General features: G+C 44.4%; 1 protein-coding gene across 1 annotated transcript; it reads left to right on the top strand.

The window, feature by feature from the left end:
• The first annotated feature begins 24,238 nt into the window (after positions 1-24,238).
• Positions 24,239-129,823, top strand: VIT (vitrin). Its single transcript, XM_053891007.1, has 15 exons — positions 24,239-24,526; positions 47,411-47,480; positions 54,902-54,967; positions 68,239-68,395; positions 74,596-74,729; positions 79,778-79,855; positions 86,515-86,706; positions 91,493-91,549; positions 98,526-98,570; positions 100,054-100,116; positions 104,586-104,733; positions 117,836-117,939; positions 121,339-121,565; positions 124,055-124,568; positions 128,498-129,823. Exons 2-15 carry the CDS (start codon positions 47,429-47,431, stop codon positions 128,674-128,676), a joined length of 2,016 nt encoding a protein of 671 aa, XP_053746982.1. The 5' UTR covers positions 24,239-24,526; positions 47,411-47,428; the 3' UTR covers positions 128,677-129,823.
• The last annotated feature ends 14,356 nt before the right edge of the window (positions 129,824-144,179 follow it).

The following is a 144,179-nucleotide window of genomic DNA, read 5'->3' as shown; positions in this document are numbered from 1 at the left end:
TCAAAGCCACAGGAACAAGACCTTTACAAATTCACCATTTGAAGAGATTGCCCTGGCAGGCAGAGTGCTGTCTTTCCCAGGATGTAGGTAAGTAAGCAAAAGCCAAATGTCTTTCTTTCTGGGATACTTAAGACCCCATTGGATGCAAGTGTGGATTGAGTATCTTCTGAAACTTCTCCCGTCTTTAAATACCATCCCCCTGACCACCCCTCTATAAGAGCAGCAAGGACTGGGAGGGTCAGAAGAGACATCTGAGAGGAAGTGAGACATACTGTCTCTCAGAACAGATTTCCATTCATTTTCTACTCCTACCTCAATGTGCCATGTATTTCTCCAAAGAGTTCAGCACTGAGCCAAGGATTTTAGCAACAGGCTTAGGTAAGGAGAGCAAGATGCCACCAGAGTACATGCCTCTCCTCTCTAAGTAACACATAGATATGAAACTTGGTTTATATACAGATTCATTTTCCCCCTTTCTTTTCATTTTTTTTTACGTTTATTTATTTTTGACAGAGAGAGAGAGACAGAGCATGAGCAGGGGAGGGGCAGAGTGAGAGGGAGACACAGAATCTGCAACAGGCTCCAGGCTCTGAGCTGTCAGCACAGAGCCCGACGTGGGGCTCGAACTCACAGACCACGAGATCATGACCTGAGCCGAAGTCAGACGCTCAACCGACTGAGCCACCCAGGCGCCCCCCTCCCTTTCTTTTTAAAATTGTTCTTTTATACAAGAGCCATTTTATCCAAAATGAAACAAAAACATTAGTAAGAAAAATACATACCTACTTACATTCATTCATGATGACAAAAGAAAAATTTTAAACGAAAATAGAACCAATACATTAATTATTTGGTCTATGTATACAATGCCAAATAACCAGACTGTTATTTCAGTGATTCACCTACTGAGGAATTAAACTCACAGGTTATTTATATATCACACCACCTCAACCTAATATTAAGGTTTATTTTTGAAAAGACCAAAAGTTAATGGGGATTTAGGGCCTTTGGAATACCTAAAAATAGTCTAATGACTGAAATAACTTTTTCCCTACTCACAAATGCAAAGTCTAGAAGAAAAAGTTCAATCTAGCACATCACTTGCAAATTTAAAAATCTCTCTACGCTTGTTCACATCTTCAAAGAATTCAGACCCAAACGATACCACTCAACAGGAGATGGTGGCACTTTTCAAGGAAAATTATACAAATATATACTCAGTTCTTTGGTGAGGACTTGTAATCCTCACTTAAGAAAAATACACATTACACAACTCATCATAGGAAACCAAAGCATTACCTTGTAAGTGATCATTTGTATCACGGTTCCCTTTCTGCCCATTAAAAGGGCAACTTGCAAAACTCAAGAGTGCCCCATTGTGGAACAATGGGACAATTGACTTCTCAGGGTTTTGCCATTTTTCTTTCTGCTTTATTTTGTTTTCTTACAAGTATTTCTCTTTAAAAGAGGAACTTTCTCTAGTTTAGAACCTATAACTAAATTTCCTTAGGAGTTGAAAAAAGCAAAGAGCCGATCATATCCATGAGTACATTAATATATGTAGTTTAGGTGACTTTGTATTTCTTTTTAATTTGTTTAAATGTTTATTTATTTTTGACAGAGAGAGAGAGACAGAGCATGAGTGGGCGAGGCGCAGAGAGAGAGGGAGACACAGAATCTGAAGCAGGCTCCGGGCTCTGAGGCATCAGCACAGAGCCTGATGCAGGGCTCAAACTCATGAACCGTGAGTACATGACCTGAGCTGAAGTCTGACGCTCAACCGACTGAGCCACCCAGGTGCCCCTATTTTATTTTTGAGAGAGAGAGAGAGAGAGAGCGAGAGCATGTGCGGGGAGGGTCAGAGAGAGAGGGAGACACAGAATCCGAAGCAGGCTCCAGGCTCTGAGCTGTCAGCACAGAGCCCGACGCGGGGCTCGAACTCATAGACTGCGAGATCATGACCTGAGCCGAAGTCGGATGCTCAACTGACGGAGCCACCCAGGCGCCCCTAGGTGACTTTATATTTCTTAGGCACAAAATACCCTTCATATTTCGTAACTTGTATACTTTAGTGACTATTCCAAAGAGTAAAGAGAAAATAAAAGCTACTTGTCCAAAGTGCTGTCTTATTTTTCTACACGATGCCCCAAGGGGAAGGACATTTAAATCATAAAAAGAATATTAGAGACATCACAAAATTCTCTTCCCCTGAAGGTAAGAGACAAAAAAGGGTATAAAATATAATGACACCCTATTTCCAAGCTTCATCTCATAATTAAATCAATTAAATTTTAAGAGAACTGTGTATATAATTCACACAATTATTTTTTTCTTCCTACTATGGAATGTGTATTGTGTAAGCCTAAAAGGGAGTGAAGCCCTGGGTCCGGGCTTGAAGCTTATGCCTGATCCTTCAAACCCCACTAACAAAAACCACTCATCTGCAATGTCATCTATCTAGTTGTTGCCCAGTTCTGGTTAACATTTTCCTCTGCATAGTGAAACTACAGCTCCCTCCTGAATTATTCCTCCCTCGACCCCATTATCCCAATATCTGGGGACCGTTTTATGACTTTCCTGGGTGTTCTGTGTTTAGGTGAATTATCTCTGTAAGCTTAAGCAGCTCCTCACAAGACATTTCCCTGCTTCTCCCAGTCCTCATTATAATCTACAGGGCCACTTGCATGGAGGACGCTTAAACTAAAACTTAAAATCATCTGAAAGAACAAAAACAAGAATATCCAGCCAGATGCGTTTCTAAAGCAATGAACACGTCTTCAAAAAAAAAAAAAAAAAAAAAGTTTCTGTTCAAATATGTTACATTGTCATTGAGGAAGTACGAGTCAGCAGAAACCTAGAGTGGAATATTCCAGAGTAGTGGTGGGATTGTTGTAACAATAATAATAATACCTTTTACAAGTCAGAAAGTAAATAGCACTAACTCCTTTAAAAGAATACTGATGGTAGGGTTGCCTGGGTGGCTCAGTCGGTTAAGCGTCCAGCTTCGACTCAGGTCATGATCTCACAGTTCGTAAGTTTGAGCCCCACATCAGGCTCTGTGCTGACAGCTCAGATTCTGTGTCTGCTTCAGCTCTGCTTCAGCTTGTGTCTCCCTCTCTCTCTGCACCCCCCTCCCACGCTCTGTCTCTTTCTGTCTCAAAAATAAACATTAAAAATAAATAAATACAAATAAAAGAATACTGATAGTTGAAGCAGGATGTTCACTGATACCTGAAGAACGTGCACCAGTTATAAATACCAAGGAGAAACTGAAAGCAGAGAGGGAGCTGGGATAAAGTTGAGTGAATGTTGCAAAGTATTGCAGATACACTGGTGAGCATTTACAATACAAAACCAAACTGCGGTGCAATGAATCAAGTAGATGACAACAGTTCAAAGAAGCTGATACAAAATATGCATACCTACAATTGCAAACAATGGCATAATCACAAAATGCCAACCACGAAGAAAGCATAAGCGAGGACATTTAAAAAGCAAAACAGAAAACTGTTTTCTGATCTGATGGACAATTTTGGCAGGCAATTATTCAGCAAATTAAAAGATCCCATTCAGTTCCACTCAGAAATCATCCTCACTGACATTAGCTTGTCACGATTTTACATTTTAACCAAGGCAGAATTTCCAGGCTGCCGGAAAGAAACGAGAAGGAACATTTAAAGATGAGAGTGATAAGAATTAGTGTGGATCTTCTTTTCAGACTTTTGAAAAATGAGGAATCTTGTAGGGGAAAAAAAAATCTGTGAAGTAGAAGAAACTGACCTTGAATTGTGGATTATGTGCTTTTTCTTCCTTGAACTTGATCTGCTGGTGACCTGTGCAATCTGCATTGCTGACATGTGTATTTCTCTTGTCTTCTGACAGGTACCCTAGGGCCCCTGCATAGAAGACATTTTTTTTTTTTTAATTTCCTACCTTGGGATCCTCTTGAACTTAGGCAGTAAAATTTGGGTCCCAATCCTACATGAGTTACGGGTTCGTGATTACAAAATTTCAAAATATATTTATTTTTTCTACCCAGAGACTAGCCAAGACAGACAAAATCCCATGTGACTTCTACGGCAGAGGAGAGTTTCCCCAAATCGCCCCCCTTCTCTGGTTGTAATCCTTCAAGGAGTCTGGCCTTATGCTGCACAGTCAGGTACCCTAGCTCTTGCCTCCTGTCCCCATGTGAATATCAAAACCCAAATCCCTAGGAACCTAAATCTAATAGCCCCTCCCCAGCCCCTTCTCCCCAAGTCTGCTGCAGGATCAGCTTTCCTGTTTACTGCTCTGGTTTTCCTTTCTGCCTTTTTTTTTTCTGGTCCCTGGAGACTTCCCATACATTCTGCATGGTATATAACAAACATATTTGTAAATCATTTTAAATAAATGCATAATTACTGGGTGGATATGTCATAATCTATTTACCTACCTATCAAACTACTGGATTTTGTACAATTAGAAATAACACTCAGGCAAACATCACTCTTCCCAAACATTCGTGGAACTATACAATCATTTCCCTGGGATAGATTTCTAGTAGTGGATGGTTGAGTCAAGGGTAAGTATATTGGAAGGTTTTCATTTCAGTCATAGATAGCACACTTTGGTAGTTTTCTTATGAATTTACTTAATTCTTCCTTATTTTATACTTATTGATGGACTTACAGTTCTAGTAACTTTCAAGAGTTATAGTCACTAAGTGCATAATATTCAGTAGTTCGAACATAAATACCACCAAAGCACTTAATAAAAGTCTACTGGCTTCAATTAAACCAAATTTAGTAATTTCAATTGTCCAGAATCAATAGTAATGAACTTGTCTTGGAGTTTCCTTGAAAGATAGCTTCAGCAGAGAAAATACAGGTCCTGCATATCCAGGTTTTTTGCCATATCTCCAGAGAAAGGACAGGACGGGAGATTGAGGGATAATAAATGAACATGTAGTAGCAAGGGAGACAGGAAGAATGGCTTATGACTGCACTAAAAAGTGCTCAGTTTCATTAGTCATAGAAATGCCAATCATAACCACAATAAGGTACCACTTCATACACACTGAGATGACTAACATCAAAAGACAGACAATAACAAGTGATGACAAAGATGTGGAGGAATTGAAACTTTCACGCGATGCTGGTGGAAATGCAAAATAGAGCACTCACTTTGGAAAATGGTGTGGCAGTTCGCCAAAATGTTAAACCTAGAGATACCAATGACCTGGCAGTTTCATTCCTGGGTATCTACCCTGAAGAACCGAAGAAATATGTATACACAAAAACTTGTACATGATTGTTCGTAGCAGCATTATTCCTACTAGGCAAAAAGTGGAAACCCAAATGTGCATCAACTAATAACATTATAAACAAGATGTGGTATGTCCGTCCATACAATGGAATGTTATTTCTCCATGAAAGAAATGAAGAATTTACATATGTTACAGCATGAATAAACTTTGTAAATGTGAAGCCTAGTGAAAGAAGCCAGTCACAAAAGACCATATATTGTATGATTCCATTCATATGAAATTCTAGAATAGGAAAATCCATGGAGACAGAGGCTGGGGGGAAGAGAGAACAGAAGTGACTGCTAATGGATACTGGGGTTTCTTTGGAGGATGATAAAAATGTTCTAAAATTAGATTATGGTGATGATTGCACATTAACCATCAAATTATACACGTTAAGCAAGTGAACTTTCTGGCATGTAAATTATATCTCAATAAAGCTGTTCAAAAAAAAAAAGGAGAGGGGCGCTTGGGTGGCTCAGTCGGTTAAGCGTCCGACCAGCTCAGGTCACGATCTCGCGGTCCATGGGTTCGAGCCCCACGTCGGGCTCTGGGCTGATGGCTCGGAGCCTGGAGCCTGCTTCGGATTCTGTGTCTCCCTCTCTCTCTCTGCCCCTCCCCCGTTCATGCTCTGTCTCTGTCTCCAAAATAAATAAAAAACGTTAAAAAAATTTTTTTTTAAAAAAAGAGAAAAGAATCTGAACTTCAACTTACATGCCTCATCCTTCTTATCAGTTCCACCTTCCAGTCATTACCATTCTTAGGCATAGCCAAATTTCTCTCTGGCTCAATAATAGTTTGACACTTTCCCCCAAATTCCCACAGTTTATAAAGAATTCGATGCCTGCTAACTTTCCGCCAACCTCTTTTTTCCTTCCTGCTCTTGATGTCAGCATTGGTTTGCCCAGTTTCAATCTTATTCATTACCCTATTTTCTGATCGTGCGCTATTTGCTCTGCGGAAAAATCTATGTGCCCCTTAGACTTTCATTGTTTAACAACGTCTTTCTTTGTGCTGCCTGCCTCTTTGCAGACGTCTTTGAAAGCAGGAAGAAGGAGGTTTGTATCTTTCCATAATGTGTTCTTATGCCTTTGCCTATAGCTCAAAGGTTGTAACATCACAGATTACGGCTGTAAAATACAAAACTTGAACAATAAACTTATAGGACCAGTTGTTTGAGAGACAATGAAATGCATATTGTATAATCTTACTTAAGAAAGACGCTTTCTTTCACTTCTTCACCCCCAAACTCCCCTCTGCAATTGAGAATAAGGCATAATGGAGACATTTTCTAGAAGACAGCATAAAAACAGCTCTTTGTCCCCATTAATAACTTCCACAGAAATATTCTTCCTTACTGCTCCTTCCTAAGCCTACTAGTAACCCCACACTGATTCGTAATTATAGCTTTTCTAAAGTTCATAGTTTCTATGTATGGACACTTCTGCAGGAATTTCCAGAGTATTGACTAGGCAATGGGATAGATGGGGTTGGGGGTGGGGACAGAAGATCTCCTTTGCTTCCGGGGCGGGGGGAGGGGTGGGCGCTGAGTGGGGATCATACAGTGGTGAGTAAAGGGAATTTTTGCCGAAGGAGTAAGTTCTCTAGATAGGAGGACCGGATTAGGGATTGAACCAATTGTCCAAAAAAGATGGAGAGTAAATAGCAACCTGAATTCAGCAGAGACCGGGAAGCTTGATGGAGAAAGCCCATCTTTTATTCTTACCAACCTATTCATAGAGATGCTAAAAATTCAGCTGGCATGAGCATTAAATAATCAGTTTACTGTTTTTTAAAGTAAGCTCTCACACAGCCGTCTCTTCTATTTTTATGATGTTATGCATGTGCTTTGATATTTTTTCTATTTCTTTCCCCCATTTTCTCTCAAGAGCCTACTCCTGACCACGAAATGTAATGATGGGAAACATACATTTCTTCAAGATAGCATAAGATGCGGTTTACATTTTTGTTTCACTTTGCCCAAAGGGGGGGTTATTTTCCCTTTTAAGGTGTTTCCAACTACAAAATTAGGGGAAGAGGGAAGGCAGGCCACACACGGAAAATTTGCACCCTGGTTGACTTGAGTTCACTTTTATATTTAGAGCCAGGAAGAAGCTTGAATAAAAACAAATTGCAATGTGTTTGGCTATTGTGGTAAGAAATAAGCTTTCCTCTGCTGAAATAATAAAATAATTTACCATTAAAGAAGTTTTCTTTAATGATAATAGTCTTTCCAAATCATACATTTTACTTTTTTTTTTTTTGTCTCAAGACGTATCTTAATTTGCTAACCAGGCAGGATAGCCATTGCTGTGGAAAAAAAAGAGACACACTCCATGCCTACCATGTGTCTGATGCGCTATCAGAAGTCTAGAGCTTGGGGTCAGAGACCCTCACGTGCAGAAAAGAGGTTATTGGCATATGGGAGAAGAGAAAACCATGGGAACCAATGGTTCACCTAGGAGGGGTGTAAAATAGAGAAAAGGGCCCAGGACTGAGCCCTGGGGACACCAACAAATACAGGGAAAGCAAAGAAGGAAATGCCAGCGAAGGAGATGGAGAAGGAGTAGTCAGGGGGGACTGTGGTGAGGTGTAATAGTGAAGTGGGACAAAACCAGAAAGGACGCCACCATGCTATCAGGGTAGCTGCAAGAATAGGAATATTTCCTGAAGGAAGTCATGTCGAATACGCTGAAAGGTCAAGGTAGAGGTGGACCAGAAAGTGGTCATTGCAGTTGACCTTGTGGAGGTAACAGGTGGCCTTGGGAGGAGCAGTTTCAGAAGACTAGCAGGGACCACAGGGTGGGGGAGAGAATAAGAAAGTGGGCACGATAGGGGCACCTGGGTGGCTCAGTCGGTTAAGCGTCTGACTCTTGGTTTCAGCTCAGGTCATGATCTCACAGTTTTGTGAATTCAAGCCCCGCGCTGAAGTCACGCCCTGCGCTGGCAACACGAAGCCTGCTTGGGATTCTCTCTCTCTTCCTCCCTCTCTACCCCTCCCTCACTCATGCTGTCTCTGTCTCTCTCAAAAGAATAACCTTTAAAAAAAAGAAAGTGGGCACTGTAAAGATGGACAACTTTCAAGAAGTTTGCATGTGAAGGGGAGCAAAGCTTTGAGGCAGTAGCTAGGTGGGAATATTGAGTCATGAAAGAAAGATATCTTTTTTGGCTATTTTTCCAGATAGAAGTTTTAGAGCACGTTAGTATGCTAATGAGAATGTCTCAGAAAAAAGAGAAATTGATATAGTAAGACAGAGAGTACCATACAGAATAGTTTCACTGCCCTAAAAGTCTTCTGTGCTTCTCCTGTTCATCTTTCCTCCCTAACTCCTGACAACACTGATCTTTTTACCGTCTCCATAACTTCACCTTCTCCAGAATGTCAGATTGTTGGAATTATACAGCATGTTGACTTTCTCATTTCTTTTTAGCGCTGAATAACATTCCATTGTCTGGATGTACCAAAGTTTATTTATCCATTTACCTACTATAGGCCATCTTGGTTGCTTTCAAGTTTTGGCACTTATAAATAAATCTTCCATAAGTCTCTGTGTGCAGACTTTTGTGTGGAGATTACTTTTCAACTCAGCTGAGTGAATGCCAAGGAATACCACTGCTGAGTCATTTGTGAGAGTATTTTTGATTTTGTAAGAAACTATCAACCTGTTTACTAAGTGACCGTACCAATTTTCATTCCCACCGCGATGTGTAAGAGTTCCTGTTGCTCTACATTTTTACCAGCATTCGTTGTTGTCAGTGTTTTGGATTTTAGCCATGCTAACAGGTATGCAATAGTATCTCATTGTTGCTATAATGTGCGACGCTCTTATGACATATGACGGGGAGCATCTTTTCATATGCTTGTACGATATTCATATATCTTGTTTGGTGAAATGTCTGAAATGTCTTCTGCCCATTTGTTTTTTTAATCAGGTTGTCCACTTTCTTGTTGTTAAGTTTTAAGTGTTCTTTCTATAGTTAGCATAGTAGTCCTTTATCAGGTATGTCTTCTGCAAACATACTCTCTCAGTCTGTGGCTAATCTCATTTTCCTGACACTGTCTCTCCAGAGTAGGTGTTTTTAGTTTTAATGAAGTTCGACTTATCAAGTCTTTCTTCCATGAGTCATGCCTTGGGTTGTATTTCAAGGTCACTGCCTTACCCAAGGACATCCAGATTTTTTTCCCTGTGTTACCTCCTAGTTTTACAGTTTTGCATTTTACCTTTAGATCTAGGATTCCTTTTGAGTTGATTTTTGTGAAAGGTGTAAAGTCTGTGTTCAGATTTTTTTTTTTTTTTGCATGTGGATGTCCAATTGTAGCACCATTTGTTGAAAAGCCTTTTCTCCATTGTATTGTCCTTACTCTTTTGCCTAAGATCAAAGTTGGATCTTTATGTGGGTCTATTTCTGTTCCATTGATCTATTTGTCTATTCTTTTGCCAACAGCACACTGATTTGATTATTGCAGTTTTAGCCTAAATCTTGAAGTCAGGTAGTTGGTCCTCCAACCTTGTTCTTTTTTTTTTTTTTTTTTTTTTTTTTTTTAATTTTTTTTAATGTTTATTTATTTTTGAGACAGAGAGAGACAGATCATGAACGGGGGAGGGTCAGAGAGAGAGGGAGACACAGAATCTGAAGCAGGCTCCAGGCTCTGAGCTGTCAGCACAGAGCCGGACGCGGGGCCTGAACTCACTGACCGTGAGATCATGACCTGAGCTAAAGTCGGACGCTTAACCGACTGAGCCACCCAGGCGCCCCCCTCCAACCTTGTTCTTGAGAACACTGCTTCACTTAGACTTCTTATGCTCTGGCACACAAAGGCCATAATCTGCCTTTGAATGTTACATACCTGTGACTCTGTTTGCCAAGTCAATTAACTTTTTACAATTTCATCATCAACTGAGAATTCCGCAAGTACATTCTCATACTGTTGCTATGAATTAAAGAGAACGAGAACTCTACAAAACTGAAGTCTTTTTTAAATCCTCAAAAATACCAGACACAAACCAAGGAATTAACTTCCGTAGCAGAACAACATGTAGTAGACTGCTGGTCGATTCAGTGAGTCCGTCGCTCACTTCACGAAATAGAAGAAATTCTAGTTTGGCTTCTTAGGTTTCGCATGTAGAAACAAATACCTACATTTAGTGATCATGCCTTCAATTACTACAAGAATTTCACAATCAAAATCCATGGCTTATGGGTGAAAGGCCCTTTGCAGATTCAAATTCAAAAACCGATTCTTTATACAAACTGGTTATTTACTGAGATCCTCGAGCTAATCGAGCTAATCATTTCAGAGTAAAAGGAAGAGGTCAGCAATTGTCTAGTGAATCTCTGATAAGTAAATTAAGCCATTCCCAGGCAATAAAATTTCTATTCTGTTTAATGGTAGCTTTGCTGTTGCTGCTGCTTCTTTTTCTTCTTCTTTTTGCACAACAGTCTGGTGTTTAGTAAACCCCACTTATTACACATGTGCTCAGACAAAAATATTAACGTTGTTTATTATTTGGTAAGCTACAAACAGGAACATTAAAATATGATATCTCTATCTCCAAGAATTTATTTATTTAACAAACATTTATCAATTTCTGCCTGTATTTCAGGTTCTGTACCAGGCCCCAAGATTAGAGAGAGGAGCAAAACCTAGCTCCTGGATTCAAGTTCATGATATTCACAAATAATTATAGCAAGCGACACATACCCTAATGTCTTCTAGAACCTATGGAAACACAAGCAGGAAATGATACAGAAATAAGAGTAGGATGAGCAGGCGTGCGCTGGGCAGAGTCTGGGAGGAAGGACATTCCTGGCAGAAAGGCTACACCTACAAACACAGGAAGGGGTCATCTCACACAAAACAAATGGATCAGATAGTCCTGTCCAGGCTGCACCCAGGGAACAGGAGGAGAGGGCGGGAAACAAGCTGAGTAGGTCAATGGAAGCATCCTAGAACTCACATGCCATGCCCAGGGGTTCAGGCCTCCTCAAGGAGTGGGGAGTCACCCAAAGATTTTAAACAGGACGTCATCAAATTTATGCTTGCAGATTCCTCTGGAAACAATGCAGAGAATGGATAGGGGAGATGAATAAGCCTGGAAGCAAAAGAACAAGTTAGGAATTTATGTAATTGTCCAGAGAAAAAATAATGGGCACAATGGAATATTCTCTAGCCCATAAAAAGAAACAGAGTACCAGGATTTGCTACAACATGGGTGAGCCTCAAAAACATTATGGTAAATGGCAGGAGCTGATCACAACAGGCCACATACTCCATAATTCCATTCATGAGAAATGTCCAGGGCTGGCAAATACATAGAAGTAGAGAGTAGGTTCGGTGTCGGGAGGCAGAGGGATGGGGAGAAGGGTGAAGGGGTGCTCTTTGTGAGGTGGGATGATGAAAATGTTCTAGAATTGATTGTGGTAATAGATGCACAAGTCTGTAAATCTACTAAAAGCCATTGGATTTGACACTTTGAAGGGTGAATTTATGACATGTGAATTGCACCTCAATAAAAAAAAAATGTGTATCTCTTTAGGAAAAAGAATGAGGCTGGAATGAGAGTGGTAATGATTCCCTGATTCTGTCCTATGGAGCTGGGTGGATGGGGCCACCACAAATAAGGACAGGAGATTCAGAAGGATGACAAGCCCCTGTCTGGACATTTTGGCTTGAGGTTCCGGTGAAGTATCAAGATGGTGATGAACCATAGCTAGGGGAAGTCATGAGAGAGAGTCCGGAGATAAGGATTTGAAAGAATTCAGCCTATATTTTGTACTTAGATCTGTGGAAGTGAACACCACAAACTAAGATGGGCACATGGGCCAAGAGAGCAGAGGCTGGGGGTAGGCCTCTGAAGGGAAGTCGTGTTGAAGGAACGGACAGAAGAGGTGCCCTCCAAGGAGGGTGAGAAGAAGGTGTCAGAAAGAAAAAGGTAAATAGGTACCCTAACACCCACGGAGTCCAGTCATATCACTAACTCAAGTGTTTCAAAATACTGGGAGCATCTCTAAACACCTGACTTTGTTAAATCAGGGAATGTGGTGGTCAGGTGTGTCCACCCCGGACTTGGGAAGACTGTGGTGGCCCTGGGGCTCAGAGCCTGAGCTGGACATGCCCCTCCCCCACTTCTGCCCGGTGCTCCCCCTCCACCTGGTTGGGAACATCATAACCTCTTCACCTCGCCATCTGCATTTTCCCTGTTCTGCTAATGAAGTGGTAATGTTCGACTTTCATCATAATGAGAATCCATTTAGTTCAAGTGCTTTGTAATTAATCTTTTATGCAAATTAATCTTTTCCTACACTGGTATCTCACAAAACATGGGAAAACAAAACATTTCTCTTACAAGTCCATCAAATTAAGCTTCTTCTATCTAAAAGGAGGGGGGGGAATACAGCCAGACAAATCAGGCCACAGAAAACCTCCCTTTGCTGAAAAACAGACTCTCCAGTCTGCATTAAATTTTGCATTCAGAAAACTGGAAAAGAAAGTTCCTCCGAACCCTACCTCCCCCCTCAGTTAGCAAGGGAACCCATGTCAACTAGCTTACGGTCTAAGAAAATAAAAAGGGTTTTCAATACTCATTTTTATATCTAGTCGGGATTTCTTTATTTGAATTTTTTTTTAATTTTTTTTAAACGTTTTTATTTATTTTTGAGACAGAGAGAGACAGAGCATGAACGGGGGAGGGTCACAGAGAGAGGGAGACACAGAATCTGAAACAGGCTCCAGGCTCTGAGCTGTCAGCACAGAGCCCGACGCGGGGCTTGAACTCACGGACTGTGAGATCATGACCTGAGCCGAAGTCGGACACTCAACCGACCGAGCCACCCAAGCACCCCTCTTTATTTGAATTTTAAATGTGGAATTATCAGCAAATGCTGCCAAGGAAAGTGCTCCACAGTATCTCCTTTATTATTATCTTTCAGGCAGTAAATAGGCCTTACATGTAAGCCCTGCTTTATGATTTTAAACAATCTCTTTTACATATTTTTCTGTTCTGATCCTCACAGCAATGTAGGTAGAAACAGCACAGTCAGGGGAGAGGCTGCTGACCCTGTTTCTTCATCTATTTGGCCCTGGGTATGTCACTCTCTCTACCTGGGTTTTCTCATTTCAAAAATGATTGCTACTCACTGGGGTGGCTTGAAGATTAACCAAATTCGTATCTGCAAAGTGCTTAGAACTCTACCTGGTATTGGGGCACCTGGGTGGCTCCATTGGTTAAGCGTCCAACTTTAGCTCAGGTCATGATCTCACAGTCCGTGAGTTCGAGCCCCGCGTCGGGCTCTGTGCTGACAGCTCAGAGCCTGGAGCCTGCTTCAGATTCTGTGTCTCCCTCTCTCTCTGACCCTCCCCCGTTCATGCTCTGTCTCTGTCTCAAAAATAAACAAACATTAAAAAAAAAAAAAAAAAAAGAACTCTACCTGGTATACAGTAAATGCTCACTAAATATTTTTTTTTCCAATATATGAAATCTATTGTCAAATTGGTTTCCATACAACACCCAGTGCTCATCCCAAAAGGTGCCCTCCTCAATACCCATCACCCACCCTCCCCTCCCTCCCACCCCCCATCAACCCTCAGTTTGTTCTCAGTTTTTAACAGTCTCTTATGCTTTGGCTCTCTCCCACTCTAACCTCTTTTTTTTTTTTTTTCCTTCCCCTCCCCCATGGGTTTCTGTTACGTTTCTCAGGATCCACATAAGAGTGAAACCATATGGTATCTGTCTTTCTCTGTATGGCTTATTTCACTTAGCATAACACTCTCCAGTTCCATCCATGTTGCTACAAAGGGCCATATTTCATTCTTTCTCATTGCCATGTAGTACTCCATTGTGTATATAAACCACAATTTCTTTATCCATTCATCAGTTGATGGACAAATATTATTAACATTGTAGTTACCATCATTATCAATGTTTCCCAAGACCAGAGGCACAGAAGGGCAAAGCTTCTCAAATAATACATAATAACTAGGATTAGAAGTTCTGATGCTTTGGGGCACCTGGGTGGCTCAGTCGGTTGAGCGTCTGACTTCAGCTCAGGTCATGATCTCGTTGTCCGTAAGTTCAAGCCCCTTGTTGGGCTCTGTGCTAACAGCTTGGAGCCTGGGGCCTGTTTAAGATTCTGTGTCTCCCTCTCTCTCTGCCCTCCCCCTTTCATTCTCTCTCTCTCTCTCTCTCTCTCTCTCTCTCTCTCTCTGTGTCAAAAATAAACATTTTAAAAAAATTAAAAAAAGAAGTTCTGAAACTTTCCACTGGGCCACTGAGCCAATGCCAAACAAGGTTTGGGGCACAACCCAGGACCTTAGTGAACACTGGGGAGGATGCTGGGTGGTACCAAATCAAGAATGTGCTCTTTGCCAGGAGTGCTGGCAAAGCCCTGCCCATCTCCCTACCCTAGTGAGAGCCAAGTTCTTTGCAGGGAAAGCAGCTTCAGCAGCTCAGGGAAGCAGCATAAATTATGCTGTTTATTTGCCTTGCTCCTAGATGTGACCAACACATCTCTAGTTTTCCCTTTAGGATACATTCATAGATGGGGAGTTCTTGAGTCAAAGATTACACACGTTTTTCCGCTTCATGGAACAGCTTGCCAAATCGCTTTCTGAAATTAGTACAACAAATTTGGTTGTACCTATTCTGCTGTTTGCTCTGAGTAGCAATACCCATATGAATGTCGAATATTTAACACATCTGTGCCAAGTCGACAGGCTGAAAATGGTGTTTCGGTATCACTTTAATTTGTATTTATTGAATGTCCAGATAAGGTTAAATGGGTGTTTATTGTCCATTTACAGTGTGTGTGTGTGTGTGTGTGTGTGTGTGTGTGTGTCTTTATGTCATTGGCCTCTCTTTCCATTTGGTGGTTCTTTTGAGGTTTACTTAGTGATTTCAGCTATTTTAAAATTTTTAACATTTATTTATTATTGAGAGACAGATAGAGACAGAGCATGAGCAGGGGAAGGGTAGAGAGAGGGGGAGACCCAGAATGAGAAGCAGGCTCCAGGCTCTGAGCTGTCAGCACAGAGCCTGACGTGGGGCTCGAACTCACGAACTGTGAGACCATGACCTGAGCCAAAGTCGTACGCGTAACCTACTGAGCCACCCAGGTGCCCCCGATTTTAAGTATTTTTATGTTTTATGAATATTAGCCATTTGTCGTATTTCTTACCAATATGTTCTCCCACCCATTTGGTCATTGGTCTTTTAATTCCTTTACGGTGTGCATGTGGATTTTTTAAAACCATATCATAGTTTTATTGGTAATGCTGTTAAACATATCAATCTTTTCTTTTGTGATATCTTCCATGGCTTTCATGCCATTTCAGTCCCGTCCTGTCACATCTCAGACTTGGCTCTTTCAAACAGAAGCTCTATTCATTATACTGCTGATGGAAATGTCCAGGGCCACCTTCCCATAGCATAACTACCACCACTTAGGCCACCTCCATCCAGATGCAGATCACCTGTATACGCTTTTCCAAGTGGTAATCTGCCATCTTTTTCTACATTAAGACCCAAACATTACGACAAATACATTTTTAAAATATATTTATTTATTTGAGAGAGAGAGAGAGAGCACAAGCAGGGAAGAAGCTGTCAGCACAGAGCCTGATGCAGGGATCAAACGCACAAACCATGAGATCATGACCTGAGCTGAAGTTAGAGGCTTAACCAACTGAGCCACCCAAGCGCCCCATGACAAGCATATTGATTTGTGTGACCTGGGCTTTGTGCAGGCATTCTTGGAGTCCCTTCCATAAAGAGACCCAGGTCCTTTTTCTCTACTGTTTTAAGGCACTCTGAGCCTGTCCTTTCTGCTTGTGGCAGGAGTTTGGTTCATCTCCAGGTGCTGCCCCTTGCATTGCGCCCCACCAAGGCCTGGCTTCCTCCTGCTTCACATCCACATCGATTCACAAGCTGGCACAATTGGGGGTCATTGGAAAACCTTAATGTTTGCTATGCACTTTTTCTCCAGAGCAGTTATAAATATTACTGAAAGGATCTGATTCCTGAATACTGTCTCTGATCTTGTCCAGAACAAGGCCATATCATTGTTATTATTAATAACAATTTGTGCAGCAATTCAGAGATTACGGGGTATTTTCTCAATCAACTTTACCCCCTTGATATAGTGATCATGCAAATTATCTTCCTCATTTTACAGAATGAAGAATCTGCCCAAGTAACTCATTTGAGGATAAGGAGCCAAAAGATACAAATACGGATCTCCTGGCACAAATCTGATGTTATTTCTACTAAAACTTGTTATCCAATTTTAATCCAATTTTCCATTCATACGGTACCTTTTTTCCTTTTAAAATATTTATCTCTTCATATTAAAATAATTCCAGATTTACAAAAATGTTGTAAAAATAGTACAAGGAATTTCTGTATACTCTCTACCCAGCTTCCCCAAATACTAATATTTCACATACTTACAATTATCCAAATCAAAAAATTAACATTAGTACAACATCATTAGCTAATCTTTGGACTTCGTTTAAATTCCACCAATTTTCCCATTAATATCCTTTTTCTGGTCCAAGAGCAAATCTGCACTCACATGTTGCTTTCACTGTCCCATCTTTTTCTCTTTTAATGACATTTCATGACTGTGACACTTTTGAGAAGTACTAGCCAGTTCGTTTGTAGACCGTTCCTCTATTTGGGTTTGTCTGATGCGTCCTCATGATTAATGTCAGTTACACATTTTTGGCAAGGATCCCACAGAAGTAATGTTGTGTTCTCAGGACATCCTGTTAGGAGCACGTAGTATCATTTGTCTAAACCCTGATGATGTCAATTGGGATCACTGGGTTAAGTGGCATCTTCCAGGTTTCTCCACTGTAAAGATATTATTTCCCCCTACTTAATTAATAAATATCTTCTGGGGAGATACTTTGAGGCTCTGCAAATATCCTGTTTCTCATCATCTTTTCACCGACTTCTGTGCTATTTGCTGAATGGTTTTCTATTTCCATCGTTCTTCCGTCATTAGTTAGAATTCTTTTGTACAAAGAAGCTGTTCCTCTCCTGCATTTATTTTTTTAATTAATTATTTATATTAGTACAAATCCCCAAATTGTGATTTTATTTAATGTGTTAGTTCATTAATACCATTATTTGGTCTGTTGTCCAAACTGTCCCGGATCTGGCTATTGAGGGTTCCTCCAGTCACCTCCTGCATCCTTTGACATGTCGCCATCATTTTTCTCACTTACCGGCTCCCAAATGTTCCAGGCACATCTTGTACTTTCCCATCCTGAGCCCGAGAATCAAGTATTTTCTAAGGATATTTGATTCTGTTTATTGAAGAATGATATTTAGAAACCAAGCTTTTGTTCTACATATGCTCATTGGTAATGAGGTTTTATTGCTTCTACGCATTCTCGGGAGGCAAAGATATATGTGCATACACACACACACACTCTCTCTCTCACGTAAATTTCTATATTGGTAAATAGAGACAGTGCTACTCTTTCGTTGCTAGTTTTTCTTTCTTTTAATAGACTTCTCTGGTTGAATTGCATTAGCTAACATCTCTAGTACAGTGGAATAGTAGTAGAGATAGTAGGCATCCTTGCTGATCTTAGTGGGAATGCCTCTACAGTTTCCCCGTTAAAGGAGAGAATGGATTCTAGGACTAAGGCAGATATATTTTATCACGTTAAAGTATCTACCAATTCTTTTCTTCAAAACTTTTATCAGCGAGAAGAAACCTGAATCCAGAAAGAAGGCATGGGAAGAAAGACACAGAGGCAAACATGGACACTGATAAAGAGTGCCAGTGTATCAACTATGAAAATCTCCACGCCTCTCTTCATTCACACCCTTGCCACAGCCTCTTTATGGGTAGAGTCTTGTATCCTGACCCCAGACTTTGGGCTGGCTCGTGAAACTTGTTCTGGCCAGTGGGATGGGCCAGACATGACAGTGTGCCAGTTCTGAGACCAGGCCTTAAGACTCCTCACACATTTCCTGTTGCCCTCTTATGACTCTGCCATTGCCGTGAGAAGCTCCTCCCCTGTATAGCTGCTGCCCTGCAGCATAGGCACCAAAATGCATACCCGTAGAACGGAGGCCCGCCAGCCCACCCCCAGACCTGCAGTGAGAAGAGAGCTACATAGCACACCGCGACCAGCTTAGATCAGCAGAGCCCCAGCTGGCCAGTGTTCAATGAACCAGTCCTTTATTTCAGACCCCATTTGCTTACGTGGCATAAAAGGGAGATATAGGGCCTATGATCTCCTGCCAAACATTTCGAGCCCTTGTTTTGAATAAGGTACTTTTGTATTTTGCGAATCTGCCAGACCAGCAGCCTTTTTTAATGCTAGGATCTACATTACAGCCTCCTGTTCCAAATATCATCATGTAGGTCTTTGAATCTCTTGTCTGCTATTGCACACACAGTGATTTATCTGCATTTATTTTTTTGTCAATTTGGCCTAGAATATTGTGGGGGTTGTCCAATATTTGATACGGTGACTTCAGCTCATTTCTTTCAGGGAAGCATTTGGGAGTAGTAATCTTTCTAACATCCTTAAACAAACAAACAAAAAAGGCTGAGGAAGATGAGTCCTATTGGTTTACTATCGCCTTTGCACCACTAAGTTTGTCTTTTGTATCATAATCAATAACTCCTGTCCAATCTCTAATCAATTTTTCCCTCTGATATACTCCAAACAAACCTTCCTTCCAGTTTCAGAGGCTCTTTTATGTTCTGTGGCAAAAATCTCTTTTGGCTACCCATAGTCTATAAGTTATTCACGCTCTCAGTTTGGTTCCTTCCATTTTTTAAAAGATATGTTTCTCTTGTAATAACCCCTTTGCTTCTGAAAGACGGCGGTAGCATAAATTTAACACAAGTTAATTATGGTAGCAAATTGCCCATGTTGCACTGACAGTACACAGAACAGGTGCACTTAAGCAGCAATGTTCAAAAGTGCCCAGGAAACAGAAATAACACCTGATCATGGCAGTAAGCTTCTACCAAAGGGGGAAAAAAGTCCCAAAACTATTGTAGAGGAGTTCAAGGCAAATCATATTCCTATGAAAAATTGATGGAGCATCAAACACGACGCGGCCTTAGACACTTCAGAGAGCTTGTGTTATGAAAGGTGTAACTCTTGCGTTTTATACCTGTTCACAGTAAAAGTATCAGGAGTGTCTGAAAAGGCTACCTCATTACTTACTCTTAAATTGCCACCCTGCATTTTTAAAAGTCACATAAAATAATGGACTTGTGATATGAAGAGGGCATTGATTTCCCTGAGTTCTATCTCTGGAGTGGAAAAAAAAAATGAGGTAGTATTTTAAAGAGCCATCAAATTCAATGTTTACGACAATAATAAAAAACTTTTAATAGAAAATGTTCTAAAAGAGGTTTGAGTTTTTGTGCTGGGTAAAGACTGGGACACTAAGTTTACGTAGTGACAAACAGTTATTTAGGAAACAGCCGATGCTTTCAAGCAACCACAGGTGATTTATAAGCCAAACAGAATTTCAAGAAGTAATGCAGGAAAAAACTGAACGCCACAAATTTTGTTCTCAACTAGAAACAATCGAAAAGTTCAGTTTATGCCAAGTAGCAAGCTCAAGGCCACTTACCAGGAAGCTGTGACCTTGTTTTTGTTGAAGTCAAAAGATTTCCCTGAGGCTCCCAGCTTGAGGGTTGAGCTGGTACTATTGCGGCCAGCCTTTAGGTGTGGAAGGTCCAGGCAATTCCCGGCACCCTCCTCACTGGTCCACACAAGACTCTGGGACCTTCTGCTATCATGTGTTTTATTCCACTTATCCCAATTCTCCAGTCGCATTCCCTTTCCCTACAGGCAAGCATTCTAATGTGTTTGTAATCATGTAGTTAGGACTTACTGTATATCTGGGTGCCTGGGTGGCTCCCACGGTCAAGCGTCCAACTTTAGCTCAGGTCATGATCTCACAGTTCGTGAGTTCGAGCCCCGCGTTGGCTTGCTGCTGTCAGCACAGAGCCTGCTTGGGATCCTCTGCCTCCCTCCCTCTCTCTCTCTCTGTCTCTGCCCCTCCCCCAGAGAGTGCTCTCACTCTCTCTCTCTTTCTGACCCCAAAATAAATAAACATTAAAAAAAAAACTTTAAAAGGAAAGACTTACTGTATATCTATCATGTGTCAGTTCAAAGAACTAAGAATATGTCAGAGACCAGAACAGAGAAAGACCTCTGCCTTCCCAAAGCCTACATGCTAGTGGAGGATGCACAATGAAAAGACAAATAGTAAATATTGTTAAAATGCAATAAGCACTATGAGGAAAACAGAGGGAGTGCTGGGGGGAGAGGCAAGTGCCATTTTAAATCAGGGTGTCCAAGCAGGGCCTCACTCACATCTTGATATTTGAGCAAAGATGAGCATGTGATCCACACAGGGATCCGAGAGAAGCCGTCAGCAACAGCAAGCACGAGGCTCAGAAGCACCAGGGGTCTGCTGAGTATATATTCATTGACTGATAAGTGTTCTTGCAAAATGAATATTGCAGTTTTATGTGCATCGTTTTAATCTTCATAATTGCATTTGTAGTCGTGGGTGCTCCCCAAAGCAGCAGAACCAAAGGGAGAGAGAGAGAGATTTGCTGAGAAATTGGATCACATGGTGACTGAGAAATCTGGGGTCTGCAGTCAGCAAGCTAGACACATAGATTGACACAAACAATGAACCATTCCAATGTTGTATTGTTTCTCATTCTGCTTCTTTCTTTCCCTCAAAGTAATGTTGTTGAGATGAATAGCAGCCGGTAGGCAGGCTTCTAAGATGATCTTTGCCCCTGGGGCATGATTATGTCACAGTTAAGCGGCAAAGCAACATTGCAGATGTAATTATAGTCACTAATCAGTCGACATTAAGATATTATCCCAGTGGGCCTAAACTAATCACAACAACCCTTTATAGGCAGTTTTCTCTGGTTTGTTGTAGAAGAGAAAGTCAGAATCCATGCATGAAAAGGATGCAACATGTCATGGCTGGCTTAAAGATGGGGGGGCATGTGGGGAGAAGTGGGGTGACCTCTAGAGTTCAGAGCAGCCCGTGGTTGACAGCCAACAAGAAAATGGGCACCTGAGTGGCTCAGTCAGTTAAGTGTCTGACTCTTGATTTCCGCTCAGGTCATGAACTCACAGTTCGTGAGCTCAAGCCCTGCATCAGGCTCCGCACAGATAGGGATTCTCTCTCTCCCTGTCTCTCTGCCCCTCCCCTGCTCACACACACTCTCTTTCTCTCTCTCAAAATAAATAAACTTAAAGAAAGAAAGAAAGAAAGAAAGAAAGAAAGAAAGAAAGAAAGAAAGAAAGAAAGAAAGAAAGAAAGAAAATAAATGAGGACTTCAATCCTACTACTACAAAGGACTGAATTCAGCCAACAACCTGAACAAACTTAAGGTAGATTCTTTCTCAGAGCGTCCAGATAAGAGCTCGGTCCAGCTGATACTTTGATTTCAGCCTTGTGAGACCCTGAGCAGAAAACCCAGTCATGCCCCACCTGGACTTCCAACCCACACAACTGGGAGACAGGAAACGGGCATTGTTTTAAGACACTGACTGTATGGTCATTTGTGACCCAGCAATAGAAAATGATCGCAGTAGTGCTGATGTACATTTTACTCATTTTAAAAACACTAATATCATATTTGCCTCACATAGGTAAGATTCCAAGAACTTTACGAATATTAATTTCCTTGTCATAATGTTATTATATAGGTTTTATTATTTTTCCCAAAAGGGAATTTGTTTTATTATGAAACGTATATAACAAGACACTTGCTAGTCTAACCATTTTAAGTTCATTAATGCATTAGCATTAATTACATTCATAATGTACAACCATCAGTATCTACAGTAGTCTCCCTTACCTGTGGTTTCTCTTACCCATGGTCAACCTGGTCTAGAAACAGATGGTTCTTCCGACAAATTGCCAGAGGGTCAATAGTAGCCTAACGCTGCGTCACAATGTGCCTGTCTGTCACCTCACTCTGTTACATTATCTTGTGCCATCACAAGAATACAATACAATGAGATATTTGGAGAGAGTGATCACATTATATAACTTTTATTATAGTATATTGTTATAATTGTTCTATTTTATTATTAGTTATTGTTGCTAATCTCTTACTGTGCCTAATTTCTAAGTTGCACTTTATCATAGGTAGGTATGCACGCAGAGGAAGAAACATACTATAGATAAGGTTCAGAGGAAGAAACATAGTATAGATAAGGTTCGGTACTATAGTCAGTGTTGGGCATCCACTACAGGTCTTGGAATATGTCCTCCAAGGATATGGGGTGACCACAGTATTTTTCATCACCACAAATATAGTTGCTTTGAATTTGCATTTCTCTTTGAGCATCTCTTCACATGTTTCTCAGTACCTTTACATCTGATTCTGCCTTATTCACCAAAAGAAAACAAATTAGGGAAAGAGAAGAAGCTCCAGACTAACATTAGAAGCTAACACAGCACACTTGCCTCTGAATGAGATGGCCTTGAATTTGAATCCCCGTTCTTGCCTCTCTGTCTGGGTTACTTAATCTCTTTGAGCCTTAGTTCTCTTATCTGAGGAATGGGAATAATGGTACCAGCCTCTCTAGATTCTTTTAAGTTTTAATGAGATGATCTATGATCTATGATCTATCTAATGGCTATCACCATTCCTAGCGAAAGTAAGTATTTGATAAACAGCAGTTATTCAGGTTGGAATGTCATTTATTTCTTTTTTTAAGTTTATTTATTTTGAGGGGGGTGGAGAGGGGTGGAGAGAAGGAGAGACAGAATCCCAAGCAGGCTCTGTGCTATCAGCATATAGCCTGATGCAGGGATTGAACTCACAAACCATGTGCTCATGACCTGAGCCGAGATCAAGACTCAGAAGCTTAACTGACTGAGCCACCCAGGTGCCCTGGGCAGCCATTTCATCTGAACCTCGCCTAACCCTGATGGTGGGACAAGCCATCCTTATGATGATGGCAGCCGCATTCTTACTACCAATGGTTTTGGCTCAGGGGTTGGTGGAAGAAGAAACAGGACTAAGAAATAATTTACACGCAGAACCAAAGGGAGGGGGGAGAAAGTTCAATAGCATTCCAACCGTAATCTTAAATAAGGGGCAACCTCAGAGCAACAGATAGGGTGGAAAGGCTGCTGGGGAAAGGCTGCGTGAGTGCACATTCCCCAGCAGGAGGAGAAATGGTTCTATGCTACCTCCTGCCCTGCTGGAGAGAAGATGCTCGTCATATTGACACACACTTGAATCTCAAGGAGTGCCAGATGGACTCACGGTGTGCTGTTTAAAATGCTGTGATATGCTAATGCCTGTGCATGTTTTGGGTCTGAATTCCTTTCATGTAACTGATGACACCAATAATAACTAAAATCGGCAGATTTCACTGATGATGTGAGCTCGCCACCATCAGTTTTTCGAAACATGAGTCAGGTTTGGCTTCCCACTATTATTATCTTGTGTCCTGTTACTAGCAGCATAGACTACAGTCATTTCATTAAGCTTGCCAAAATGCAGAAAGGACCACAGTGAGCTAAAAAATAAAAATTAAAAAAAAAATAAATACATAGCATTACCATGTAGGAAAAGTGCTTTTGACTCCAGGAGTGAGAGTCCGGTAGAATCAGGTTGGTCGTGTTGGCACAGTAGTCTTTCCTTATGCAGTTTAACCAGCTGTTTCGTAGCATTTGAAAAAGAAAGAGAAAATCTAATCGCCCCGTGTACAACCTTTTTAAAGGATACTTTTTGTTTCCCATTTTATCTAGCTTCCTCTCTTCTACTTTTTAGAATTTCTAATTATAGAATTTGCTTACTGAAAATGCGTGCTTTAGGCTAGAGAAGAATATTTAGAAATCCTTACCCCAAAGAAAAGCAAGTGGGAGTGGAAATTTGAAAGAGGACCGCCTAATTCAGCACTAAAACCAGTGTGAGAAGCAGTGTGTGAGGGTGTGTGTGTGTGTGTGTGTGCGTGAGCATGTACGTGTGTGGATGTGTGTGTGTGTGTGGCTAAAATGTGCTTTTCAAAGTGCTGAGAGGTTGATGGGAATGTTTGATTAGCTCCTCTGAGAAAAGAGGAAAGTTGCTTGGACCTCTCCTTGTTTCTTCTTTAGAATAATTTGGATGGGATTTGTGATGCAGAAAAGCTTAAAGAAAAAAGGATATCCATTCTGTGTGGTGGAAAATTTTTGAAAAAAAAAATTGCTTTCTTCAAACAAGGTATGTCTGATGAATTACTAAGCTATGTAGATAGTTTGCTTTCCATACCTTATTATAAAAATGTTAAAATGTATTTCTCATTAAGAAACTATAATACACACCCTGACCAAGTAATCAGTCTGGACAAATTTCAGTCTCAGGAGAATTGGGAGGGAGTGGGGGTAGTTGACATCCTTGTAAACGACTAATATTATGTATATCAACTATAAATAAATTGTGCTGAGATAAGATTAGAACAAGATTTTCACTGTATTTTTAAACCAATTTAATTATGGTAAAAAAAAAAAAAAAGTTGAAAAGTAGGACATTTGTGTAGAACTTTGAAGTAGCTTTAAGTCTCTTTATTACCCTGCCCTTTTTAAACCTTGCTTCCTATACGGAATGTAACAGAATTGTAACAAGTTGCTTCCAACCATGTATGAAAAGCAGTATGAGAAATGGACACATTGATGCTAAATGAAGAGAAGTTTTTTAGTGCAGATCTACACTTCTCTCTGCTCACACAAATCTCGGTGGAATGTGGCTAGATGTTCAATTGTGTATCCTGTTTCCACTGGAAGCGTTTTCTTAGGCTGAATGCTTCTTTAACTGATAAGCCCAAGAAAGGGCTGGCATTGTTAAGTCTACTATTGTAGCCCAACTTTGCAGAGGGAGACAGGGTATGAAATCTCTTTTAAACATGATTTGTGTCAAACTAGTATAAACATGAAATAAATGCCTCAAGCACAGGTTAAACAGAGAGGATAAGATCGAATAACTAGACTCAATGGTTTGCTCTGAAAAACCCAGGCATCTCTGCCATCCCCAAATCGAGAGTAGAATTCCAGATTTTCTTTGGGTGTATTGTAAAAATAAAACCAGGCATTCTTGGCCATGGTGGTTATTCAAAAAATCTGAGCGCTAAGAAAATAGCATTTTGCCATTACGTTGTGTTGCAATAAATTTGGAAGCTTTGGTGGTTAAAGTTCTGAGGTTGTTTTTCCCTCCTCTTTTGAAAGATGAAAACGCCCTGCAGCAAAGCAAGATCAAATGCTATTTGTTTGTGTGTTTCCTCTGTTATGTGTGTTAGTTGCAAGTGGTAGCTAAGCTTCCTCCTCCCCCTCCTCCTCCTCCTCCTCCTCCTCCTTCTCCAGTAGGAAAGCTGGAAGTGCCTTTTATTTATTGAATTAAAATACCCTCTTTTGTAAAAGGGCTTTAGACAAAGAATTGCAAGACTAAAGGGCTGCATTTTTAATTGCAATGTGCTGGTTTCCCAGACTAAGCTTCATTTAAATATATCTTATACCTCACCACTGAAAGGAAACACCTAAGGAACACTGGAAACGCTTACTGTCTATCTTCATAGCATTTACTGTATGAATATCGTTTAGAAGATCTAGTTATCTTTTTTGCCAGGTTACTGATTACATGAGGAATAGTTTCTTTCAGACAAAAAAAAAAAACTGGGTTTAAAATGGTTTATGAATAGCATCAGGAAAACAAAAATGCTTGTGCTCTCTCTGTAATTCCTGTAGGACGTATCGCACGCAGAAAAGCAGCGGCGTGCTGCACAACGGTCTAAGCCAGGAGTCCTAAATTACAGTAACAGTTCTGCCACTACCTGGCTGTGTTACCTTGGGAGAGGTGTGCAACATTTCTTGACTTCTGTTTACCCATCTGAAAAACAGAAGTAGCAATGCCTGTGCACACACCCTCCCAGGGTGGTCACAAGGTCCACTGCTGATTCTCAGCTCCAAATGGGTTTTGAAATGCGCAAAGTCCCATGGAAATGTAATCTTTTTTCCCACCATATTCAAAAACAGATTACACTGGAGGGAGTCACTGGCCTCCAAAGAAATGTTACACGGCTTCCAGAATGTTACTTGTGCCCATATGCGTAACCTCTCCTTGCTTATTTGGAAGCATGAACCAGGTAGCAACAGCTACAGCAGCAGCAGTCGGTGCAGGACAGAGCACATCGGTCTGTCAGTAGAAGGGCCTTCTAGCTGTGTAACCTTGGGGAGGTTACTCGACATCTCTGTGTCTCCATGTCCTCACGTATGAAATGAAAAGTTGGACAAGATAGTTAGTCTCTAAGTTTCCCTCCTAATGCTACGGTTCTGTGCACTGGGACCTCTCCCGTGTCAAGACATGGCCAGGCCTCTGTATATTACAAAGTGAAAGAAGTATGGAACCTATGATATATTTAAAATATTTATGTTTACCTAAGACTTTAACACACACAAAAATGAAATGTACCGTAATTGCATATTACAGAAATGTAACACAACTGTGTATACATGTGTATGTGTATATACTATTATATATTACATAATTATATGTATGTAAACGTGTGTGTGTATATATATAATATATAACAGTTTTATTATGAGGACAGTGTGGTCCAAATTGTATGCCAGACCGACTTCAGTTTTCTAGTGCATTTCTATGACTGTGTGACCTCATATGGAGATAATGTCAAATACCTAAATTTAAGGCCTTGCATGCAAGGCCAAGTTCAAGTGGCCCTCTTGTGCTGCATGGATCCTGTGGGAGTTTGTCTGGCAGGAGGATCTGCCTCTTTTTAAACGTGTTAACCTTGGCAAGTTACTTCAACTTTTTGGGCCTCGGTTTTCTCATCTGTAAAAGGCACCTATCATTAGTGTCTATTAGGATTGTGACAAAAAGCTTCCATTGGTGCTTGATATATCATCAGCACCCAAATGTCAGCAAAAATTTTTTTTTTTAATTTCTTCTAACGTTCATTTATCTTTGAGAGACAGAGAGAGACACAGTGCAAGCCGGGGAGGGGCAGAGAGAGAGAGGGAGACACAGAATGCAAAGCAGGCTCCAGGCTCTGAGCTGTCAGCACAGAGCCCGACGTGGGGCTCGAACCCACGAACTGTGAGATCATGACCTGAGCTGCAGCCAGACACTTACCTGAGCCACCCAGATGCCCCCAAATTCTGTTTATTGTATGTGACTAGAACGAAGAAATCAGATCAGCTGTGAGACACATTGATGGTGATACTCTTCAAACTTTTAGCCATTAACACTTGTGGATGTCCTAAGTAATTAGACTTAGGAAATTATGTGATATGAGTATAATTATGAGAAATGTGTTGCCATTTCTTCATCCAGAGGATATGAGCTAATTAATCAGTCAGCAAATGATAAGCAAGAGAGGCAACTTCTGTGATGTCTGTAATTTGAGAAACCCCAAAGGCCCTCTCTCGTTGCCTAAGAATGTGTCCCTCTGGTTTGCAGAAGGGCATGGAATTCCTGGCCCTCTGAACATACATGGTGTGAGCTAGAGAGCTGCAAAGGGGGCCTGCGACATGTGACACATACGAAAGGTCCTTGTACACATGGCAGTGAGCAGCTTACGTAGTTAGTGCAGAGAAGAGGGAAAGGAAGGAGCGCCAGACCGGGGCGAATTTAGGTGAGGCATCAGAAATGACCGTTTGATATAGTGCTGGCTGTTAATTTTAAAACGTTCATTTATTTTGAGGGGGGTGGGGGGGGGGGGAGAGAATGGAGACAGGGAGAGAGAATTCGAAGCAGGCTCCACACCGTAAGCACAGAGCCCATCAACAGAGGTTCGATCCCACACACCATGAGATCATGACCTGATCTGAAATCAAGGGTCGGATGCTTAACCAACTGAGCCACCCGGGTGCTCCCGGTTAATTTTAATTAAGTGGCAGGAGAGCATGCCAACAGCCAGGGCCCGCACAGCAGCTTGTCAGCTCAGATCCAGCCCTAACTCCTATTACTTGCCCGCACCCTTGGGCTCACCTGCAGCTAAGCCACTCCAGTTGTGCACCTGTACCCTGCTGGCCCAACTCCCATCACTGGCTCCACTGCTGTGCACAGCCCATGGTGAGGCCCCGAGGCCACAAGAGAGCATAATGACAATCAGGGGCCAGGCACCTACTAGTGCACCAGCAGTTGGGCCTGCCCCCACCCCCGCCCCGGCCACCAAAGGCGCGCCCGCAACTGGCCCCTGCCTCCACACAGGCACCTGCAGCTGACCACGGCAGCCCCTGCATGCACGACGCCAGCTCCAGCCATCACCACTGCCTGCCCTCCCTGGTCTCTAGCCTCTGGACCCTGAGGCATCACTAAGGACCCAAAGAGCCCTTGCAGATACACCAAAGTTCTCACCAAGGACTACACGGTTGTCAATGTTATGGACCCCAGCAGCCTGAGCTGTCGAGACATCATATATCCTTGGACCCAGAGCCACCACAAGCCGCTACACTTGGTTCCCTGTACCACTAGACCCAGGGTTGCAGTCTGCCCCATCATGCCTCGACCCACAGGTGAAGTCACCTTACCAAAGTCACCTTTCCTTACTGAAGTCAGGCCATGAAGTCCAAAAGAGGTAACTGGACACTGGACAAGGGTATAAGGATCATGAAGCAACAGGGAAACAACATCACCAAAGAAGCACAGTGAATCTCCAAAAACTGACCCTCAAGAAATGGAGATACATGAACTACCTGACAAAGAATTCAAAATAATTGTTCTAAAGCTACAATGCAGCTACATAATAACACCAGGAAAACACACAAAAACAAAATAGGTTCAACAAAGTCCTAGACGACATAAAACAGAACCAAAAAGAAATTCCACAATGAAGAAGAAAATTTTAATTCTCTCTCTCTCTCTCTCTCTCACACACACACACACACACACACACACACACTTAAGTCAGTCTGTGATCCTCTAGGTGAGTTCCTGTTTGCAGAACAGGAGAGGAAGGACCAAAATCCAGCAAGATTCCCAGAGCCCCACGTTCACAATGGAGCAAAGACTATTTCAGTTTTGTTTATTGCATTTTTCTACGGTTACCTCATCCGTTAAACAAACAGTCGTGGATACTAGATTTAGAATTTGTTTTTAATCAGCTAGAAAACTTTCCGCTTCACCAGACTGCAAAGCTTGAAGAGATCCTTAGAGACTGCCCATGTGAAATGCTCGGGGCTGCCTGGGAAGCGTACAAAGCAGGTACCAGGTGATGCTCTGAGTTGAGACCTATAAACGCGGCATATCATGTGGCAACCTGCAAAAGGCAAATCCCCCATGCAGATGTTGTGACTCAGCTGAAATCCGCTGCCACATTCCAGTGCTAATATCCTGAGGGAGAAAGGTGAACTGAGATAGTGGATGCCAAAATCCTTTCCTCAAATCTACAAGCCATGGTCTTGGAACAAAAGAAACACTAGTTTGGTTTAGATCCAGTTTGGAGAATATTTTGGTATTTGTGTTTTATTTTGGTGATACAGTTAAAAAAAATGTTTAGGCTCACTTCTACTTCCCATTTCTTGACTAGAGGCTTTCTTCAATTCTTTTTAAAAAGCTAGGTATCATTCCTCAGCCATCTGATTGGTTCGATTGCCCTACAGTCATGTAGAAAATTTTCATGAGAATGGGGTGATGATCCTTATAAATCTGAGAGAGTAGGAAAGAACACAAGTGTAGAATCACTCCCTTTCTGGAGCCCTAGAAGAACAGAACTCAATGGGGGTCACAAACCCGTGTGGTTCCTTCACCAACAAGTCGAAAAAAATGAAGCCATGATTAATCTGAGCAGCATCTTGTTGAGAGAGATTCAGCTGGCTGCTTTTCCTCTCGTAAGTCCTCAACTAGAGTCTAAATGGACCCCATTTGAATGCAAACTGGTGCAGCCACTTTGGAAAACAGTATGGAGATTCCTCAAAAAAACTAAAAATAGAACTACCCTATGACCCAGCAATTGAACTACTAGGCATTTATCCATGGGATACAGGTGTGCTGTTTCGAAGGGATACATGCACCCCCATGTTTATAGCAGCACTATCAACAATGGCCAAAGTACAGAAAGAGCCCAAATGTCCATCGACGGATGAATGGATAAAGAAGATGTGGTATATATATATACAATGGAGTATTACTCGGCAATCAAAAAGAATGAAATCTTGCCATTTGCAACTACATGGATGGAACTGGAGGGTATTATGCTAAGTGAAATTAGTCAGAGAAAGACAAAAATCACATGACTTCACTCATATGAGGACTTTAAGAGACAAAACAGACGAACATAAGGGAAGGGAAGCAAAAATAATATAAAAGCAGGGAGGGGGACAAAACCTAAGAGACTCCTAAATATGGAGAACAGACAGAGGGTTGCTGGAGCGGTTGTAGGAGGGGGGATGGGCTAAATGGGTAAGGGGAATTAAGGAATCTACTCCTGAATCATTGTTGCACTATACGCTAACTTAGATGTAAAATAAATAAATAAATAAATGGGCCCCATTTGCAGGAGGATGGAGATAAAACAATGGGGATAATGATGATAAGCACGATTGACCACCACTGAACAAAAATAATATTTGCCGACACCTACACAGCTATTCTTATGTGCCCAGACACTGTTTTAAGCCCTCCTCCTATATTCACTCATTTAATCCTAACAACAACCATATGTGGTAGGTTGTTACTATTCCTATTCTGCAGATGAGAAAACTGAGGCACTGAGAAGTTAAGTACATTGTCCGAGGTCACACGGCTAGTAAGTGATAGAGCTCAACCTCAAACCCACGCGGTCTATTTCCAAAGCTCACATTCTTAATCCGCCAGGCAGCAAGTACACAGGGTCCTGGTTTCCCTGTCACTGCACCAAATTAATCTTTGCCATCCCTGAAAACATCATTTTCAAGCCAACTAAATTTCAGAGAGATTGCAGAGAAAATTCCTTCCTGCAAGTGTAGACACAGGGGTAATAATGATGGAGGGGAGCAGACGTAAGGATCTCACCGGAGAAGCTCTGTCAGGAAGGGAGGTTTTTATTTCTGTCATTCTTAGATGAGCTCCTGATTTAAGAACACTTGTCAGGTGTGCTGGGAAGACCTGATTCTCAGGGGGAAGGCCAAGGAGCAGACCTCATTATCAAGCCCTGTGAGTAGCCAGTCCCCAAAAGGAGTCCTTTGTCTTCGCTCGAGGGCTAAGTTAGCTGTAAGTCAGAGAAAGAAACCTATTTCCTAATGACTCAGGCCACTTCAGAAAATCACTTTCCCTGATAAGGGTCTCTACACGGACAAGACTCTAGTAAAAATTTCTCACATTCTTTCCTTCAGTGAGAGAAAGGCTAAAGTTTTGTGTGGACATGTGGTAAAAATTCATAAAAAACACCCTTCGGGCTATAGTGAGAAGGGACTCATTCTGCATTCTTTCTTCTCAGATTTAAAAAGAAAAAGAGAGAGAGAGAGAGAGAGAGAGAGAGAGAGAGAGAGAGAGAGAGAGAGAGAGAGAAACTATTCCTTCAGGGGAACCCAATGTATCGTTTCCAAGAGATCAGGTCACTGGCATCTCAATGCTAAGTGAATTCCCTCCTCCGGGTTCCTTTGTGTCCCAGACAGAGAAAACAGGCTTTGGAAGTAAAGGTGTGAGTCAGCTTGCCCAGACTGGCTTTGCTTGTATAATAGAGTGAATGAATCTACAGTCCGAAAGGTAAAAGAAATTTGGGGAAGCAGAGATAACACTGAACAACAGAAACAACAAATATTTATTGGGCCACAATCATGTGCTATCCATAATTCTATGCATTTGGGAAGAAGAGTGAAGAAAATAGTCTCTGTTCTCCTAGAGCTTGCTCTGGGGAGCACACAATAAACAGATCCACATGAGAGGTCTGGTGGTATTATGGGCTGTGGAAAACCTAAGAATGTATAATAAGGGGACTGGACAGAGCAGTGAGATGTGGATGACGATTTGCACTGCATGGTTAGATAAAATGTCTGATAAAGGGACATTTAAACAGAGAGAGAGGTGAAGAAAACCAGGGAGCAATCTATGTGGACACTTGGAGGAAGAACATTCCAGGCAGAGAAAAGAGCAAATGCAAAGGCCCTGAGGTAGCACCATGCCTGCAAGGACCACACGGTCTGGAGCCGAAGAGTGAGGGGGAAAAGTAATGTCGTGGCATTTGGACAAGCAGAATGGAGGGCACTATCCTAATGCTTCTCAAGCTCCCCTAGGTGCACCACCCCCCACCCCACCCCTCCGCCGATTCACATACTCTGCCGCAGTTCTTGCCTCTGCCCTGGATGAAATCAGAGTAGGTCCCTTAATATCTCAGGCCACATGCAGAATTTTTAAAAAGATCTTACCCACGCTACACCTCCAGACAATCAGTTTAGTCATTAATATGAATGTAATACTAAGTAATGCTTAAGTTTAAAGTTTCACCCCCCACCCCAGGCCTAACTGCTGCAACGGAGAAGGAGGCATGACTAGATTCTCTCTTTCTCTGCCTTGTGTCTCTACCCACCTTCCACTTAGCTGCCAATGACAGTACCTTCAGATCCAGAGTTGAAGTGGGTACAGAGAGGAAAGGTAAGAGGACAGAAGGGCCTTACAGCGGATTCTGTTGTAAGTTGGCATCCGGGTTCCTTGGGTTTGGCAGGCATGTGCAGGTGTTTCTTGTCTGCAGGGGGCACTTCTGTGGGTTCTTGGGAGATGCTACCAGTTTGTTGGGAACGCCTCAGCCGCGGTGCCCCAGATGCCACTGCATACGGATCTGCTCTGGCCAGGGGCGGGCGGGGGAGGGGGTTGTGTTACAGCTCCTTGCTCAGCCTCTGAAAAAACGGCAGTCTATCTCCTATGATTTCCACTGTGGCCTCCTCAGCCCTCCGTGTACCTGGCTTGGGCAGGACCTGAAGTGACCCCAGGCTGACTCTTGTACAGGGTCTGCTTTGCCACAAGCTATTCTCTCTCCGGTAGATGTAGATGTCTCAATCATGAGCCAGACACCCGTCCACTGCACCCCCAAGACCAGTCGGTCATTTTAAATGGGGCTACAGGACATCCAAGATGGACTTCCAAAGGAGGTGACCAAGAGCCGGGATGTGTGGCCGACTGCCTCCCTCCAGACTACTACCAGAGTTATAGGAGCCGAGTGGGAAGCTGGAGACCAGAGAGCAGGAATGGCTGTAGGAGAAGTTATTGGCATTTCCTCCCCTCCTCCCCCTCTCCAGATGCAGGAGGGGAGCAGGGCGTGTCCCCACCCCCATCACTTCAGACAGCAGGAAGAGGACCGTCAGGGAGACCACTTTGGAACATGCAATGAGTTCTCATGTAGTCTCCAGTCTCCACTGAAGCTAAGACAAAGGGTCATCCGATTTTAACATCTCATTACACAGTCAATTACAATACACTCAAATGTTTATTTAGATGGGTGTGTTATGCCTGGTTAAACTTAAAAATATGCCTGGTGCATCACTTTACCCTAAATAGCGTTTGTGAGAGAGAGAAAGCTCTGTGTGAGTTCAGGCCCAGATAGGACTCAAAAAAAAAAAAAAATCCCTTGACCTCACAACCAAGACAATTTTATTACACAACGTATGCATTTTACAGTGTGCATCTTAACTACTGTCAACAGAATATTTCAAAAAACCTGGGACATATGTGTCAAGGTGAAGAGGAACGTGAAACCCTCCTGCAGGGGTAGAATGAGACAGTAAGCGGGGATAAAGTGAGGCCTGGGGCGGAATTCTGGTGCTGCCACCCATTCATTCCAACCTTGGACAGCTCCCTAAATTCTCTAAACCTCAATTTCCTACTCTAAAGAGTGGGCATAGTAGGACTTACCTCGTAGGACCGCCACGATAATTAAAGAAGACGGTATGTGTGCGGTGTGGAGCATTCGGTAGGGATTCAACAAATGAAGTTGTTATGATCCCAGTGGGCTCTCAGGTTCGAAAACGTCCCATGAAGAACAACAAAGAAATGAATCCCATCTCATGTAACAGGGCACTAGACAGCTGGGCCAAAATTGTCAGGATGGACACGAAGGACGGTTGGAAGGCTCCATCAGAGCTGAGAATGGTCTGGAGAGGGCCCCTGGAGGGGGACGCCACATGGCTTTGGAGACCTGGGTCTCCTGCTTCAGAATGCCTCCTTCTGCTGGTTCCGCCGATGTCTGGGACTTAAGCCTCCATCACCTCAAATGCCCAGCCGCAGCGACTGCCCTCCTCCACGACCTGCCCTCCCCCCACCTCGAGGAGCCTCTGGTTGCTGGGATTCAAGAATGCGCTTTAACCCACAGCCCCGTGCTTGCCTCTCTGCAGCATGGGAAGACCCAGGACCCTGTTCATCTGAGAGGAACCCACGCGTTACCAGGAGGCCAACGGGAAGATGCTATGGATCTTACAGAATCACCCTCATCTTCCTTCCTACCCCAGCTGGGAGGCGAGGCAAGACCTGAAAATGTTTTTCTGTGCCTCAGAATTGAAGGCAGACCAGAAAGCACAGAGCGTTCAGGCCAGTCGAGGCTCCGGGGATCACAGCTGGACGGATCCAAGCACACAGCTCCACATTCAGAGTGGACAGCCCTTGGCAACCACAAACCTCAGAGCCCAAAGGAGAAAACCCACTGGGAGGAGGCAGCGCTAATCCACAGTGTCAAACACATTAAGTAAAGAAGCTTCTGATGAGAGAAGCTCATCTTCCAAAGCTCCATGAGAATCTTTTAACCGCACACAGTTGCCAGAGTAACTGAAAGGAGCGGTCATGGTCCACCTCGCCTTTCACTGAGGTCCTCAGCCCTTCCCCCAGATTTACTGCCCTTCCATTACGGAAGATAAATAACTCTTGGAAGGAGTTCTTTAGAGCTCATTTGGGGGCATGCCTGCAAACTAGTATTTTTTTCCTACTGGCAATAGAAGATCTAAACTACCACTTTAGAAACGTAATTACTGTTTGCAACCTTACTAGAAATCACTATTGGTCGAAGCCTTTGTGGATGTGGTAAGCATTACCATATGTCAGGTTCTTAACGAGGTACAAAATGATGGTCCGAAACACGCACACCAAAAAAGGCTTTCCCTTTTTGCTTTCCTGACACGCAGAAACACGCCACATGGATCAATGAGCCTAATGGTGGAGGCCTATCTCCGTCATCGAACACAGGGATGACCTCTCTAGTCCCCCACTGCCCACCAGTAAATCTCTCTGCTTCGGGATTTGACCTGACTGTACGTGGTGATCAGAAGCGGTCCTGGGGAAAGTGAGCCTGAGTTGTACACACCTTGGTTATAAAAAATATTTACCTATAATATTTATGGAAAATTCCTAGACTGGAACATCAGTAAACATAACCCTCTTATAAACACACTGGGAAAAAAAAATCTCAGAAATCACAGTTGCTCAACCCTGGCACTACTGGTATGTCAGGCTAGATAATTCACGGTTGCGAGGCTGTCCCACGTGCTAGAGGGTGTTCAGCAGCATCCCTCGCCCCCACCCTTCTACCCACTAGAAGCAGAGGCCCCACCCCAAGCTGTGACAACCAAAAATGTCTTCAAACACTACCATACCTTTTTGGGGAGGGGGCAAAATCCTCTTGGTTGTGAACCATGGTCTTTTTTTTTTTTTTAATAGTTATTTATTTTTGAAGGAGAGAGACAGAACATGACCAGGGGAGGGATAGAGAGAGAGACAGAGAGGGAGACATAGATCCGAAGCAGGCTCCAGGCTCCAAGCTGTCAGCACAGAGCCCGACGTGGGGCTCGAGCTCATGAGCCTTGAGATCATGACCTGAGCCAACGCTTAACTGACTGAGCCACCCAGTTGCCCCGTGAACCATGGTCTTAAACATATCGGAAACTCCACAGTGACATTCTCACAGCATCAGCTCAAGGTCACCCACTCCCAGAGCACCCCAGGTGTGCAGGCTGTGTTCTTCCTCCTCAGGTGCTGCCACAGCTTGTGAGATTCTTTGTCACACTTGTTCCCAGAGCCTCCCTCCAGACTGGGATATAGCCTCTCAAACCCCTGCTTGAGGCTACCACAAGACTGGCACCAGAGCCCTTTTCATCTTAAGTGTTTTCATTTTTTACTACTAATCATGTCAGGGAAAGAGATAACTAAAACGAGATGAAAAGGGTTTGGGGGCGCCTAGGTGGCTCAGCTGGCTAAGCATCCAACTCCAGATTTCGGCTCAGGTCATGATTTCACAGTTTGGGAGATGGAGCCCGGCATCGGGCTCTGTGCTAACAGCATAGAGCCTGCCTAGGGTTTCTCTCTCTCTCTGTGCCCCTCCCCACCTCTCTCTCTCCCTCTCTCAAAGTAAATAAACAAACTAAAGAAGGGGAAGTTCGAATCAAAGCTTCAAGAAATAGAAACCAACTCCAACTGACTGGAGTAAAAGGGCCCAGAAACATCTATGTCATGAGCAGGAGACCCAGTCCAGCTGGACCTCCATCACACTGGAAATGGGACCTAGAAAGTGGCCAGAAACCAAGGTGTCTTCTCCCCCTGCTTCTCTCGGGGCCATAGGCTTTCTCTTCTCCTCTCTTTGGCCTTCATCTCTGCATCTTATTCAGGGTCCCAACTCCAAATCCCAAGGGGGATCTTGATTGGCATAGGTTATCTTTTCCTGCCAGACCAGCCACGTCACTTAATTTTAGCATGTATTATTTCTGTGTCTGACTGTAACATCTGAGACATTCATTTCAGGCGTCTTTTGAGATTAAAGCCCTAGATGTAACCAGGCATTTAAATGTGCAAAGAACTATAGAAATGAGTGGAGTTTTTATTTTATAATAATATATAATAAATCATGGGATTTATTTACAGTAACAGTTACGTGAGAGGTTTGATATAGTCAAAAGAGCATGGGACTAAAATAGAGACCTGGCCTTAGACAAGTCACTACACTGCTCTGAATTATAGGGATAATAATGGTCATTCTACATCAAGAGGTTCTTAGGTGATTCAGATGACAGAATTGTTGAGAAAGCTTCTTACAGACTCTGTCATTGTTATAGTCTTCTGTAGTTACAAAGACAGGTACTTTGAGTTAGGAAAGAATCGGGAATCATTTCTCAGCTACAAGCCCAACTGAAAAGGAAACACATTATCTCAATTGTCAGGTGGTCCAGAGGTGGGCCCTACCTCCAGGCACAAGACAGAGTTCCAGCTCCATTTCTCTGTGATTCACTTGGCTGTCCTCCTCCTTTTTTTTGTGTTGACTTTTTCCTCACACTGACTTGTCTCGTGGTCACAAGATGGCTGCCAGCAGACCAACAAGGGAGGCAACCTCTCTCCCTGAAAAACACAGACTTAAGTCTTTCCATTCTGTGTGTCTGACACAACTCAGGACACAGCCCGCCCTTGAACTAGGCGCTATCGCTTGGAGTGGGCCCCGTGTTGATAGGCTCAAGGCTGGGGTTCTGAAGCAATCGCCAGCAAGGGGGAGAAAGTATATATAACAATCCTTGGCTTAGACTTGGAATCAGGATCCACCCCAGGAGCAGGGATAGAGCAGCTTCCTCTAAGTCACCTGTATGCATTTATTCTTTTTATCAAATTGGGGTTGTGTTAGGAAAGAGGAAGTGGAGAAGAGGTCGCTCTGCTTAGGCAACCATCAGCGTCCTGTCCGCAAAGCCTGCCTCAGAGCACATCTTCAAGTAGCCTGGTATATTCTTAGCAGCCAACATGGAGAAAAGGGAAACTCTCCCCTGCCTCCCATGCCTATTTGGCTTGTACTTTTCTGTTGGTATTTCTTTAAGATAGAAGAAGGGATTGGAAAGAGAAGGAAAATAAGGAAAGGGAGGAAAACTACCATGCTTTCTGGCTCGCTCCTGTGTTCTCTCCCTCCCTCCCTCCCTCTCCCTCTCCTTCACAGAATCCTGGGGGATTGTAATAGTGACTGCTGGTGTCATGGCAACAGGAAATGCAGTGTTTCAGGCCCAGCCCAGAGGAATAGGATCTATGTAAAGGTTTATATGCAGATCGAGGCCACCTCCACATTGAAAAGACCCCTCCTAGGACCAGTCTTCCTTCTTCCAACCTCACTAGATCAACCCACATCCACTGACAAACAGCTGAGGCTTTACATCAGGCAGAGATGGGGAAAGCAAAAGCCTGCACATGTAGCCTCTCCCCATTCAGAGATGTCTGCCCTCGGGGGATTTTTGGCATTTTGGAAATACAGCACAAGCCTCTCATAACTATTAAGCGTTTCCAGATGGACACTGGCTCTTTCTGCCTTGTGGACAAAGAGTACTGTTAGGTGCTCCCCCTTGTAGCATCATAGATCAGACAAACACCAGCACTGCATAAATCTTACACGCCCACTAGGGCAGATTTTCTGCAAGTGAGGGGCTCCAGTAAGCCTCTAGGGGGCTTATTAAAAATGATGAATGCAAAAATAATTTTTAAGTCTTCCATGTCTCCCTGTTGCCTAAAGGATCAATTGCACATTCTTTAGGCATGACATTCAAGGCCAACATGGCCCCTTCTTTCCTCTCTAACAGTCTGATCTCTCGCCCAGCCTCTCAGAGCAGCTCCCAGTTCCTGAAGCTACTCAGTCCCCTGTGTCCTGTCCTCCCCTCGTCACTCATTGTGTTCCGACCTGCCAGTTAAACGAGTTCAAGCCCCTTCCAATCCCCATGCCCCAGGCCTATGTGACCATCCACACTTTTTGCCATCACCGTATCCTTGACAGCAGAGATTCTCACTTCTGGCTGCACAGGGGAGTCACCGGGGGAGCTTTAAAACAATATTGATACCAACTCAGAGCAATTACATCAGAACAGATGAAGGAAGCATACTTATTACAAAACAGTGATTTGCAAATGCAGGGCTCTGGGCTCAGAATGCCTGCTGTGAATTCCAGCTCTTCTTCCGCAGCCTTGTGACCTTGGGCAGAGGACCTCTACAATTAAGGCGGGAAGGAGCCCCCACCTCATGGGGTTGTTGCAAAGATTAAGTGAGCCATTATGGACACTTAGTATGTGCTCAGTCTGTGTTAGTTATGGTGAGGGCACATCAGTCTCCTTCTAGAACACCCTAGGCAACTTGATGATGGGACCTGCATCTCACTCCTCTCCGCCTAGCATGGAGCACACAATTTTTTTGGATGATTAAATGGATGCACGAATGAAGATGAATTTTGACTTGAGGAGGTCACAAAGATTTACAAGAAAAAGTGGCCCATGAGCTGAACCTTGAGAGATGGAGAGGCTTGTGTAAGGCAGATGAGGAGCTATTCCAGACAGAGGAATAGCAAGCTCACGGGACGAGACGCTGAGGTGTCGCGTGTAGAGAAAAACCCTCCTCTGACTCCCAGGTGTGCTGGGGTCCGAGGAGAGGGCTACAGACAAGAACTGCAGTGTGATGGCTTGAAATCCCTCACTGAGGAAGCCAGGCTTTTATTCCACAGAGGATGAGGGGACTGTGAAGGAGGATTCTGAGAGGGTGAATGTACACTCGGGCCCATGCTTCAGGAAGCTGATCCTCCCCAGCTGGGGGGAAGGATGACCCGGAGCAGAAAGCAGAGAGCAAGGAATGGGTTGGGAGATGACTGCAGCTTCTCGTTAAATATCAATGTTATCTATGTTCAATCTTCCAAACAGCCTGTTTCACTAATTTCTGCCTTATTTACATAGGGGCATAGGGTAAGGATTTCAACAGAACAAAACTGTCACACTCACTTCTGTCTCTCATCACCACTTACCGGGTTTTCTTTCAACGTTATTGAAATAAAAAAATATATAGGAAAGTTCTATGGACAATTGTATGCCAACAAATTGGATAACTTAGCTGACGTGGACAAATTCTAGACGCGCAAAGCCTACCAAGACTATGAAGAAATAGTAAATCTGAATAGACCTGTAACTAGTATAGAGATTTAATCAGTAATCAAAAATCACCTGACAACAAAAAGCCCTGGGTCTGATGGCTTCTCTGGTGAATTCCACCAAACATTTAAAGAAGAACCAATATCAAACCTTCTCAAACTTTTCCCAAAAACTAAAGATAAGGGAATGCTTCTTAAATCATCCTGTAAGGCCAGCGTTACCCAGAGCCCAAATTAGACAAAGGCACCACAGGAAAAGAAAACTACAGTGTCGCCTAACAATACAATATCCCGTATAAATGTGGATGCAAAACTCTTCCACAGAATATTAGGAAATTGAATTCAGAAGCAGATTAAAAGTAATTATACAACATGACCAAGTGGGATTTACTCCTGGAATGGAAAAATGGTTGAACATGCAAAAATCGACTAATGTAATATACCATGTTAATAGAATAAAGGGAGGAAAAAACAAACATCATCTCAAGTGATGCAGAAAAATCATTTGGCAAAATTTAGCACCCTTTCATGATAAAAAATACTCAGCAAACTAGGAATAGAAGGAAACTACCTGAACATAATAAAAACCATATATGAAATCTTATAGCAAACCTCCTGCTCAATGGTGAAAGACTGAAAGTTTCTCCTTAGGGTCAGAAACAAGACAAGGATGCCCATCTGTTTTTACCACTTCTATTCAGCATAGTACTGGAAGTTCTAGCCAGAGGAATTAGGCAAGGAAGGTAAATAAAATTCATCTAAAATGGAAGGAAGAAGTAAAATTATCTGTTTGCAGATTGTATGCTCTTATACGTAGAAAATCCTAAATATTACACAACCAAATTGTTAGAATGAAAAAATGAATTCAGCCAAATAGGATACAAAGTCAACAGGCAAAAATCACTTGCATCTTTATACATGAACAACGTACAGTCTAAAGAGGAAATTAAGAAAAAAAAAAAATAAAGAGGTAATTAAGAAAACAATTCCATTTATAATAGCATCAAAAAGAATAAAATACTTGGGAATTAATTTAATCAAGGAGGCTAAAGACTTATACAATGAAAACTACAGAATATTGCTGAAAGAAACTGAAGGAGGCATAAATAAGTAGAAACGTATTCCATATTGATAAACTGGAAGACTTAGTATTTTTTTCATTTTATTATATACATATATATAATACACACACATACACACACACACACATATATATATATGGGGGGGGGGTAGATAGAGAGAGAGAATCCCAAGGAGACTGCACACTTAGCACAGAGGCTGATACATAGCTGGATCCCATGACCCTGGGTCATTACCTGAGCCGAAATTAAGAGTCAGATGCTCAACCGACTGAGCCACCCAGGTGCCTCTGGAAGACTTAATACTTTTACAATGTCAATACCAGGGCACCTGGGTGGCTCAGTTAAAAGTCAGTTAAAAGTCAGACACTTGAGGGGCGCCTGGGTGGCGCAGTCAGTTAAGCCTCCGACTTCAGCCAGGTCACGATCTCGCGGTCCGTGAGTTCGAGCCCCGCGTCGGGCTCTGGGCTGATGGCTCGGAGCCTGGAGCCTGTTTCCGATTCTGTGTCTCCCTCTCTCTCTGCCCCTCCCCCGTTCATGCTCTGTCTCTCTCTGTCCCAAAAATAAATAAAAAACATTGAAAAAAAAAAAATTTAAAAAAAAGTCAGACACTTGATTTCGGCTCAGGTCACGGTCTCATGGTGGAGCCTGCTTAAGATTCTCTCTTTCCCTCTCTTTGCCCCTCCCCCACTTGCATGCATTCGCATGCTCACTCTCTCTCTCTCTCTCTTTCAAAAATAAATAAGTAAAATAAAGTCTATTTTTAAAAAGATCTCAATACTACCTAAAGCAATCTATAGATTCAATACAATACCTATCAAAATTCCAATGATGTTCTTTGCAGAAATTGAAAAACGCATCCAAAAATGTATGTGAAATCTCAAGGGACGCCAAATAGCGAAAACAGTCTTGAAAAAGAAGAGGAGAGCTGGAGGACACACAGTTCCTGATCTAAAAGTAAAAAAACAAATTACTACAAAGCTGTAGTAATCAAAATAGTGTGGAATTGGCAGAGAAACATACATCGACAGAAACATACATGGAGCAGAATAGAGTGCCCAGAAATGAACCCTTACATATATGGTCAAATCATTTTTGACCACGGTGCCAAGACCATTCAATAGGGAAAAGACAGACTCTTAAACAAATGGTGCTGGGAGAAGAGCATATCCACATGCAAAAGAACAAAGCTGTACCCTCACCTAACACCATAAACAAAATTTAACTCGAATGGACCAAAGATCTAAATGTGAGACCTAAAACTGTAAAACTCTAAGGGAAAAACATACGACAAAAGCTGCATGACATTGGATTTGGCAATGATTTCTTGGATATGACACCCAAAGGCACAGACAACAAAAGAAAAATAGACAAATTAGTCTTCATGAATATTTAAAAATCTTGTGCATCAAAGGCACTGTCAACAAAGTACAAAAAAATGGGATAAAATATTTGCAAATCATAGCTGATAAGAGATTAATATCCAGAAAGTATACGTGACTCCAAGAATGCAACAAGAAAACAACCTGCTAAAAAGCCAGGCACAGGACTTGAATAGACATTTCTTCACAGAAGATCTCCAAGTGGCCAACAAGCACACAAGCAGTTGGGTCAACATCCCTAACCATTAGGGAAACGCAAATCAAAGCTGCGACGAGATGCCACTTCACACCCATTAGAATGACCATCTAAAGAAACTGAAAATAACAAGGTTGGTGACAACATGCAGATGCTGGACCCCTTGAGTGCTGTTAATGGCCACGTAAAATGGTGCAGCCATTCCAAAAACAGTATGGTGGTTCCTCAAAACACAAGACCATAAAACTACCATACGATCCAGTGATTTCCCTTTGAGGTATAAACAAAAGAACTGAAAGCAGGGTCTCTAAGAGATACCTGTACATCCACGATCATGGCAGCATTTTTCACGATAACCAAAGTGTAGAAGCAACCCAAGAGTTCACGAACAGGTGAAAGGATAAGTAAAATGTGGTTTATACATACAATGCAGTATCACCCAGCACCAAAAAGAAAGAAATTCTGAGACAGGCTACAACGTGGATGAACCCTGAAAACATCATACTATTTGAAATGGGCCGGTCACAAAAAGACACATACCGTATGATTCACTTAAATGAAGTACTTAGTCAAAATCCTTGAGGCAGAATGCTGGTTGCCAGGGACTTGGGAGTAGGGGGAGATGGGGAGTTTTGTTTAATGGGCGTAGAATTTCAGTTTTACAAGACAAAGAGAGTTCTGGAAATCGATGGCGGTGATGATTGTACGTTATGAATGTGTCAACACTAACCTCTTACAAAACGGTTAAGATAGTAAATTTTACATTTGTGCATTTTAGCACAATTTTTAAATTGGAGGAAAAAAACCTGAAGAACCGTATAAATATAAGGTGATGTTATTATTTATTACCAACTCACTCTTTTCTAAATCCAGGCAACGAGAGGTCTAATTAAGTTGGCTGGCTACTCCACTTACGTTAGTGTGTATTTTTATTTCACAATCCGGCTTCATTTGCCTCACCAGAACTTCATGTTCAGGACTCCATATTCCATCTCATGGCGCAATCCATAAATTCATGAATCAGTAACACATTCTTTTGGAAACTCCAGTTGTCTGGGTTTTGTTCAAACCCTGGTGAGCACATGAGGATTCAGGGCTCCAACATTACTGTGCACCACACAGTTTCGTGGCACTGGACACTCTACAAGTATTGTTTAACAGCGGTGGCAGCCATCCTCATTTCCGGCCTCTGGAATGGCTAAGAGAGGGTTAGAGATTTTCAACACACATTTCAAAAAGGCACATTTATACTTTCAGTATATGAGTGAATGGGCCAAACAAGGAGAGAAATTGAAGTGGTAAGAAAGAGGCCTCAAAACATTGATTCCAAGAGACCAGAGTGATTCTAGTCCATGATGAATGAGTCAGCATTTGGGTGATAACTCCTACAGGATTAGAGTGTTTCCTGGAATCCTGTTTGTTTTCATCCACCCGTCCCAGCACGTAAAGGTCAGGTCCATCATGTCTCCTCAAGTTGTAAGACACAGATCTGAGAGCATTTCTCTCTGCAATCCATCTTCAGTTTGCTGACGATCAATAATGCTTATTGAGATATAAATCACATGCCATAAGATAACCCTTGAAAGTGTACAATTCACTAGTTTTTCGTGTATTCACAAGATTGTTGCTTTTCTTTTTTTATTTCCCAGGGAAAGGAGAAAGCCCCAGCTACTCACTCATTAATCCAACATGTATTTATCAGGCACATAAAAAAAAAATCGAGTAAAAAATCCTTGCCCTCATGGAGCTTGCATTCTAGTGGAGAACACAAACAGTAAACAAGTAAAATAAATAAAGTATGTCAGTGGCAATAGTAACATGAAAAAAAAAATAGTGGGAAAAGGATAGGGTGTACCAGTTGGTGGTGGGTGGCAGAGGTTATGTTGGGTGGTAAGGGGATGTCCCAAGAGAAGGTAACATTTAAGCAAAGACTTGAAAGAAATGAGGCAGTAAATCATGTTCTGATATTGGGGGAGGGGCATCCAGGTAGAGGAAACAGACCATGAGATGAGAAGTGTGTGCTAGAAACAGCCAGGAGGCCATTGTACTCAGAGCTTAACGACTAAGGGAGAAAATGGGGAGCAATGAGGTCAGGGGGGGCCAATGGTGCAAAATCACATAGGGTTGTAAGCCACTTGTCAAGACTTGGGCTTTGATTCGGAGTAACATGGGGAGCCACTTCAGAGTTCTGATTGCTGTGAGGATTGTGGAGTCAGAGGAAGAAGGAACTAGCCCAGTAAGGAGGCTGATTGCGATAACCAGGTGACAGGAGGCATGGCCTGGAGCAGATGGCAGTAGCAAAGGTGATAAGACATGGTCAGATTCTGGATACATTACGAATATAGAGCCAACAGCCTTGGCTGATAGGTAAGATGTGGAGAAAGAGAAGCAGAAATCAAGGGTGACCTGATAAAATCTGCAAAGCTGAACAGTAACAGCCAACTGGTGGGGCTGGGTTAGGTCGGTACAGTAGGGTAGCTTGATATACTGCATTTATTCCATAAAAAGTTAACGGTTTCGTCCTGAAAACATACATGTTAAGTGGCTCCGGAGCTTCTCAGAGTCAAAATAGTAAAAGACGAAAAACATTTTTTAATTGCTATCACCCTATTTCCAAAACATAACCCAGCTATTTAAGCATCAAATTGCCAAACTGACTGTATGTATGATTTTATTTCTATTTTGAAGCTAAGAGCCGTTATCTGCCTATTATGTAAACAGTAGTCAACAACTTTTACTGGGAAATTTAACACATTGCAATTGTTGCTGGAAATTAGCAAAATAATCCGTTCTGTTTGAGGTTACTCTTGCTGCCTAATTTAATTGTCTGTAATAAAATCTTTCATATACTAAAAAGTTTTATTTAAGTTAATTGCATCAGGTACTTGTATTACCACCTCAACCATAATTTGATAATTGCTTTTTGTTAATAAAATCTGCATAGTACTGAATCTAAATATTGGGTATAAGCTTGCACTGGACCTAGCTAGTACCAGATGGTGTTTCCAATTCCCTACTTTGGTGGCTTCGTCATCAGCCATGGAATTTTTACAGAGAAATCAACAAACGCTACAAGTCAGGGGCTTTCCCTGTCTCCCTGCCCCAGAGAATAACACCACTGGGGATAGCAGAGTGCAGGGTATGAATGCCAGATTTAGGCCACACAGCAATAGCACTGGGCAGAGAGCCATGCACCCCAGAAGACAGGGGTGCTTTATCATTGACATTGCTTAGAATTGCTAGCTTATAAAGGTAATAAAAAGCAGACCAACCTTAAGCCTTTAAACTCTTTCAGACAATGTTCTTCCTCACTGCCTGTGCCCAGGGCAGATCCATCCTACCTACTCTACCTCCATTCCGGTCCTACTGACCACCCTGGTCACCAGGGATGTGACATTTAACCTTTCTAAGCCTTACTTTCCTGAAGGCATCATAAAATCTGCCACACTGGCTTATCGTGAAGATTTGAGGCAACAGAGTATGTGCTCCATGTGATGAGTAATGGTAGTATGAACAAACCTTTTAGAGTTTCCTCATAGCCTCAAGAGCTGGAGGAAACCCCATACAGATCGATAGCATCACTATGCTAACCTCTGAGCTCCTGTCAGTGCTGTTCCTCCCCCAAGTGACCTTGGGGTCACTTCTCCCTATTTCTGCATGTCCAAACTGTTTGTCTTTCCAAGTTGATCAAATGCTACCACCTCTAGGAGGCTTTCGCTTATCCCCATGGCTGTCATTATCTCTCCTTTCTCTAAAATTCCCTGGCCTCCTGGGGAATCTCTGACAGTATCCCAGACCTACTGGATTAGAATCTGCGTCTTAACAAAATCTCAGGTAATTCCTATGCATGTAAGATTTAGCAAGTCTTGCTCTAAACCACGGGTCCTCAAATTTGTCAGCACATTGAAATTACCTGGGGAGTTCTTAAAAACACAATGCTAGATCCCACCTTAAGAGATTTTGATTCAATTAGTCTGAGGTGCAGCCCGGACATCAGGGCCTCTTAAAACTCGCAGACGATACTAATATGCAGCAAAGTTTGAGAACCACTGGTCTACACACGCCTCTTCTATTCCCTTATGGAGCCTGGCACACTTACTAATGTTATGGTTATTTATATCTACACATGTCTTCCCACTTCTTTTAAAATATAAGTCTTTTAAGAACAAGAAACCTTTATTAGCTCCATTTCCATCACTTCCTCCCTAATAATACCTAGCCATATAATGGGAATTTAATCAATATTTATTGAATGAGGAATGCATTGTTTACTTGTAATCCAAAAATGTTCTCTCAATATCATAAGTGTAGCTTTTGTCCTAATTTAAAGGCTGGTTGAGCACCTTCCCGAAATTATGGAGTTACTTTGTCTTCGGTTCTAAGTAAAGACCAAACCTGTGAAGAATAGGGACTAGTGGCCAGCGTGGGTTCTGGGGACCAGTGAGGCTGGCCACTGCCATCTCTGTGGGCTCCTTAGAGCAAGCTGCCACTTAGAATCCTGAGACTCCAGGGAGCGATGCAAAACGAGGCAGCCCTCCCCGCCCCGCTCCCCCACTCCATGCGTCCAATTTCAGAACTCTTGGCTGAAATGTGACGGTGTTATTGTTTCTTCCTCTCCAGGGTGCCATTTTGATTTTTATGGGGATTGTTGTCCTCACTATGAAGGCATCTGTTATTGAAATGTTCCTTGGTAAGTACTTTTATATGTGTATCTGGATACACTTTTAACATTTTCCTAAAGTCCAAAGAATCTTGCCAAGAAAAGGTTTAAACCAAGACAGTGCGTGTAAACAGTACAGTGTATCTTTTTATGATACATAGTTTGGAGGGAAGTTTCAGTGAGAATGTTAACTGTGGATGGAATTCAGGATGTAAGTGTGTATATATTTTTGTATAAGGCAAATGTATGTATTACATGTTTGTACATATTACGCACATCTATATGCACATATCTGTGCATTCTTCAGCAACTAGCCAACATTGCAGATAGAGCACATTTACGGATTCTGAATTTGGGAACATTCTTGTTTCTTATTCCTCAAAAAAAAAAAAATTATTATCACTGACATGACCTTACTTGTAACCACTGGTGACCCATACTTTTAGAGATGAAACCCTTACCCATTATCAGCAGGGAACACAATTTTGGGCAGGCTCTGGAGGAGCAGCAGCTCGCCCAGAAGAGAGAAGAGGGTTGACGGGTTTAGCTTTAAGCCCAAGGGTAATCTTCTCGTAATTTCAACCCCACTGCACCCCAACCATGTTGGATAGAGTGACCCCACGGATGGCTGTGATACTAATGCCAGGGAAGTGTGCAAAGCCCTTTCAGGCAATCTATCTGTTCACTAGGGCTGCCACGACACAATACCACAAACCGGGGGTGGGGGTGGGGGTGGGGGGTGCTTCAAATGGCAAGATTTTATTCGCTCACTGTCCTGAAAGCTAGAAGTCCAAACTCAGAGCGTCAGCAGGCTTGGTTCCTTCAGAGGGCTGTGGTGGAGAGTCTGTTCCGTGCCTCTCTCTCAGCTTCTGGTTGTTTGCGGGCCATCTTTGGCACTTCTTAACGTCACACCCCTCTGTGTGTGCATCTGTGTGTGCGCCCAAATTTCCCCCTTCTTATAACACTTATAATCCAACATATTGGATTAGAGGCCCAACCTAGTCCAGTAGGACCGCATCAGAACTTAAATCATTACATCTGCAAGCAGCCTATTTCAAAATGAGGTCATATTCGGTATTGGGGGCTGGGACTTCAACATATGAATCTAGGATGGACAAAATTAAACCCATAACATCGTCTCAATGTTCAAGGTCTGTGCAGAGGGCGTCTACACAGCAGAGCTGGTAAATGGAAGAGAAAGAGGTAACACGGCTGAGAAGGCAAGAGGGCTTTCACCTGGTGGAAGGAGACTAGACTGGGAGTCGGAGGGTTCACATGGGTTCTGGTCCAGACTCCCCCACCAACCTGCTGAAGGATAGTCACCTGGGAAACTCGGGCTCCTTCACTTGGACCTTGTCCTTTGAGAGGCTGCCCCCTCCCACAATCACTCGCCTGTTAGCAGGTTTCTTTTTTTTTTTTTTTTTTTTTTTTTTTTAATTTTTTTTTTTTTTAACGTTTATTTATTTTTGAGACAGAGAGAGACAGAGCATGAACAGGGGAGGAGCAGAGAGAGAGGGAGACACAGAATCTGAAACAGGCTCCAGGCTCTGAGCTGTCAGCACAGAGCCCGACGCGGGGCTCGAACCCACGGACCGTGAGATCATGACCTGAGCTGAAGTCGGACGCTTAACCGACCAAGCCACCCAGGCGCCCCTAGCAGGTTTCTTATTTAGGGCAGGTAGAGAGTCAGAAATAAGAAGGCTTTAGTGACTGTTAAACAAACAAAACAAGCAAACCCTGAGGCCATTTCATACTCAGCATGTCCCCTGCATCACAGAACCAAGAAGGAAGACTTGACTGTCCTTCCTGGTCCCAGCCTGACTCAGCCTGCCTTTCTGCAAAACTCTCTCCCCTCAGGGCTACTCATTCAGAAAGTGAGAAATCGAAGTAGACAAAGGAGACTCCTGTCACAAAATCCCCTCTCTGTGTCCTCACACGTCTGCCTCCCTGGCATCTCTCTTGTTCATCTGCTGGTCTCCATCCCAGGACCATTTCCCTGTCATGCTCCTTGGTACCCATGACAGCCTCCCTGCCCCAAATCCTGACCCCTCTAACTCCTTCTCGACCATACCCCAATCTCTCTAAAGCCCATGTCTGATCACCACTCTTGAGTTAAACTCCTCAGTATTTCCCCCTTTGTCTTTGAGATGGGGTCCATATCAATTAAAGTGCCTTGCTTGTTGGGCACTTTGTTGTCTTCTGTGCTCCTTGCTCCCCACGGAGTCCACTCTGGGTTCCAGGGACCTGAAAAGTACTGACTTTCTCATTCCCCTGAGACTCACATCATTTCTCCCCTCCAGGCCTTTGACCATGCTGTTCCCCTTCCTGGAATGTTCTTCCTCTTGCCTCCATACCTCCCCAAGCCCTACTGGTCCTCAGAAAGCTTCCCTCAGCCCCTCATCTGATCAGGCCATCTTTCTAAGTGTCCCACTGCACCCTGTATTGATTCTCATCATAGCTGCGTGGCATTTGCCTTGCCACTGGCCCAGGTCCCCCAAAGCTGTGAACTCATTGAGGGCAAGAGCTGGTGCATTGCCAGTGCTTGACACATCCCACAGGCACTCAAGAATAACCGTGAAATAAATTGTTCTCCTTAGGGAGGCTGGATTTCTAAGGTATCAGAGTCCAACTCTGTACCCAATTCTGATGTGTGGGTTTTTTCACCACACGAAGTGATTCCCCAACACCAGCTGAATGTCCTGTAATTTAACTCAATTCTGACTCTACCTACCTGAAGACGGCGTCAAACTCAACAACGGCACCTATGGGGAGCAAGTGGTATACATGGGCTAAGACAGTAGCCACCAAACTTGCGTTCTGGTTCCAACTTCTGCCCCCAAATAACTGCCGCTTTAGCCAAGGTGTTAACCCTGAACTTTGTTTCTTTTTTATAAAATAAAAGGATAACCTGCAAAGCTCCTCCCAGCTTTAATATTCGTGATCTGAAGCATAACTGTATGATTTATATGATTGTAGAGAGTAAGTTGTCCTGTCTTTGCTATGAAGCTCTGATTTATTTAATGCCAGATGTTTCATTGAGAACATAATCCCAAATTAAAGCATGGGGGAAATTTGAACTGCTTTCAAATGACCTGCCTCGTAAATCAGTTTTCAGGAAGGCATTGTGGACACTTAAAGAGAACCAGAGCTGGATAGTGTTTAAAGAGGTAAAAACAGATTGTAATCAGGAACTATTGCAGTAGAGGACACCGCACTATAGAACTGGGCTCAAATCCAAATACAACAAGGAACATGGAGATTTCTATCCAAGCAGCAAGTCGCATGGGTCAGTGGATGGAAATTACTGAGCGAAGACATCAAGGGTGGGGGGTTCTTGCTAAAGGCAGACCAGGGCGATCAGGTATCAAGGGTGGAGAATTCTCTCTAAACAGGATTCTTGCTAAAACCGAGTGATGCAGAATCAACAAGGAGAGACAATGAAGCCCACACTCAAAGGCCAGCTGGGAAGAGGGTCTGGAGGAGTTGAATTAAAGTTTGGTCAAGGAGAGAGTTTTTGTCAACACCACCGGAGTTAGTGTCTTCAGGGGTCCTGAAGGGATCTATCAAAAAGTTTATGGGCTAAAACGAGGCACTTCCATAAAAGTTCTGGGCACACAATAAGTTTTCAGTAAGTACTTCCTGATTTGGTCATTGATTAGATGTTCTGGCCCTTCATGTCTTTTCTTGAAAGTAAGTGAATTCTGATTATAATTCATTATTGATAGGGAGAACTGGGACACAAGTGCCTATTAATCATACCAATGATTTTGGAATGGACTTTGCATTATCATAAGCCTATATGATTTCACCATGACCCAATTATAAAATATTTTGTCTTTTTCTAATTGTAAAAGAAATATATCCTATATAAAATATGGAATACATATATGGAATACACTATAAAATGGGGAAAATATAGAAAATAGAAATGATAATTCCATCATTAACATTTTGCTATGTTATTTCTCTCTGCATATATTCTAACTTTGTCAGAATCATTCTGAAGTTTAGAACTGAGCACTTGCCGTTTAATATTCTTTAACACATCATTTGTAATAAATGCTCAGGATACCCCCAATGTTGGGATATTTCCAACATTTCATTATTTCCAGATTGCCATTATATATAATGCTGTAATGGACATTTGTTTACCTCACTTTTTATCTTCATCTCTAATTATAACTTGGGATATATTCCTAGGGGCATATTTTCTAGGACAAAGAATAGAAATATTTTTAAGGCTACTGACATATATTGCCAAATGGCTTTCCAGAATGACTGTACCTGCTTAGACTTCACCAGCAGTGTACCTAAATGCCATCATCTCAAATCCATGCCAAGATTAAGTATAATCTTGTATTCAATATTTACTGACATGATAAGAGAAACTATCATGTTTGGCTTTACCTTGCATTTCTTGTCATTAATGAGACCGAACATCGTTTTAAGCCAACTCATTTGTATTTATCTATAAGCTATCTGGATGATAATGTATTTAAATTGAATTTTAAAACAATCACACCTCAGCCCTCTCAACTGTACTCATGGCTACTCTAAAGAGGAAGAGAGTGAGAAGTGGGGGGAAATCTTTTCTTTGAAAAAGTAATATCAACAGTTCGTTGGTTTGGTAATTTCAAGCACTACTATCAAAAGGTGAGAACCGTATTCCCTTTATTCAACGTTACTCAAAACTAGAATATTGAATTTTCAACAATTGAAAATTGCAACAAATTTCATAAACCATGATTGCCTTGGAACTTTGGCCTCTAGATTTAACATCCTCAGGTCTTCTAGACACTAATGGCCTCCATAGCCTGGTGACTAGCTACTCCTACAGAAGGGATTGGCTTTCAGACCTGTGGTCCACTTTGTCCTCGGAAGTGAGCATTGGCCATCCATCCCTTATTGGTCATCCATCCCCGTGCTCTGCCTGACTTCCTAAGAAAGGCAACACAAGAGTGATTTTTCTCTTTCCCAAATTCAACAGTCAATTCACCATTTCCAGTGCAGGGAGGGAAGCCTTATATATGAGGAATGAAGACTTGCTCCAGGGCACAAGCACATTTGCAGCCTTATTGACCAGCCCTCCCCTTGAGGAGTGGTTTCTGGAGAGTTTTAATTAACAAGCGTCTAAGCCAAGGAGAGGGCCTCTGCGTTCCATTGAAAATAATGACTTTATTAACCACTGTGGTCAAACTGAGCCCAGTTATGCATGTTTTCAGCCTGGAGGGTCATGGGGGAGCAAGTGCAAGTGATGGGGTGGTCTTACCGAAGTATTTATAGTCCTAATGATACAGAGACTTGTAAACCACTCGCCACAGGCACACAGACCTGGGAGGACAGTATTTGGTTTTCCACAAATATTGATACCCAAATGTATTACTATTTCATTTACTCCTTCTACTTGCTTAATTTTCTTCTATATACTTATTTAGTACTTGCTTTTTTTTTTTTTTAAATATTCTAGGGCTCGTTGTTTTCGTGGATAAAATGAAGATGTGTCTTTGCACAGAGTTAAATGACACAGAGACTACTATAAAAATTAGACCTCCAGGACACTCACACCCACCCAAACCCCAGAAGTAAATAACACGTAAAAAATGTCTGCCTTCATTCCACCTGGCTCGACTTCTGGGTCTCATTCAGTTCTCTTTCATGTGTCTGTTCTTGCAGGATATGGTATGTCAACTGTGCAGGCCTCCGCTTAACATTAAAGGTCGAAACTGGGGATAATTCAAGGGCTGTACCATTGGTGCAGACTAGCTAATCACAAGATAAATACAAAGTTTTCTTAATGAGTGCTGGTGACATTTTCCTTCAAAGGTAGTTGCCAATTCAAGAATTCCTAAGTCCATGTATGCTTACATTGAGCATCTGAGTTGTGTTATACACACACACACACACACACACACACACACACACACACGGCAGGAAGTAGAATGACTATTTTGATTACTCTGTCTCTCCATGTTTACCTCTGGAGTCCCAAACCCATCCACAAAGTGAGCTTCTCAAAAACGTGGCTAAAATAGAGACACGTGAAACAGTACCAGCTTTGGGTGGGTAGAGTAGAAGGGAGGCCTAGAGAGGAAGGAAGGAGAATGGAGAATTGACCAGCCTTTTGAAGGGAAAACACTGCTTTTCTATCTGCAGGTAGAATTTGCATTGGTAGAGACATGAGCATTTTCAGACATTGCTAATAAAAAAAATGCTATGAGAAATATTCACAATACATATTGAAATTTTAAGTGGGCATGTCTCTCAGACAAGAAATCCTGTTTGGAAATTTATTTAAAGGAAATAACAAAGGATCCGTGTGGAGATGAAGCAATTTATATTAAATCAGATGTTAGCTAAATTCTGATACATCCATACAGTGCAATACCTTGCCCACACTTAAAATTATTGTGAGAGGCACATTTAATGTGACATGAAAAAGTGTTTGTATATATCCTCAAGTAGAAATAAGTTATAAAACATTGTAAACGGTGTGAGCATGATCAAAGGTTTGTTTGAGCACCTGCATGAATAAGTACACATACAGAAAAAAAAAACAAAAATATTATACTCTTGTGTTCATCTATATTTATATTTTCCTTACTGTTCTTTGTGTTTTTTACATCCTTCAGTGAGGAACGTGTACTATTTTGGAAATAAGAAAAACTGGCCAATGTTATTTTTTAAAAACACAAGGCTCAAACTGGTAACGTGACTTCAAATTAAAAAGGAGAGAGTTCCCCCTCCTTCCTCTGGTGTTACACCTCCTGAAGACAGCCGTCTCCAAAAGCTGTTCTATTCCTGTTTCTAAGGGGAAAGGTCACCTACCTGTAGTTGGCCTTGATGGGGCACAGAACCAGGTGCTGCACCAACAGGGGACACCTAGGTCACACCTAAGACCCTGCGACCAGTCCCCCTCTCTTCTCCCCAGCCCCCCTCCTCCTAGTTTACCTTTCCCTGCCAGCCCTCCCTTTGTCACTCGCATGCACATGCGCAGACATGCACAAAAGCACACAGGCATGCGCATGCGCATGGAGTTCTCCGACTAGCGGGGAATTAGCCATTTGGAAACTGAGTGTGGACCGGAGGAAAGAGCGCCAGAAGAGCTCGGTGCTCATCCTTCCTCCATCATTTATTTCTGCACCAAGCAAAGAGTAGGCTTCTCCAGGCCCACATTTCCTCCTTTGGAAATTGGAGAGAGGGGAGTTGATGCGGTGAAATGTGAAGAAAAGCAAAGGGCAGGTATCCAAGAGATGTTTTTGAAAGGCCTGTTTCCGCGGAAGACAAAAACACAAACTAATCGTCTTATTTCCCCGACCTTCATTTAAGGGAAAATTAGTTCCATCAACGAGAATATTTTAACATGGGATTGAAGCAAAGATAAGAGTCAAAGGAAAGTGTTTAGGTAAAATGATATTGATTAGGTTTTCTTCAATTTTTTTTTTTTCATGTAGTTTTGCTGGCGACTGGAATACACTCAAATAAAGACGTGACAAAGAAGATTAAAAGGCCCAAGTTCAGTAAGTAAAACTGCAGTTCCTTACTAGCATTAAGACTTGTATCTCCCGTGTATTGGGCTGTTATGCTTGTTTCAGATAATTTGGAAGGTTTGGGGTTTCTTGGTCTTCCTTCAGTTACTTTGCATTCAGACTAATTAGTAGTAATTATTATTTACCACCTACTTCATTCCACAAAAGCATCTGAAATAGGAGCGCTGATTTTAGGGTAAAAGATATGTGGTCCCATCACATTGGAAAACTTCAAAATGCACATACAAACATACAAAGGCCGGGCAACACTAAGTCTCTATGGCTAAGCTGGAGTAGGTAGTTTCTTGCCATTGAAATGGTGTCTCAATTCTCCATACCAGAAAATTCAGTCTGGCTAATGCAAACATGTTCACCTTCCAGCATGCTCTGGGATAAGAAGGTAAATCTCACAGAAAAGTGCATAAGGTTTCACACCTAATCAGTGGAAAGAGGAAAAATAAATTTCATTTTTGGATAATAGATCAGTTAAAATTAGATGACAGAAAACCCAGAATAACAATTGCTTAAATAGGAGCAAAGCTTCTTTCTCCTGTAAACATAGTCAGTTTGGGCTTTTATGGAAGGTTTACAGTCTCCAGGGACCTGGACCCCTTCTGTCTTGTCATTCTGCTCTCCTCAACATGGCTCTCAACTCATTGCCCAGAATGGGTGCCCCAGCTCCATCCATCACATCCACATTCCTGTCAGCAGGAAGAGATGAAGAAGGACACATACCCACCCCTTTAAAGATAAGTCCAGCAAGTTAAATACACCACTTCTACTTAAATGTCATTGGCCAGCTTTAAGGAAGAATGGGAAATGTCTTGATTTCAAGCATCCACATGCCTAGCTAAAAGTAAGGGGTTGTATTACAGGAAAGAAGGAAGAATGGATATTGGGAAATCACTAGCAGGACAGGACATAGATGGAAAATCTCACACTCCAATACTGTAAACACGCTCAGATATCTGGATCTAAATTTGTGCATTTGATGGAGGCTTAAGTGAAGGTATATTTATAAAGGACCATGAAAGAAATGCTGTAGATATAGTCAATGTTCTGCGCTTCCCACAACTGAAACTTCTTCATAGGCATTAAATTTAGATGCTGGCAATCAGCAACATTAATAATTTGAAATAAAAGAAAGATATTTGCTTCACACACCATTCTTTTTCCCTTCTGTTCCTTTAAACCCTCCATGTGGGATTTCCTGTTGAAATGAGACCAAAAGAGCAGCCATCCACAGCCTCCAAGCCTAAAATCCTAAAAAGGAATCAGTTGTTTATTTATTCCTGTCGGTACCAAGAGCCAAGAGAATCAGCCCAGGGGCAGATGTGTGTTCAAAACAATGATTGGGTTAATATGGAGACAAACGCATACCCAAGTATGAATTCCTTTGGGCTGTTTCCAGTATCTTCATTAACTCATCTACAAAAATCATGAAAGGCTCCATGATTACCATGACAACAGTTGTCAGTGACTATGAAAGCCTGTGCTAAATGACCCAAAGGCAAACCTCTTTGAGAGATCTCAAATGGATTAGATTTCTGATATGCTAAATTCTAACCTTATACTCGAAATCTCCCTGGTGATGCAGCACATTTGAATCAATACACGCAAGAGGCCTTTTCTCTAGTTAGAAACCCTGGCACAATGATGAAATAAGGGGGGTAGGGAGATGGGGATACAGTGAAGGTAATAAGATATTCCCAAACCATGGCAATGTCTGATTCTTTACCTCAGGAGTATTTCCAAATGACAGTCTATATAGCTTGAGGCCAAAGTCATTTTCATGTTTTCTTTTCGCTGTTGTCAGTCTGCCACTCGGGTAGGTGACTGATGGCAAAGAGGCACTCCATTCATTTTATCAGTATTTATTGAGTGCCCACCAAGTACCGGTTTCTATGTTAGACACCCAGATACAACAGCGATTGAGACTCAGTCTTTGCCCTCACAGAGCTCAAAATCTAGGGAGAAAGAAAGGCAAGTCACCAGGCAGCTAAAGGTACTCCAAGAATGTGGAGAAGAGCTGTATATCTGGGAGGGCTTCCTGGAGGAAGCACCACACCTACACTGATAGTGGAGACCGACTAGGTATAGACCAGGCAAAGGTGAGAAGAGAGGAATGCAAGCAGAGAGAAAACAGCACGCTTAAGGCCTGAAGAGTGGAAAGAGCTAAAAAGTAGTTTGATGTGACTGAAACATAGAGTAGGAAGTGAAGGTGTTGAGATAGGAGGTGAAGGACTAAACAGGCGTGGGATCGTGGAGAGCTTTGTTACCGTGCCCGGGAATCTGGACTTCCTTATGAGGGCTATGGGAATATCTCAGCGCACATTATTTTGGTTGCAATCAGCATAACTCCAAAAGGGATTTTGGCAGAACGTGGGTGGGGGGTTGGTAGCTGGAACTCGCTGGAACCGCACCCCAGACGAAAAGGCCCCAAGAATGAGTACCTCTGCTTCTCTATGCATGTCTGCCTCACTGTCTCCCTCTCCCTCTCTCTCCCGGGTCCTCCCCCTCCCCCTCCCTTTACCCACTCTGTGCACAAGGTGTCTGTCAATACTGACTCCACATTCCTGGGAGAGAGAACCTAATTGCATCATCCCAGGCGGCAGGGTGGTTCTCAGAGAAGAATAAAGTAGTTAGGGTTGTGCTGGGGAAATAAGACCATCCTGCCAAGAAAAAAAAAAAAATTTTGAAAAAACACAAAACTCTTTCTGCCGACAAATGGAGAGAGAGGAGAGAGCATGCAGTTTGTTGGTGAGGGCACGGATTTACACGCATGTACGGGTACAGTGAAAGCGTCTACTGAGTCTGCCCAGCACTTCACACGAAGGTCTACAGTGAAGTAGGAGGCACGACAATTACATCTTCTCTCATCTCCTTGAGAGATGAATGCATGGACTCCGTGGTTGTCTCCCCTATACCTGGACAGCCCCGAGCTCCTTCTAGAAGTATTTACGGATCCACAGGTCAGAAGGCTGAAGACCTTGCATCATAAGATCAAAAGGTGGGCCTTTTTGGAGCCCATATTCCCAGGAGACGCTCAAAAAGGAGGAGGTGGGGAGGAGGTGGTCTCCTTCCTCTTCCCCAAGGAAGATGTTGTTTCATTTCCAGCTCAGCTGACACCCCAAAATGTATCTTGTAGGGAGCTACTAAAGGATTTTAGGCAGAAAAGGGAAATCATAAAAGCAAGACTTTAAACCAGTCACTTTGGCCTCGGTGTGAGAACGAACTGGGTCAGTGATGCTCACAGTGTGCTCCTGGACCAGCCGCACCAGTCGCACCAGCAGCACCTGGGGCCTTCTGCCCCACCCCGCCCAGGCTGCTGACATCAGACATGCGAGCGCCGGGGCCCAGCCATCCATGTTTTAGCAAGCCCTCCTGTAATCCCAGTGCCTGGTGAAATTTGAGAACCCATGAAGTAGACAGACATCCCAGATCAGGGGTACTTTCAGACATGATTGTAAAACCATGGGTACTCATCAGTGCCCACTGGGCCCTCTTCGGGCCAGCCCTCCGCTGGCACCAGTGCCCATTCAAGGCTAACAAGAAGAAAGTAATCTGAGAGTTTTGGTGAGTGGACACTGACCCCTACGACCCATGCAGCACTGCTCTTGACTCAGTGCCCACGACTTGGTGCCACAGGCTGGCAGAGCCAGATTGGAAATGCAGGTCTGTGTGAGGTTCAACCCCAGATGCTTTCTTAGTGCCTTCTGCCAAGCCAGCCAGGGCTTAGGAACGAAGTATCTGTTGCCTGGAGACAGATGAGGGGTGTGGGATGACTACGGGCTGACCAAATAGGAAATAAAGTAGAAGCGATGTGGAGAGAACAGGAAAAGGAGGAACCAGCGTGGGTGTCTTCCTTTGGTCTGGCCAGAAGCCATGTGCCATACAAGTGCATCTATTCTGTCTACATGTAGACTTTGCTTTCTCTCCTTCGTCTTCTTTATCATTTCTTTTTCTTCTCATCTCCTTTTCCTTTTTCCATTTCTTTGGTCTTCCTATGGCTCCCCAGAGGCCCTCATGGATATCACTTATCTCCGTTGGGGGCCCTTCAGACCAAGAAGGTATTACATGTTGAAAATAATCTGGCATGGGAGTCTTACAAAAGGGAAAGCAAAGGTTAAAAAAAAAAGAAAGAAATGGGAGAAGTTCTTACAAACTTACTCCTCGCTCTTATGCATGACCATTCATTTCAAGCTAATATTTTGCTTTCATGTACACAATTGTATTGGGCACAATGTAATTCCAGCACGCTTGGCTTATCACATCACTTCATTTTCTAATCAAATCAAGTCTGACTCCAAACTGCCAATTTCCAGGGGCTGAGAAATTAAAATTTCATCATTACAGGGGCTTCCTCCCTCCCCGCTCCAGTCCCTGGAAGGCTTATGCAATCTACAGTATTCAGGGAGTTCCCCTGCCCTGCTCAGTGTCCAAGCCCATGTTATCTGTAGAAGTTGGGCACTCCATTGTTTTCTGAAATGTGGGATCTTGGGAAAGATGGCGGCAGTCCCAGGACTAAGGATTCACCGTGAGGGGCACCACACCAGGTATTGCTCCCAGATGATTTTCCTCCAAGGCAGCTATTAGGGAACAGAGACATTTCCCCCACCGAGACCTACCTGCCCACTCCCACCTTCCCAGTCTTGGAAGATCATTTCCTCTCCATCACTCTTTGGGCTGACCAAAGTCAGTGCTCTCAAACAAGGGGGATTTGGAGAAATGAATTCCCAATGCATGAGGGAGAGCTGTCTTTGGGCAACTCTGCCCTCTCTCTTGCAACCTTGAATTCCAGAGGTGGGAGAAGACAAAGGCCTGACTACCTTCTTAGAATAGTAAGGGGGGGGGGGGGTGCGGGGGGAATACAATCAGAATAAACCTAAGTTAATGTCTCAATAAATCAACCCACTATATAGTCCATGGTAAAGCTTACCACACTATATGCAATGAGAGTTTCACCAAGTTTATTTTTAAAGGTGATTTCTCAAGGTTCTCATTTTCCTGATATGTTTTGGAGCCATGGGTCTGACCTTACTTAGAGGCACCTCAGTGGTAGACATAGTCAGTACAAACCTATTCAAGCAGTTGCTAACAAATGACCAAAATGTGGGGGCATTTTTCTCGATTGTTGTAGGCTACAAATAATTATTAAAGGGTTTGGGTATATTCATAAGACTCTTCTCCTAAGGCAGTCACTGTACTTTATGAATTTTAATTGTTAACTTCATCTATGTGTAGATTCCACATTCAAAAAGAGCCTAGTCTTCAACTCATGAACATTTCAGGCCACACTGTAACAAACGCATCATATGTTTCCCCTTAAATTATGTCCACCAGCATCTCTGGAACAATCCCTGCCAGGCAGTGTCTGTAAAGGAGGGAAAAAATCTTTTAAGTTATAAAGTCTCCTCCATAGCTTTTCTACATGTAAGGAAGCCTCAGAAGAGCCTCAGAAGCAATGGCTTCCGTTAAAAGTGGGTTCAGGCGAGATGGCATCACACAGGTGAGAGCCATGATCAGCTCCATGCAACATGTTCCCAGCCATCCATCCTGCAGAGTCCCTGACTTCAGTGAGCACCCAATCTTGTAGAAGATAAAATTAAATTATGCAAAGGTGAGACCTCCTGGACCTAATTCCCACTGCCACACACACACTAAACGAGTTTATATGGCTCCTATGTGCACTACACTTCTCTGCTCTGTACTTATCCCACATTCTTAGAAGAGCTTTTTTATAGAGTCTGTCTTGCCATCTAGATCAAAAGCAACGTGAAGACTCATTGAGTGCTCATTGAGTATTTGTTGAATGGATGGACAAATCAACAACAAAAACAACATCCAAAACCCACTATAAAATAAAGCAAAATGTGGCAAATGATTACATAAGAATAACAAGGGATGTATGAATAAGATTCATACTGGGACGCCTGGGTGGCTCAGTCGGTTAAGCGTCTGACTTCGGCTCAGGTCATGATCTCACGGTCCGTGAGTTCAGGCCCTGAGTCGGGCTCCGTGCTGACAGCTTGGAGCCTGGAGTCTGTTTCAGATTCTGGGTCTCCCTCTCTCTCTCAGACCCTCCCCCGTTCATGCTCTGTCTCTGTCTCAAAAATAAATAAACGTTAAAAAAAATTTAAAAAAAGATTCATACTGCTTTGATGAAGAAGCATTCGAGGTAGGACACGAACTGAAAGTAGGGCAGAGGTATGTGGGAGGATTTTCTAGGTAGACTAAGCCCAGACATCCTGGGGAAAAAGTGGAAGATGATGTCAGGAAACAGTGAGTGATGCGGTCGGTTTAAGTGTGGGGGAGTCATGGGAGATGCAGCTGGGAAATGGGTTAGGACTAGACAAGACCAGGTGGAGAAGCTTTGTTCTTTGCCATTCATTAGATGATGGGGACCCTCAGAGTTTCCTGAGCTGTCTACACAATGAAGATAACAATCAGTAGGATAAGTAACAGTGAGATATTCTCCAGGGCAGTAAAGCTACATTCTGAAATATTTCCATTACGTTGAGTCTGTTAAAATAGTCTTAACTTGCAGTGAAATGTACAACCTTTAATCCACATGGTTCCTTCCAATAAGTTAACCTTAATACCTTGTAAGGCATGGAAAGATTTTTGCAATCAACCTTGAAAGGTTGATGATTCCCAGAGGTACTGCCTTGGGCATGAAGAGGTAATTGTTCTGGGACTCGGTTATTTAGTGCATTGGACACTGATGAAGAGACAGCTCTGGGTGGTTGTCGGATTTGGGCAGAACACACACACAGCTTCCCGAGTAGGCTCACGTGTTGTTAGCTGTAGCAACTTGTGAGTAACCTTCAGTGCTTGCTTGCTTCTTAGACACCTGGTACCAACACCAGTGTGTTCTCCACACAGAATGGTGTGTGTGCCCTTTCTCAGACCACGAAACAGGAAGAGGATTCACTTTCTAGCCCTCCTTCTGAGGTGGGAGTGAGAAGGGAGGTGCACTCTCTGTGTTGCAGATTTTTAGTTGAGCAAACTCTACCATGGCACTTGTCAGAAATAACAGGAAAGCAATGGGATAAATGCACAGATGAGTGCACGCGCGCGCACACACACACAAATTTTCAAGAAATATTCACCCACTGGTGGTTGTCAGTGACCTCTGAGTTCAGGAAAACCCTTAGGATTAGATTAGGGAAGAGTAATTTAATTCTTTCTCTCAGTTACGGAAGAAGTAAACAGGTGGAAGCGGCAAAACTTTGGCTTTAGAGCCAGAGACCTGAGTGCGGGTCCTACCTCTGCCACTTACTTAGTACTTGGGCTTGGGCAAGTCAACTCACTTCTCTGAAATGTAGAAATAATATACCTCTCAAGGTTTTGTAGGGTTCAAGTGAAAGAAAAAATGTGTATTAGAGTCCTTTGAAAACTAAAAATAGGTTATTTTTAGAGACACAAACTTTTGCAGCTGCCCAAAAGCTGTGTTGCCACAGATAGATTAACCTCTGTTCTCCAGTCACTCCTTCATCGCTGTCCTTCCATAGCATATGGAAGCCTGGTTAGAAGGACCAACCTTTACAGAGTTTTTAAGAAGTACTTAAAGCTTGAGCTTGGAGTTACCTGTTGAGGCACATGCTCTCTACTGGGTTTGCCTTTGTAAACAATTTCCATCACATGTCTTATGTTTCCCTCCAATGTCGCTTGATAAAGTCTTCTTAAGGAATCTTTTATGACCAAAGGAAAATATTTTTAACCCCAAGCCTTCACATCTTGGCAAAAGCTTGTCTCAGGGAAAATGTGGTATAGTGTTAGAATCAGACATGTTAGAGTTCAAATCCAGCCCCACCTCTAACTAATGCTGTCATTCCATCATCTAGAGTGATGTCGTCCCAGTGTTAGCTTGGCCACCATGGAACCTCAGATGCCAGATTAAACCTGTATAAATACCAGTTCTGTAATCTTTTAAAAAGTCTGGAGCATTCCCCATGATTTCTGGAGAATCTGCAATGAACTTCATGATTTCTCTACCTAGGCACTCCTGTGTTGCAATGGCCTTCCTGTTCCATCCTGTCCTGTGATTCAGCTACTTTACTAACTTGTACAAGAAACTTCCCTGTATCTGATGTTTTATCATATTTTGGAGCTTTTACTATGGACTTTCCAGGATCAACAGAAGAGGTCATCTTGTAGAGCATAAAATTTTCTGCTAGCACCTCATTTCACCCTCGCTCTCTCTCCCTTACCATCTCATGCCCCTACCTCCCTCTCAAGCCCCTTTTACACACAGATGCTTCTCCTTGCCTCTCTGAAGAGTTCAGCCCACACACAGGTCCTGGGAAGCTCAGCCTCTATCCCGAGTAGGCTTATCAATAAATTTCTTCTGAAAAAAAACCTATTGTACAGTCCTGGAAAGAGGGCTAGCAAAAACAATTTCTGACATCTTGGTTATGGCAGGATTATTAATTCATCTAGTCCCCATGTGATTTGACCCCTGCTGACCTCCCAGTCTGTATCAGAGATCTCTCTCTCCCTCCTCCACTGTTCTCTACGCACACTGGCCTCCTTTATATTCTTCAAACCACCAAGCCCATTCCCACATCAGAGTTTTTGCACTGGCTCTTCTTTCTGTCTGAAGGCTCCTTCTTCTAGGCTTTTGTTGCCTAGCACCTTCTCATCACCAAGTAACAGTGGTAGGAGAGTAAGTAGACAGGAGTACAGTGACCAAGTCCTTTGGGCCTTGTAGACCATCTCAAGGAGCTTGGACATTATCCTAAGGGCAATAAGAAGCCAGTGAGGGTTTTAATCAGGAAACTGATGAAATGTGATTACATTTTTTTTAAGAATCACCCTGACTCTCCAATGGGGAAAGCTTGGGGCAAAGGGTGGGCAACATGGAAGGAAGAAGACAAGATAGGTGGCTATTATGTTAATAGTCCAGACAGGAAATGTTGGTGACTTGGACCAAGATGGAGGTAGAGAGAAATAGCAGATTTGGAAATAAAACTAATAAGATTTGCTAATGGACCAGTTCATTCATTCATCCATTCATTCATTCAGCAGACATTTTTGATCAGCAGTAAACAAAGCAGACAACAATCCCTACTTTTGTGGAATATATATTCCAGGAGGTAGATGAAGATCTGACTGAAACTGGGGCCTTGACAAGTAGTAACATTTACACAGATATAAGAAAGGGTTCCAGGTGTGGGAAATGCTACAAGCCAAGTGTGCAAGATGACATGCATTTGAAAAGTGCCAGGAGCAATATTGGCGAGCCCAGAAGTCCTGTGGAGGGGATTGGGAAAGGCCTTAAGGATTCTGAAATTTTTCCACGGGCAGCAAAATAGTATTGATGGTTTTTGCCCAAAGATTCAAGGTGGTCAAGGACCGTTTAAGAAAAATGGGCAAGAATGCTTTGCAAAAGAAGTCACTACCAAGGAAGAATTCACATGATCTGGTCACTGGGCATGAGGATCAAGGAGACAGTTCATCTTCAAATTTTATTTAAAGGTCATTTTTATTTCATTAATGTTTTTGCATAATTATCTTAAAAATTGGACTTTGCTTGAGTTCAATAGCACAGTCTAACAAATTTCATATTCAGTTTCAAATTTCTAACAAATCAAATTTCACATCAAAACTGTTTATACATAAGTGCTTTTATGTTATAATAATTCCTCCTCATAAGCTGCCAGGAGGCAACCTTACAAAGGGCTTCTCTTAACTGATTAGGAAACCTATCTGTTTTCCAGAAGCAATGTAGCTCACCTGGGATCAGTGAAAAGATGAATAGAAAACAAGTATATTCTGTTTGATTTGGTCTGCTATGTGATTGGTGTATTGTATGCGACATTACCCAGTCTGATAACCCATCACCTGATCCGTTGTTAGATCAGGCAGAAGACCTACCTCTAGTATTCCTGTGTTGTATGAAATAGTGACTCAGACAGTACTAGTTTTGCCCAGGGACGTGCTGAGATCCATACAGCAAACACAGGACCTCAGTGAGCAGCAACTAAAGTTCATCTCTCAGTTCTAATCATCTGGGTTGTAAGCGGTTCCCTATTGCCTATGGCTGGTGCCAAGGACCTCCAGGAAGAAATCTTGGCGGATTCTGCAATGCTCTCATGTGAGCTCTGTCATGAAAGTGATAGTGACCATGAGAAAGCAAGGTAACCTAAAGGCATCCTACTAGGGAGAAGAAGAGTACATGGCCAAGGAACAGGTCTGTTCCTCCTCCCCTCAGACCTGAGGATGATACTTCCTGAGCTGCCTTAATTTTGTCTTGTCCTCTTAAGGAAGTCTTAGTTCTGCACGGTTGAGATAAAACCCAGAGAAGGGTGAAGGGAGATACGAAAATGAACCTGAACAACAAAAGAGAAAGAAAAAGGAAAGGAAAACCTAAGCTGTAAGATCAGAGTGGTTCAAAAGTATTCAGAGGAAATGCAAAGAGAAATCACTTCCTTTGGGCTATAAGTGGATGGATGAAAGATTCTTCGAGGTTACAAGAAAACAGACTACTTCACAAATAACTGGGGGAATACTTTAAAGAACCAAACTGTGGTTTCTATACTCAAAGAAAAGTGGCCCCCAAAATGCAAATGGCTGCTTCTTCCTGAGGCTGGATTCAGACATTACACTTTCCAGTGATTTGGGCAATTACTTTTAAGTAGCTCACTCTCTCCAGCTTAATTTTCTGTACAGATTTAACAAATATTTGACCTTTAGCCACACTTTGCTATTGCATTCTGTTTTTCCAAAGTACATGAGCATATGTGCTTGATTTCATCTTTCCCTGCTATGGGTTGAGTTAATTCACTGATTTTGCTAATCCAATTGGGTGCAGTTAAAACAGAGCTTATTTAGGGCACTTCCAGGCCTTTGTAAAAAATGAAACAAACACCCCTTGAGGGAAAGGGGAACTTGATTAGCAGGAAGCAAAATATTCCCGTGTGACAGTCCTCCCCCCACCCTTGTCTTTTTGAAGCAACTATTTCATGGAAAATCCTTTGCGTGTGTTGTGTATACCTTAAAGTCTTTCAATAGCGTTGATCACTGTGTAATACTCAGGCAATAAGCTTCCAGATATACCCCCATTTATTCCACTCCAGAAGATTTGGGTTGGCCTCCAGGAGAGCCAAAGTCACATCCACATTAAATCCCAGTTCGCAGAGCTGGTCACCTCCTAGTTCAAATCCCTAAGAACCAAGAAGGCATGCTTCCGTTTTGTGTCCATGTAAAGGAGCAGATGCATTTGGGGGTGGGGAAGTGGTGTGCGGAAGGGAGGAGAGCCGAACACGTCCACTTACGCCCAGGGATCAATTAACTAATTTAAGGAGACACTACACTGGCGTCTTCAGCCCCCAAATTGCTTACAAAAGAAAAAAAAAAAGATATTCTGAGACTCAAAATAGTAAATGCAGACTTGAGTATCGGGATTTAAGAGAATGAAAGATAAAAGGAAAATAGCTTTGGAGAGGAGGCAACCTGTGGTAGGGAGAAGAAAACCACAGGCTGTTCTGAGCACAGCACTCCGCTTCTTAACCTAGACCACAAATTGTTTTAGCCTGTGATCAGACTCAGCCCCCCCCCCCCCCACCCCCCGGGGGAGGAGGGCTTCCGATATCGTCTGGGAGGAGTTTAGGAAAAGAGCAGAAGTTCTAACATCAGTTTTCTCTGCAGTCTGAGGGAAATGCAACTCTGCTCCATTCAAGCACATAAGGGTTAAAAGAGAGAGAGAGTGGGGGGTGGGTGGGGAGAGTTTTGGGTACAGCTGGAAGCCATTAACAACTCTGAGACCATCTCAGTAACCCAGGGAGAGGGTGGGTGGCCTGGCAGAGATCCTGGCTCCATGCATGTCCTCACCGACTCTTAGCCCTGGGCGGGGCTTGATTCTACCTCCCACCCAATGGAGAAATCTCGTCTTCAACTCTTCAGTCCCTGCTTGCGTACTTCAGCTCACTCACCGCTTCACAAGGCAGCCCATTCCTTCAAGGACAACCTCGATCACTGGAAAGTTCTTCTTTGCAAAATTTGCCTCTATGGAAAGTCGCTCCTTCAGTTCTAGCTTGTTCCTCTGGTGTCCTAGCACACACCAGCCCTACGTGTGAAGACGGCAATCACTTGTCGCCTCCGAATTCTCGCCTCCTTGTGGCCAGACAACTCGTTCTGCCAGCCAGCCCTCCCACCTGATGGTTTACAGACACCTCCTGAGCCTCTGCCTATTTTTTGAACTGTGCTCATGTTTCAGAATCACTTCTGGAGAACAGGGCCCTGAACAGAATACATTTCCCAGCTGCAAGGGCACCAGTATAGTATCGTCCAGGAGACCTGGTCCTTCAGAGTTTCTGAGGGAAATTTCTCCAAGGAAGATACAGCTACATCCCCTTTTAGTTGCTGCCCCTGGAGAACCTACCTCACCTCGTTCCCAGACAAGCTTTCGGCTCTAGAACACTTGCCTGATGGATGGTGCTAGTCTGGCAATGGCCGTCACAAAGCCAAAGAACGACAAAGGAGACAGGAAAGACTGAGCTTCCCCTGGCTGCTCTGCAGAGGGGATGGGGGGGGGGGGGGAGGGTCCTAGTTTTCCATCATGTGTTGAGGCAGATGAGTAAATATTACTATCATCTTGAGTCCAGACCTAGGACCCCTGTCTAGGACCACGACCTAAGATCTCTTCCATTATCTGTCTCCCCTGCCCAGAAACCTTCCACTGTGTCCCACCTCCTGTGCAGAACACAAGCCCTCAAGCCTCCTGACCCGGCCCAGCCCGCCCCACAATCACCACCTTCCCACCCGGCTCCAGTACAGAGCCTCTGATGCATCAGGCCGCCTGGCCCCAGCCCGTGCTCCCTCATCTACCCTCCCTGAAATACCTTCCCTGTGGCCCGAAAGGTCGTCTGAGAGTTCCCTCTTTTCCCGAACTAGCTCCAGAGCATCTGAAAAGCCAGTGTTCCCCAGTCATAGACCCACAGTGACATTGCTGACCCCACCCCCCCCCCGGAGGTGGGTCTTTTCCCAGAGTTCTCCTCTTCAATTGTCTGAATAAGCACAAGAATCCACCTCTGTTTTTGCTCTCAGCAGGTTAAATGCGGTGGATGGTCACTGTTGTTCTTTTGGCCTGAGGAATGTCCTAATTATATCTTTGCTTTCATTATATGGAGAGGACCCAGGGTCGGCCCAGGCCCTGGCTTTTAGAGATTAAGTAAATGATCATGTATGACCTGACAGAGCCACCCAGTGTATAAGCTGATACCCCTAGGTGTAATTTTGGCCTCATTTTGCTTTCCCAGCTGTGCCTCAGATCAACTGTGATGTCAAAGCCGGAAAGATCATCAATCCTGAGTTCGTTGTGAAATGTCCAGCAGGGTGCCAAGACCCCAAATACCACGTTTATGGCACGGACATCTACGCGTCTTACTCAAGCGTGTGCGGTGCTGCGATTCACAGGTGGGTAGCTCCACGGGGCTTAACAACCAGCACCCAGGCTGCGGGCAGGGCTCCCCCCCACCCCCCACCCCTCCCACCCCCTGCCATGCAGGGCTGCCTGCTTCAGCAAACGAGACTCTACAAATGTAACCGAGCATCCTGTATTTCGTGTGGCAACCCTATCCCCTGGGATTAGGCAGAGGCCAAGCATGGCCCCGAGTCTCCTTTCACAGCCCTCCAGGGAAAGGACTGACTTCATGGGAAGGGGAGAATTCTACTCTCTCATGTTCGTGACAAGGGAGCCTCAGTTCTCGGTGACGTGAAGCATGTTTTTTCTACCTGTACATGCTGAACAAGGCAATAATCAGGATGTGACTAAGCAAGGCACAGAAGTGTAGAGAAGAAGTGTCACAGCCGTGGCGATGGCCTGGAGACAAGTAGAACAGGACACGTGAGAAGGAGGGTGGCAGGTGGCACTGCTTGGTCAGCTGTCCTCCAGGAAGGAGGACAGGAAGCATGACATGTTTTGAACTAAGTCACTGCCTAAATGAGGAGAGGCAAGAGTGACCTTCACAGAATCCTCATCCTTCTTTCTTTTTTTAAGTTTGTTTATTTATTTTGAGTGAGAGCACGCGCGCAAGCAGGGGAAGAGCAGAGAGAGTGGGAAAGAGACTCCCCAGCAGGCTCCGTGCTGTCAGCGCAGAGCCCCGCGTGGGGCTGGAACTCACCAACTGTGAGATCATGACCTGAGCCGAAACCGAGAGTCAGCCACGTGACCGAGTGAGCCACCCAGGCGCCCCGAAACGCTCGTAACCTCTTTTGCTCAGGCTGCGAGTCCTAACACAGGGGAATGCGTGTCCACGCAGCGCCTTTGACAAAAAGGCCAATGGGTCTGGGTCAAGCGCCTCACCTGTGTCACCTTATTTAATCCTCACAGTTCCCAACGCTGTGGCTGCTACTACCGTCCACATCTTGAGAGAGAGAGAGAGAGAGAGGCAGGCTAGATTTTCTAAAGCCGCACTGTTAGAAAGTACCCGAGTGGGGACTGGCACCTAAGTCCAGCTCTTAACTACCACTCTGAGACTGCTTTGAGATGCGGCCCCTGAGTCAGTGCTCGGCCCCTGGATGCCGGATGAAGTTTCTGAATCAGTCAGGCTTCTGTATCTTTTTCCTTCCTGCACACCGGTCAGGTGATAGTGCCGTCGTATCTCTGCCAGACAGAGGGGCAAAGATGTAAAATTCACTCCCTTTGAAGGTGTGTCGTCAGCAGCTTTTCAGAAATTTGGGGAAGCAGCAAAAGCAAAGTCTATGTGTAAAATAAGATTTAAGAATTACTGGAAGAGTCTGTTGGCTGGCCTCTTTTCCCCGCCACTGCGGGGGGATGATGAGCTGATTTTCCGATGGGAAAAGGACTACAAACGCTCTATTACGGAGAACTAGTGAAACATTCAAGAGAAACAATAACCAAGGGCGCGTGGGGGGCTCAGTTGGTTGAGTGTCTGACTCTTGATTTCAGCTCAGGTCATGATCTCGCAGTTCGTGAGATCAAGCCCCGCGTGGGGCTCCTTCTGCTGACAGCACGGAGCCTGCTTGGGATTCTCTCTCTCCCTCTCTCTCTGTCCCTCCCCCACTCATGCTGCTCTCTCTCTCTCTCTCAAAATGGGTAAATAAACTTTAAAAAAAAGGGACAGAAACTACACCAAACACTATTTCTTAACGCCAGACTATGAAAAAAAATATTTCGCTTTCACTCGGAAATAAGTCTCATGCAAAAAGGAAAGAGGCACACAAATCTACACACACACGCATATGCACGAATGCACACGTTCGTGCTCCCACACGTGTGCTTGCACGTATGTGCATGCACACCCACATCCCCACACACGTGCATGCCCAGTCAGCTCCAGCGCCATTGGCCCTCTCCAGGCTGTGTCTGTGTGGACACAGGGTCCGCTGCAGAGGCTGAGCCTGTCTTCGGGTTGCCTGTATTTTCCCATCTGTGATCCAGATGGTTGGCACTCTGCTCCCTCTGGCATTTGCTGGATCTCTCTTGCCTTTCCATGCTTCCCATGCAGGACAGAGTCACACGAGTTCATTCAACCTCACAAAGATGTCATCATAATCACAGTAATCCCTTGCGCTATGATTCCCTCCTTCCAGCATCATCTCGACCCTGAGGCTGCGGTTAACATCCCCATTTGCTACAAGAGGAGCTGAGAAATAGGGAAGCTAATTAAGTTGCTAGTTAGTTGCAAATTCAGGATTAGACCTCATGTCCCCTGACTTCCAGTCCAGAGCCCAGGTGACATATGTACATAAGAACAGGGGCAGGGGTCCCAGCACTGCTTAATATACAAGTGAGGATGTGAGGTAGATGTAGACTTTGGACCAGTAAGAGTTGAGAATGGCTTTATGATGGATGGAGACCCCACTGGGGAGAAAATAAGAAGGGTTTTGACAAGGACCAGGACTCAGCAATCCCAATGTTGGGGGTTGGAGAGTAGGAAAGAACGTGGGGAGAGAATACAGAGGAGGGTAGAGGGGCGGAGGAGAAGAGCTTGAATGTTTCAGAACACAAGATTTGCTACTTGAACAACCGAGTGCCATTGTAGTTTTCTGGACCAGTGTCTGATCTAGTGCGAAACTACTCAGAAACTATTCAGAAACTGTCCCTGGGGAGGATGAATGGAGACCTTAAGGGAGAACAGATAGGAGTTTTTTGATACTCTCAGTTTTGTTTTTCACAAACATAATGAGTCTGTCTTCATAAGGCAGGATTTAAGACCTAGAACATGAGTAGAAAGTACACACGGGTCCTCCCATATTGTCCCTTCAGAGTCCCCACGGTCAGAACTGGGAAGCTGGAGAGAGCATACTTTGGTTTAGAAATTCAGATTTAGCTTTAGAATTTAATATTAATACAATATATTATAATCAGATGTCTTATTACGAATGGTTCCCTTGATTCTGTCAACCCAAAGGGATAATAAACACATTGGAGGCATCATATTTCAGCTCAATCTTGTCCCGAACTAACCTCTATACATAGAGTAGGACCAAGTGCCAGGGAGGGGGAAGATTTCTGCCCAATGGGGTGATGAGGAGGCCATCCATCCCCATGCAGAGTACTCTTCATGCTGATTTTTTTTAATGTTTATTTTTGAGAGAGACAAGAGCATGAGTGGGGAGGGGCCAGAGAGAGAAGGAGACACAGAATGTGAGGCAGGCTCCAGGCTCTGAGCACAGAGCCGGACACGAAGATTGAACTTGTGAACCATGAGATCATGACCCGAGCTGACGTCAGACGCTTGGCTGACTGAGCCACCCAGGCACCCGTCTTCATGCTGATTTCTGACCAGAGGCCCACCCTGAGAATGGCAGCTGTTCAAAACGGCCCTTTTCTCTGAACCACGCAGCTGACCCTCAGCGTAGCCCAATCCCTGGATACCAGGGATAGGGAGGAGGAGAAGGCCATGCCCAGTACCATGCAGGGCATCTAAGGAATGCAAAGAAGTAAAACTGTTTGGCTCTTTTGGGGAATATTTATGAGGTGCCTATCTCTGAGTGAGGATAGAAATGAGGGCACATGTACTTAAATTCTCCAAAGTACCATGACTCCCATCTGCTTCATAAGCAAAACCACAGCCTCTTTCGGGCTGTCTCTCTTCTCTAGTGTCTCCTACAGTGGGCAAGTCTCTAGTGCATTCCATCTCCATGGCCTACTAGCACCTGTAGTTCACAGACCATTGACCTCTCCAGTATCCATTCTTCTCTAGAATATCTGGGAAGATCCACATCCTCCAGTTAAGTCCACCGCCAGGTCAGGCATCAGTCTGGTCTGCAACAGGGAAATCTCAGGAGCACACCCTAGCTGGGTATCACATCTTCCCCAAAGTCTAGGTTTTCAGCCTTACCTCACCCTCACAAGGGATATCAGCAGACCTGTCCAGCTTGAGACCACCCCCGCCCCCACCCTTCCCATCTCCTTGAACAGCCTGAGGGAAGCTCAACACAAACCCTCCCTCGCTTGCTTCCCTTCCTTCTAGGTGGCAGCTACTGTTCTTCTCCTTTTTTTAAATTTTTTGTTTTTTACATTTATTTATTTTTGAGAAACCGAGACAAAGTGTGAGCGAGGGAGGGGCAGAGAGAGGAGGAGACACAGAATCTAAAGCAGGCTCCAGGCTCTGAGCTGTCAGCACAGAGCCTGACGCGGGGCTCGAACCCGCAAACTGTGAGATCATGACCTGAGCCGAAGTCCAATGCTCAGTCGACGGAGGCGCCCAGGTGCCCCTGTTCTTCTGACTCTTAAACAGGAGCAAATGCACGCACACACACATTTCCTGAATACACTGGAGTATGAAACCAAGGGCAGAATAATTTCTTGGGAAGAAAATAAAAACATAAGTGTTATTGTGATTTCTAATTCCCTCATTAATTATAAGTAAAAGGAGCATGGGATAATTTTTTTTAATAACTAGAATTTTCAGCCGCACCAGAGCTGTGCTTGTAAATGTTTAACAACCAGCTCCTCAAACGCAGGGGTAATTCTGATTTTACCAGCTTCTGTGGCATAAATACTCCCACTGTGGCTGAGTCAAGCTACGGTGGGAAGCGAACCAACTCCCACGATCCTGAAAAGTTAACAACTGGCTTTCCTAAGCCAGCGTGAGTGGCACAACACACACCACTGACAGGCCTTCCAGCACAGAAGCCTAAAACACTGCCTTTTCCATACGAACATTTCTAATCTGGTTGGGAGACAAAAGCAACTCGAGAAATTTTTAGAAGATGGCACAAGACCAAATACGATCAGAGTCTCGGTTGGGAGACAACATTCTAAGGCATCGTTAGGAAGGGATGCCGCAAAGTCTTCCCAGAATCTCTGTAGAGAAGAAAGGGTTGGGCACTGAGCAACACAGGCCTTGTCAGGCGGAAGTGGGAGCTGGTTTTCCAGAGCAAAAGAACAGCAGGAGCAGACACGGGAGTGGGAACCATGTGCTCTGTCCGGGGAGCCGAGATCAGCCTAGCCGCAGCTGGAATTGGTGAGGTGACAGATCCTGAGCCCCCGAGAGAAAGGAGGGCAGGGTTGCAAAGATTTGGAAAGATGAGGAGTTTGGTGCCTGTGCTTTTGGACTCTCAGAGGCAACAGTGACCAAGGGGGACCGACCCGGGATTCCAGGTCAGCGAGACCTGGGTTCAAATCCCTGCCTTGCCAATTTACTAGTTACAAAATCTGGCCTGAGTCACTCCGCTGGTCCAAGCCCAATTCTGTGAAATGGGAACAACAGCACTGCCTCTACGCCACAAGTCGGGGGTTTGCTGGGTGGACCCGGTGAGATACCACACATGGGAATGATTTTAAATCAATTAAGTGCTCCACATGTCAAGTACTATTATCACTATCTTTCCTTCTGGGTCATTGAGCAGGTGAGTCTTGAAACTTGTTGGCTCATGAAGGTGGGAGGGCAGGAAATGGCAACTCTCACTCCTGGAGGGAAGGGAGGGTGTTGATGAGAACAAATCTAAGTGCTTTTTTAGTTCCCTCTGTGCCATAAATCACAGATACCCACAGGAGCCATTTTTGGCTCCGGGGCAAGGCAATGACAATGTGAAGTGATTCTGAGGAAGCAGAATGGGACCCCTGCTTCACATACAAGCAAAGAGGTGTATATGTCAGTCACCGTTACATCAGGATCTAAAACCTTCAAAATCCTAGAAATTAAAGAAACAATTTCTAGTCCTTCAGGACTCTTTTTAATGAGTTCAGTATAGCCACGCACCTTCCTTCCCTTGCTCAAAATAAAAGGAATAACTTGCTGTGTAAAAGTTCATGGCCACCCTCCGAAATAACTGGAGTCATTCTGTGATGTCACAAAACCAAACTGGAAATTGTCAGAAGTTTTACTCAAAAGATCTAGTTAGAATGAGCAAACCAAGGAAGAGAGATTTGAGGCATGGTGGCAAACAGAAATTGCTGCCCAATGGAACAAGCAGGTTCTGTAATAAGAAAGAGAAGCATATCTGACCTGGGAGGTCAGATGCTGGGCCATGGGATGAAGGCACCCTTCTTGGGGGATGGACTGAAGGTCAGGATAAACCTTTTCTTAATCTCGCTCTTTCTTTCATATCTTCAAATAAAGATGGAGGCTACTTTGATATCAGTCTGTTGACTGTGTCAAAGAATATTTTTCTGTTCTTCAATTTTTTTTTTCTCTTCATAGTGGTGTGCTTGATAATTCAGGAGGGAAAATACTTGTTCGGAAAGTTGCTGGGCAATCTGGCTATAAGGGGAGTTATTCCAATGGTGTCCAGTCATTGTCCCTGCCACGCTGGAGAGAGTCCTTCATCGTCTCAGGTACGCCCACACACTGGAGAAACACAGCCCTACCCAGGCGCTTGGCTTAAGTGACCTCATGGGATGAAATGTATTCTTTTCAGTGTTCTATTGGTTTTAGTTTATGGCCCAACTCATTTCATAAAAGTCTGAAGCATTAGCTCTTCTGATAATTAGGATCATGAAACAATAAATTATAATTACAGTGATAAATCACTACAAAGTCTGGAAATATTAAAAGGCTCCAATTGCTCATTTTAAACACACTGCAGCTATCCATAAATCCAATCAAACTTTTAATGAAATGAATTACATTTAATAACTTCGGTTTTTGAACCACTCCTTTAGTTAGGCCAAATATGTCTCATATCTAGAACCTCATTCCTTGATATTTCTGGTAAATGGAAAGGGATATAGGCTCTTATAGAACTGAGCTGCAATTTTGAGATTTCTTTTTATTTAAATGATTGTTTCACTCGTTGGTCCTTGCTATCTAGCTCCTTAGGATTTTTGTAGATAACATTTTCACTCTTTTCCTCCCTCTTCCAATGAGGTAATGTCAGTGAGCTAATGACAAGTGTGATTTCACGGGAAAAAAGGTGACCTAGTATCTGTATTATCATGACCCTCCCTTTCCTATTGTGAATTCCGCAACCTTTTGTTTTGAAACTTTTTTAATTGAAAGAATACTACAATGAATATCCACATTCCCTTCACCTACCAACATTTGCTTTATTAACCTACTTATCATTTATCTACATTTTGCTCTAAACCATGTGAAAATAAGCTGCAGGCATCATGACACTTTATCCCTCAATACTTCTGCACACATCTGGTAAAAACAAGATTTTCCTAATAACCACAAGACCAATACCACACCTAAAACATTAACATTGGTACAATTATGTTATCTAACAAATAGTTCTTCCTCAATAGTATCCAGTTATCTTAGTCTTCATAGTAATTTCTTCCTCCTCCTACTTTTCTCTCCTTCCCTCCTCTCTCCCTCCCTGTCTCCCTCCCTCCCTTCCTTCCTTCCAGATCCACAGTCTAATAAATAATAAAAATCATCCATTGCCTTTAGTTGTCATGTCTATTAACTCTCCAATAATCTAAAACTATCTACCACCACACTACCTTTTTTTTTGTCATGAATGACAATGACATTTTTGAAGTCCCAGCCAGTTGTCCAGTACTGTGTCTCCCAGTCTGGACCACAAACATGTCCAGCCATGTCCTCATGATTGGATTCAGGTTACATATTTCGCCAAGGTTACTACATAGGTAGTATCATAGCATATGCATGGTGCTTTATCACAGTGGTCATATCAGAAGACACAATAATGTCAGTTTATCCAGTTGTCGGTGATGCTAAACTGGACTGCTTGGGTACTTTATAGTATCTCTCCATGGTAGAGATACTTTGTAATGAATAAGCAGTCTGTAGGGAGATACTTCAAATCAGCATGACTAGCTCATTCCCCAACAAATTCATCCAATGGTTTAACATCCATTGATGATCCTTGCACTAGCAAGAATTACACTAGAATTTGCAAAATTATAATTGTTCTAATTCTGTCATTCCTTCCACATTTGTTAGCAAGTTTTTTTTACATAAAGAAGAGGGGTTTTTCCCCTCTCTGCACACCTGTTTTTTCAAGTACCACTAGGGAGTCATGGATTGTTTTTGAAAATATGTTGTAATCCATTATCACCATTATTCTTTTCTTAATTTAACATACAGTGTTGTCGTGGCTTCAGGAGTAGAACCCAGTGTTTCATCTCTTACATATGACACCCAGTGCTCATCTCAAAAAGTGCCCTCCTTCATGCCTGTCACCCATTTAATCTATTCCCCTACCCACCACCCTTCAAGCAACCCTCAGTTTGTTCTCTGTATTTAAGTCTCTTATGGTTTGCCTCCTGTGTTTTTATCTAATTTTTCCTTCCTTTTCACTATGTTTATCTGTCGTGTTTCTCAAATTCCACATATGAGTGAAATCATCTGATATCTGTCTTTCTCTGGATTATTTCACTTAGCATAATACCCTCTAGTTCCATCACATTGCTGCAAATGGCAAGATTTCATCCTTTTTCGTCGCTGAGTAGTATTCCATTGTATGTATATGTGTATGTATGTGTGTGTCCATTCATCAATTGATGGAAATGTGCACTCTTTCCATAATTTGGCTATCATTATTCTTTTTGATGCTCAAGTTTTCCAAATTCAGCCAGTGGGAGCCCTTTGGGCTTTTTTGGCACGTCCTCATTGGTGTTTGAGCACAACATAGTGTTCTATCCTTGTGTTATACTTGGCCTTATTCTGGGCCTTGCATATCCCATTTTCTTCAAAGAGGTTTCACATGATTTTAAACTATATTCTAGCAAAGCTTCTGGCATGCCAGCAAGATTAGGAATCTTGAAACTCTCCTGAGGAGCCACCTGTGGAAGACCACCCAAAGCAAGGAAAAGAAAAATGTTTCATAATATAGTAGGTCTTCTCATCTGGATGGTGTTCTGGTACCTTTATGCATCCCATGCCCCAACTCCTACTATCCTCCATTGATCAGAGTTGGTTTTTTTCAGTTTTAATAGAACTACAAACAGACCTTTTAGGATTCTTCACAACTTGAGCAATTCCTATTTCCTCTTGCCTGCAGAATTCTGCAGCCTAGGGTTCAAATTAAACTGGTTTCTGTGTCAGGTAGTGGAAAGTCATCAACCACAGTGCCGTGAGAATTCAGAACAGGGGCCATATGAAAATGCTAATAGCTAGACTACAAATTTGTCAAGTATATAGAGAAATGTAATCCCCACATAGGTGTTTACCAAGTAGCTCCTGGCTAAATAAGAGTGTTTCCATCTTAAATGCATAGCCTGCAATTCAAGAATCCCCAACAGAGGTTTAAAGGAAAAATTAACTCCAAGAGAGTAGAGATGTTTTGGGTTTTTTAAATGAAAATCAGTCTACTGAGATTATTCCCTATAAACTCAACTTCCATGTCCCCTCATTTCACCTAGTGACATTTAACCAAAACACTTTTTGCCAATTATAATAAACATTGGTGCTTCTGCAATGAGTAGGGATCTCTTTTGAATGGGTGACTTGGGGGGGCAACACTGGCCAGCAGCCAAGCCACGCTCCCCACTATCTGGGAGCTCAAGGCCACCAACTTCAGCGGGATGGTGTCAGAATCCTCCTCTGAAGGCTCCGGTGCCTCCATGACCTTTTTATTTTTAATTTTCACGCATCACTGTGCTCCTTTAGTTAATTCACTTTGGTGGGCTGGGATGGAAGCAGAGGATATGCCTTTTTGGTCAGCACAATCTTTTGGCAGTCCGTGGATAGGAATGGTCAGAGAGGGACTTCCTAATACTGCCCATTTGTTCTTTGATCCACACTTCAGAAAACTGAGCTCATGCTCCTTTTCCTTCTGAATAGAAGCAGGAAAAGCCATAGGATTTTAAATGTGAGAACAGTAAACAGATGAAGACCATGTCTCTGCAGTCCCCTCTGTTGATCAAGTGAGGCCAATGGCCATAGGGCCCTCCCTGGGCCCGAAATAACCTCAATCACAATTTGGAAGAGGCCCAGTCAAGGGCAGGGGACCTGGAAAACTGTTCCCAGGTGACTTTAATGGGATAAAATAACTCAGTCAGCCCAAACATTTTGCCTCATCCCCACTTTGAGTGATATTTATAGACCATACCAGCAGAGAATCTTTGCATCTTTCTGGTAATACATAGTTCCAAAACATTTTAACTTCTTTTTTTCATTAGACCCCTACCACTTAATATATAGTAAGTTGGTCCATATCATTGTCCATATTTTCTGAATGAGAAAAACGAGAGTCTCAGAGGTTGAGGCAGAGAATACATGGCAAATACAAACAGAAACGTAGATGTTCTCATTCCCAGTTCCAGGTCCTTTCTGAGACCCCATCATTCTGGCTGCTTCATGGCTCTACAACCTTTCGTGTCAGTAGGGCTTTTGGCAAGAATCGTGCACTAGATTCTGTTCTACCGCTCGGGGTCTCCATTCAATACTCCTCCCCATCTCGTCCCCAAGCCCATCCTATAAAACTATTTCCTTAGATTGAGATTTAAAAATCTTTCACTGTCAGATGCAAATATTAGATACCAGGTAGGACCCCTCCTAAGGGTATTTGAAATTGTAACAGAGATCTAAGCATGAAGATATTCCTCCTTCAAATAAATACTAACTGATCATCTCCTACCTACCAGCCACCGCTTGAGGCAGTGTCTCAACGGTTACCAAGGGAGACAAATCCCCAGTCTCCAGGGAGATTCCACATTCCAAGTGACACTGTCCACCTCATTGCGGAGCAAAACTCCTGTGTGGAATTGTAGGCATCATTTCCTGGCGGAGGAAGGCTTTAGACGCAACAGCCTTTCCCGGGCAATTTCCAGTCCTATCAGGCTTGGTACTTGCTTACCCAGCTCCGATCACCTCATCGTTTTTCTTTTTTATGCCTCCTTTGTTTTCCCTGATACATATTAACATTCCTTCTCCTCACCTGGCCTCTAAACTTTCTTTCCCTAGGTGGGCAACAAATGCTTATTTTGAAACCTACTTCTACGTTTCTTTAGTGCCATGGAATTCAAATGGATCCCACAGGGTCCGTGAAAGGGGGAAAGAGCCATTCATGCACAGCCAGCTTGTGACCAGAGCTCTGGAGCATCCAGAAGGAGAGCACGGGGAGTGCTTTTACAGTCATCTACTGACCTAATTAAACATTCAGCACCACACATATGAAAACCTTAGCTCACATGTCACATCTTCATGGGCAGAACGAGGGTTGCTAATGTTAACTCTGAGTCACAGAGATATTATTGCTTCCTTTCTAATATTAATAAAACACAGGCTATACAGGAAAACAAAACCTCACTTGCCTTTCTTATTGTAATCAGCAATTCAGCTTGGTGGGGGAGACCACGGATTTATTGAACTCAAGAGAGATCAATAGGAAAGAGGGAATCAGCATACCAGAATAGAACCATCTAAAACTTCTAGCTCTACAAATAAATTATTTGTTTCTTTTTTGCAGAAGGTAAACCCCAAAAGGGTGTAACCTACCCATCGGCGCTCACATATTCATCATCTAAAAGCCCTGCTGCGAAGACAGGCAAGTGTTCGTATGTGATTTCATCTAAATATTCTGAGTTTGTAAACACGTGTTTTAGGAGGTAGTGTAGAAATTAACATCTGGTCAAGCTCCACTGATGCCAGCAATATTTTCACCAATGCCAGAAACGTGGCCCCAGAAATCAAGGGGATCAGATGGCTGGGGCTGAGGAGTAAGGCTTCAGGTTTTGGTTGCGGTTTTCGAGTTCCAAGATGATCTCTATGTTTTGTAATTTTCATTCACAATGGTTGTTGCCTTGAATTGTATTGTTACTTTAGAAGATGACAGGACATTCTGTCTAGAAATGTTCCCTGGCAGATGAAAGGGGAAAAGCTGTCTCTTACTAGGTATGAAATGAAGGGAAGCAAAAAGGATGGTGTTAACAGAAAACAACTAACAGAAATAACCCAAGCCAAAGATACAGTGTTTATGAGGTTGTGCGTCATGTGAACCACAAAGGGAGCACAGATAGACTTCAGGTCAGGAAAATACCTTTTTCTAGGTTTTTGTGTCAAGGGAGAACTGGGCTATGAGTTATTGTGTCTTTGGGGGCACTTTGATTTCCCACACAAAGAGAAGGGATAAACATCCCTTTCCAACATAAACACAAAAGGGACACTTGGGGTCTTGCCCAGCTTCTAGAGGAGCCACTCTTTAAAGTTATAGTCTCTGGGCACCTGGGTGGCTCAGTCAGTTGAGTGTCTGACTCGTGGTTCCAGCTCAGGTCGTGATCTCACGGTTTGTGGGTTCGAGCCCGACATCAGGCTCTGCACTGACAGCATGGAGCCTGCTTGAGATTCTCTGTCTCCCTCTCTGTGCCCCTCCCCCACTGGCTCCCTCTCTTTCTCTCTCAAAATAAATTTTAAAAATAATAAAAAGCATCGGGGCGCCTGGGTGGCTCAGTCGATTAAACATCCGACTTTGGATCAGATCATGATCTCATGGTTTGTGAGTTCCAGCCCCATGTTGGGCTCTCTGCTGTCAGTGCAGAGCCTGCTTTGAGATCCTCTGTCCCCCCTCCCCACCCCCCGTCCTTCCCCTACTCGTGGATGCTCTTAGGCTTTCTCTCAAAAATAAGTAAGTATTAAAAAAAATTCCAGTGAGAACCATAAAAGGGGGGTCCCCTTTTTTCCTATCCCGATGACAAAATTCCTATAGAAATGGGGGGAAGCAGATGAGATGAAGATATGGGGGCCAGCAGTTACTTGCTCTGGTCTTGGCATGTGCGGATAACAAGCTTCCTAATCCCTCCACGACGGTGAGTTAACAGGTAAATCAGGTCAGGATGACCCCCTCACAGCAAAGCAGCCTTCTTCCATGGGAAAAGAGCTCACTCAACAAATAGGAAACATCTTAAAAAAAAAAAAACAACTACAAAGCACCTTGATTTGCCAGGGGCAGCTCCTTCTGATTTAAATGCTGTTTCCCCAGGCAGGCAGCAACCATCAGGCAGGCAGCTGGTATTGGGCTCGAGTCTCAAGCTACTCTGAACTAAGTAAAAACAGGTAAGTGTTGGTTCGGAGAAGCTCACCAAACCCGAGAAGGCGCATCGCTGGCACTACAGCGAGAGAAAGGGAAGGAAATGCTTCTCAGAGGGTTCTGAGCGAAAGTGGCAGGAGAGCCCCCTCCTGCTTCCCCTTGGCCACCTGCCCCGGCCCCTCCCACCCCCCAGAGGAAAATCAAGCTGACGTTTCCGTTACACTTGACTTCGCAGAGCCTCCTGCCCTCACAGCCTGTACCCACCAAGGCCACCCCGGCCCCCCCGTCTTGGGAATAAGACAGGCTCCGCCACCACTCTAGAGAGACCTTGGGCCACCCTCTGGTGGGAACCGCATTCAGGAATCTCGAGGCTCTTGATGACTTGCCTTCCACCGTGTTCCCCTTTGGAGGAAAGACATACGGAATTTGGAATCAAACCAATAGGGGTCCGAATCCTGGCTCCGCCACCTGTTGTCTGTGAGACCTCTTCTTGGCTTGGCTTCCAGGACTGTGACTGGTATCAAATGTGAATGCTGCTGTCAAAGAGGCCTTCACAGCGTCTGGCACGTAGTAGATGCTTAGTGAATAGATTTCCTGCCCTTGTGTATAATCCTGACTCAGTGGCGGGAAGAGCAAACCCTCCCTCGTCACCCTGACCTCCAGACACTGCTGTTAACTGGGCTTCAGTGTCCGCACTGTCCTCCACTGGGGGAAGGGGAGGGGTGACACAACACGATGATAAGTGCCAGCTACTGCCACTTGCCGAGTGCCCACCATGTGCCAGGCACTGTGCGGGCCCCTGACAGACGTGGTGCCTAGTTAGGACCCGGCCTCGTCAGGTCGGTCTGACCATCCCCATTTTACAGCAAAGGAACGGTAGTGGCCGAGCTGCTGAGGCCTGAAGTCAGGAGTCCAGCCTGATCTGGCTGACGGTTCTCAAATCAGATTTCCAGGGTCCGTCCCAGATGCGGCGCATCAGAATCTATGTGATTAGGGCCCTGGAGTCTGCATTTTAACACCGTCGCTATGATTCAATGATGAGTGAGGTGTAGGGAGCTCTGAGGACCTCCTGCTGCTGCTGAGCAGGTTGTTCAGAACTGTTCATGACCTGGGGCTCCTGGGTGGGCTCCATTCGTTGAGCGTCCAACTCTGGATTTTGGCTCAGGTCACGATCTCACAGTTTGTGGGTTTGGGCCCCACATCGGGCTCTGTGTCAACGGTGTGGAGCCTGCTTGGGGTTCTCTCTCTCTCTCTCTCTCTGTCTTGCTGCCCTTCCCCCTCTCATGCTCACTTGCTCTCTCTCTCAAAATAAATAACTAAACTTAAAAAATTTAGAAAAAAGAAAGAACACTACATGACCTTGTCCATAGAGTAATATGTTAAGAGCCTAAAGGAAATTTTCACGTTTTCCCATGAAAATCTTTGAAAAGATTTCCGTGAGGCTTCTGTGTATCTGACATTGTATGAAGAAACCATTTTGATGGTTTCGTTTCTAACTGCTCAAAAGGAACCTGGTGCAATGAAGAATTCACTTTGGGTCACATCAGGCGTTATGTTCCGTAAGGAATTGGGAGCAACTGGGGAAGGGTTCTTTCTCTGTCTTCATCTTAAAGACAGTTCTGTTCCAGGCAGGAGAGCAGGTGGAAATAACAGCCCATGGAAGACCATGGAAAACCAGACACATGGATCTCTTGGTTGAATTTATGACTCGCTTGAAAGTATCTGCGTCCTAAGCAGCTAACACGACTGGCTGTCATCAGGATATTTAATCTGCTCTCCAGCAATCAATGTTAGCAAAGGAAGACTGGGGGTACTTGGAAACCTCACATTAGCCAACGGTGTGAGAAAAAGACATTTCATGTTTTCAGTATCTCATGAGTGTAAGGTGACAAAAGTCATTACTGCTAGAAGTTTTATTTTTAATTGTGGCTTAATTAACAATTTCCAAGTAAAATGTACTGTAGGTTTTATATCTTTCTTTCCAAATTAATACTTTTATCCTATTTCATAATATACATATGTTATTCTATTAAATGGCTCTTCCCTGTATGAAGCGGGTCCTACCTGGGCCCACATGCCCCTAACAAGACGCTAATGCTTTGGAGCATTTACCAGAGAGTAAGACAGAAGACTACTCCGGAGAAATCAGAAACTTCCCTAGGACTTGTCATGAAGGCTCAGTTCCTTTGAAGTCACGGAAATGTCATAAACCACACAGGTTTGGTTTTGCCCAAGGACGGCGTGAAGACTGGCTGACCCCCCAAAGCTGCCGCCAGCTCTTTAGCGATCGTCTGCCACTGTCTCCAGGCAGATTTGAGGGTGACCAACTGTTAGCGACAACAGGGAAAAGGAGAGCCCGGATGGCCTACGAGAGCAGACTGAACGGCCAAACTCCAACCTGTGTCTGGGGCACTGTGTGCTGATATGCTCTCCCGAGTCAGTGCTCACAGGTGACAGCGGCAGGGTGGGAAACGAGCAGATGCCAGTGCTGGGTGATGGGTCTAAATGCCCTGGCACACATGTGCCTGCGTGACCGGTCCAAGGTCATGGTGCTGACACTGTTTTCCCAGCATGCTGTACAATGTCAAAGAGGAAGTTGGATGGTTCACAGGAACAGCACGGCACCTAATCTCAGATGCTGTCCCTTCGGCCTGCTGTTCTATGTATCGAAGATGCATATCCCTAAGCAGAGTTAAAAGCTAGAGCTGGGGGCGGGGAGCACCTGGGTGCCTCAGTTGGTTAAGCATCTAACTCTTAATTTCAGCCCAGGTCATCATCTCACAGTTCATGAGATTGAGCCCCATGTCGGGCTCCATGCTGAGAGCATGGAGTCTGCTTGGGATTCTCTCTCTCCCTCTCTCTCTGCCCCTCCCCGGCTCCTGCTCTGTCACTTGTCTCTCTCTCAAAATAAATAAACTTAATAAAAAAAAAAAAAAAAAGCTACAGCTACGATGCTGCGGTAAGCTGAAAAATGCCCCTGCACCACCAAAGATACCCACGTCCTCGTCCCTGGTATCTGTGAATTCTTCCATATACGGCAAAACGAGAAAGGGGAGGGGTGCTTGGCCAATGGGACTAGGTTAAGATCTTTGGATGGGGAGACTATCCTGAATTATCTGGGGCAGGGGGAGACAGAGGGAGATTTGATACACATGGAGGAGAGGGTCATGTGAAGACAGAGCAGAGAGAAACTCAGGATGTTGGCCTTGAGGACTGGAGGGGTGTGGCCACAAGCCAAGTAATGCCAGCAGCCACCAGACAACGGAAGAGGCAGAAAGCAGGTTCCGCTCACACCTTGACTGCTGACACCTTGAGGTCAGCCCCAGTGACACTGAGTTCCAACTTTTGGCCTTCAGAGCTGTGAGAGAATAGATTTTTGTTGTTTTAAGCCAGTTTGTGCGTTTGTGACAATTTATGACAGCAGCACTAGGACACTAATACAGAGGAGCAGGCATAGGAGTTAATGTCCCTGCTGGGGGGCTCAGGTGACACATGTCACTGGTCCCTCCCAGGACTGGGGTGCTGTTCAGTTTGGGGACCATTTTGTGTCCCCTTCTGACACAGACCATGGCTGTCAATACAATATCCAATGCCCAGAGGATAGCCACTGGTCCCCATGCCCTAAACCTTCAGAGAAACTGTCAGGGCCCCCAGAGAACTAACACATTAAGACTTGTTTAAAATTGTGGAGGGGTGCCTGGGTGGCTCAGTCGGTTAAGTGGCCAACTTCAGCTCAGGTCATGATCTCACGGTCCGTGAGTTCAAGCCCCGCGTCGGGCTCTGTGCTGACAGCTCAGAGCCTGGAGCCTTTTTCAAATTCTGTGTCTCCCTCTCTCTGACCCTCCCCTGTTGATGCTCTGTCTCTCTCTGTCTCAAAAATAAATAAACGTTAAAAAAATTTAAAAAAAAACAAATGGAATTATAAAATTGTGGAGGGGTGCCTGGGTGGCTCAGTCGGTTAAGTGTCTGATTTCAGCTTAGGTCATGATCTCACGGTTCAAGCCCCACATCGGGCGCAGAGCCTGCTTGGGATTCTCTCTCTCCCTCCTTCTCTGCCTCTTCCCCACTCACACTGTCTCTGTCTTCCTCAAACTAAATAAATAAAACTTAAAAAAATTTTTTTTAATTTTTTTTAATGTTTATTTATTTGAGAGAGAGAGAGAGAGAGAGAGAGAGAATGAGCGGGGGAGGGGAAGAGAGAGAGGGAGACACAGAATCCAAAGCAGGCTGCAGGCTCTGTGCTGTCAGCACAGAACCCAACCCAGGGCTTGAACCCACGAACTGTGAGATCATGACCTGAGCTGAAGTTGGGTGCTCAACTGACTGAGCCACCCAAGTGCCCCAACTAAAAAAATTTCTTTAAATCATGGAAACAATGTAAATCACTACGCATGAATGAAGAGCGCAATTTAGTAGAATCTAGGTGATCCTTACCATGTAATTATTTCCATTACCCCATTTTACAGATGAGCAAACTGGGGCCCAGAGGAGTGAGTTGACTAGTCATGAACCAGTCTAGGCTAGAACATCTAGAATGCATTCTCTGAGAGTAAATCACAGTGAAAGCCCCAAAGTTCCTTCCATCCCTAGGTCAATGCTGACACAGCAAAAAAAAAAAAAAAAAAAAAAACAAAAAAAAAGAAAAGAAAAAGGTTCATAAACCGTTGCTTCTGGTGTCTGGCAAATTAATTTGGCAGTAAATCATGTTCTGCCTTCTCAGTGTTGCTGTAGGATTTAACTGTTTAAATATTTTATTGTTATGGCGCGCCTGGGTGGCTCAGTTAAGCGTCCAACTTCGGCTCAGGTCATGATCTCACATTGTGAGTTCGAGCCCCGCATCGGGCTCCGTGCTGTCATTTCAGAACCTGGAGTCTGCTTTGGATTCTGTGTCTCCTTCTCTCTCTGCCACTCCCCCGCTCGCGCTCTGTCTCTCTCTCTCTCTCAAAAAATGAATCAATGTAAAAAAAATTAAATATTTTATTGTTATTTAATCTTTGGTTTGTTTATTGGCTCATTGTTCCCTCCAGATTGTACATTCCTTTCGGGCAGGTGGATTTTCTCCTCCGCAGCAGCTAGCAGAGATCTTTGCCCAAAGCTAGTGTTCAATAAACATTCGTTTCTGTCCTGATGGGCCCACCAGCCAATTGGTAGGCCTCAGTATAATTTCGTCTTTTTTACAGATGAGGCCACGAAAGCCTACCAGAAGCCACCAGTTCCAGAAACAACCGCACAGCCAGTCACCCTGACGCAGGTAACGGGAGCCACTGCGACCGGAGCCGCCCACGCCAGCCTGCCAAAGCCGTCCCCATCTGCCGGCTCCACCAGCAGCAGCCTCAGACCCCAGCCCGTGGGCCTCAGGAGCGGGGAGCTGGGTCAGTAGGTAGACTGTGTGTTGTCATGCTCTAGGAAAGTAAGAGACGGGGCTTCCGAGGTAACAGCTCTGTCCGAATGCTTGTGCGGAGTGCCGCCTTTTGGGCTAGCTGAGGAGTAGCGCCGAGACCTGGGCCGGAAGTACGTGGTTGTGTCCTTCCGGACTCCAGGGGTAAATCTGAGCCTGATACTACATTAGGACCAAGCTAAGAGCTAAGCCAACCAAGTGGAAGGGGCTTAAGACAGATTCGGAAGTGTGACTGCTGTTACCATACTTAGGAAGGTAGGACGTTACGTGAAACTTTCCCATTGCAAAAGCCGAGTCGAAGGGATAGTAGGTTTCAAGGTAAATGCTGTTGTGTTTTGTTTTAAGGGACAAACGTATGCTCCTGGAAGTCTTCAAATATTAGAAGCAAACAAAACCAAAAAAAAAAACAAAAACCATAGGAAAAGCCAGACAGCTAAACTTTTTATTCCCTTTCTGATTGCTGTTTATGTATCCGTTTCTTAAATAGTGTTTTAGATTTAACCAATCTTGGTATTACATAACCAATCTTGGTATTACCTCAAGAGCTCATCTGATAACTCAGTCTCTAGTTTCTATGCAGGTTTTTATGCAAGCCATCCTAGGCTAATAAGACCGTCTCATTTCTAAAGGTCTTCTGGAAAGAGTCCAGAACATTCCACAGCAGGAGTGACAGCAGGTTTTTCTAAATATTTCCCACCCAGGGCCATTTTCTCCTTCTAGGAGGACGTGCCCAGGACTTGTTCCTTCAGCCTCACCTCCAGCCACACAGCAGGGCCCTTGCCTGTTCCATGTCAGAGTCCGGCCATCCATTCATCCTTTTATCTAACAAATAACGTCAGCACTTGCAACATGCTGGACACTTCGAAGCACCTTACAATTAGCCTATGAGATCCTCATAACCGAGCTACATAATTAGATCTACGACTTCTGATTTCACTAATTCCTTGCATTGATGAGGAAACCAGAGAGAAGGGCAGTGAGGAAACCGGCCCAGGTCACACGGCTGGGAAACAGCAGAGCCACGATGGCACCCCAGCAGCCGGGGTCCCCCCTGTCCTGCAGGAGGCATCCCTGCCATAAACGAACACCCCAGGCACGAATGAAGCCATCCCAGAAGGAGGGGCCTGACCTGCCCTTGCCACGGATTGGGCAGCGAGGCCAGAGGATGTTAGGCACCCCCAACGCCCACTGTGTGAAGAATAACAACAATGGAGCACGCAGTCCCTGCTTCCCTGTGCTGGGCACCCTGTGTGCACTATTTTACTCAATGTTCCTAACTACTCTATGAAACAAGGGGTATTATCATTCCATGGGATGAACGACCCCTGGAAGGATCAATGATGGAAAGTACCCAAATAAAAATACCATAAAAATAATTGCTGGGATACACAGGACATGACCCCATCCCCGCCCCCGCCATCCTGTTCCTGTGGAACCCCGGCTAACACGAGCACAGGCACATGATGCCTGACAGCAAGAGAAATATCAGGAAGCAAGGATCCTGGGTGAGAGAGGCCCTCAAGCCACAAGCTTTCCTTCTTCATAACTTCAGGCTCTTGACTTTAGGGGCCCTTGATTCTTTCAGAGACTTTTGAGTGGTTGAGTAAGTTGTTTGCTCCTGGTGTCTCCTCGGAGGAGGTCAGTTTTTACATAACACATATAATTAAACATGTGGCATATTTATCTGGCTACACTGGGAGCTTGGAAATCCTGTGACAGGCTGGGCCTGTGCTGGTAGAAACCTCAAGGAACTTGATGTAGTGGCTCCTGACCTGGCAAAGCCTCATTATTCCTGGCTGGGGGACAGGGGCCGTTGGACAGCAGCCTCCCAGCCCGGCAGCCTCCCTCTTCAACCTCGGCCAGCGCCCACGCCGCCCCACAGCCTGCCAGGCAAACACTCAGAACGAGCGCTCCATGCCGCCTCCACGGTAACTGCCAAGAAATGGGCCAGACTGGAAAGGGAGGAAGGGAGAGGGGGCTTGAAGAAACCATGTTGCCCGCTCAAAGGATTTGCTGTAGGAATGAAGAGAAGTGAAAATGGATGTTTGAAGGCCTCTGTCTTTTTCTTTTTTTAAGAAGAGTTTTTTGAAATACTTTCCACATATCCTACAATTCACCCATTGAAGTCGTACAATTCAGTTGTTCTTAGTATATTTGCAGAGTTAGGCAACCATCCCCACGATCGATTCTAGAACATTTGCATCATCCCCAAAAGAAACCTGTACCCATTAACTGATCCCTCCGTCCCCCAGCCCAGGTAACAGTAAGTCTACTTTCACGAATGCCTATATTCATATATGGCTATAGGTAGCTTGTGATCTTTTAGCCCAACTATATTAAATCATAATCAGTACACAGATAATTCCTTTTTTTCTTCAAATCAACTGAGAATGTTCTGCCAGCTATAACAGAGCAACTCTCTTATTGCTGATAGACAAGTGAGTTGTTGTTACTGCCTTTATTAAGGGTTTTCTCCTCTTTTGTATTGACGAGAGTCAAAAGATTGTAGAAGTGTGTTGTAGATGGGGTGTCCAGGTAAAACATAATTTATTTGTTTATTCAACAAATATTTATTGAGAGCCTACTATGTGTCAGGCACTGCCCTGAGATCTTGGGCTACACCTGTGAACACACCCTACCAAGATCCCTGCAACGGGTCCCTTCAGCTTAGGACACCTAGAAGTGTGTAGCCAGAACAGGAGCAATCTGCCTCTGGGATCAAGGAGTATCTTTGCTCTACAATAAGATAAAAGGCTGCCTCTCAGACAGAACATAGGAACTTGGAGGGAGTCTTGCGGAAGGTGGAAACTTTGTAGCAGGAAAAGTCAGAGGCTCTCCCAGCCCAAGAAGAGGAGCCGATACAGATGGAAGAAAAAGGATGGGTCTGGACACCCCTTAACTGACCCGTGAATAGGCAAACCTAACAAGACAGTGAGGAACAAATCAAGGCTGGGGGTAAGGGAGCCAAGAGCCAGAGCAATAGAGACTTCTCAGAGAGACAGGAGTGAGGCCGTCTGTCATGAGAGAAGCCAGACTACACGGGCACCCGCAGAGCCACATCCCACGACCAGAGAGGGCAGCCAGTAGAACCAGATCCATAGATATGCTGGGGAAGGAGTTCTAGAAAAGATGGAAAATCCCTCCAGGCCTGCTCTGCAGGGTCAGCTGAATCTACCGCAGGCTTACAAGGGTGGGGTGGCTCTGCTGGGCATGATTTTCCTAGTCGGGTTCCTTTCAAGAAGTGCCACAGGTGACTCAGGAGACCTAACAGATTACATGTGCCCACGAAGAAGGGTAAACCAAGGAAGGGAGCAGAGCGCCGCCTGGTGGCAAGACATGCGGGCGGCTGTGGTCATTCACCTTCTCGCCGTTTATCTCCTCTCTGAAAGCTTATCTGTCTTTAAGTTTATCTGGAAAACTTAGGTCTTCAAGTCCAGTCTTACAAATAGTAAGAAAAAGATGAACATTCCCATGGAAAAATAGGTGAAGGTCATGACCAGGCAAGCCACAGTGGAAGAACTGTAAATGACCAATAAATAGAGCAGAAGATGTTCAACCTCCCCAGGAATCAAAGCAATGCAAATTAAGCTATATCACATCCTTCTTCACCAATTCACATGAGAAACTGAGGATACGTGGTTTGGGCAAAAGTGTAGAGAAACGACCCAGAATTTGCACTTACTGGAATGTATCCTGAGGTAACGTCATCTGAGGGGGACCAGGAGCCTGGACACAGATGTTGTTCCTAACAGAAAAAGAAGTACAAGCGATTTAATTGTCCACCATCAGAATGGTTAAAGCAATTAGCACACAGCTATTATCATTTTGATGAATATGTGCACCTCCTGGCAGGAGACTGGCCTGTGGTGGGTTGTTAACTCAAGGAAGGAGTCGACAAAACAGCACGGGTGCTGATCTCACTTGTGTACCAGCAACTGGAGGATAGAGGGATTGCATGTGGGTTCTTGCTATACACGGCGTATATTTTCACAGTGAGCACATGTTATCGTTACAATGAGAGAGAAAACAAAGCTATTTAGAGTTTGTATTCAGACAGATGGAACAGAGTCAAAGGGAGGGAAACGTTGACTTGTGGACAGTTTGGGTTTTAAGAGAAATTGATATTGTTCCATGGCCTTTTTTTTCTCTCCCCCTCCCTGAAACTTGGTTCCTTCTCTCAGCTCATTTTCCATGGTTCCCTCTTTATAAAATCCCCCTCCTTCCTTTTAAAGCCTTGCTTCAGAGCAATTGCCCAATAATGAACACCGAAGTTGCATTTGATTTTCGCATAAAGTAATTAAGGATAACCCTTCGTGTGCCTTTAAAATGACTGAAAGCTAATGCTATTTGTGTCAATACCCTGTTAGCGCCATTTAAGCAAATTGTTAAATGTTAAGTGACATTGCTATTGAAGGATTACTTTAGCCTCCTCAGGAGTGGCACCGTTGAGAATTATTGTAAGAATAACGAAGTATAAAAAAAAATATGGCACTTTAGTAAAAGATACTTACTTTGACAATTGTGAAATACAAGGGTGATTATTATGTGGAATTTTCAGTCAGTATTTTGAGTTAAATCCCTGCTCCCCCCCCCCCCTTTCTTTTTCCATTTCAATGCCTCCTCGGGGTAGGTTCAGACCGCCCAAGGACAAAGCTTTACCTTAGCTCTGACCTTGGAAATGTCTTGTTAGGTTGGATCATGGAAAGAATGAGAACAGTTCAATGAAAATTCATGCTCTGACCGGTCAAATGTTATTACAGATCTCTGGGCCACCAGCACCTACACAAGCGGCCAAAACAGCCCCCGCGCGGATCCAGGTAAGAACCTGAACTCACCTTTCCAGCTACTGATGGAAGTTAAGCGTGTTTACATGAGCTTTGTCATTCCAGATCCTTGCCATTTGATTTAGATTTGGACAGAGGGCATTAAACCAGTGATGCCAACAGGAGATACTGCTCAGGGGCCCAGCTTGTGAGGAAACTTGAAAGGAATGCAAAGCTTTCACCCATGGCTGTTCCCTCGAGGCACTTTTGTGCAGGTTATGATGGAAATTCCTAAGGATTCAGTAACTAGGCTCTTGTAAACCTGAAAAGGGATACTCTCTGGGGTTTATGCTTGAGGAACTAGGGTAAAAGAAAGAGAAAATTTTGTGGCTTTGTCTAGGGAAGGGCAGAGCCGATCTTGCTGGGGTAATTCTATGATATGGAGAATAGAAGCCCATTCTCTCTCCTCCAGGAATTGTGTGACTTATGACACTCCCAGCAACCCTTTGTTCACGTCTGTGTGGATCCCTTAAAGTTTGGCCCAAGCCCTGGGATGGCAGAGGGACGAGGCAAGTAATTCTCTTCTCTGTGATGCCCTGGAGGCCTGCAGAGATTAGAAAGGAAAATCCAGCAGGGCCGGGTGCTTTCTACAAACTGTGCTCAGGGCCTGGGCCACAAGCTGATCCACTTGATACAGGGACACAAAGCCTTTTGCAGCCACAGGGCACTGCCATGTGGGGCCTGGGTCTCCCAAGGAAAAGAGTCCAGGTTTTACTCTTGCTGGGGGATACCAGTCTGTCCTCCGCATGTTAAAAGATTCCTAGAGACTGTAGGTTCTGTTTTGCTTTGATACTGGATCAGAGCAGGGGCTCCATGTGGTCCCCCATCTAGTTGCTGCCCAACTGTACCTTTGCCAAAGCACACGCTGTTGTCCTGGACAAAGGGTTTTAAGAATCAGATCTCCGGGCAAGGCAAGGATTCCAAGGCCGTCCTAGCCTTCAGTAGGCCCCCGGGACAATTCAGGCAGCCAGGCACGGGGCACTCCCGCACCCTGTCCCCTTGGCTAGGATCTCTGCCTCCTCCACCACCCCCAGAAGGAGAACCAAGCTCAGCTGGCTTGGCTGACCTCCAAGGAAGATCTGAACCGGGGGCACTTATACCAGGGGGCAAATTAAGGGAGGAGAGCAGACTGCTGGTTGCACCTGAATCAGCTGATGCTGTGTGATCCCATCAGGTATCCAAAGTTGGGATTCTCCCAGAGCTGCTTTCCAGAAGCCTGCTGGAGCACAGGTCAGCCCGGGTAAGCTGCCCGCTGCTCACCAGCTGTGCTCCAGCACCCTTGCAAATACCTTACTCCCCATGCACTGGCTGTTGGCCCCCGCAGCTCACCCTGCCACATGGTCAGAGTTTGTGGGCATGCCAAGGTGTTTTACCTTCTAGAAAACGTCTCTTTGCTTTGTCTGTTCTTGGCGTGTCAAAGAGAAAAATCTCCAGCCGTGCAGACATCCAGTAGCACTCGTGGGTTGGGTCTGCTTGAGAGGCCCCCACCTGGGTGGCCTATGCCCCCACCTTGCACACCCCAGGACCCGCCTCTGGGATTGATTGAGCTCACATACACCACAAATCAGACACGGCTCAGGGGGTGGTTGGTAATGAGGCACATTACCTGATCTCCAAGCTCCTACTTTTGACTCCCAAGAACCCAAGGTTACTTTCAGTGATTGACCCCATTCTCTTTTTCTAATGCTACCTCTCTAGTTCTCTAGCTCTGAGCCCTCATTCCTTTCCCTTTCTCTTTCATGCTCCCAGCCATTATGCTTGATCTTCCTAAACTTTCCAGATGCTCCCAGCTGCCTTTGTATCCTCAAATCCTACCCATTTCTGCATCTCCTTCCCTCCTCGTCATCCCTAGAACTTTGCTCTGAGCCTCCCACCCACCCCCAGAGAGCCCTGGCCTCGGAGTGTCTCCTAGCCCACGGGCACCCAGGCCTCACCGGTCCCGCAGCCTCGTTAGGGCTCCTGCCTGTGGGCAGAAGCCACTCGCACACCGTGAGCAAAGGCAGGTCAGAACGTTTGGGGCTCTTAGATACCCTCTGTCAGGCTCTCACCTCAGAGGTAATCAGGCCTATCAGGCAAGTTGCCCAGTTCTTCAGCTAGAAAATCACTGAGACATGGAATTGGGATGAATTGCATAAACTGCCTCCGGTCTGATTCCCCACCGAATATGCCAGAGAAAGGCTTTTGCCCCACGTCAGATACCTTTGAGTGAGCGGTCAGGAGGGGTCCCAGCCCCCTCACTGTTAGACGTAACTATCTAGAACTTAGGCCCATTGATCCTAATTTGGCTAAACTAGAGTGAAGCCTGAGGACCCTGCTCATGGGGATCCTGGGATGTCCTCCCTGCGCCCACCGCACAACTGAGTGAGGCCAGACTTTCTTCTCGTCCTTCAACCGAAACAACATGTCCCAACAGACTGAGCAACAGATATCAGATTCCCACAGTCTTCTGTTATGCCAGGCATTGAAGAAATTTGTCACCCTTGTCACTGAATTATTTTGGAAAATAGCTATTTCTCGTGTTAAAAAAAAAAAAAGCGTATTAAATGGTGAAATAGTTAACATTCTGTTTCAAATGACCGAGCATTTTGATTTTTAGTAGGATAACACACAAACAAGAACCCCTTGGGGTCTTCGATCATTTTTTTTTAACATTTATTTATTTATTTATTGAGAAACAGAGAGAGAGAGAGACACAGAGCACGAGAGGTGGAGGGGCAGAGAGAAAGGGAGACACAGGCTCCAGGCTCCGAGCTGTCAGCAGAGAGCCCAACGCAGGGCTTGAACTCATGAACCGTGAGATCATGAGCTGAGCCAAAGCTGGATGCTTAACTGACTGAGCCACCCAGGCGCCCCTTCAGTCATTTTTAAGAGTATGAATTTGAGAGCCTTTCAAATATACAAAAGGAGCCTTCACATCCACCTTACGTCTCATCTTTTCTAGGATAAATTTCTCCGGTTCCTCCCACAGGTCTTTCTGTGACCTGGCAGATTGTGACCACAGTCCTCGAAGGACTCACACAGAGCACTCAGACCAGAACACGATGCCACCCACGAGGGGTGTGTGCCAGGGCACTGCCTCTCGCTGCCTAAATATTCTGCTTCCATCATGGCAATAACTCAGTAACTCAAGTCACCAGGGTGTTTTTCTCTTGCACTTCTACAGAAGCAGGTCACATCAGTCCTGTCTTTGTGCCATTGAGTCTTTGAACCCAACTTAGAATATCATGCTTATCGCTGTGAAATTCCTCAGTTTTGTCTCTTGCCATCTTCCTGAATCTTAATTCTGTCATTTAGTGTATTAACTATCCTTCCGACTTTTCTGTCATCCGCATAATTGATTAACGTGCCACCTGCCTCTTTTCTCATCACTGATACAAATCTATACCACATGGGACCAAATCTCAGAGCCCCACTAAATACCTGTGTTTAAGGCCACCCACTAACAGACGCGGACAGCTATACATGGACCTCATGAGATTGTCGGTGGCCTCAGTAGTTCATCCTCTCCTCCACAGGACGCCAGACTTGAAACCCACCTCCCACCATGCCTTCTGCCCAACGTCCCCAATTTAAGCCACCACCCCCACTGCAGAGGAACTGTTCTTTAATTAAAAGAAAGTCTAGGGGCGCCTGGGTGGCGCAGTCGGTTAAGCGTCCGACTTCAGCCAGGTCACGATCTCGCGGTCCGTGAGTTCGAGCCCCGCATCGGGCTCTGTGCTGATGGCTCAGAGCCTGGAGCCTGCTTCCGATTCTGTGTCTCCCTCTCTCTCTGCCCCTCCCCCGTTCATGCTCTGTCTCTCTCTGTCTCAAAAATAAATAAACGTTAAAAGAAAGTCTATTTCCTGAGCATGCTAGATGTCAGACACTGTGCCTTGCATTAGGACTACAAAGACAACTAAGATATTTTCAGGTTCTGGAATTCTGCCTCCACAGGTAGAAGGCCCCACACCCCGGTCCTTCAGAGTCATCCGTAAGGCCACTGCCGCCTCTGGCCTCCACTGCCAGTCCCTGCCCCTCCTTCCAGCACCCTCTGAGTGGGGGCAGGAGCCACCTTGCTAGCATGGCCAGCTGTATTTCCAGGGGAAGGAGGGTGCTTCTGATGATTTCAGTTAGAACTCGGTGACTTTGCCTCAGAACCATTCTGCTTCTGCTGTCCAGCTTCAGGCTACATGTTCAACCCAATAGGCTTCACCTGCCTGGAAACCCAACCATGGAATTAATGTTGTCTGCGCGCGAAAAGGCTGCCAGGTCCCAAACCAATACCCCACACCAAGCTGGGAGGGCAACCCGTCTGTAAACCCAGCATTGTGGATGTGTCGGTGACAGATCAAGTGCCTAGAACCTTGGACTGTCCTCAGCCTGCTCTGATAGCCCTTGTGCTCTCGCTGGCCCAGCCAGCGGCTCTGCGAGTGCCTGCCGTTTCACTACAGCAAGAGGGAGCTGTCCACGGGGACCGTGCGGCTCCAGGCAGGGAGCCGGGCCAAGGGAAGGAGGGTACGGGGGTGCCCCAGCTCCGGAGGCCTGCTGCCTCTCAGACCGCCACCTCCTAACACTCACACTCCAGGGGATTCTCTGGGGAGAACCCGGTGGGGGGGCGAAGGGCCAACTGTGCTTCTGCCCCATAAAACTTTACAGCCCTAAGGGCCGTGTCTTACAGCTCCCGCTTGGGTCCTGTGCTTGTCACCTCCAGATGTGCAGGGAACGGAAGCTGTCACCAGTGCAGAGGTCATCACCAGGGTCTCAGAGCAGGGATAATGGGGGTCCCCCACATTTAGCGTGAGTCACGGGGAGTGTGCCAGGTAGTGTGTCCTTCAGTGGCGTAAGATGACCCTGAGATGCCAGCGTGACAGTGACTTCTCACGTGTGATGAACAGGGGGTGATTAAGTGCAGGCTCTGGAGCCTGAGCTTGAAGTTCAGCTCGACCTCTCCCTGTGCCTCAGCTTCCTCACCTGTAACGTGAGGTCGCAGCCGTAACCCAGCTCACGGGGCCGTTGTGACTTAAACTTGCAAAGGGCTTGGCCAGTGCCTGCCGCCAAGCGCGCTCTCAGTAAACGTTAACGGATCTACATGTTTTCCACGGAAATCCTTCAGAGCCAGTTCTTCTCTTAGACGCTGACTATATCTATGAGATGACCAAGCGAGTATCGTCCCAAAAAATAAGTCCTTGTTTTTTAAGACTGGCTTACTCTTTGCGATGTGATTTTGTACACAGTAACCTCTGTGGGAAGCAGGTCAAGGCAGGTGTTCATGACCTCAGCTTTACACAGGAGAAAACTTGAGGTCAGAGAAGGTAGGCAAGTCCCCCAAACCCCCGGCCAAGGTTGGGTAGACAGAGGATGGGTCTTCCAGTGCCTTTTATCCTCACATCACCTGGTTACTCTTCAACACCAGAATGTCAGTGTTCTCACAGACTTCCTTCCCATCACCACCAAGTCCAAAAAACACCAAGTCTCAGCTGTCCAAATATTTTTCAGCCTCCGGCTTTTGGATAAGTGATTTGGTTCATGCTTGTCCCAAACAAATATAAGTGGCACCAACAGAAAGACAGGCTCCCAGGGCAGGAGGAAGGGCTTGGTTCCCTGCTGTCAGGGAACTGTTTCTCTCTTGCTAAAGTATGCCCAGAATTCTAATTCGTTGTAGCAGTCAAGGGTGCTGAAAGCCTTGGGCAAAAACTGAGATGCTACCAGACTCGTTCTTCAAGGAAAGGGTGAAGTGCGTGTGTTTACCAGTAGGTGGCGATAGAGAAATGAGGCGAGCCGACCGTTTAAACTTCTAAGTCATAAATATTTGAACAGGGAGATCATCTCACCCAACCTGCTAATGTGATTCGCAGAGAAATTAAGGTTCACAGAGGGTAGGAGACTCGTTTAAGGTGTACGCCTGGTTAATGGCTGAGCCAGATTAAATTCAGTTCTCACCACTAAATCAGAATGTACACGAACGCAGATGGCCTTTCAAAATAGCCGGGCACCTTCATCCTATGAAGGAAAACATCACTTCTTTTGGGTGTGTTACTCATTTCGGCCTGCCGCAAAGCTGATGGGCTGATTACGCTTTCTGAGCTGGGGAGGTGGGGGCAGAAGGAAGGGACAGAGGAAGAGAAACAGCTATTTTGGTGTCCTTATGAGGCTTCATAACACGTTTGTGCTGCCTCTGAGCCCCTCCTGGCCATGATTCTCCAAGAGACGTCAGGGACTATTGGGTAAGAATCCCCCTCCCTTCCCGACCACCCTTTCCACCTTATCAACCCCAGTTTGTAGTGGGGCATTAAACATTTTACTGCACATAGAAATGCCCGGTGAGTCTGCTTTATTCTGCATGAGGCACACAATGAGCAGCCGAGCCCCAGGAAATGAGTGGACTGCCCACTCCCTGATGGGGCCAGATTTGTTCTGTGTGGTTCTAAGGAAGAGAACATAAAATAGATGGGTGAGTCAAATGTACCTGAAATGATATTGGGTATATGCTGGGCGCTTAGTAAGTGTGGATGGAGGGATGGATTAAGATTTCCAATCAATACGATGAAAAATTTTCTAACAGTCTCAATGGTCCGAGAAGAAATGTACTGTCTTGGTTGGGTATGTAATGAGTTCCCTGTCTCTGGCGGTATCCAAGCACCAGCCATCCACTCACTTGGTAGTGATGTTGTGGAAGCATGCTGGGGAGGTTGGTCTGGATTGGACGAGCTTTTAGGTCCCCTTGAATCCCGGGATTTTTACAGTCCATGATTCTTGGTGCACAGTAAAAGAAAGGAAAGGGCAAAGATGTGTTTGTCTTTGGTTTTCAGAGCTTCCCAGGAGAAAAAACGCTGTAGGTTTTAGGTGGTCTCCTCCTAACGTCTGGTCCCGTGTTCTTTTATTGAACTCTCTGCCACAAGTGGAAAATGTTATCATCCGGGCAGTTCACTTGAAAGTTTCTGCTGGTTTCACCTAAATAACAAGTTTGCTTCTTTTTAATTTTGAAAATCAGGGGAAATGGACTTGTGGAAACCTGGATCGGTCCTTTTAGATGCAGGTAATTATACAGCCCAACCTCCTGGCCACGACTAGATGGAGACATAGGATTACAGAATCACGAGAGTCTGATAATCCAGCTGGTGGCACAGAGGCCACTGTTGTCCACCGGATAACGAAAGGGAAGTGAGAGTCATGAAGACCCGAATGTACAAGGGAGTGAGTTCCTCACCCCAAAATTAGGTTTAGAGGCTCACTCCATCTCGAAGCACACTCTGACTTCCTTCTATTGCCCTGTCCTTCTTTGCAAAGTGGTATTCAGCTTGGCCCGTGACATGAATGAGTGTTGCTCGCTGTTTACTGTTTACTGAATTAAGGGTCTGAAACTCCAACAGCAAACACAGCCTTCTGGCTCTCGGTCTGAGGGTAGATTTTACTGGTAGGGAACGACGGGGTGGAGGAGAGGCCTCTGGCCTCACGTTTCTTCCCCCCTCCCTCCAACCTGGAGCCTTGGACAGTTTCCCTGAGAGGCTCCTGGCTGAGAAATGCCGTTAGACACCCAAAGCGAATTTTCAAAATGATGTGAGGAAGTGGGATGAGCAGACTGACCTTTCATGGAAAGATGAAATCATGTGCTTGGCAAATTGGAAAAACTAACAAGCCTGGAGAAAGCTCACCACAGCCAAGAGCAGAGCCCCCCGCACTTCCCTCCTCTGACAGAGCCTCTGGGAGGGCACCCCACACTCCAGGCATGCTGAAAATAGGAAGACCAACTTCCCAGGCCATCTTATTGATGGTCTTTATTCCCTTAAATGATACATGTGTGAACTTGGCTTCCATGTAAATGGCTCTAAAGCAAATTCCCAAGGCTGAAATTCAACACACACACACACACACACACACACACACACACACACACACACACTAAAAGGACAAAACCCTTTTGTAGCTTCCCCTCTAATCTCAGCCTGTGGAGGGGAGGGGTTGCGTTCTAGACCCTCTCACTTGTTGGAGTTGCTGGTATCTTATCTCTTGCCCTGCAGCTTACATCTGCCCCCCACCCCCCCGTTAGACTGGCCATGTGTCTCACCCATCTTTGTGCATTGACTCAGTCACCAAATGTTGACCGAGGACCTATGGTGATAGGCACCATGAAGGTTTATACGATGGGTAAGACACATGCCCTGACCTTGAGATTTTCAGAGTTTTACAGAGGGATAATTCACACTGGCAAAGTGCTTACTGCTTGCAGGTAAGGAAACTAAGGCTCAGACAGACTCAGTTAACAGGCAGTAGGGAACAGAACTCAAGTCTTCTGACTTCAGACCCCTGAGCACCCATAAGCTGCCATGTCTTTTGTAGCCTGTCAGTAATTCAGTCTTCTCTCTCAAGGTGGGGGTGGTGTGGAGAAGAACACAGTCAGCCTGTAGCCAAGCCCCTCGCCCTGCAGCTGGGTGTGAATATCCATTATGTCCCCATCCCTGGGGTAAGGCCAGATGCTTCCTGTTCTTGTAAGTCACCAAAAGTTTTACTGCTCTTTCCAGGATTTGTTCCAAAAGAAGAATTAAGCACACAAGCTTTGGAGCCGCTATCCCAGGGAGATCCAAGTAAGTTAACTGACAACTAGAAACCCATAGTGGCCGTGACATCCAATCTGCTTCCCTCTCTCCCCGCTTACTCCCACCCAAACCCACCTCTTTCCCACCCTGGATCTATTGATCTCCTCTCTTCTGTCACTTTGTTCTAAGGGGAAAGGGAAGCTTATGGAGGATTTAAACTGTGTACACGAAGGGGAGAGGATCGGATTTTTTAAACATCACTATGGCAACAGGGTGGGATGGAAAAGGGAGACAAAGGAGGGGGGTAGAGGAGGAGACTGGCTTGCCAGCAGGGCCAGGGGCTTACTGGGCATGAGGGCAGACAGAGCTCCGAGCTGGAACTGGAAATGGAGAGAAACAGGAAACAGAGAGGAAGAATCTAGAGGCTTGGAGGGGGAGGTATGAGAGAGGAAGCAGCTGGGATAATGGTACTGCCATGAGGTCCACAGGGGTAGGGCAGGGAGATGGTTTTTGTCTTCCATCTTCTGAAAGACATTCGGTCCAGTAGGTGCCTGACTCCCCAGATCTGACTTGAGAAGGAGGAGCCCCCTGGGAATTCAGAGTTGGAAGATGATGAGCTAGGGTTTAAAAACAAGGTCATGAGAACAGGAAAGGTGACCTAGGGAAACCAGAGGGCTTAATCGTGAAGAACTTCCGGGGTGCCTGGGAGCCTTAGTCAGTTAAGCATACGACTCTCAAGTTCGGCTCCAGTCATGATCTCATGGTTTGCAAGATTGAGCCCTGTGTTGGGCTCTGTGCTGACACAGTGGAGCCTGCTTGGAATTCTCTCTCTTTCTCTCTCTCTCTCTGCCCCTCCCCCACTCTCTCTCAAAATAAATAAATACATTTTTAAAAAGTGAAAAAACTTGAAGAACTTCAGCACTAAATAGGTGGAGAAGCCACCTGAGGATACCAGACAGGAGGGATCCAGGCGGGGTTGGGGGGAAAAGAGGAAAACCGAGATGCAGGTGAGTGCTACAGGCCCAAGGGAGCACCCGCAGATTCCCCTAGAAAGTCGCTGCAAGTCAGCTACCAGGGGGCTGTGAGTCCCAACCCAGCTGTGTGTGAGAATCACCTGAAGACTCAAGATGTCCAGTTCCTGCTCATACCTACTGAATCCCACTCACCCTAGATCTTGCTACTCAGTGTATGGTCTGGCCACATCAGCATCACCTGGAGGCCTGGTAGGAGGGCAGAATCCCACGCTCTACCCCAGACCTACTGAGTCAAGTGATTTCTTTGCACATCAAACCTTAAGAAGCACAGCCCGGAGAGATTCCCAGGCATTCTTATTTGTTGAAGCTGCATAAGCGACTCTGATATATATCCAGGGTTAAGAAGCACTGGCCTAATGTATGAGACAACACAAAGCATTAATCTATAAAAATTGTATCATGTTGGAGAAAACCAAAGCAATTAAGAAAATTGGTAGATTGATTCCCGTAGACACTGTATCTTACCTTTTCTTCCTCGTCTTCCAACCTCTGCCCTCTGTGACCGTAATAAATTGTTCATGCTGGACATTTAGTAACTCAGTTCTGTCCTATAGTAGAGATGCCATTTTCATATCGGCATGTTTTCCTCTCAGTACGAGAAAGCCGCTGTGTCTCAGTGAGCACATGCGCAGAGCTGAAAGCCAGATCATTAAAGCATTCTGGGCAATGGGGAGCACAGGTGATTCCAGTGTCAGCCATCAGGTAGTAGTAAAGAGACCTAAGCAAATAGCATCTCAACTTCTTTAAAGCCTAGCTATGAAGTGAACACTTGAATCCTGAACGAGGTTCAAGTTGTAAGAAATGAGAAAAAATTGTCCATGAAGAAGAGGCTCATTGCTTTATTTAAGCTCCACACCCAACATGGGACTTGAACTCATGACCCTGAGATCAAGAGTCAAAGTTCTACAAACGGAGCCAGCCACGCCCCCCGTGGGCTTTATTTATTTAAAAAGAAAACCGCCTTCGGAGTGCCTGGGTGGCTCAGTCGGTTAAGCGTCCAATTTCGGCTCAGGTCATGACCTCCCGGTTCCTGAGTTCAAGCCCTGCATCAGGCTCCTTGCTGTCTTCGAGGAGCCTACTTAGGATCCTCTGTGTCCCTCCCAGGCTCAAAAATAAACATTCTTTTAAAAGAAAGAAAGTCACTTCGGGGACTTATTCTAATTAAGTTATTAAAAAAAAAGAGTTTTCATTTTAAAAGGCATATTGAACTAATCTACTGACATCTAGAAGAAAAAGCCCTGTTCAGGAGTGCTTCTCAAACTTTAATGTGCACACAGGTCACCTGGAGTTCTTGCTGAAACGGGGATCTGATTCTGTAGATCTGGGTGGAGCCTGGGAGTCCTCATTTCTAGCAAACCACAGGTGCCTGCCTGGTGAGCGGCAAGCCCTGAAGAACACCACTGCCACCTGCTGGCAACAATTCTCATTGCAAGCTCGGATATAGGAAAGAATGGGCTGGCCCTGTGTGGGGTACATCAGTAGCCCTAGAACTGTTCTGCTTCTCTTCTGCTTTTTCCCAGGCTTCTGTGACATCTTTAAGCTTCACTTCTTGATTTTCTTTGATTCCTGTAATCTTCATCTCAAGGATCATGCTTGGGTATAGGCAGTTTAGGGGCAGCAAAGGACAGGGGAAGCCAGCAGAAAAAGAAGAGTTGGCCAGCACTGAATGTCCAGGCAGACAGGAAGTAAAAGTTTGCAAGATCCACTAATGAGCCAAGGCACTGATTCCAGATGGAGCAGAGTCAGCCAGGTCCAGAGAGGTCGCTGTCATCGCCTACTTCTCCCCTCGCTTTCATTGCCATGCACCAGTGCAAGATAATGAAGCACGTTCTCAGATATAACTTTTTTCCCTTAATCTGCCAATTCCGTAGTATCACTCTTTAATAAATATTTCTCATCACATCTGCTTAAAACTGTGTCAATTAATGTCCATTTCTTGTTCTCATTATATATATATACACACATATATATGTGTGTGTGTGTATATATATATATATTTTTTTTTTTTGATTGATTGATAGGTAGATAGATATCCCTCCCTGCCCACCGACCTCCTTCTGGGGAAGGGAAGACCCCAGTCGCATGGAAGCAATACAACATGCATTGGAGAGAAGAGAAGGCTGAGAGTGGCCTCATGGGCGATCCTATGGCAGCTTAAAGAAATCCAGGCTGTTCAGGCAGCTGTGACCACCAAGCACAAAGGGCATCACTGGTCCTTGTGTCCTCATGGATGCTCCAGCCCAGAAATTCCCAATTTTACTGTCCTCCTCTCTTTTTCTCCACGTGGAACTGTGCTTTGAAATATTTTTGTCTCCCAAATTGCAGTTGTTAAACAATTCATACCCCACTTTTTTAAATGTTTCTTTATTTTTGAGAGAGAAAGAGAGCGCTAGCAGGGGAGGGGCAGAGAGAGAGACACACACACAGAATCCGAAGCAGGCTCCAGGCTCTGAGATGTCAGTGCAAAGCCTGACGTGGGGCTTGAACCCACAAACCATGAGATCGTGACCTGAGCTGAAGTCAGACGTTTAACCAGCTAAGCCAGCCAGGCACCCCTCCCCGTCTTTGTTTTTGTTTTTTTTTTTGTTTTTTTTTTTATTGATCAAAGGGATACATACCTCCCAATAAGAACTTCTGATCAGATTTGAATAATCAGTTTTATCATACTAAGGTGATGCAAGTTCAGTCGAAAGCAAAGAAGACACTGTTAGCCTATGTGGCTTTCCACCTATTTCTACAGCATTTGAGAGGCCGAGAATAGCTCTTCGCCCCCACCTCCAACATAACCTCCATATATTCATGGAAGTCCAGGGATCCTAGCCAGAAAAATGTCCCAGTCTTTATCACAACTAAAAGAAAGGGAAAAATTCAAAGACTGCTACAAACAAGTACTGATAGATGTAGATAATTCTATGGTTAATTCTATGGTTGCCTTACCCAGGGACATGACGAGAAGATTGGTATTAATTTCTCATTCTACCATTCCTGCCCTCCCCTCCGGACTGGCCTTGCTGATTTTTTCTTGCCTTTATAAAGACCCAACACATAATTCTACAAAATTAAGATGAGAGTTAGAGAGCACAAGCTCCTGAGACTCAGGCTTCGTGAATTCTACATCTAGGGGTCTGAACCTATGTGGTCTGAGCCGAGGAAACCATCCTCAGGATTTCCCCAAACTTGAATGGGAGGTCATTGCTCCTGAAGTCTATCAGTGTGGCTGGGGCAGAGAATTCTAAAACATTTACAGAAATAAGTACTAGTCCAAGTGTCCCGGACCTTGGGGCCCAGTGAAAATCTGTCAGGAATATAAATAAGTGAATATACTCTGCATCTTGCCACTTCTTTTTATTTTCTTTTCATTGGATTCTCGGGTGGGGGTGGGGGGTGGGGGGAGGGGTCTGGTGGGAAAGAGGGAGGGGGAGAATGCCCAGGTTAATGCAATGAGAGATCATCAGAATAACAGACCCCTTTTCCATTCCTCAGATTGCAAAATTGACTTGGCATTTGTAATTGACGGGAGCTCAAGCATTGGCAAACGTCGGTTCCGAATCCAAAAGCAGTTCCTGGCTGATGTTGCCCAAGCTCTTGACATTGGCCCTGCCGGTCCACTGATGGGCATCGTTCAGTATGGGTAAGTGCTGTGAAACCAAGTGGCGTCGCATACTTAATCTTGTGCCACAAATAATACCAACGCATCCTAGAGCATAAATTCATGTCTTCCCTAAATACAAATGTAAGTGAAAGAAACTGAAGCAATTCAGGTGCCATTTAAGAAATCTGATTCTTCCAGAAGGGAAGCACGGGTTAATGAACATTTGGAAGTAAATGGCATTTGCACTTCCGATTGGTAGAGAGGATATTTATCTGGGAATGAGGAGAGCTGGAATCCAGTGTTCGCTCTGCCCACAAGCACGTGGCCTCAGGCTAGGCCTTCGCCTCTCTCTCGTCCTCAGTTTTGTCATCTGTAGATGAGGAAGGTGGACCGTACCATGTGCTCACTCCTGCACACCGACAGGTAAGATGCCCAGAAGATATGGTGCTCTAGGTTGACCTTCCTCTTTTCTCCATATGACCTTAGGCCTCTGCACTGGTACCAGAAGAGCTCACCAGGCAATGGGGAAGAATGGGCGGGGAGGGGAGTGGTCTCTGTCAGTCAGCTGAGCACCAGGTGCCTGTCCCCATTCCGTTCTATTATTTTAGCTGGGGTAGAAATCGAGCATTCATACTGACATCCAATCTCAACCCCTTTCGCTTCTTTGGGATAATAAGCCCATCTTATTTCATTATAATACGAGAAACCTACTTCTCCCTGAAGCAGATATACAGATATTGACAGGTAATAAGCAAACGATCAGAAGAGCAAACAAGCACAAATCTCAAATAATAGATGGACTTTTGACCAGAAACCATTAAGGGCAGGATAGTTATCTCCCTTTCCACAAAGGACTCTCAGACACAAGATGACCCCTTCTTCCCCGCAGACCCACAGCTTAACCTTAGCAGCGGAAACTAACACAGACCTCTGTGCCTGTAGCTCAGAAGCTTCAGTCACGACTTAATTTCTCTGCACCTAAAAAGTAAAAACATGTGTACCTGACAACCAGAGGGTCTCCAGATCCTTTGGAATTCCCCAAGGATCTCCAGGAGCTGTATTTTAATCAAGGCTGTTATCTCAAAGACCCTAGAATATTTATTTTTCAATTGTCAAAAGAAATAATCACAAATCCTTTGTTTTCATAAATTTATAGCATTTGTACCTTTAACATTGAATTCCAATGACACGTTTAGTACTATCTTGTATTCCTCTGAAGAAAAATTAGTAGATGAGCTACCTGGCCCTTGTATATAGTCAGAGTCAAATAAATGAAAATAACCAATTGCGTCAAATGTCAACTCTCAAAGGATCTATCTTGAAGACTTTAACTTGAAATAGAAAAATGAGATTTTTTTGGTCATTGTTTTGTTTTCGAAATGTCAACCTATTTTCATTCCTACGTTACTTTTTAAAGATAGCAAACGGAGAGCAGGCTTCTCTAGGGAGGAAGTGTAAGCATTTTAGTGCCAGATGTCCCCGGTCAATTTTATTGGGGGGTTCAAAGCTTGGCGCGTCATCTTGCATTAAAAATAGCTGCTTTAAAAGCTGTGTATACCAAGGGTTATAGTATAATATGAAAATAAGGTAATAAATATGTCAGGGGGAAGAAAAATGGGCGGAAGAATAGTGTTGTGTGCCAGTGGGAAGGCGGATAAACGAGCAAATGTAGCAGGGAGGGAAAACCAATAAAGGCTCCTTCCTCCCAGAAAACTATTTCCCCCCACGTTTTCCTAATGTGATCACCATTTGCAGAAGAAGAGTTACCTCCATGCTTTCCAATTTCGCTTTCTAAAAATGCCTTTGCTATTCATCTTTTTCTGTATCCTGGGTCCTTATTAATTTGGAGCACTTAAGAGAAATTGCATGTTTTCCTTCACTTTATGTACTCATAGAAGCGAATCAATCATCTGCACCTTCCTTCAGCCATAGGGTGGGCTAGAAAGCACAACGAACTGGTGACAGGATGTCTTGAATTCTGGCCTGAGCTCTGCTGTGTGACCTTAAGCAGGTGCTTTAACCTCTCCGTGTGAGTGCTGCCATCTGTGAAGTCCTGGGGGCGGACGGGATGATTTATTAGGGCGCCACCAGCCCTGACGTCCTGTGATTCAGTGACTGGCTCTGTACTCGGAAGACACCCAATAAATGAAGGTTGGGCTAACAGACTAAATGAGCCGCCTCTCCCTTCCTTCCAGCCTTGGTTCCAGTTAGGTGGCGTAGTCAGTAATGACATGATGTGTTGCACGGAGGTGATGCGTCCTTCAGTGGAATGTGGGGAACACAATAAATTGGAGGGCGGTATAAGAAGTGTGTGTGAGGTGGAAGGGAAATCCGTGTGCCCAGCTGAAATTGCTTCTGATTTCAGCCCCCTGGCTTCCTTCCTGAGGGGGCTCCCTTCAATCCTTTCTTTACCAAAAGGTCTTAGTGCATCTAGAGGGAGGGAGTGGGGCAGGAAAGGGGAGGAAGCAGAAGTAGAGGCAGATGTGGGGCCTGTGTTTCTGGAAGATGAAAAGCAGGAAGGGCCAGTGCTTGGCTGATTTGGTATCTGATCCCTCTCCTGGAGTCTTGGGTCCCCAGTGGATTCCAGTGCCCACCTTAGGATCACTGGGATCGCCTTGCTTTCTCAGGATCACAGAGCCTTGGGGCCATAGAAAGTCCCGCATATTATAGAGAGGAAATGAGGCTCTACAGGAAGTGCCCAGCCTACCAACAATGAGCACTCTGAGGAGAGGTGTGGGCTGGGAAGAAGTTGGCCAGGCAGGAGTCCCTGAAATCTGGAAACTCTGCTCATACGTGCCAGGCTCAGAAGATTCCTTCCCCGCGTTTCCTTAGGAGGGCTGCGTCAGAATTTAGACTTTCACGTCTAGATTTAGACTTTTAAATTTAGAATTTAAGAGACTCATACTATTAACAGGAAACAAAAGGCAAATATGAGATAAAAATACCGGAAGTATTAAAAATGATCTGATTTACAGGATGCAGTGCTCATTCCGAATCCTGATTCCCAAGCATCCTACACAAAGATCTTTTTGGGTGCAAGAAACAGAAAATCAGTCTAGGTAGCCCAAGGGAAGGGGGGTTGATGTCACGGGACTGACAAGTGGTTGGTCCTTCCCTCTTTGCCTCTTTGCATCTCTCTGTCCCCTCGATTCCCCATTCAGCCGAGCAGCGGGCTCGCGGTCTCTGCTCCTCCGCACCTTCACCTTGCACTTCCTGGGCTTCTGCTCCTGATCCAGACCAGGGGAGGCCTCAACCACTGTGGTACCAGCATGCTCCCACGTCCCCCCTCCCTGCACATGAAGAAGCCTCTAACCCCCAACCGCACCAGCCTTCCGGCAACCACAGAGTTCATTCCCCAATCATCACACACCTGCTGTAAGAGAGGCGGTGCTGCCCTCAGAGAGGTTGAGTGACTTGCCCAAGAGCACACAGCTAAATGCATGACCACTGGGGAGAGGGCAGGTATTAAATCTTGGGTTAATCCCTACAATGTCAACCAAAATTGACTTCAAAGCAAAGATTTTGCTCATCTGCCAAGAAAGCTTCTGATGATTGAAGCTTTCCACCAAGCTGAAGACTGAAACGCTGTGCTTGAGCAAAAAGCCCAGGACCAAGCCCTTGTTTTGCAGCTGAGCTCTGGTTTAGAAGTGCACAGCCAACAGGCTCGTGACTGCACTTAATACCAACAGGCACACAGAAGGGCTAAACGCAAGGACAGCCGGAGCAAGTGGCTAGTAGGTGAACTCGAGCCGGCAGAACGAAGGAAACCAACACACTGGTGTTTTCACTGCAGCCTGGATCCGCGTGTGCCTCGTGCCCCCCGACCTTCGACGTGATTTTGTTTTAGCCCCCAGTTTCGGTACAAATGGAACAGAATTGCACCTGTGCTTCTGAACTCTGTAATCAACCCTAGGATATCAACATTCGAAAACAGTTACAGAACAAAGCCACATGTTGGCTTTTCTTCATTTCAAAATGAAATCAGACTTTTCTCTGCTCATTGCTCTGTACCAGTCGTCCAGTATGGTAGAAAGAGGGCTGTACTTTCTTACCCTTCTTACCTATCAGCCCTGGACTGAAGACCCTCAGTCGTACACTCAGCGGCTCCCCTCCCTCCTTCCCTGCCCCTCCCCCCCCCCCCCCCCCCCCCCCCGCAAAGAAAGGATGCCCAGAGACTCCCGTGGATCAGCTGAGCCCCCGTGCACGGGACAGTCAGAGCAGAGGGAAGAACCAGTGTCAGGCCTGGTGTGGCAGGCAGAACAGTGGCCCCCAAACTCGTCCACATCCAAATCCCTGGAACCTATAATTATGTTACCTCACAGGGCAAAAGGGACTTTGCAGATGTGATTAAAGTTAAGGACCCTGAGATGGGGAGATTATCCTGGATTATCCAGTGCCCCAATCTAATCACATGAGGCCTTAAAGCAGAGAATCTTGCCCAGCTGTTATCAGTCAGAGGAACATATGCCTATGGAAAGATGGTCAGAGGTGTGAGTGTTGACTTTGAAGATGGAGGAAAGGGGCCACGAGTAAGGAATGCAAGTGGCCTCTAGAAGATAGAAAAGACAAAGAGATGGACCCACCCCACCCCTGCCCCCAAGCCTCCGGAAGGGAACGCAGCCCTGCCAGGGAGACCCGTGTCAGACTTCTGACCTCCAGAACCGTAAGCTACTGAGCGTTTAAGCCCCTAGGTTTATAGCCATTTGTTACAGCGGAAAGAGAAAACGAATATGCCTGGCAAGGAGGACCATTCTGTCACATTCTCTTGAGTCTGCAGCAAAGGAGGAGTGGGCAGGGCTGGAGCACGAGACATGGCTCCAGGGGGCTCAGAGCAAGAAGCTGCGGCCCAGGCCCCGACTGCACGCTAGTGTCACCTAGGAGGCTTCACAGATGCCACTGCCCAGGTCCCATTCCAGACTCAGTAAGTCAGAATCTGGTAAAAACCCAGAAGCTGATATTTTAGTCTGTAATTTCAGTCTGTTGTTGAGAGAGTCAGGCACAGCTCGGCTTCCCAGGAGCAGAGTGGCCACGCCGTCCAGAACTCAGATCTCTCCCATGCCCACCCCATTCTCCTCATGCCCTAGTCTATATTGCCTTTACAGAAACCAACGGGGCCCCCGAGCAGCCTCTCCAAGGGCCTAATGCAACTTGTAAAGACTGCCTCTGTCTTCCTCACAGGACCCTTCTCACAGGATCACAGGTGAGCCTGTGTGCCACACTCCTCAGGGACACAGTCTCAAAGCTGAATGAGCTATGAATAAAATCTACACAAAGAACCCTATGCTTTTTCTATTCCTCACCATTCAGTTCTCCCAGAGGTACAAATAAAACACAGAGTGCACTTGACTTCTACCACTTCCCTTTCAGCGGTCCCCCTTCAGCCCCCACCGCACGTTGGCTGGGTTTATCCCAGGGCCCCCCCTGAGATCATTCTCCCTACATCCCTAGATCCCTAGATCATTCTGCTAGAGAAGCAGATGGCCACCCCCATGCAATTAGAACCACTTGGGGAGCTTTTGAAAATCCCAATTCCCCGACCAAACCTCAGATCGATTAAATCAGAATTTCTGAGTGTGGGACCCAGGCATCATTGATTTTTAGAGCTCCCCAGGTGATTATATTGTGCAACCAGAGAGCTCAGGCACAGATAGCCCCACAGGCTTGTGCTGTCATCTGGTGAATCCTCTCCCAGCTCTGTGCCTACAGAGCTGCCTCCGCTCCGTCCTCCTCCTCCTTTTCTCTGCCTTTCTCATGCTTCCTCTAGACTCCTCAGCTGTTCTCCTCCCTTCCCCTTATCACTGGCAGCCCACTGCTGATTTTCTTGATGGCGCAGCATCCTCTAAGACATTGCTTCTCAACATGGGATCCACAGTATCATCTGGGAGAAAGGCAGAACCTCAGACCTCACTGTAGACCTATAGAATCAGACAGGATCCCCAGGAGATCGGGTGCACGTCTGAGCCCAGGGGGTGCCAACAAGTGTGTCTGTTGCCAAGACATTCCACGTTGTAGTGCTTCCAAGCCCTGTGATGTGGTCACAGACGAGCCAGCCTGAAAGTCCGTTGGTTCCAGAGTGACTCTCAGATCAGCAGATTGCATATCTGCTTTTCCCCCATAAGGAAGAGGTACTCAGGTCAATTCTCCACTTTTTGGTGGGTGGATTGAATTTGTTGTCATTAATGACAAAAAAAACACTCATCTAAAGACAAAATTTGATTCTGAGACCCTGCTTCCCATCTCTGATCCTCGGAAGTGTAAGGCCAGTGTCCTTTCAGAAGGGGCTAGTTGTACAAAGTTCCTCAGCAGATTGGCCCAGGCCACCGGGTGGACCATAGCTCTCGGTCCTTTGAGGGGATGGGGGCAAAATCATTTCTGTTCTGAGCCAGGTAATGCACTAAAGGAACAAGTTTGCCACCCAATCTGCAGCCACCAGCATGTCCTTGGGTGGCCAGGGTCACCCAGAACATCCTCCTGATTTCACATGGTACATCTCAGTGACTAAGCCCATGAATCATCACATTTTAGCATTAGTAACCTTAAGGTGATGCCTTGTTGGAGGAACGCGTTTTGAAAGGTTCTTGCTATATGATCAGTTAATATGTCTCTACTGGCGTAAAAATTCATTTGAGGGGCTCACGCAGTGTGACTGAAAGTATTATGGGGGTAAAGCAGTAGCCTCTGGGACTAGAACTGCATGGACCTTAGGACTGAAAGGGCTTCAGACCCCAGGCCTTCCCAAACTTTCCTAAGGATAGGATTCGCCTGGATCCCTAGTTTAAAACAAACAAACAAATAAAAATTCCCACTTCCAGCCCAGATCTACTGAATTGAGTTTCTGCCAGCAGGAGATCTGGTACCTATGTAGTTTAACAAGTGCCTCAGGTGAGTTGCACCAGCAGGAAAGCTGGAAACACTGATATCCATCCCAATTCCCTACCCCCTGGTCCCATGCCTTCCTAGGAATTGATCACCTGGGGCCATTTCTGACAGGTATTCTTTTTTCTTAAACATTCACAGACTCATCATTTCCTGTCACATAAATTATTCCTTTCCATGCACAAATTCTGGCTCCCTATAATTTCTCGTCATTAGCTTCTTTTCCAAACAGAACAATTTGTTATTTTCTCCTTGAGCTATAAACCTTTTTTTATTTTCTTCTCTTATTTTCAAAGGAAAGCTTTGAAATCGCTGAGGGAAAAAAATTGTTTTCCTTTAATGAGATCTTGTAATAAAATTACTTAGATGGAAATGTAGTGGCATACCTCTTTGAACTTTTTAACTAGTCTGTCTCTGAAAAGTAACCTGGCTCGGGTGTCAGGCCACCAGCCCGTATATCCTGAAAAAGGATACATACACCCATGTGTTCTAGTACCAAGAGCTGCTACAGTTTGCAGATTTAAGACTTATCGCTCATCCCTCTGATTTAATTACATTTCAATTTAATAAAGATTTATTGAATGTTTACCATGAACTAAGCTCTATGCCATTTGTAGGAGATGCTAATGTAAAATTCTTCTAAGTGGTTTGATTACATTTGCCTATAAGTCTCTTGATGGATGGCTCAGTTGCTTTGCTCCTAATCATAATTTTAGCATTTGGAGAGTTTCAGAGGTCCTCTGATCCAAACTTTCAATCTGCTAAAAATAAATCAATAAATGTGATAGAGATTGTGTTCTTCAGGACTTCACCATCTAGTATGGGAGGCAATATTTTTAAAAGAAATAACATTAAATAAAATTAAAAGCATCCATTCACTGGGTATGTGAATAGCTCATCTGTCTGCCTCTGTAGATGGATTCATCCACCTCTATGGTATCATAAAGGAAGAGAAGGATCAGTGTGGAGCCCAGAAGCAGAGTGTTCAACTCCACCAGGGATGATCTGAGAGAGGAAAGGTCATTTGAGCTTTCTTCCTTTCATTTATTTATTCCACAATCACCTATTATCACTTGTATGCTAAGCACTAGGGATAGGAAATACCGGGACATAGCGCCTGTTCTCAAATAGGTAACAGTCGATCTTCCTGACTTGTGGCTTCCATATTTGACAGCAAACTCTCATGGTACTTTTACAGTCATCTGCAGACTAGCACAGCATAGGGGTGGGATTTGAGTTGCTTGACACACATCCCCAGCCCAGGTCAAACAAGGCAATGTTGTGCCTTGTTTCAGCCGCCATGCTATAAACAAGTCTCCTTGTCACAATCTATCTAGTGCCACAGTCTTCATATTTTTGTGCTTGTCATTGGTTATGTTCACTATTTTAAATGCCCCCCAAATGTGGTGCTGAAAATGCTATCTGGGGTTCAAAGCACAGGAAGGCTGTGATGCACTTACCGAGACGCTACAACTGTTTGATAAGTTTCCTTCAGGCATGCGTGACAGTGCGTTGGTCATGAGCTCAATGTTAATGAACCAATAATTCAGTACTTTCAGAAAAAGAAAGAGGAACGTCGCTGATATGCGTGTGCTTCTGCTCTGGAAAGTTCTAAAGTAATATCTATAATGTCTGATGAAGCTATGAAAAAGATGGAAAAGTAGCTGAACTTATGAATTCATGAAGTGAAGACTGATTTGCAAAAAAAAAAAAAAAAAAAAAAAATGGTAGACAGCATTGTGAGGCTAAAAGCCAAAGAAATTTATGGTAACATTACTCAGGGTCAGGAAACCGTTAAACCCTTCTCAGCTGGTGTTTTATTAGACAGAAATATTGCATGTAATTAATTATTTGTAAGAAACATATATTAAATTAGGTGTCTTCCAACAGAAACGTACATAAAACAAGTTTATATATCGATCTGCTGATGAAAATGTGACCAGAGGCCCACAGGAACCTAAGCCAGTATTTCCCCTAGGAGCAAGGGCTCAGTATTTGCTAATGTGATGCTCGCAGCAACTTTATAGAACGTAGCTACTGCAAATAAGGAGACTTGGCTGTATATGTAGAATGGGAAAGAGACAGGTAATCGATTGCTCTGCGAAGTGATGAATATCAAGACAGCTTCCTGAGCAGCATTCCAGGGAATGCTGTGGACGTGACTAAGTGACTAGGTTCTACATTTAAATACATTTTTTTCTGGAAAAACTTTCAAAAGAAAATTTTATATTTTTGCTTTTTAAGTTATGTGTATATGAGCAATACTTTATGATTAGCTATGATTTCTACACGATCATCTCACATACGCAGGAAATCCTGCAGAGGGAGAAAATCTAGCCCACAAATCAGTTTCAAATGTAATTAAAATTTGGTGAGTTTAAAATTGTACAACTATGGAAGTGTGAGTTGTGTTATGTTTGGTAGACAATTTACATACTTACCATTGACAATATCCATTTTGCAATTTTTAATTTTATAGCCCATAATATTTTGTTTTGGTTCAACTCGAATTTTATTTTTTAGGCCTTGAGAAAGTTCCTAGTCCTTGGTAACCAAGGGAAGATCAAGACTGGGAACTCTGAAGCTTATGCAGCTCAAGGGTCCTGTGAAGAAAAAGAACACAAAATTACAAATACAAAATTAGGCCCCTTGGAAGAAGTATTATTAGCTCCCAGGTTAATTTGCCTCTAATCAGCATGTATAGCCTATTGAATAAAAGGTCCTCTGCAGAGAGGTGCCTGGGTGGCTCAGTCGGTTAAACATCCAGTTCTTGATCTCAGCTCAGGTCTTGATCTTGGAGTCGTGAGTTCAAGCCCCACATTGGCCTCCACACTGGGTGTGAAGCCTGCTTAAAAAAAAAAAAAAAAAAAAAAAAAAAAGGTCCTCTTCAGAGGCCACCCTGGGTACAGGAAGACCAGGTAGGAAATTCTAGCAGTAGTTCAAGAAAGGAAAGATCAAAGTACAAACATGAGGATGGAAAGGAAGGGAGAGATACAAGAGGTATTTATGAGGTTGGTCTGATAGGAAATGTCATTTGATGAAGGAGGTGTCAGAACATGTCCAGCATGTTTTCTGCTGAGATGACAATGAGTCAGAAGAGGGAACACAGAAGGGGATATGAGTGGTTGGATGGAGCAGATTTAGAAGATAAATGACTTCAGTTTTGGAAATATCAAACCTGAGGTGGCTGTGGACCGCCCCCAGGCACCACACAGTGCATTCTGGACAGAGATGGATGGAAGTCATTTTATGTCTATCTGGGGCTCAAGACAGAGCACCCACCAGTGTGTGCCAGACAGCTGTTGGCATGTAAATGGTCTCTGAACCCCTAGTGACTGAAGTTGATGAACTCTCCCAGGGAAGTGCATAAAATGAGGAGGGAGATGTGAAGGAGATACACTCTGGGCAACACCATCATTTAGAGGTAGAGATGCACAGAAAAAGAGGAAATGTTTGTTTCTTCAATACTGTTCATTGAGAACCTGCAGGGACTAAATACTGTGTATGGTGTTGAGTTAGAGGAGAGCAGAGTCAGGTATGGGGAGGTTGTCAGCACCGGACAGGGTGACAGGGAGCTAGAGGTAGAGGGTGAGCACAATTTGGGTTTTCCAGATGAGGGAGTTAATGAGCAAAGTCACAAAGCTCAAAAACCAGGAAACAGTGAGCAGCTCTTTCCAACTGGGATATAGGTTATCCTGAGACAGAGACAGAGAGCATGATATGAACATTGTACGTTGGCATTAAATTATGGATGGGCTTTTGAAAGCCAAAATATGAAGTTTAACCATGGGAGCCTCTGATGATTTTTGAGCAGAGGAATTTTACTCTCAGAGCTGAACATGAGGAAGAGGTTTTTAGAAGATGTGCATACAATTGGCTTTGCACAGACCAAATAGAAACTCTTATAATAGAAGCAGCAAGAAGCAGGGTGCCTGAACTCAGAGGGTCACTGCAGACATATGGAGGAGGGATGAAAGCAAGTGATGGTGTATAGAGGAACTTGAAGGGTTTTACCGATTGGACTCACGGGCCCTATGATGAGCAAATAGTGATGGGAGTCCAGGTTTTGAGTCTTGATGGCCAGGAGGCAAGTTCAGCATTCACTGACATTGATCTGCAAAGCATATAAGCCCAAAAACCCTTGAGCCAGGAGGGAGAGAGAAATCTAACCATGGAAACCATAGAGCTCTTTCTCTGTGTGATACCTCCTCCCCGTCCCGCACAGGGCTTGTGTTACTGCAGCCCATTCGTGAGGACCCACACCATACTTAGGTTGAGAGTAAGGTCGGGCTCGGCTAAAATGCCCACATTTCCCCATTCTGCAGTTTGCTTTGTTGTTGTTTGTTCTTGTTGAATCCTAAACTAGAACTTGGTTTTCACCTGGTGGCATTTCTCTAGTTGGGTTTGGCCCCAACAGTCACGTCACTGAGCTGCTTTTAAACCTCCCTCATCTTCCCTGAATGGAGCCTGTCCTGCCTCTCACCGAGACAAGCATGCCTTCTGGGCACTTTGGTTTGGTCTGAGAACCAGCCCATGTCCCTCACGTTTACTAATAAAATGGAGGACAGAGGGTCACACTGCCAGTCTCCCAAGAGTTCTCCTCCGACATAGATCACCTTGAGATACCTAGAAAAGTGGGAATCATGGGCAGAGTAGGGGAGGGAAGCAGGGAGAGAGACAGAAGATGTCTCCTCTCAGTCCTAGGGAACTGGCTTCCTGGTGACCACACTGCCAGGTCTCCTAGAGGACTTGCTAAGAATCCACTGTAAGTCCCCTTGGAATTCCCGCCTAAACCCGCCTAAACCACCTAAAGCTGCTTCTCCTGGGACCTACTCCAGGTGCTTGTGGAAAGGCTGCTTTTTAAAGTCTTCTCCTGGAACGTCTGGGTGGCTCAGTTAGTTAGGCCCCTGACTCTGGGTTTCAGCTCAGGTCATGATCTCACAGTTTCATGAGTTCGAGCTCTGCGTAGGGCTCCACACTATTAGTGCTTGGGATTCTCTGCCCCCCTCTCTTTCTGCCCCTTCCCCACTTGCACTGGCCCTCTCTCTCAAAATAAATAAATAAACAGAAAAAAGTCTTCTCCCTCCCCTTGAAGGCTTAGTAAACTGCAGGCATGACCTGTTACATGATTTGCTGGGCCCTGTTTTAAAAACTAAGGATTTCAAGATGGCAGCATCAGAGCACTGAACCGAGCACTGGCTTTTCTGGAGTGGGGGGCCCACGTGACCTTAGAGGTCACACTCACATGAAGCCGCGCCAATGGCTCTGAGTCAGTGCATCATGAGATGTGCTCATACTGTGCTTCCCCACTTCATCGCGGGTGTGGGTGCAAACACCCACCCGATAGACCCCCTCTCCCCAACCTGGTCATAAAAGGTATCCACACCCTCTGCTCAGCTGCTCCCATGCCTGTACGCCCAGCTTACCCACAGAGACTCGTCTCTAGAGAAGGATTCTCCTCTTTTTCCATTTAATTCACTCCACCTCATCTCCAGCTGACCTTTTGGTTAATAGATTAACCTTTTGCGTAAGATTTGAATATTCTCACCCAGTCACAGGCACCACAAAATGAAAAAATAAAGGGATGTCCTCTCCCGGACAACACTGTTAAGGCGCAATTCCAGTGGAGGGGAGTGCAGGCAGTGGCTGCCAGCTGGGATTATCTCCCTGGAGAGGAGGGTCTGGGGCAACCTGGGGACACCTACACATTTGCAGAATCCCACTTGACTATCATCCTGGTTTTTTTAGAAATCTGAATGTCACAATCTTTGCTTTTACCTAGATGAGGAAGTTGAAGCCGAGAAAAGTTAAACAACTTCCCAAGGTCACACAGCTAGGAAATAGCACACTCAAAACTAGAACCCTGAGTCCTAAAACAGACCACTTTTCTCTACACACACTGAAGAGGACCCCAGTCCCCCCATCTCATTGTTCCTTCTGTCCACAGTGGGGCATTTTATGAAATCCAGCTCAAGGCTTTGAAGCGGCTTCATTCTATTCATATATAAAAGAATAGACTGATTTCTGCTTTCCTCCAAAGGATTTTAGAGTTGGATTTTAGAGTTGATTTCTGATTTGTTTTCAATTGAATACTTAGATCAATCACATTGCAGTAATGTAATCATGGAGTACAACTTTAAAACTTCAGAAGACACCCTATATCCTTGATGGGATTAGAGTGGTGTCTTAATAAAACCATATACCTTTTCAGCACATAACATGTTCTCTTTCCAGCTAATTTTTATTTCTTGTTCACACTCTCCAGAGACAACCCTTCTGCCCAGTTTAACCTCAGAACTCACATGAATTCCCGGGATCTGAGAACTGCCATAGAGAAAATCACCCAGAGAGGAGGGCTTTCCAATGCAGGTATGTGACCGAATTCAGATCATTCTAGCTTGCTTCCACGGTTCTCCCTCTGTGTGATTGTCTTCTAACATCCTATATAGGAGGAGGAAAAATAATAATAATAATCCATCAAGAAATGACACACATATACAAATGAATTGTATCTTTTCTAAGGTATCATCATGGATTCAGGGGTAAGAATCATCACCACACATACGCTGAAGAGTTCCAGCATGCCTGGTTCCTCAGGTTGGCAGTTTTCTTCAGGACAAGCAGGACTGCTATTGTAACTGTTTCCTAATTGACTGACAAGCCATAAACTATTTAACATTAAATGTTATAACCAGTTCCACTCAGAAAGCTCCACAGTGCCCCTTGGGAATCTTCTTCCAATGAGCTCCCCTGTTCTAGTGTTGACTCTGGAAACAGAGACAGGTTCCTTGTTTCAAGCTGAGTCTCCTGAGATGTCTGCACCTTGGTGGTTAGGGGTGGGGGGTTTACCAGAAGTCCAAGTCTAGCCCTCAATGTGTCCAGAAACCATTTTGCCAGTTCACCAGGAGCTATCCAGGCTTTGGGGAACCCTTTCATACTAACCAAACTCAAAGGTTGCCAGTAAGCCTATGCCAGCGTTTCAATTCATAAATGGTAGTCTGGCTTTGGGGGCACTGGGAGGGCTATCTACTTCTCAGGGAACCTCTTTGTATCATTGAAACCCAAAGAAATGGAGAAGTGAGCCACAGTTGCTTGGCATGGAGCACACAGAGAATAGAACTGACTCTGAAGGAACTTCTTTGAAGTTACTACAAGTCTGATTATTTTGTTCTCTGCTTCATTGTACATCTCTGTGGACCAGTATGTTAGTATCTGGCAAATGAAAAAGCCCTTGATCTTTGAAAAATGCTAAATAAACATTAGCCAAGTCACTGCTCTCCGGGACCCCAAATCAGTATTACCACATTGCAAACATAATAGACTTAATTTCTTTTTTTAAAAAAGTTTATTTATTTATTTTGAGAGAGAGACAGCATGTGAGCAGGGGAGGAGCAGAGAGAGAGGGAGAGAGAGAGAGAATCCCAAGCAGCCTCTGCCCTGCCAGAGCAGAGCCCAACATGAGGCTCGAACCCATGAGCTATGAGATCATGACCTGAGCCGAAGTCAAGAGTCAGATGCTTAACTGACTGAGCCACCCAGGTGCCCCGATAGAGTTTATTTCTGATTTGTTTTCAATTGAATACTTATATCAGTCATATTGCAGTAATGTATCATGAAGCAAAACTTTAAAACTTCTGAAGACACCCTATGTTCTTGATGGGATTAGAGTGGTGTCTTAATAAAATCATGTACCTTTTTCAGCAGATAACATGTTCTATCCCTGCCCTGTACTGATCAGAGTTTGGGTTCAGAGAACAGGACCCATTTCAACTGGTTCAAGCAGAAAGGGGTTTATTCCTAGGTATTAAATGGTTTTGAAGATAATCAAAAGGACTGAAGAAATGAACTCTAGGTTGAACTTTGAGAGATGTTTTCTAAAGTCTTCCTGCAAAACTTGGACCTCCAAGGAGCTGCTGCCTCTTCCAAGATCAGGAAATCACATTCTCAATTCTGCCAACAGAGACTCTTCAGGAACCTGATTTAGCCAGGAAGCCACCACAGTCAGGAAGTTCCTGCTACGGTGGTCAGCCCCCCAACCAGGCCTTGCCTGCTCCATTCACATGCACAGAAAGAATGTTCTGCACCCTGCCACCTCAATGGCAACAAAGCTAGACAGCAGACATAAGTTCCTCTGGCACCACCCAAGAAGTCAAGTACCCTACAGATGCTCATAAGCAGAAAGAGCAGAGTCCAAAATACAGTCTCTGCCTCTCTTCAATCTTCTAAATTTCATGTATGCACATCGATTCATGAAACTAGAACAAATCCAGGGCTGTAGTTGCAAGGGAGTCTCAACAATGTAGTTTTCAGATTTCCAGCCTCTGCTTCCAAGATGTGCTAGAAGGTGGATGCAATGTGGGTTGAGCAGTAATGGACCGTGGCCTCCAAATTTAAGACTGGGTGAGGCCAGGGGTATGCTCTGTTTACAGGCATCTAACATTAAGCCAGAGGGGACTGCCAGGTGCCTTGGGCCTTGAGGGACATGTCCCTTGGCTGTGAAGGCAGTTCTCAGCAGCCAGGTTTTCCCTTAGCAACTGTGCTCCCTGCAGCCAGATCACATGGGTTTTCCAAGACTTTTCTCCAGCAACTGAATGTGTGATCATTTGATCCTTCCTTTGACAGGTTAAGATTAACCCGTGGAGCTAGGATATTGGCCAAAACCAAAAAGCATTGAGTGAAATGATGTTAATCCTAAAGTCTTAAGATGGTTGTTCTTAACTTTTATTCAGATTGAAGACTCCTTTGAGTATCTCCTGAAAGCTACTCCTCTACCCAAATAAATACTTTTATACACAAAATGTTGTGTATAACTTCAGGGAATTTGTGGATACACATGCCCATTGCCCCCAGGGGTCCACAGAGCCCGGGTTAAGAGCACCACCTTACTGTATGCAGTTATGCTAACTCTAGGGTGACCTGGTCATCCCAATCTGCCCAGGAACATATGGGGCTTTCAGCGCTTAAACTGGGAAAGTCCCAGCAAACGGAGACAATTGTCACCCTGCTTGACTGAAAAATCCCTGAGGTCCTATGTGGTGTGAAACATGTGCTTTGGAAAGGCAGGCTGGGAGGCTCCAATACGTCTTACAACTGTGGCTTTCAGCTGAAATGGAAATCCAGGCCCAGAGGCCCGGAGTGACCCACCTGGGCCCACACAGCCAGTAGGCAGCACAGCCAGGGCTAGAACACAGTCCCTCAGTTCTTAGCAGGTGCAGTGCTTCCCTCGCCAGCCAGACCTGTGCCCCTAACTGGACAAAAGACACCACTCAACCTTGAATGTAGCCTTCCACACCCAGCAGCCCCTAGAGCACCAGGCTGGCTGACCCCCAGTGACAGGAGGTGGAGAAAAGGCTCCTGTCTCTCCAGGTCAACCCCTCCCACCCCATGCTCCCAGAAAGAGCATAGCATGGTTCCAGCATGCAGGCAAAGAGGGGACCCTTTTATTCCCATGAAAGTCTTTCTCATCTGTTTGCTGGTCCCTAACACTTTTTTTTTAAATAAAAGACAATTAGAAGTTAAAGGCTTAAAGTGACATGGGGGAGGGAAATGGTTAGTGGTCGTGGTTTTACAACATTGTGAATGTACTTAATACCACTGAATTGTACACCTCAAAATAGTTAATGTGGTTTTAAAAAAAAAGCTGGTGGGGGTGGGGGGAACCAACAAACAAAAGAAGAGAATGAATGGGTTTTTCTGGCTCTCTTTACACCACTGGGATCTTGCGTGCATTTCTAAGCACTCCAAGCATGAGGTTTCTTTTTCTTCCAGGCCGGGCCATCTCCTTTGTGACCAAGAACTTCTTTTCCAAAGCCAATGGGAACAGAGGCAGTGCTCCCAACGTGGCCGTGGTGATTGTGGATGGCTGGCCCACCGACAAGGTGGAGGAGGCTTCGAGGTTTGCAAGGGAGTCAGGAATCAATATTTTCTTCATCACCATCGAAGGCGCCACTGAAAACGAGAAGCAGTACGTGGTGGAGCCCAACTTCTCTCATAAGGTACGTAACTGCCCAAGGGACCCGCCCACCGTCAGGATCTGCTGCACTTTGCAAAGCTGTAACTGCCATCAAGGCTGTTCTCCTACTTTTGAAGAAGGATTGAGCTCTCTTCTAGGTAGGGGAGCCTCTAGTGAGGGGCTAGTAAGTCTGGAACCCAGACTTACCCTCTCAGAGCAAGACCCCACACCCACCTGGTGAACTGAGGCCAACAACAGCCCCTCGGGAGAAGCAGTGTCCCCAAGTCTCCAATAGAGGCTTCCCCAGGCTCTTTCCATGGCCACAGAGGACCTCCACCAGGCCACCTGGTGAGGCCTCATGTGAGCACACACACAGCCACATGTCCACTTGCTCACACACATGTGCATGCACACATACACACACACTGCAGATTAACCAACCCAATAAACAAGAAAAGAAAGGCATTGAATCAGGTCAGGCAGATCAGGTTTCCAAACTCTGCTCATGGTTTCTGTGGAGATGGCTGGCAGCAGACAGGAGCAGGATAGACGGGGAGCCAGGCCTCTGCGCCCACTCCCCTGGAGAAGCTCACCTTTTGTATGTTTTACACAGTGGGACTCCACATAAACCTGCCTCCAAGGAAAAGGCCCCAGCTTGAAACGGAAAAGAAAGGAGGGAGGAATACGTTGTACTGGTTTGTCTTTGACGCCCTTCTAGCTTTGATGGTCTGTGTCTCCAGATCTCACAGGGCTCAACCTCCTGCACCAATCTGCTGACCACTTCATCGTCCTTGAAATTCTCATCTCCCTTGACTTCCAGGACACAGCGTGGCTCTTATCTCCTTTGCTCTCTCTACCCTTTCCTGTCTTGCACCCGACTTGCCCGGACTCAGTGCTTGGCCCTCTCCTCCCCTCTCATTGGGCTTTCTCCCCACAGAGTCCTCCCAGGCCACAGCCGCCACCCTCACTCACAAGTCACAAGCAACAATATCCTCATCTGTCCCCAACCCCGGTCTCTCCTGAGCTCTGTTTCCATCTGTTTCCAGCCAATTGACTTCCCTCCACCTGATGTCATGAAGAGCTTTGAAACTTACATGTAAAAAGCTTGAGTGCCATCTTTCCCACCAAATTTATTCCTCCTCTGGACTTCACATGAATGGCCCCACAGCTGTCCCAGAGGCCTCGATAACTCCCAGTGCCACCTCCCTGGGTCACGCTAGCACTCTGCATCTGGTCTGTCTCCCCCCTTAGGGCTCCCCAGTCTAGTTTAGATTCCACAATGAAGCCCAACTCCTGTTTATGGAGAGCTCTTCCAGTCCGGAGGGGTCCTTGCTCCAAACCCTTCATTGTCCCCCATACTCTTGAGGCCTTCTGGAGTGTGGTCCCGACCCATCTCCTGCCCACGCCAAGCACCACTGCCCTCTCCCTCCATGACCTCAGCCAGTGCCTAGTGGGTCTCCCTCCTTTCCCTCCACTGGCTAGAACTCAGCTCAACCTGGACACTCATCTCAAATACCACCTAGTTCATGGAAAGTTTTATAAACCCCTTTTAGGTTTTTGCAAACCAATTAAAAACATTTCCTAGGATATTTTAAAGCCATTTCTTGTTTTAAAATAAATTGTTAATCTTACTGCTTCATCTGTAGTCACCAGGTCTGTGACTCTCTCTGTGACCCCCGGACAGACAGCGGCAAGGAGGAAACACTTCACTTTAGGAACACAAGCCTGGTCCCTTCCAGGAGCACACCAGTCAGGTTGCTCAATGTTTATTTGTAGCTACCTTAAATTTTTTCTGGAACACGCTTGGGCACAAGTCAATAAATACTCATTTGTCTGGAGGCAGGGTCATCTGGAGGACAGAATTTGGGTTTTGCAGGCAGAGAGACTTGTGTTCCCATCTTAGGGACTCAGGGATGTCCCTTCACAGCCGGCCCCCAGTTTGTTCCTTCACGAAGAGGGGTTATATCCTCCTTTTAGGATGAGGGCAGGGGGTTATGAGAGAATCTCTCCGAGAACTTCTAGCATGACTCCTTACATATGTATGGGACCCCTTGTTGCTGGGTGCAAGGCTGCTCCAGAAACATTTCTTCAACTATTTCTCCTGTATCTCGTTTTCCCCATCAGAACAAAAACTTTCTTTAATCCTCTCATATGTTGGCGCCATATGTTGGTGTGCCAATCTCATGGCCGGCTGCCAGTACAAATGAACTGAGGGGCCCAGGGAGGCACAGGTACAAAGCTGAAATGAGTGATTCACCTCTCTCTAAGGATTTGCTTAAGTGATAGCTCTCCCCTAAAGCGGAGAGCCAGCTGAGGGAGTAAGGCTGAGTCCAGAGATAACTTGAGGGATCTTTGCCCCAGTGAGCACCTGACTGGGGGAACCGTGGTGCAGAAAGAGCATTAGGAAGAAGAGTGCAGAAAACAAGAGTCTGTTCGCTTCTTTCTTCACCTGCCTTGCTGGTCGGGGTAGTGACAACAGCCTGGAGAATGTGACACCTGACGTGGCGAGTGTCCCTTCCCTCTGTCTTCCAGGCTGTGTGCAGAACAAATGGCTTCTACTCGCTCAATGTGCAGAGCTGGTTCAGCCTCCACAAGACAGTGCAAGCCCTGGTGAAGCGGGTCTGCGACACCGACAGACTGGCCTGTAGCAAGACCTGCTTGAACTCGGCCGACATTGGCTTCGTCATTGACGGCTCCAGCAGCGTGGGGACAGGCAACTTCCGCACGGTTCTCCAGTTTGTGGCCAACCTCAGCAAAGAGTTTGAGATTTCGGACATAGACACACGAATCGGGGCTGTGCAGTACACCTACGAGCAGCGGCTGGAATTTGGATTTGACGATTACAACACCAAGTCTGACATCCTCAATGCCATCAAGAGGGTGGGATACTGGAGTGGTGGGACCAGCACGGGGGCCGCCATCAACTATGCCCTGGAACAGCTCTTCAAGAAGTCCAAACCCAACAAGAGGAAGTTAATGATCCTCATCACTGATGGGAGATCCTATGATGACGTCCGAATACCGGCCATGGTTGCCCATCACAAGGGTAAGCTGGTCTTGCTGACCAGTCCCAGTGAGGGACAAGGAGGGGGCTGTCTTTTTATTTTGTTTTATTTTATTTATTTATTTTAAATACGTTTTATTTAAATATTTTATTTATTTATTTGTATTTTTATATATTTATATGCATTTATAAATATGTTATTTATTTATATTTATATATATTTATAAACATTTTATTTATTTATTTATTTATTTATTTATTTATTTATTTATTTATTTATATTTGAGAGAGAGAGAGAGCGCAAGCAGGGGAGGAGCAGAGGGAGAGGGGAACAGAGGATCCAGAGTAGGCTCTCTGCCGTCAGCACAGCACAGCTGTGGCTGTTTGCATGGCTCAAACTCATGAACCATGAGATCATAACCTGAGCAGAAATCAAGAGTCAGTAGCTTAACCAACTGAGCCACCAGGCACCCCGGGGCTGTCTTTTTATGCACTGGTTTTGTCCACCATTTAATAAAATGCCCAAAACCATGGGGAATGTATTTGAGGTGCTGGTAAGCACTACAGGCCTCTATGAGCAGCAAAGAAGGAACAAGGTGGGGAGTACCACGATGGTTTACAAAGTGTCATGGCAAACCCAAGGCCTGCAGATGACTGGAAACATTAACCTTCTCCTTTGCATCCAACACTCTGAGGCATTACACGCGAAGTTGTAATGCATTAAAAAGGAATTTGACTCATTATTTTAGTCTCTATTGAAGGCCACCAAATTGTGTTAGAAATTTGAAGAAAACTAGTGTTTTAAATTTTTTTTTTTAACATTTATTTTTGAGACAGAGAGAGACAGAGCATGAACAGGAGAGGGTTAGAGAGAGGGAGACACAGAATCTGAAACAGGCTCCAGGCTCTGAGCTGTCAGCACAGAGCCTGACGCGGGGCTCAAACTCACGGATGTGAGATCATGACCTGAGCTGAAGTCGGCCGCTTAACCGACTGAGCCACCCAGGCGCCCTGAAAACTAGTGTTTTAAAAGAAAAGTACTAATTTTTGTAAGTAGCTGCTAGCCAGATGTTGGGGGTTTTGAGGAAACCTCAAAGAAATTTTCATCCAAAATACTTAAAGAGATATTTCTGAATGAAAATTTGTAAGAAGGCAACAGAAAGTTTAAAACTATGAAAAATGAGGGGCACCTGGGTGGTTCAGCCAGTTTAAACGTTTGCCACTTGATTTCAGCTCAAGTCATGCTCTGATGGTTTGTGAGTTTGAGCCCCACATTGGGCTGTGCGCTGACGTGCGGAGCCTGCTTAGGATTCTCTCTTCCCCACCCTCTCAGCCCCTCCCCTGTTCACTTTCTCTGTCTCTCTTTCTCTCTTGCTCTCGCTCTCGCTCTTTCTCAAAAGATAAACTAAAAAAATTAAAACTATGAAAATTGAGCTGTTTAGAAAATCAGTCCCATTAAATGCCTTTTTCACAGAATCAAGTTGAATCACCATTTTGAAAAGTACCATAAAACATCACAAAAATACAAACAACTGGCAAAAACCCAAGTGCTAGTAATAATAGTAAGGATAACCAAAGTAAACTGAGTTGTCCGTGAACACCAAAGACTGGACAGATACATACTAGGGTAGAAGACTCACTCAGGGCCAGGGTTGTCCCCTTCTTCTGCGCCTGCATTTGATTTCCGTTAGTTTGCAAGATTTTCAGTATTCTTTAAAGCTGCTTTAATCCTTCCCTAAACAAGGAGGGGGAAAAATAAACAAGCCTTCATGAACCAGCAGTTCTGCCTTCTGGGAACCAAAGTAACCAGACACCAGGTTCAGGCAGAGTCTTCCCAGTGATTTGCCCTTGTAGAGCCTACGGGGGGTATTCAACAGCAAAATGGTAGATGGCCTGCAAGTCGGCCAGCAGTCACAGCCTCCCTCGGGCTCATGTCAGCGGAGTGAAGATAAACAGCTGAGACGCAGCCTTCTCTAAGTTCCAAAGTGAGTGGGCAGAGCCAGATGGGCCAGCTTTTGTCTGAAAGCCCAGGGCTCTCCTGCTATCTCCAAACATCTGTCTCCAGTTCATGTTTAGCTCCACTCTTACTCATTTTCCTAAATGGACATCCTTTGGGCCTCACCCAGAGGATATCCTCGGCCTCCTCATTAGAAGCAGCGAAGACTGAGAGAGACGTTCTGGGAAACTTTACAATAGAAGCAAATTATGTGGAGGCAATGAGCGTTGTGTCCCCAGGAGTGTCCAAGCCAAGGCTGGCTGACCATTGGTCAGAATTGCCAGTGGAAGGTTCTCTACAAGGGTGGACTCAAGGATCTGAAAAGCTAAATTTCTAATACTGTTTGTGTTGCCTTTATTGGGAGGCAGCCTTTCAATCTTTGTGCAAAACGAGGGCTTAGCCGATCTAAGCCACGTTGTGCAGCAAATCTGTTCCCACTGCCACTTGGCAGCATTCTTAAGCCTAATGCTAGTGTTTGTAGACAACAACATAGACAACATCCAGAGAAAAGACACTGGAGAGGTAAGACAAGGGACTGGCAGCTTAAATGCAGCTTTTCGAGCCACAGTTGAAAAGCACCTTAGGCCACAGCCATGTGAGGTGTGGATGACTCTCCAATCAACACAACAGGGCGCTTGGAAGATGGTGACATGGGCTGCCATGGGTGGCTGGGTAGGAGAGCCACACCCAGGCTCTCCCCTCTGCTTCATGGCCAAGTAGCTGACCCCACTCTGCCAGCCTGCAGGTGGCATGGGAACAGACTTTTGCAGAGTAACCTCAAGCTCCTGCTGACCAGCTGCCCCCAACCCCAATCAGGAACCATCCAGCAGCGAGTCTTCCAGGTTTCCCACTGAGGACAGATGCCTAGTCTCTGAGTCTGTCCTCTCCTCCCTAGGGACTCTTTTTCCTCACTGCAGTCCAGAACCTTTAACCCCCCGGCACCCTTCCCCATTTGCATCTAGGCACACCGAGATCCCTCCCTAAAAAATAAAACCAAACTCTTTGACACCATGTTCTGCTCCACTTCCCACCTACCTCCTTCTCTTTGCAGCCAAACTTTTGAAAAGGATCAGTTCTATGTGCTGTGTCCACATCTTCTGTTCTTTTTCACTCTCACCTCACAGCAATTCATCTGGGGTTTTGGCATCTACTTACTTCCCTGAAACTGCTCTCACCACTCTACCTATGTCTTGTTTTCTAAATCCAATGTGCATTTTTGTTTGTTTGTCTTAATCCCACATGACCTCCCTGCAGCATCCAACACTGTTGGACACTTCCTTGTCTTGAAAGCCTTTCTTCATACCAGTGATGGAGCAGACGCTGGGTCACCGTCTCTCCGGGTCTTTGTGCAAGGGCTCCTGCGCTGGGAATGACATTGCATTGTATGGCTTGTAAAGTCACCTTCAAGCCTAAAGTAATTCAGTTCCACGGTTTTCGTTAAGATCTCAAACTGACTTTTGATGCATTTAAGACTGAGGGGAGCCTGGCTGGCTCAGTCAGTGGAGCAAGTTGACGACTCTTGACCACAGGGTTGTGAGTTCAAGCCCCACGTTGGGTATGGAGATGATTTAAAAACAAATACAATCTTTGAAAAATCAATCAATCAATCAATCAGATTTTGTTTGGCTCTACACACAGGTAGAGCAGGCATGTACTGTGTGATGTCATCTACACGGCACCAAGTTTTACTTGTCCCAAAATACCCTCTACTGCCCTTGGACATGAACATCTTACTTATTTATTCCATTTTGTCTGGGTTTTTTCCTCCCAAAGATTCTAAACTCCTATGAGATGGCAGCTCTATCAATTTTGTTACTGTTGGCACATAGCAGGTGGTTATGCTTTGAGGAACACTTCTGATTTTGAATTTGTTTGCATTCAAACACAATAGCCAACAGAGCAACAGTAAGGCAAGGATTCATCAGCAGTACCTTTTCTTGGGCACTTTTGCTTCATCTAAACTTTGTCCCCACAGGAGTGATCACCTACGCAATAGGTGTCGCATGGGCTGCGCAGGACGAGCTGGAAGTCATTGCCACTCACCCCGCCAAGGACCATTCCTTCTTTGTCGACGAGTTTGACAACCTGTACAAATTTGTCCCCAAGGTCATCCAGAACATTTGTACAGAGTTCAACTCACAGCCTCGAAACTGAATTCAGAGCAGGTGAAGCACTGACAGATGCTGCTTTCCCGACTGGCTCTGGGACAACCCCAATGCATTATGGGGCAGTAAGGCGTGTAGGGCTTGGACAATGGATGTGCTGTGATTGTTTTCTGCCTGTGTGGTTTTTCATACTTTGAAACTTGGAGTGAGAAAGATGATCAGAAACTTATAGAATGAGGCAAAATGATACATCATTTTGAGGGTGCTGGGGATTTACATTTGGTGATTATTTTCAAAATAAATGTTCAGAATCGAGTGCACAACTTAAGACAGGCTTCACTAGAGCTTTTGTGAGATTTTTTCCATTTTTATTTCTAATTACGATTCTGTAACCCTCAACAAATTTCATTTTTATCATAACAATAGAGGAGTAGCTTCATTAAATGTTTTAAAGGATTACATGCAATCATTCTGACCATATCATGGCTAATGTTCACAGGGTTTATGGCAGGACCACCCTCCGCTCTTCTCGTTTCTCAGAGCACCTGCTATGCACCCACCCCGGCCCATGGTAACAATACAACCATGGGGGTGCAGAGAAAGTGTGGCAGCAGCATAGCCACTCCTGATTTACCTCCCTCCTCTCTATTATCTGAATCACTGTGTGCCTGCATCCTATAGCGTTAGGAGTTGAGGAACGGCCCTGGAGGACCACGGTGATCTGGCCTAACACCAGTGCGTGAGGCTGCTCTTGGCCTGAGCTGCACCTTAGACTCTCTTAGAGACTAAAATGCTGGTTCCCAGGCTCCATTCCAATAGCTATGGAATCTGGGTCTCGGGGGGTGGAGCCTGAACACCAGTATTGTTTGAAGAGCTCTCTGGCGATACTGCTATGCTGCCACTGATTGAGAACCATGAGCTGCCTCTGAGGGGTCAGTGTTATAGGTGTTTCCTGGGAGAGCCCCTGTTTGTGCCTGTTGCCTTGTGTCCTATTCAGTTTTAGCATTTGCGCTGCATTTGTCGTTAACCAGATATGATCATTAATAGTTGCATTCAGATAAGCCAGGATGGGGTTTGGTTGAGCTCCACTTTCTACTTCCAGCTCCTGCCAAGGACTCATCTGTTAGGATATGAAATCCGTGTGTAATGGGGGAGTGTTCCAAAGAATCCTTAATAAAGATGACTTACCTGACAAATTGTGTTCCGTGAAAATGTGTGTTGAAGGCTGCTACCATGAATGGCGGCAAAAAGATTATACCTGTGTCAACACTTGGGACAAAATATTTAACATAAACAGTTTGAAGATATCTATTTAGCAGAATTTGTGTCAAGCTTACCAAATTTCTCGGTACCTGGAAAGACAGTATATTGTCAACTAAAAACATTGAAGTCTACAGGGAGGAATCAAGTCATTAATTGTCAGCAGTTTCAAATTCTTTAACCCTAAATTTTACTTCAAAAGCGATTACAAACAGATTTGTTCAAAAACCTCCAAATACAAAAACATTTTCAAAAAGGAAATTCTTTATAAAGATACCAGTGACACACACAATTAGTGAGAACTTCAGCTAAGAAACTAATTAAAGAAGTTAAAACAAGTACAAGGAAGTCTTATTCTGCCTATGTTTTTGAATATGCAGATAGTCAATACAAAAGAGTTTTGTTTAATGTCTCTTCAATGTACATACATAAAAATATGTACACATACAAGTGTTTTTAAATTTTTTGTCTTTTTTTAAAAAAATGTTTATTTTTGAGAGAGAGCGCACTTGCGCAAGAGAGCATGAGTGGGGGAGGGGCAGAGAGAGAGGAAGACAGAGGATCTGAAGCGGCCTCTGTGCTGAGAGCAGAGAGCCTGATGCAGGGCTGGAACTCACGAACCGTGAGATCATGACCCGAGCCGAAGTCAGACACTTAACCAACTGAGCCACCCAGGCGCCCAGTTATTTTTTAATTTTTGAAGAAAAACTTATTTTGGGAAAATAGTTTTTGAATATAATTATTTCATAGGGGCCTTAATATAAAAGCCAATTTGTCATCAATACGTAAATATTTGCAAAAATAATATAATCTAAATCACTTTGGTGTCCTCTTTCATTCACAATACTGTCCCAGTTTGGAAAATAAATTATATGATCACTCTAGTTTAGGTATCATAGTTTTCAAGATAAATGAAACTTCTCCAAGTGGGCCCATTGTCTACATGTGGCCAACAAATATTTGAGTGTATGTGCGTGGAGGAAGGGAGCATCAGAGGTGAGGTCGTCGAGGAACCTGGGGACTATGGAGTTGCCAGAATCAACTGAGTGGATGTTCAAATCGCCAAATTTGGTGGCGTGAGTCAGGATGGAGAGACCAGTAGTGAGCCAAGCTTCACCAGCTTCAGCGAATGAGAAGTGATCCAGTTGGGAGAAGACAGCAGTGATGAGGGTGGAGGCTGAGGTCAGATCTCCAAGGGAGCTGGAGACATTGCAGAAGGAAGGAGGGAGACTGGAAAGGCAAAGGAGGTGAGGAGCAGGCCTCTCCCCACTGTAGGCGTGAAGATCAAGGGATGAGAGAGCATGAAGAGCCTCCCCTTAGGGTGCAGATGAGCAGGGGCAAGAAAGCCCTGAGGCTTCTGGGAGCTTGCTGGCAACAGAGAGGAGTGGCCCCATGATGCAGTGGGCAGGCTGGCGTGGGAGTGGGCTGGGTCAAGTCAGGGTTGCACAGAGCAGTTTGGAGATAAGGGTCCTGGTGGTGATGGATGATGTGGGAAGCTTGGAAGTAAATGCTACCTTGCTCTACCCAGACTGTGCCCAACAATGCTGGGGCCAAGGCAGAATCTGAATACTGGGAACAGAACCTTACAGACAATTCACGTCAAACCCTCCAATGGCAAAAGAGAAAAACCAGTCTCGAGAAAGGTCATGCAGATACAAAGGGAATTCAGATCTCTGTCTTCCAACTGACTTATTTTACTGCCTTCCTGAGTGGGGGAGGGTTAGAAGTTAGAACCCCCACCCTCACCTCCATCTCTTTCTCTCTCTCTCGCTCTCTCACAAACACACACACACACACACAATCTGGGTCTGCCCTCTGGGCTATGGTCCAGCCTTTGCAGAGCTCCTGGGTCCTGCAGACTCAGAGCCAATCTCCTAAGGCAACTTTAACTTTCATTCCATGGTCTCAGCAGAAAAGCTTCTCGGTGCCCTTTCTCCTCCAAGGCAATCAAAACAAGCCGAGAAGGAGCATCAGGCCAGTTTCTCTGGGTGCATGTGATGTCTAAACTCCACTTAACTTAATTTTCCCACCTTTCAGGAGTTAGGGCCCTTTGAAAGAAGTTTCTTTGCTAAAAGTTTTATAACAAGGCTCTGCTAAAAATGTCCAGCCAAATGGACAAGGTTCAGGGTTCAGATATTTCTTATTTCTCTGGGCTCCTTAAACCCTTTTGAATAGGACAAAATCTCCATGAAGCAAGTTTTCCAGCAACAATCTCAAGGGGCTGGCCTGGATTTATAAAGAAGACAATGCTTCTGTGTGCAAAGATTTTTCCCGCCTCGCAAAGGAGTTTCCAACTAAGAATGTTATTTCCCCCTCACAATCCTAAGGAAAGTTCTCCCCTTAGATTACCAACACGTAAATGTAGTAAGTAGGAAATACGCTTGAAAGCATGAATTCAATTACTTTGGAAAGAGACATTTATTCAACTAATGCCTTTGAGGAATTCACAGTCCAGCGGGAAACACCACCAAATGAACAACTAAAACCATGTAATTACTATCATGGGATCATGCACTAAGTGCAAGGTTGGTGATTGCAAACAACCTTATGAGAAATGAAATCATACTAGTGCCCGACAGTTCGTGAGTGTTTGCTGCGCACTGGGCACTATTCTGCGGGCTTCTCATGTATTAACTCACTCATCTTACCCCTATGACTTGCTGAGAGAGGTACTATTATGCTCGTTTTACAGACCACGCAACCAAGGCATGGAGGCGTCAAATAACTTGCCCAAGGTCACAGAGCTGGTAGAGGCAGATCTGGGAATTAAAGCCAGACAATCTGACTCCAGGGTCTATATACTTAACCACTTTGCTTCTTGTTAATGGTGGCTGCATAGAAGGTTCTCTACCAAGCTTGACAGTTTAAAGTATATGTATAATTCTGCAAAGTGTGCTCCCAGGGTCTATTAAATGTACAAAGTGAAGAGTCTGTTAAATGTCCAAGGTACACTGCACTTCCCCCTATTCCTACACCTGATTCTCTGGCGGGCCACCTTGCCCTCACTTAAGATGAGTGATTTTTTTTTTTTTTTTTTTTTGAGAGAGAGAGAGAGAGAGAGAGACAGGGGTGGGGGAGGTGCAGAGAGAGAGAGAGAGAGAGAGAGAAAGAGAGAATCTTAGGCAGTCTCCATGCTCAGCAAAAGCCCGACACAGGGCTCCATCCCACAACCCTGGGATTATGACCCGAGCAGAAAATCGAAAGTCAGATGTTCAACCAACTGAGCCACCCAGGAGACCTGAGATGAGTGATTTTAATCTATCATCCACAGTCCCTGTAGCTCCCTGAACACACTGGGCTCGCCATCCTCTTGTTAAACTCCTCATTATGCTTCAAGTCTCAGGCCAAATGCCACCTCTTCTTTGGAGCCCTCTCCGATTTGCTCAGATAGATTTAGACTCTCTGGATACAAAATCCTGACCCACCCATTTTCCAGCAACCTCCTGGGTCCCTCTCTTTAGGGGACACAATTCACACATGTCACTAGGGACATGGAACACAGGAAATGAGAACTTTGAATGTAAATCACCCAAACAGTGTCAACCCCTAATACAATGGCGCTGGTAGAATGGGAGGCAGAGATATTTCAGGAAGAGAGAAACATGATATGATGGCAAGAGAAAAAGAGGATCTAATTCCGTCCAATCTGCACCACTGTTTAGAACGCCCTTCTGACGTCTACTACTGTATGTTACAATCGCTCTTTTTCTAGGGCTAGGGCCAAAATCCTCTCCAGGGACCCACCCACAGGGTAACTCTTCTCCTCACCTTCTGCTCTCACTTCTGCAGAAACGGAAACCCTTTTTTTAGTTTACCCTCTTGAATCTCTTTCAACAAACATGTTTTCTTCCAATAAACACCTATCGTGTGCCAGGCATGGTAATAGACACCAGGGTACAGAGATGATGAATAAGATCTGGTCTCTGCCCAAGGAGCTTAGAGGCCAGTGTGGGAGACACAAAGATAAACAGCTAACATCTGACTGATAGGATAGTTGACAGGCACGCTTGGGGAGGCTTCCTGAGCTGGGTTTGTCTGTTTTAGCCAGACAAAGATGGAAAAGATATCCCAGCAGAGGGAATGACAGGAGCAAAGGCAAGGAGGCAGGAAGCAGCGATGCACAGAGAGAGTGACAGCATGAAATGTGAGGTGTCCAGGAACAGAGCTGGGGAGCAAGGCAGGGGCCAGGCCACAGGAGGCTGCATTGGTTAACACTCTCTCAGTTGCAAGTAACAGGAACTCAATTCACAGTAGCTCAAGCAAAGGGGCAGTTTTGGGAAGGAAACTGGAGTAACTCATGAAGTCCAGGGTTAGGGAGGCAGCAGTCTCAGAAAGGGGAGGAAGGTCAGGGGCAGAACAGGAGAACCTGGCAGCCCTCTCCCTCTGCTCTCCTCCAGAAAGATCTTCATCTGGAAAGTGTTGGGCAACCCTGGAGAGAGGGAACAGAGTGAAGCTTCCTGCCCATTAAGGATTGACCCCCTGCAGCAGCCTTCTTCAGCAAGGCCACTCAGGAAACCACACCGATGTGGCTGGTTGTGGACAAGCACCCCCACTGTTCTATCTGATCACCTCACAGGTAGTAACCTCTTGAATTTCCTTCATCAAGTTGTTTGGAATGCTAGTGACTGTGTGCCCACAAGTTCCTGCATTGGGAAAGAACCAACGACAGGCTGAATAAAAGTCTTCCAGCAATGCAGTCTCCCTCTGTCTTGTTTAGAAGTTTTACCCCAGAGGGGTGCCTGGGTGGCTCAGTTGGCTAAGCATCTGATTTCAGCTCAGGTTGTGATCTCACGGTTCCTGGGGTTAAGCCCCACGTCAGGTTCTGTGCTGACAGCTCAGAGCCTGGAGCCTGCTTCAGATTCTGTGTCTCCCTCTCTCTCTCCCCATCCCTTGCTCATGCTCTGCCTCTCTGTCTCTCTCTCTCAAAAATGAATAAACACTAAAAAAAATAAAAAATTAAAAAAAAAGAAGTTTCACCCCAGAAAACCAATGACTGTCTTGCTAGACTTTCACTTCCTTCTGCCTGGATGGCTACACTTACATTACTTGTTTACAGGCTGCAGCCTTTGAAGACTGTTAAGACTGTCAGAGAGGCACAGCACTGCTTCCGGGATCCACTTCTGTTTTCAGTAGGAAGGCCTGACCAAGAAGAAATGTGCTGTTTAAATAACCATCTACATGGAAAAGAAATCGGATTGAAAGACCACAGTTTCAGTGCAAGCTTTTCTTCCTTCTTGCCTTTCTTCTTTCTTTTCTTTTTTCTTTCTCTTTCTCCTTTCCTTCTTTCCTTCCTTCCCCCCCTCCCTCCTTTCTTCCTTCCTCTCTTCTTTTCTTTTTTCTTTTGTTTTCTTTTTTCTTTTCTTTTCTTTCTCTTGTAATTGAAAAATACTGAGCTTAGCTTTATTCCTGCCATCCCTTTTACACAAACGGGGCCTGCAGGCTAGAGGCTGCCCAAGTAAGCAAATCCTAAACTCGGCTTGGCAGCTGAGGCTTTCTTATAAAAAGTACAATCCCAGCTGAATGGCTTCTTTCTGTGCCTCCTCTAGTTTCACACTCAGTTGAGGTGAGCAGGGTGTATTCAGGTTAATGGCAAATTTGAATCTGGGTTCTCAACAAAGAGCCTTTACATGGCTGCCCAGGGCACAGAAACAGGGAAGGTCTGGAAGCCATGGAAACTGCAAACACCAAAACCAGACCCCAAATCAATTTAATTGTTGTTAGCCTGACATCCCCAAGGCATCTGTAAACCTGTATCCTGATATTATAATATCGATTTTTTTTTCAATTACCCTAATAGTCTGCAAGTTTCTCCTTGAAACCCCAGTGAAAGGGAGTTTCTTTCCAACTTCAATAGGCGGGGGTGTGTGTGGCATTTGAAAGCCAAAGAGGGAACAGGGGCAAGTCGAAGGCTACAAACCACTGTGGTAATAACTGTCTAAGATATGCACCAAGCAAAATAAATGAGCAGACAGAAATTTCTAAAGGGCAAAGTGGCAGTACAGTTTGGTTCTCTCCTAAGAGAATACCCTCATTGAACCAGGAGACAACCAGAGTGTGGAAACCACAGGGGACCCTTCCAGCTCCTATGACCTACATGCAAGGCCTGGAACACCCACAGGCCTGTTTCTCTCTGCAAAGAGGGGGCATTCTCCTGAAGTGAAAAATCAACCTTTTCATCTGGGAGCTGCTCCCATCCTGGACATCAAATGCTGGTGGAGCTGTGGCAGCCTCAGTGGGGAGGGAGGGATGCCCACAGGGGCAGCGGCCAAGAGTGTCCTGGCTGGACCACAGGCTTGCTTATGAGAAGATCTGCGACAACCCTCAAGACCCCAGAAATGCTTGGTCCTGCAGTATGCCCATGAGGATAAGCCAGTACTACGGAGCAGTTATGTTCCTCTGCTTGCCTTCGTACCCACAGGCTGAGGAGGCCTAGGGAAATTCCGGCGACAGAAGGAAAACCAACCGTTAGACATCAATGACAAAGTCCCAACGTGCCACCAATTGTGCTAGCAGATTTATATTCACCGCATCATGCCTAGGACTTACTTTCCACCTGGGCCCTCCCTAGGGTTGAGCCATAGCTTATAAAGAGAATCCACTGCCCTCTGGTATTGGTGTCCTGCCATGCACGTTGATGTCCCGTGGGACAAGAGAGCCTATGTAGTAGGCTGCCTTAAGCCACTTGGGCCATTTGTGTCCTTACCTGCCAAACCTGTTGCAGTGTGGCAAGCCCACCTGGCCCTGGCAGTAATTGCGGCTGCCTGGGGCCTGCTGGCCACTTGACAGCTGCTGTTTTTTTCAAGTTGCCCTAGGAAGCCCTTCCTACCGCAGTATCACCCTCAAAGAGGTTTCTAGATGCCCCAGATCTTGCACACCCACAACAATGCCAAGGCCTACCCCAGTCACCTGTCCCAGTTGCAAATGCTCTGCCAGGGGTTGGGGAACTTTTTCTTCCTGAGAGCAAAGTACAGAACAAAGAGTTCTCTTTTCAGATATACACATGTTTGCAACCATACCACCTTCACCACACTGGGTTGATACCCTGAAAGCTTTGGGCTGGGATGGTACATAGGTTTCATCTGGGTGTCTGGTAGGAGTGACTGCCTAACGAAGCATATGAAGAGAGATTCTGAGGCCAAAGGGCCCTTAAAGAAAGAGACACTAAAATCAATTCGTGGTATCTGTCATGGCAGTGGGATGGGGGAGTTGGGATCTATCCATCTCCATAGTTTAAAGAGCAAAGCTGCATCTTGAAAAGCACACTTGGGGAATTAAAAGGGAGCTGTTTTAGATTTTTGCTCCTAAATGTGGCATTGCCTATAAATTCTTTTGAATAAATCTCATCATTTTCTGGGGAAAATTAGGAATGGAGAAAATTAGTTTTATTTTAGTTTGACTCCTTTCCTAAGAAGGTTTCTAAATAAATCACCTGGAAAGATTCAGGTTACGAATGTTTTTAAACCAAGAGGTCTTTGTAATGTGTTGCTTTTGGTTACCAGGTCCAGAATTCTCCACAGCAAAGCTTCTTGCAGCAGGCTGGACACTGTGAGCAGCTACCCTAGGTTTGCTGGGGTGGGAATAGGAAAGCTGAGAACCTGGCCCTCCTGAGGGGCTTGCAGATGCCTGCTACTATCTTTGCAGGACTTAAGTGGGATAAGAGATGTGAAGCCACCATTTCTTAGAGGGAAAAATAGACTCTCAGAGAATCTCTTGTCTGGGCCCACATATTGGATAAATGGCTGGTTTAAATGCAAATCTGCCTCAAGAAAAAAAAAATCATTTCAGTAAATACAACATACTTTAAGTAAATGCAATAAAATTATGCACCGATGTTTTGGGGGGAAACAATTATTTAAGATTTGCTACCTATAGAAGAAAACAGAAAGCCAATAAGCTAAAAAGCCATGGAACAAAATAAAGTGAAGATACGAAGAAAGCTCAAAGTTATAAATTCTGAATAAGAGGGAGGATGAGAGAAAGATGTCTAACATGAAGTCGGAAATACAGAATTATTTGAAGAAATATTGTTTTCAAACTTTCAGGCATATATAGAAACTTCTCAAATGACTAGATAAGAACAAGTTTCCTGGATGAAAAAAGAAATCCTGTGTTTTTCCCTCACTGAAGAACACAGATCTTACTTGATTTTAGAAGATCAGCCACCTGCAGAGAGGGCAGTGGGTATTTCTCATCACCCAGAGACCTTTTTTGTCATCTTTCTTGGGTGTGAGAAGGCATCGCAAGTCCCTGCCTCCACCTATTCAGGTAGGAGCTCCCTGGAGAACCTGCCAGAATAACCATTTTATTCATCTCCTCAAAAATACAGCTTATGTTTTCATTGACTTTCTCTTCTGTTTTTCTGTTTTACATGTTACTGATTTCTGCTTTTATTTCCATCATTCCCTTTGTTCAACTAACTTTGGGTTTATTTTACTCCTCTTGGTCTAGTGTCTTAATGTGAAAGCTGAGGTCATTTAATTGAAAGCTTTCTTCTTTTCTCATATAGGAGTTCAGTGCTATAAATTTCCCTCTGAGTACTCTTTATTTTGTTTTGGTTTTTTTTTTAATTTTTTTTTTTTTAATTTTTTTTTTCAACGTTTTTTATTTATTTTTGGGACAGAGAGAGACAGAGCATGAACGGGGGAGGGGCAGAGAGAGAGGGAGACACAGAATCGGAAACAGGCTCCGAGCCATCAGCCCAGAGCCTGACGCGGGGCTCAAACTCACGGATTGCGAGATCGTGACCTGGCTGAAGTCGGACGCTTAACCGACTGCGCCACCCAGGCGCCCCGAGTACTCTTTATTTTGTATCTCACAAATGTTGTTGCATTTTCATTTTCATTCAGATCAAAATATTTGTTCACAATATTTTTAATAGACTTTATTTTTTTTTAGAGCAGTTTTAGGCTCACAATAAAATTGAGCAGAAAGTATAGAAATTTCTTATATACTCCCTGTCCCCCACCCTCCACAGCCTCTCCCACTATCAAGATCTCACAGCCAGGTGGTACATTTATCAAAATAGATGAGCCTACTCTGACACATCGTTATTACCCAAAGCTCACAGTTTACATCAGAGTTCACACATGTATAATGACATATATCCACCATTATAGTATCATACAAATAGTTTCACTGTCCTAAAAATTTTCTGGGCTGTCTATTCATCTCTCCCTCTCCCAAGTCCCTGAAAAACACTGATATTTTTACTATCTCTATAGTTTCCAGATTATCATATAATTGGAATCATATAGTAGGTAGCCTTTTCAGGTTGCATTCTTTCACTTAGTAATATGCATTTAAGTTTCCACCATGTCTTTTCATGGCTTGACAATTCTTTTCTTTTTTTAAAAAATAAATTTTTAATGTTTATTTTTTTATTTTCTAATAGAAAGAAAGAGAGAGCAAGCCAGGGAGGGGCAGACAGAGAGGGAGAGAGGGAGAGAGATAATCCCAAGCAGGCTTCTCACTGTCAGTACTGAGCCCAATGCGGGCCTCAAACTCACAAACCATGAGATCATGACCTGAGCTGAAACCAAGAGCTGGACGCTTAACTGATTGAGCCACTCAGGCACCCGAACAATTCATTTCTTTTTAGTGCTGAATAATATTCCATTTTCTGGATGTAACACTATTTATTTATCCATTCACTTACCAAAGGACATCTTGATTGCTTCTAAGTTTTGGCAATTATGAGTAAAGCTTCTATAATATCCTTATTCAGGCTTTTGTGTGATTATAACCTGTCCACTCATTTGGGTAAACACCAAGGAGCATGACTGCTGAATTGTATACTAAGAGTAGGTCTAGTTTTATAAGAAACTGCCAAACTGTCTCCCAAAGTAGTGGTACCATTTGCATTCCCATCATCAGTGAATGAGATTTCTTGTTCCACATCCTCACCAGGCAAAATACTTTTTAATTTTCCTTTGACCCTTTGGTTATTTAGAAGTGTGTTATTTGGTTTCCAAATATTTGGAGATTTTCCAGACACCTTTCTTTTATTGGCTTCTAATTTAATTTTACTGTGGTCAGTGAACATACTTTGTATGATTTGGATCCTCTTCAATTTATCAAGACTTGTCTTATGGCTCCAAATATGGTCTATCTTAGTAAATGTTCTTGGCACTTGGGGAAAAAAAAGGTGTTTTCTGCTGTTGTTGGGTAGAATGTTCCATAAAATGTTAATTAAGTTGGTACTGTTACCCAAGTCTTCCATATCCTGATTGCTTTTCTGTCTACTTGTTCTTAGTTATTACAAGAAGACGTTTGAAATCCCCAACTATAATTGTAGATTTGTCTATTTCTCCCTTCATTCTATTAGCTTTTGCTCCACTTATTTTGAAGCTCTGCCATTAAGGGCATACACTTGCAGGACTGTTATGTTCTCTTGATGAATTAACCTCTTAATCATTATGAAATAAACCTCTTTATCCCTGGAAATATTCTTTTCTCTGAAATCTGTGTTGTCTGATGTTAATATAGTCACTAAGCTTTCTTTTGGTATGGCATATCTTTTTCTATCCTTTTACTTGTAACCTATTTGAATCTTTATATTTAAAGTGGATTTCTTGTATGCAGCATTTCATGTAGGCAAGGTTTCATTATTTGTATGTAATCTGTCAGTTGTGCCTTTTAATTATGGTGTTTACACCATTTACATTTAATGTTACTTATGTGGTTGGGTGTAAATCTACCATTTTGATATTTGTTTTCTATTTGTCATACTTGTTCTTTGTTCCTCTTTTCCTTTTCCTGTCTTCTTTTGGATTAATTGAATTATTCCGTTATTCTATTTTTCTCCTTTATTGGCTTTTTTAAAATGGTTGCCTTAGATTCAATGGTATACATCTATAATTTATATTATACTACTTCAGAAATAGTATCAGAACCTTGCAGTCTATTTCTATTACCCTCTTCTAGCCTTTGTGTTATTATTCTCATATGTTTCCTTCTACATTTGTTTTATAACCCTCTGTATATTATTTTTTGCTTTACTTCTTAAAATATATAGAGAGAGAGGGGGCAAGTGAGCAAGGGCCAGAGAGAGAGAGAGAGAGAGGAGAGAGAGAGAGAGAGAATCCCATGAGGGACAGAGAAAGAGAGACAGAGAGAAGTGGGGCTCACCCAAAGCAGGACTCAAACTCACAAGCCATGAGATTATGACCTGAGCCTATGTCAGATGCTTAAGGACTGAGCCACCCAGGCGCCTTCTTATTTTTTGCTTTAAACTGTCAATTGCCATTTAGCGATTTAAGAAGGAGAAAGAGTAATTTTTTCTGTTATTATCTTGCATCGATTACACTTGCTATCAATTTCCTCCTGCCTGAAGGACTTGCTTTAGTATATCTGCTAGTCATGAATACTTTTGGCACTCATATGTCTTTGCCTTTGTTTTTCAAAGATATTCTTATCGGGTATAGAATTGAAAGTTTACAGAGTTTTTTCTTTTCAGTGTTTTAAAGATTCTTCTCTGTCTTCTAGCATATCAATATAGTTATAAAAACAATTAAATGCCATTGTTTACTAATTCTGTATGTGTTCATTCTGGGTTATTTTTAATTTATTACATTCCCTCCTCATTTGGGGCTGTGTTTTCCTGCTTCTTTGCATTCCAGATAATTGGATTCCAAACATTTTGAATTTTACCTTTTGGGGAACTAGATATTCAGTGTGTGTGTGTGTGTGTGTGTGTGTGTGTGTGTGTGTGTGTGTGTGTGTTTGAGCTTTCCAGATCTTACTTTTAAGCTTTAAGACAGAGTCAAAGCAACCTTTAGCCGAGGGCTGAGTTTTTCCACAGTGATAAGGCAATAATATCCTTCTGAGCCCTCTACCTAATGCCTCACATTTTATATTATTCCACTGTGCCTGGTGGAAACAAACTATTCCCAACCCTGTGTAACACCAGAGGATTGTTCTGCCTATATACTGGGTGACTCTTTCCTCAGCCTCTCATAGTTTCCTCACATGCTTGTACATACCAATACTCAGCTGAAGAGTTGGAGAAGACCCAGTTCAGATCTCCAGAGCTTTCCTGTAGTATTTTGTCCTGCAAACTCTAACTATCTTGAACTTGCCAAACTCCCAACTCTGTCTCTTCAACTCAGAGATCTCTAAGCTCTGCCTGGGTTGCCCTTCCTTGCACTGATCATGGACACTCTCTCTAGGCAAGAAGCCAGGTCAACAATTTGTTTTCCTCTCTCTCAGGGATTATTGCCTTGTGCTGGCTGTTGTTCAATGTCTGAAAACTACTGGGTTTTTTTTCCCCTCTACTGCTTAAAGGGGGACGGTAAATCTGATCTCTGTTACTTCACTTAGCCAGAAGCATAATTTGGTCTTGAATTTTAAAGAGCAAAGGAGGGGTACACTTTTTATATCAGAAGGTTGAAATTTAGGGGGTTTTTTGGTACTGGTTGGCCCAAAGAATTTATGTGTAAGGATGTTTATTTTTTATGACATTTCTTAAGGTTTTTTTTTTGTTTTTTTTTTTTTTTATAGCATCTTTAGGAAAACAAACCGACTTCTTCTAAGATGTAAAAGGTAATCCTCTTGGAGCAGAAAGAATTCAAGCAGAGTTATGTACCAACTGATATGAAACTTAACCTTAGAGACAAACTCCAGGCTATATCTAAGACAACAGAGTTCTTCAGGATTTGTGTGAAAGGAAGCCTACTTATCAGGGTTTGTTTGATGGTTCTTCAGAGAGTGAGTGAATTCAAAACCGGGAATGAACAAACAAGATTAGAATGACTGTAATATCCCATGGAGAAAGCAAATGTCTCATTTGGAAGGTGATTTGAGGCACTGTTCTCAAGAATTGGAAAATTAGGACTCAGCATCCACAAACCACATATATTTCTTTTCATAATCAGGGTGAGAGAGGAGAAATGAGGGCAAATGCAAAATAGAAATGAGGGATTAAAGAGGTTCCTGGCTAATGGTAGTTGTGAGAGGGAACATTTGTTGTCTAACCCAAAAGCCATTTGAAATTGACTTCTCACTGCCATCTCCTACTACAGAAGCTGAACAGTGAGATACTCACTTTCTCAACATCCATTAAAGGTAGAGAGGCAATGTTGTGGCCAGTGAGATACATGGAGAAATCTGCTGGAGGGCCACTGGGCAGATTTCCTTTGCTGTCAAAAAAAGAAAAGTCCTAATTAGTTCTGCCCTTCCCCCCTTTTTACCTTCTCCTTGCCTTGAACTTGGATAATATGACTGGTATTGTGGGCGCCATCTTGAGACCAAACAATAGATGAAAATCCAATACTCTCAGAAGGGGCAAAGAGAAATAAAAAGATCCTGGGTCCTTCTTGACATTTTGAACAGTTGGACCAATGCCAACAACTCCCTTACACTAGGCTTCTTATAGGAGAGAAACAAACCCTATTTTTTAGGCCATTATTTGTTGGGTTTTCTCAAACTTAAAAGCTAATTCCATTTCTTGCTGAGACAGAAGCAAAAGGCAAATTGGCAGGGCTGTACTTTGTACATTGACGGCAAATAGGCCCCAGTAACAATGACCAAACACAAAGGGAATAAGATAGGAAAGGTGGCTAATATCCATAGCTGATTCCTAATTATTCCTTGCCATTTGTTTCACGTTTGTACCTAGAAAGACTGTTTACGTTAGTGGAAACAGACCACTGACTATATCAGGAGCCACACTACTCTTCCAACTGACACACAAAAAAGAGATGTTTGGGTAAAGCAATAGACTTGGGAAGAGGGGAAAAAAAGAATTGGTGTCCTGTTTTTCCAGGAAAGGTAAGGGACATGGAGAAGCTCAGTAACACACCTCCTCTGATCCAGGAATCTTCAGATGGGATTCTGAGCAAATTCTTGATCCACCTTGATTATTTCCTCCTCACCCTTCAACTTGCCAAGAGGAACTGAATGTGAAAAATTAGTACTGCTTTTCCTGAACTCCTTGAAAATTAAGAAACACAGATAGATAATCCTTGGATAAAAAGAATAAAAACCATAATACCACACACTGAAGAAATTACAAGAAACATAAAAACACAGATCTATAGAAAATAAATGTGAAAACCTACAAAAAAATGAAGTATTTCCTACAAAATATAAGTTATCAGAATTAATTCAAGAAGTGAATATTTTGAACCAAAGGTATTAGAAAAGCAATGAAAAATCCTACCTCTAAACAAGAAGGCCTCAGGACCGAAAGTCTCTCAGCCAAGTTTCATCTAATCTTTAACATACAATTTCAAAGACCTCTTAAACAATTCTAAACTGTAGAAAAAGATGAAATCTCCCCAATTCATTCTATGA

The sequence above is a fragment of the Panthera pardus genome, unplaced genomic scaffold, assembly GCF_024362965.1.
Source record: "Panthera pardus isolate Hobbes unplaced genomic scaffold, ASM2436296v1 HiC_scaffold_26, whole genome shotgun sequence".
NCBI lineage: Eukaryota > Metazoa > Chordata > Mammalia > Carnivora > Felidae > Panthera > Panthera pardus.
The sequence above is the reverse complement of the archived record's forward strand: the minus strand, read 5'-3'. Positions and strand labels throughout refer to the sequence as shown.

What these genes read in the sequence shown, in the direction of transcription:
- VIT (XM_053891007.1), top strand. Translation starts at nt 47,429, where the DNA reads ATGGGGATTGTTGTCCTCACTATGAAGGCATCTGTTATTGAAATGTTC. An exon ending in AGCCCAACTTCTCTCATAAG is followed by an intron (nt 121,566 to 124,054) that starts GTACGTAACTGC and finishes TCTGTCTTCCAG; the next exon opens with GCTGTGTGCAGAACAAATGG. An exon ending in CATGGTTGCCCATCACAAGG is followed by an intron (nt 124,569 to 128,497) that starts GTAAGCTGGTCT and finishes TTGTCCCCACAG; the next exon opens with GAGTGATCACCTACGCAATA.